This window comes from Rhinolophus ferrumequinum, chromosome 25 (assembly GCF_004115265.2).
Source record: "Rhinolophus ferrumequinum isolate MPI-CBG mRhiFer1 chromosome 25, mRhiFer1_v1.p, whole genome shotgun sequence".
NCBI lineage: Eukaryota > Metazoa > Chordata > Mammalia > Chiroptera > Rhinolophidae > Rhinolophus > Rhinolophus ferrumequinum.
Genome location: NC_046308.1, coordinates 8,104,940 through 8,246,009, shown reverse-complemented (window position 1 = coordinate 8,246,009; position 141,070 = coordinate 8,104,940). Strand labels below are relative to the sequence as shown.

Below are 141,070 nucleotides of genomic sequence, written 5' to 3'. Positions count from 1 at the left end.
AATCACAGATCACAATTTTGTGTGTGTCTTTCTGAGCAGTTTCTACACAGACACAAATACACCCGTGTGTGTGTGTGTGTGTGTGTTTATACAAAGGGTGTCATGCTAGATACACCCATCCGCAACTTGCTTTTCTCACCCAGCCATGTATGTGCTAGGTTGTTAAGTGAGAAAAGAAAGTTACATCATGGCATGTTCAATTTGATCCCAATTTTGTAACTATATACATAGAAAAAGATCCAGAACTCCATATCTGAAAAATATAAGTAACAAATCCTAGGAACCTGTTGGGTGGGGGTGGGGGGCAGGCAGTGGAAATGTTGAAGACTGATGTCTGATGCCCAGTCCTGTACAGTACGCAGAGTTCACCTCCCTGAGCCTGTTTCCACGTCTGTAAAATAGAATATAATCAGTGATTTGTCAACTAGAGGCAATTTCCCCTCCCTTCCAGGGGACATTTGGCAATCTCTGAAGATATTTTGGTTGTCATAAGGGGCGGGGGTTGACCACTGGCATCTGGTGAATAGAGGCCAGGGGTGCTGCTAAACATCCTACAATGCACAGGACAGCCCCCACCACAAAGAATTATCTGGTCCAAAATGTCAGTCGTGCCAAGGATGAAAAACACCGGCTCTCATATCCCCTGTCCACTTCTTAGAGCTGCTGTGAGATTCTAGGAGGTGCTGGCTAACAGCAAGCTGTTGTTATCACGGCCACCATTATTATGATTATCCTTCTGGATAAAACTCTGCTCGGCAACAATGGGGAAGAGCTGGATACGTTTTAAACCTGGAGGACGCGGTCAGTAGTCTGAGCCGGAGCTCACGGATGCCAGTGGGTGATTTGGTGTCCAGGTGAGCACACAACTGTCACAGCATTTGCTCCAGGGACCAAGCCATAAGATGACCCCTCCTTTCCCTGCCCGAAGCCAGAGGCAGCAGGGTGAGGTGGGTGAGTGGGCTAGCAGGCCGCGCCATCCATCCACAGGTCTGGCATGAAGCCCCAGCCGGCGGCTGACCAGCTGGCCGAGCCCCCGAGTGGGGCCCTGTCTCCCTTCCCCGGCTGCTCTCAGGGAGCAGGAATTAACACGAAGGCGTCCTTTGCACCTCCCGAGCTCATTAGCTGCCAGTCTCATTCTCCGCTGAAAGCTGGAGTTTTGCTTGTGGCATCACGCTCTACTGCTGGGTCTGTGATTGTGGCCGGCCGGCCTCCCCGCGATCCCACCGGGGGCCACTCCTTGCCATCTGCCTCCCCGCTCCGAATCCTTGTGCTTTGTCTTCCCTCCACCACTGCCCGCCACCCCTCTTGAATCTGTGTCCTCATTGGTACCTCCTGGTCTGTCTGTTTTTTCAACACGGCTGGCAGCGGCACCGAGCCTCCTGTCCTTGGGGCTCCTGAATCAGACCCTAAACTCCGAGCCCTCCATCTCTCTTCCCTTGAAAGATGACCTGAAAAACAGACCTTGGTCACGGTCATTCTACAGATGTGAAAACTGAGGCACAGAGAAGGCAAGACTCACCTGAGTGAGTCTACGATTCACCCGTGCATTGATAGGCTGAATATTTAGGGAGTCATCTTCATGGAGTCAGACCCTGGGCACACAGCAAGGAGCAAGACAGCCGCTGCGGAGGAGGGCAGATGGAGGCCTGGAGCCCAGGGCCTGAGGTGGGCAAAGACCTGCTTGCGGGGAAGCGCAAGTCTTGCTTCTCCCAGGTTCCCTGGGACATCACCAGCCTGTTCCAGCTCCCTCTTCCCCTGTTTCAACCCAACTCAAGCCTCAACTACAGTTCCTACCCTTGTGGAATCTGGGTGTTGGCAAACTTCTTCTGCAAATGGCCACAGAGTAACTATTTCGGGCTTTGCAGGCTACACAGGCTCTATTGCATTTACTTGACTGTGCCATTGTTGGGTAAAGACAATACAAATGGGCACCACTGAGTTCCAATATAACTTTATTCACAAAACAGGCCCTGGGCTGCCTTTGGCCCAGTGGCATTCATTTGCTGACTCCTGGATTTCCTATTTCTTAGATTTCTCCAGGCCAGCAGCCCCACTCATTTCCTTTTGCTTGACTATTTGGGATTGTATTTAGAGGACAAAGGAGATTTCTACCTTCACATTCCCCACCAAGGGGTGGCTGGGGGCAAAGGTTGACCAGAAGTCCCAGTTCCCTGGAGAGCAGCAGATAGAGACCAGACTTTAGAGCTGGGTATGTCTGGTCACAGTGGCCAGCCTGAGATTTACCCAGCTGAGTCTGCAAGGGATACCTGGCTGAGGGCCACATTCAGAGTAGTGTCTACAGAGCAGGACTCCGGCTCCAGGCTGGGCTTTTTCAGATCTGCCCTGCAGTCGGAGCCCAGGGAGATGGCCTCCAGCTGGGATTCTAGGGCCAAGCTTCTTTTCCAGGCTGGACTCTTAGACTTGATGCCTTAGTTTCCCTCCACAGAGGGAGTGGGAGTCAGGTTAATCAGAAAAGCAAGAGTGCACACCTGTCCACACACCTACACACACACCATGCCCTGAATTATTCATTTGCTCCCAAAGGGAGATGGCAAACCCTGCCTCTCACACCTGCCTAACACAAGTCACCTACACTGGGGTGCGGCAGGAAGGTGCCGTGCTGAAGGAGGCGGGCTCTGTAGCCCAGCTGCACCCCTTTGGAGCTGAGAGAACTCACGCAAATGGTTGCACCTCTCTGAGCCTGTTTCTCCTCTGCCCGATAGGAATCACTGCAGCTCTCACCTCCCAATTGGAATGGGGACAAGATGAGCTCGCTGTGTCACTGGTGACTGCACAGGAAGTCCTAACGTACAGCCTGGCATGTAGCACACAGTCCGTAAACAAGAGACGCTATTATCATACCATGGTCATGTCATTTGATCAAAATACTCTGGGGGACAGGCTGGGAAGAAACATACCATCGTGCCCATTCTACAGGTGAAGAGACTGAGGAAAGTCATATACTCAGTGGAGCGGATGCTGGGGTGTGCCACCCAGACTCCCAGACTGAGCCCCACACCCCAGATGCTGGAAGTGGTGGCTTCCGATGGCTCCCAGCTGTCAGTCCTCCCCAGAACCTGCTCTGGGCTGAAAGGAGGTACTTCACTCAGGGTTTGCCACCCCCCCCAGAGCAGTTCATATGCAATGACTGATTGATGCAGGGGACACAAAGACCCAGTCCCCTTGCCTCCCTTTGGGGCATCTCTGAATGCCACCCCCACTCCAGAGCTCCCCTGGGATGGGCGAGGCCATCATTGCAGCTACATCACAGGCCAGCTTCTCTCTCTGCCCGTCCTGCTGCCTTCCCTTCCTCACTGGTGCTCATCCCGAGAGCACGTCCCAGTAAACCACCAGCGCACCCATCTCCATCTCAGGGGCTGTGTCTGGGAGAACCCGCCCTAAGACACTTAGTAAGTGGTGGAGCCTGGACTAGACCCTGAGCCCTTCCTGCCTTTCCTTTGGAGAGAATAGAAATATGAGCCAGCAGAAAGCAATAATGGCTGGTTGTTCTTCCCTAGTTGGCCGTGAGCTTCTATAGCTGGACAGAAGCAACATGGTTCAAATAATAATTGCAACAATAGCAACGGCAACGGGACATGATGTTTCACCACTTCCAGGCCAGCTTAGGGCAGGAGCTCCCACACTCCGGATGCTGATACACTTTGAGAACAGCTGGCTGAGTGGATAGAGGCACAAGGTCTAAATTCAAATAGCCCTGCATTTGAAATCTGACACCACCAATTCATGCTGTGTGGTCTTGGGCAAGTTACCTAACCTCTCTGAACTTCCATTTTATTATGCAGGAAATGGACGTGGGGGAACCCACTCGGCAAGGTTAACTGGAAGACCCCCAAAATCATGAGCACAACGCAGTTGCCCAGACTATGAGATCTGTAATTATAACGTCCAAACCCTCCACTAGCCACTATAATGATATTAGCTTATTATTATTTTCTTTATTGGTAGCAATTGGCCCATTATCTTTGACTCCCAAGGCTGCCTCGTGCTGTCTGTCTCTGTCTCTCTTTGCTGAATGGTTCTCCCCATTTTTGAGAAAAGCAAACTGAGGAGGTGGCTTGGCCAAGGGCAGAGGCCCCAGCCAGGACTCAATTGTTCCCACTGTCTCTTTTCTCCTGTCCCCTCCCAGGGCCCCAGCTGGGCTCCTCTGGCATGAAGTCTTCCCAAACGAGGAGAGAATAAAGAGCTTTCTGTCCACACCAGAAGAAAAACAAACCCCCACCGCCCTCCATTCCCTGCTAAGGAAATGATGGATTTCTGTTATTGTTGTTGTTGAAATCACTACCAGGGGAAATAGATCAAGGGACATTTTGCCGGCGAGAGAGCTCGCTGTGTCACCGAGGAGAAGAATACATGTCTCCACCACACTGCGTTGCCTTTTCTTTGGCACGCTCCTTTTCTTCTCCACAAACCTCAGGGTGGGGGCAGGACTACACTTGGAGGGGACAGCGGCTGGTGGCCCGGGATGGAGGAAAGCTGATGAGGCCATGGCTGGGGCGCGGTCTTTGGCCCTCCTTTCTCCTCTTCTGCACCCTCACTTCCCTCCCTCCGATGTGTATGTGTAGGAGGGGGCCAGGAAACCAGCTGAACTTTCAGTCTGATCTTTTCTCCTCTTGTAGGTGGTGATGGAGAGGGAAGGGATGGTTGTCACATGGAAGGAGGACACAGAAAGCCTAATGTACAAGGGGCAATTTCTCTGCATTCCAGGGACCCCCCCCCAGCCCCACTCCCATCTGAAAGGGAGAGAAAGAACTGTGTGATCAAATCACATGGGAAATTCTACATACTGTATTCACAATACCCAGGACATAGGAAAGGCTCTGATGAGTCCTGCAGGAAAGAAACTGGTTTCACTTTGTTTAACCCAGGGTTTGTCAAACATAAATTGACAAATTTATCCTCCAAGGTTCAAATTCAATCCTGCAAAACTGGGCCAAGCAGGTCACTAGAATCTTAACCCTTCTAAGCTGGAGGAAGACCTTGTGCAGCGACGTCTGATCGAACTTTCTGCATTGATGGGCTGTCCCGTATGGTAACCACATGGGGCTCTGGAGGGCGTGGCATGTGACTACTGCAACTGAGGAGATGAAATTTTTTAATTTGAATTAATTTAACCTTAAACAATCACATGTGGCTAGTAGCTCACTACCTGGGACTGCGTAACTTCACCATCTAATTTTTGCCCGATGCCGGAGTTACCTGTTGAGATTGGACCAACTGGGCATGAAGATTGGCACAAAATGAGCCCTCCATAAGTTATGCTCTCCCTCCATTTATTGAGCACTGACTGTATGCCAGGCACGATGCCACTAGCTTTATTTAATCCTCTAACAACCCAAGTAGGTGAGGCCTCTCCTTATCAAATCCACTTTCCGTATGAAAGAAAGCAGACATGGAGGCATTAAGTGACTTTTTCAAGCTCCCACAAACTGAGAAGTGATGGATCCAGGACTTAGGGCTGGGTCTGTCTGACTCTTAATCCCTGTAGCGGTTCATATGCCCAGACTGGCTTCTAGAACAATCTCAGAAGCTGTCCCAGGATCCAGCAGTGAGACCTGTACACTGCTCCTTCCTCCAAGGGTCCTGTCCAAGCTAAGGTGCCATTCGTCCTGCCACTTAATGCCCGCTGCCCACGTGGTGAGTATTGGGCTGGACCCTGAGGAGGGAGGAAGGTGGGGAGCTCATCTATTGCGGGGTAGCAGGTGAGTAAGCAGTGAAATCAGAGCCTAGAAAAGAACGACCTCCTCAGCCCCCTCCCGTGCCCAGCCCCCAGCCTCACAAAGCAGCCCAGGAGGCCCTGCCCGGCCCCCTCCCCCAACAGTGGCACGTTGTGCCCAGCAAGCCAGGGTACATGATCTCATACCTTTCATCCCTTGCTGAGTTCAGATAAATCTCCCCCCTCCTCTCCCTCTACAGCTGAAAGTCGTCAGGTCTAGCTAGGGTTTCTCCCACTTATGCAGCTCATGAATATTTAACAGCATCTGCCGTGGAGGCGATAAAGCCCTACCAATCCTTGACAAATATGGCCTAATCTTTTCAATTTCGGGGTGCAAATATGCCTTCTGAGTCCTGTTTGTCACCTAGATTAATGGCCCAGGGTCCCATAATCCTTTGGTGCTAATTCAAGTGGTGGCTGGCTGGCGTGTGCCTGCCAGGAGGATGCTGGGATACGCACACATATGCACACGCACACGCGCACGCACACACCGAGGAGTGATTAGTCACATGAGAATTACTTATAACGTGTGTGAATGTGGCCATTGTGTGTGTGGTTTGTGCGTATATATCTGTATGTGTAGCCTGTCTTTGTGTGAATGGAATGAGGTCAGTTGAGTGAAGTAAGATAGCCAATGGGGAGGTTTGACCCCAGAAAGTCTGACTGCTGCAAACCTAACCACTAGGCGATACAGCCCAAGGCCAAGCAGGAATGGCTGCTCCCGTAGGAAGCCTTCCTAGCCTACTCTAAGGATGCTTCTCACAGAGAGCTGCCTTCTGGCCACATGTCACCATATGTCCATTGGCCCCTCTTGGGTTACCCGTGCACACTTTTCCAGGACAGTGAATTCCGGATCCGAGGCCCTCGCACACAGTAGGTGCTCAGAAAGTATAGGTTGGGTGGATTTGTAAAGCAGTTTATACTTTTCCACACCTGCTCCTGCCTGTTGCCCCATTGGGTCATCACCAAAACTCACAGGATGAGGAAAAAAGGCCTTACTGAGCTGACAAGGAACGTCAGCCAGGATCACAAAACAAGTAAATGGCCAGGCTGGGCCTGGAGCCTGGACTGGCCATGTCCCAAGCCTCTGGCCAAAAGGATGTAAACAGATGATCCCAGCAAAGGAAAGACAAATGACCTGGCACGTGGTCTATGGGCAAGGTGTAGCCCACGGTTTCTCAATCTTGGCACATTTGGGGTCGGCTAAGCTTTTGTGGGGGGTCTGTCCTGTGACTTGTAGGGTGTTTAGCAGCATCCCTGGGCTCTATTCACTAGATTCCAGAGGCACCACCCCTCCCCATTTGGGGAACAGCCAAAAATGTCTCCAGGCATTGTCCAATGTCCCCTGGGGCCAAAATTGCCACCAGATGAGAACCGCTGGTGCAGCCTTACTAATCATCAAAGAAAGGCAAACTAAAACTTCGAGGTGCCGATGACAACTCCTACACTGTTTCTTAAACTGTAACAGCCAATACGCACAATATTGCTGGTAAATGGTGCAAACAAGCTTCGTTTACAGCAGGACCAATTGGTACAAGCTTGTGGAAATCCACTCGTAGCAATGATCATGAAAATGCTTATGTCACTCAGTGCGGTAAACCCATGTATCCATCAAGATCTTAGAAACAGAATTCATCCCCAGATGGGTCAAATAAAAAGATTTTAACGAAAGGACTGCTTATAGAGACGTGGGGAGGGTTAAGAGAATCCGTAAGAAACTAGCAAGAATGGGAGCTGTCCGTAGCCCCAGTGCTGAACGGGAGGAGATGGTGCCAGAAAGCACAGTGAAGATTTGAGGGGAAATCATAGGAGCTGTAGTCTGCAGGGACAACCGGGGTCCAAGACGCAATGCCAGAGCAGGAAGGGAGCCAGGAAGAAATATTCCAACCTCTCACCTCCTGCCTCCAGTCTCCTGCTGGAGCCTCCCATGGACCAAGCCTTATGTAAGTCAAAAAGCGAGGAAGCGCAGGAAGTATTTTCAGAGCCTCCTGGAGCACAGAGCACAGCAGAGGAAGATGGAGAATAAATGGGTCAACAGGGAATAACCAGCACCCCACTCAATGCATTAAACACTCCCTTGTAAATTTATTCTAAGAAAAACAATTCCTCAGAAGCCAAAGGATACATGCCCAAAAATGTTCATGAAGTGTTATCTATAATCCCCTAAATCTACCTGGGAAACAAAAAGCTCCTAATCCAGTGCTCTTTCTTACACATAATACCTCCCTCTCAGACACACACCCAGGACGTCCCTGCTCCAAAAAGAGGCTGTGTTCTTGCTCCTTCTGCAGGCCCCTGGGATTTCTGAGACCTGAGTGGGCAGTGGAGACCTATTTAATTTTGATTCCAGAGCTTTGTCTCTGGGATGTTTTCCCAAGACTCCTGCATGGAGACCAAGGCCACACATGCTTTTGAAGGGTTGGCAAACTCTCCGAGGAATGATCTCCTGTTGAATGGTTGCCAGCACCCAGCAAGGTGGAGAAGGGAACCAAAGCTGGGGTCCCTGGTCCCCCTCCATTCTCTCCAGGACACCCACTGAGCTGAGACAAAGCAGACAAATTGCTCCAGCTCCAGAGTGTCAAACATGCCTTAGATTTGGAAAGTGGGGAGTCACTTTTCTGCCTCCTGGAGGGTGCTGTATGTCCTGGCTGCAAAACCAGGGTGGGTATGCCCCTAACACATACCGAGCGGGTCCTTTGTGCCCACGTCACACGCACTGTCTCTCTAAGCCTCATCCTGGCCTTAGGAGGTTTGTTGCTACACCTGTTTTATGGATGAGGGAATGAGACTCAGAGAGGTTAAGTCACAGCCCCAGGACACACAGCTAGAAAGTGACAGAGCTGGGGGTGTGTGCTCCTACTTCTGAGGTCTCCAAGTAGGAGACCCTCAGTCCTTCCCCACTTCTTCCTGCCCCTCTCTCCCCTGGCCGGTTACCCATCCAGGCTTACACTGGCTGACAGAAGGAAATAATTACACAGTGCACCCTCACTCTGTGGCAGACACTATTATCAATCGCCAAATTGCCCTGTGTACCCTGTAACCATAAGGGCCTTCACCTCCCAAGCCTCAGTCTCTACGTCATAGCCTATGTCTCCCATAAAAAGTGGTTAAGAATAACCAAAATGTTCACTGCTCCCTTTCATAATGATTCTATACATATAAGAACAGCATTATTGATAAAGCTATTTCTCTTGCTACAAATCATTCCTTTCATTCTGTAAGTATTTATTGAGCACCTACTATGTGTGAGGCTCTGTGGAGACTACGACAAAGTCTCTAATGTCACGGAGTTGATGGTAAGTTGGAGTGAGAAAGATAGGCAATAAATCAATATGAAGTATATGCTGCTGGCAGAAAAGGGACAAGATGGTTTGGGAATAAAAGAGGCTTCTTTAGAGAGAGTGGTCAGATAAGACTCCCTGAGAAGCTGACATTTCAAGTAAATGAGAATTAGTCAGCTTTTTCAAGAGCCACTGGAAGACCATTCAGAGGCAAAGAAACAGCAAGTGCAAAGGCCCTGAGGCAGGACACAGCTTCATATACCTAGAAGAATTGAGAGAAGGCCAGTGTGACTGGAGCAATCAAGTTTAGACCCCTTTTCTTCTGCTCAGTCCTTGTGGTAGATTGCCAAAAAAATGCCTGTAAAACCTTTGCTGCCCTTCCCACCAAGAGATGGAATCTATTTCTCCCCACCCTCTCTTGAATCCAAACTTGGCCGTGTGATGCTTTGGCCAATGGGCCCTTAGTCAATATGATGCACACAGAGGCTTTAAAAATGAGTTTGCATTAGGGCTTCCCTATCATGCTGCTCTTTGGAATCCTGAGAACATCGTGTGAAGAACCCCTGGCAAGCCCTGCTGAAGGAAGAGAGACCACAGGGAGCAATGATGAGCAGCCCAGCTGACGTCTCCCGGATCAGCCTACCAACTGCCAGACACGTGAGTGAGGCCATTCTAGACCAGGCAGCCCCAGTTAAGCCAACCCAGACCAGAAAAATCATCCAGCCATCCAGCCATCCCACAGAATCAAGAGCTCAACAAACTTGGTATTGTTTAAGCCACCAAGTTTGGGGGCAGCTGTTACATAGCAAAAGCTGACTGATACACTCATCTCACCAGCACTCTTTTTCTTGGCGTCATTTTTCACATGGGACATTTCAGTCCATTCACCAGATTTACTGAGCAGAAAATAGAGGTAATGGAATGTGAGTGCTGGGTGGTGCTCACCGGCACACGTGTGAGATTTAAATTCCTACCTCGATGTTGTGTTGTACGACTCCAGTTCATTTGGTTGAATCTGCTAATGGATCTCTTAATTCCAGGAATCTACTCTTTTAACACCTACTAAGTGCCTGCTACCGTGTAAGGCATTGTGGAGAAAGAAAAAAGCAAACAACACTCACTGTTTGCCTTCAGGGAGGTTAGACTAATGGGTGGGGAGGTTAGAGAATAGTGCAAGGCCCTCAACACACTAGATCTCAAACTAGTAAGTCAAGGGCTTCATGCTTCGATGACGTGGTGTTTCAAATAGAATACACTGAACACATTCAGGGGAGCCATGCTGCCCCAGATATATTCAGTCTGTCCTCCCAGATCTAGTCTGCACTTTCTTCTATCCTGTCCTGGCCTCTGGAGGTTCACCCACGTGAGACGCCTGTTGGGACCCTGCTGGGATACATGTATGCGGTCCAGTTTGTCACGGTCCCCACCATTCCCTAGTGCCCTGAGGGAACTGGACCAGCCGCTTTCATGTATGTGACCTGCCTGGCCACTGTGTTCACTTTCGTTTGAGATGTCCCAAGTATAAGTTAAGTGCTAAATCCTGAGGCCCTAGAGGAACTCCGGCCTGGTGGGAGGAGTCAGAAGAGACCCCTGAATGAGGGGAGCTGGGGAGTGGATAGGATTTGTAAAGGGAAGGAAGACAGTGGCAGTCATGGCAAATGAAGGCGTAGACCTCTCCTGCCCAGGGTCAGTGCCCTCGTGAGGGCCCAACCAGCTTGGTGCAGACCAGGGGGCGCTGAGGGGGTCTCCCACTCCCCTCCTTGTCCATTTGCCAGGAGCCTCTCTCTCTGGGGTCGGGAATGAATCCCAGCTCAGCCCTGGAGGCATGTTTCTGGGAGCCTCCTGCTGCCCCCCACCCCCCACCCCCCACAAGCACCCCCTTCCACCACTGCTTGATTTAGCATTTGCACAAGGCCAACAAGTTGAGGTGGGGCCAGCCCTGATTCAGAAAACAAATAAACAAAGGGGCTGGCGGCTCTCCAGCGCCCCTCCCCCTCTCCCCCCTGCCTGGCGGCCCCTCCCTCACAGCTCACTCCCAGGACTCTCCTTGGAAACTTCCTCTGTTCCCTTGCATCCTTCCTGGTCTGCTTTCTCCCTCACCCGTCCTCATCCCGGCCTCCCTCTCCCAGTCCTCTTTTGGGCACCCCTGTCTTCTCTCTCACTCACCCCTTCCTTCTGTATTACACCCACCTCTCTCTGCCTTTCTCATTTCTTTTTCACCTCCTTCTTCAGGAATCTCTCCCTGGGGCCTTTCCTCCCTCTCTTCCTTCTCTCTCCTCTTCTCCCTCCTTCCTCTCTGCCATCCTCCTCCTCCTCCTTCTCCTCCTCCTCGGTTTCCTCCTCCCATCCAGTCTCTCAGCCCCCACCCCATCCATCTTCCCCTCTTCCTCTCCCCACCCCCACCCCCAGCCTGGCCTCCCTCGCTTCCTGACAGGAAGCGGTTGGAGAAAGATGGATGGAAATGACACGCTGGCTCTGGCGTGACTGCCACCCGGTGATGCATTGGGAGCCTTTGCTGGCTTTCTGCGGGAGCCATACAGATGAGAGTGACCCCTGGCAGCGCAGGGTCAAGGACACCAGAAGGGCAGAGGGCTGGGGCCTGGGGAGGGAGACTGAGCCAGGGTAGGATGGGCTCTCTCCCCGCCCTGGGCCTGCTCTTCCAGAGCCCCAGCAGTGAACATAGGGCCAAGTATGTCCCCTCGGTGTCCCTAGAAGGAGTACAACAGCATAGAGGGAAAGCCAGGCACGCACTCTGAGCCCAGTCTTAAACAAGCAATCGAAATGCTCCGTGCCTCAGTTTCCCCATTTGTACAACGGGAATGGTAGCACCCACCTCGTTGGAAGGAGTCAATGAGTTAATCCGTGTACGGAACTTAGCCCCACACACCCGGCAGAGGGTGAGTACTCAGTAGTGTGTGTTAACATCATTATGAATAATGTTACTCGTACTGAAGGTTGTCTGCAAAAGGACAGCCCACAGCACCTAAAATGGCTGTATGAGTTAAACGAGAAATGCACAGCTCAGTGCCCAGGACAGAGGGGGAAGAAGAAGCACTAACACGGTCTGGTGCTTGCACACGCCAGGCGTGTTCTAAGGGCCCTCTAAGTATCAGCCATGCAACATCCTCAACGACCCTGTGACGTGGGTACTCTTATTCCCATTGTAGAGAGAAGGACACTGAGGCCCAGAGTGGTTAATATTATTATGAGCAAATGAGGGATAAAATGTGACGATTCTATTCACCGGACACCTGCTGACACTCACTCTTTGAGCAAAAGTTGTGCCTCATGATACGTGCTGACGTGAGTCACATGTAGACTCCGGACAAGCAACAATCAATCGCTCAAATGTCCAGGATCTGGGCAGCTCTGGTCTCCTGGGCATCCTGTCTCGTGACGTAGCCATGCCCCCGGCATAGGCTCATTATTAAGAACTTGATCTCTTGCTTGCTGGATTTCTCCTGCAGAGGGATCTGGGTGCCCACAACTTAGGTATTCCTTGGGTGAGTGAGGAGGAAGACCCCAGCCAAGGGCATCCCAACCTCTGGACCCCAAACTCCTAACTGCCTTCCTGGGGAAAATGGCTGACAGCCTCTGAAGAAGATCCAACCACAAAATGAGTGTGCACGAGATCTCTGAACGTGGACTAGGCCCGAGCTGAACTCTCGGTAAGTAATCAGGGTATGGGCTTGTGAAGGGATGTTTTTCTCTTGCCTTTTGCCTGCTGTCCCAGTTGACACGCTGCTTGTCAAAGGAGGCCATTTGGAGTCAGGGAAAAAGCTTGGGCTTTGATGTCAGACTGACTGCCATTGACTAGCCATGGACCTTGCTCAGGCACTGACCTCTCTGAGCCTCAGTTTCCTCATCTGCAAAATGGAGACAGAAATGCTAGTACTTACTTTGTAGTGTGCGTGAGCATTTAATTCACACACTTGCTCATTCGTTCAGCAAATATTTATTGAGCATCTACTATATACCAGGCACTGTTCTAGCCACTAGGAATAGCGCAATGAACGAAATGTCAGAAATCCCTTTCCTTTAGGAGCTTACAAGCTAATGAGAGGAGATACATAATAAGAACACACACATACACACACACACACACACACACACACACACACACAGATTGCCGGGTCATGTGGTCCCTTCCCCTGCTTCTGACCCAGACTGATCTAAGCCGACCCACAGAGGGTCAGCTAAGTTCCCAAAACTTCCCAGGGAGGAGGAAGCCCGCATCCCAACCTGATCCCCTCACTCACCCTTCACTCTTCTCATGTGCTCATTCCTCCTTGCTAAGCGCCTACTATGTGCTGGGGCACAGCACCACATAGAAAAGCTACACGATGAGTAAGATGACCCCTGCCCTCCTACAGCTTGCAAGCCCATTTCCCCGCCCTGCCTCCCCCTGAATTGAACGCATTTCCTTTCTCCTTTCTCCTCTCCCCCACTCAAGACCTAAAACTGTCCTCTTCCAAAAATCCCTCTGAGACCACCTCCTCTCAACTCCTGCGCCTTTTAAAATCAAACAGGGTGACGTTCACTTTCTTGAAGTCCCTCTGATCTTCTCTCGTCACTCTCCATGTTCTCTCCCATCCATACTGCAGGCCAGTGGCCGGTTGTGGCCGCTTGTTCCTCCTCCTTCCCTCTAGCCCCATTCTTTGTCACTTGACTGCAGTTTCTCTTACTAAGAAGGAGCAGCCACATGACTCGTTGTGGCTCACAGAAGGTAGCAGAAGGGATGTGTCCAGGACTAAGCAAAGGTCTTAAGAGGCCTTACATGATTCCACTTTCTCCCTTGCACATCTGTCATTCATAATACGGATATGCCCGTTGGCTGCCCTCGCTAATGTGCCCCAGCCAAGCCCAACCTGGTGGACCAACCAATTCTCAGCAGCATGAGCAAGCCCAGGGGTGAGCTAAATCCCAGCCAACCCACTGAGAAATGAAATATAATATGTGATTTGGGGTAGTTTGTTACACAGCATGAGCTGACTGATACAGCGGGCCTGAAAAGGGCATGATCTTTGGAGTCATCAGACTCTAACTGAAGCCCTGCCAGAGACTCACTGTGTGAATTTAGGCAAATTACATAACCTCCCGGGGCCTCAGTGTCCCCATCTGTAAGGTGGGCATGATAATACCTGCCTCCCAGGGTCATCATGGCGACTAAATGGAGAGAAAGCTCCTGGATCTGAGCAGGTACCTACAGGATGGTGGCTGTTGTTATTATCATCCCCAGAGTTATTAGTAAGAGCCAGGATAGGATTTGCTTTTCTCTCTGGGTGACGAGGGGCTTTGCTTCTCCGTGTTCCGTAAACATTCATTGGTCAATTTAGGAAAGTTGCCCCCATGCTAGGATCTGTGACACAATGGAAAGGGGATGGGATCAAGTTAGAAATCTGTGTTCAAATCTTAGCTCTGCCACCTCAAAACTAGCCTCTTCCAAAACCCCTGCTGTGTGACCCAAGCAAGGGACTTAACTTCTCAGAGCCTCAAATCCTCCATCTGTGAAATAGGAGTGATTGGACCCACTGGGTCCCTGGTGTCCTCTTGTCAACCCTGTAATGGATGGACTGCCTGGTGCCCTGTCTGCCACATGACACCTGCCCGTGGAAGTTCAGTTCCTCCCCTTTCTCCCCAGGAGCAGTGACCATCCGTAGGGCTGAAGCGCTTTAGATAACCCCACACCCCAGTTTGGGGGAGCTGATTTCTCTCCCCCCTGCACCCAAGCTCTGGGTTTGGACTCCCTGGCTTACCCCACAGCACCTCTTTGAGCATCCTTGAGCAAACAACGTTTAACCCTTCTAAACGTCAGTTTTGCTGTCTGTAAAATGGAGAGGATAAAATAAATCTATAGAGTTTTTGTGAGAGTTTATGTTAATGTGCCTAATGCAAAAAGCATGCTCAGTAAAGATTTGGGGCGGGGGTGAGACAGAGAAATAGAGGGGGAGGGGAAGAGAGGGAGAAAAGGAGGGAGGGAGGGAGAGAAGGAGGAAGGAAGAGCATATACCCCAGGGGCCCCCAAAACGCTCGTCCTCAAGTTTCTGCTCTCTGAATGACTGGTTCCTTCTCCTGGTGGAGTTAGTAGCCCCTGTGTCACTCTTTTCCAACCCCTGCTTTATATTCTTCCGAGAGGCTAGAATAATGTAAAAGCTGATTTGTTCATTCATTTAATTGTTTACTTAAATGTGTCTTTCCCGCAAGAAAAGAGGCCCCGTGGGGACAGGAAGTGCGTCGGTCTCGTACCAGGCTGCATCCACAGAATCTAGCCCCGTGCGTGGCACATAGTAAGTGCTCAGGAAATATTTGTCGGGTGACTGAGTGGGAAGAGCACACAGAGGCTGAGATGCCTGAGCCCCAAGGCACCGTGCGTGCACATCTCTGTCCGTCTCAGGCGTCATTCCCACGTGCCTCCCTCTCGAGGCAGCACCGCCAAGACCCGCTGCCTCTCAGAAGGGTCGCTGGCTGTCTTGTTTCCTAACCAGTCACCTCAGCTCCCCTCCTCACCGGTGTCACACTTGTTAGAAAGGCTGCGAGTCCCCACAGCGTGTTTACCGCAGATTTGAAATTATCTATCACTCAGCCTGCTTCCTTCGTCTGCCCATCAATCTTATCACCTGTGGAAGGAGCGGGCCTGGGGGGCCACTTTCCCGCTCTCCTTTGTCTCCTGCAGGCATCAATTTTCCTCACTCCTGGTTCACAAACCTCTGCTGTATTGAGCTGCCTGGCCCCTTCCTCTGCATTGATGGATGTTTCTGGATGGATGGGCCCCCCGCCTTCCACTTTCATCCCTACAGCAGTGGCCCAACACCCCTCCCCACCAGAGCTGGACCCAACCCGGGGGCGGGGTCCCCAGAGCACCCCCCTGGAGCTCAGGGATAGAGTATGTCTGGTTCCAGGCTCAGGGGGGCTCACAGTGGGCAATCTCTCCCATCCCTGGCTTCCGGGGAGAAGCGGCAACTGCACTTCCTGTCTACACAAGCCCTCACCCTAAAAAAAAGAGGGAAGCCACAGACCCTGGATGCCTACTGTGTCACAAGTACGTTGAGTGCATTATCTGATTTCCACTTCACCACAGCCTTGTGAAGCAAAGGCCATTACAGCTTAGCCTCGTTTTACAGCAGAGAATGCTGAGGCTCAGAGAGTTCAACACACTTGCCTAAAGTAACCCAGCAAGAAGGTGGCAGAGTGGAGCTTTGACTGAAGGTCTAGTTAACTCCCAGATCCATGTGGTCACCACCATCTCATCGCAGAACTCTGTGTCAAAACCTCAGGGCTTCTTGCTGCACTAATATGCACATTTCTGTTAGTTCTGAACCCCCCCAAAAAAAATTTTTTTTATTTTTTAATCATCTAGACCAGTCGTTCCCAACCAGGGGCGATTTTGTTCCCAACCAGGGGACATTTGGCAATGTCAGAAGACATTTTTGCATTGTCAGGACTGGGGAAGGGTACCACTGGGCTCTAGTGGGTAGCAGCCAGGAGTGTTACTCTCATGACAAAGAATTATGCAAGCTGAAATGTCAGTAGTGCCGAAGCTGAGGAAAATTGCCCCAGACCAGCGATAGGAACGGACGGTCTGTGATGATGGAAATGTTCTAGGTCCACCCCGTCCAGTAGGGCAGCCACGGGCCACCGGTGGCTACAGAGCACTCGAAAGAGGGCTTGTGGGACTAAGGAACTGAATTTTGAATTTCATTTCATTCCAATGAATTTAAAATTAGGTAGTCACATGGGGCTGGTGGCTATGGTACTGGACAGAGCGGCTTGCAGCCATTTTTAGCTCGGTCGAGTCTTTGTATGTTTAGATATGGTTTTCAAGAGCTGGACTAAGGAGCGAAGGAAAGAGAACACAGAACATGAGTACCTTGAAAGCACTGACAATGTCTGCATTTGACTTCCACGCCTGAGAAAGAAAGAGACAGAGACACAGAGAGAAAGGTAAGGAAGAAAGGACTGGCCGAGTCCATGGCATTCACCTACAGGCACACAATGGTGGCTACACGTCCGACCTTGCAAAACTCTTAGCTGTGGTGAGCCTCGGTTTGTCCATCTGTAAGTTGGGGTGACTGTACTTAACTGAGGGCTGTTCTGTGGTTTATGAAAGCTGGACCCACAACTGGGGGCCCTCCAAGAGGAGAGGCAGCACCTCCCAGAGAAGCTCTCCAAGGCAGAGAGAGGGAGAAATACCCTGGTGGCGTCTCCCTTCCTCCCCATCTCTCATTGGCTGAACCCAGCTGACACCGGACAGCCTGGGCTAGGCAGCCTGTGGGAGTGACACAGAAAGGAGAGGTGCGGGGAGGGGAGATGAGGGCAAGAAGCCCAGGACTGGCACGAGTAGGGACTATTATTAGCCCTATTACATAAAAGGAGACACTGAGTCGCAGAAAAATTAAGCAACTTGCCTGAGGTCACATGTGCTCCTCTTAACCCAATTCGAGTCTACGCTTGTAACCCCTGTGCCACGGCTCCTCCCACACGACGGTTCAGTGATGTGACACCAAAGTGACTGGAGCCCGACTTCTGAGTGACAGGGCCAGGCCCAGAGGGCGGGCAGAGGGGCTGGAGTTTGACCTGCAGGAGGACAGTACCCGGGAGAGGAGACAGCCACCTTCCCAGAACGGCATTAGCAGCGATTTCCTGAGGTGACGGGGCGGACTCACCAACAGGAATGTTGCCCATTTGTAATTGCAAAGCAAGCATTTTTCCACCCCTTAATGGGGGACCCAACCAATCCGCGAGACACCCTATTTCTCTTTGTCTTTCCCCTGCCAAGTCAGCAGGCTGACTGATCTCCCCCGGGTGATTAATTTTCCCCTTGACACCCTGGGGAATGAGACATTTGTCCCAAGGGTAGGGAGACAAAGAGGCAGGGCTGAAGTGCAGGCGGGCAGAGGGCGTCACAGGCCTGGACCTCCATCCAGGGCACCCCACTCCTGGGAGACCTGGGCAAAAGGCAGGTCAGCTGGGGAGCAGGGCTCACAGGGTTAGGGCGTCCTGGAGAGAGTTTGCCGAAGGGAAGAGCCAAGGCAGAATGGAAGGGCCCGGAGAGCAGATCAGCAGATGCCAAAATCCCACGAGGGGAGGAAATGGGGTTCTTGCTGGACCTAGCTCAGGCCAGGTTTTAACAACCTCATGGGCAGTTTTACTTCCTGAATTGCTAAGACTCTGTCAAACCAATTAAAGTGTGCTCATGAAGCAGGGAGTTTGCAGAACACACGTTATCGCTGGGTGTCACTTTTTCCACTTCTGGGCTTACAGTCCAGTGATTCCAGGAAGCTCCTCAGAGTCAAATTCCCTGGGTTCAAGTCCTGCCTTGGCCAATTGCTAGCTGGGAGATTTGGGGCAATTTACTTAACCTCTCAGAGCCTCGGTTTCCTCATCTGCTAAATGGGCTAAGAGTTTTAGATATCTACAATCTTAGCAATGCCCAGCACATAGCGGGTGCTATGTAAGTGTTTACATGTAGGAGACTGGAGACAATGAGAGCCTCTCAAACTTGAGGCATTTTCAAATGACCCAAGCATGATGCTTGCCAACATGAATAAGTACTCCTAACATAACTTATTTGATGTGTTTCTTTAAATCGATTCTCTTTTTACTTAAATCTATTTTAGAAGAAAACCTTTCCCCCTGACCTTAAGTGGGAAATTGCCTACATACCATACGGTACCCAGAAAAACAAACACCACAAAAAGGAAACATTATTATTAAGTTCTAGCTAGTCCCTGCTAGCTGCTGAAGGATTCACACCTGGGCCCGCTCTCTCTTGTTAAATGGGAGATTAGCTGGGTGGTGTTGAAGACCAAGGAGAGTTCGCCTTGAAAGAAGATGGAAAAGGGAGAAATTTCCTCACCATGATTCAGCATCTGGTAACGTCCTGCACGCACATCAGTAAACACACTCACCTGGGGCTCCAGGGTTCACCTCCCACCCCACAGGCCATGACATTCTGGGGATGTCCCAGCCCGGACTTTTGGTTGGTTGGTACCTCTGGGTCTTGGGACGGGTGAGCCCGCTTCACTACTTGATGTTGAGAAGCAGCCATGGCTTTTCTGATGGGTTGGTGAGATCTGAGTAGTCAACCAAGCATTAACCCGGGTTTCAGTTTTGAGTTAGGCAGGCCCCCCCCTTCCTGTAGGCTTCCATCTTGCTTTCCCAAAGAATGAAACAAGAGCCGCGGATGTGGTGTTTTCCTGCCCCTTGAACCAGATCGTCCTGTGGCCACGGAAATCAGGAGCCCTGTACGTTGCCATTCACCAGCTCTTGTTTGGGGAGAAGAGGGTGCCCTTTGGATCAGTGACTGGTTAAGGCTTCATCATGAGAGTAAGGAGGAAATGGGAGTTGGGAGCATGTTGGTGCCCCAGGATTTGTGAGACAGAAGGCAAGGGATGAGGCAGCAGGGTAAATGGAGAGGGATCTAGCGGGGATTCATGTGTTCTCTTTCTCACGTCTGCTATCTCCCCGACCTTCCATCCAAGCATCTTACGGGGGACTCATGCTGTGCACCACTGGACTGCCTCAGGAAACCTGTGTGTGGTCAGTAATGCGTAAACATTTATTGAGCACCTACTATGTGCCTCATTGAACTCATCTTTGAATTCTCCCTCTGCACCTAGCCCAGAGCCTGGCATGTAGATAACTGAATGTTTGTTGAAGGAATAAATGAATGAATGGCTGACTGAAAGGACTTGATTGGATGGATGGACAGATGAATGATGGGTAGATGGATGGATGAGTAAATGGGAGGGGTAAGGGATACAGGGAAGGAAAGAAGGGGAGATTACAAAAGGCTGGTGGAGGATTTATGGATGCAAGAGGAAGAGAGGAAAGAAGTAAGAAAGGAAGAGAGGGAGAGAGGAAGGAAGGAGGATGGGAGAATGGATGGGTTGATGAAGAGATGGATGAGTATTTGGATCCATGATTAATAAAAAGAATAAAAGAAGGTTGATGGATAAAAGGATAGACACATGGAAGGAAAGAAGGAAGGAAAGAAGGAAAGAAGGAAAGAAAGAGAGAAGTATGCTGGGCACTAAGCTAGCTACCAGGAGCTTCAAATAAGAAGATACTCATAGCTGAGGGTTGTGGAGGAAGGACACCATAGAAGGAGACAATCCAGCTCTCAGAATTAGGGCCACCTTTATTTTCAGTTTCCCCTGGCAACGAACCTCTACTCCACTGGACCTGTCTCCCACTGTCCCCTGCATGCATCGTGACTTTCCCACCACGATGCCCTTGCTCACACAGTTCCCCTCACCTGCTCTCTGCTTCCTGCACGTCCAAATCCTACCCATCCTCGGGCCTGGTTCAAGGCCACCTCAACCAGGTGACACCAAGCTCCCACTTAGCTCAGGCTGAAGGGTTCCAGGAAATGTAACATGAGCTTGTTTGTGTTCTAAATGGGAGTGTGTACTTGAAAAGTGCTCTGCAATCTGGAAATAACACTCAAATGCTGGTAAATGAGATGGGTGGTGTTATTGTTATTGTGGAAAATGATAAGATCAGAGCTTAGCGAGTGCCCACGATGTGCCAAGCAGTGTACTAAGCTCCTCCGAGTGCTACATGTGGGTGAACCTTCACAACAGCCCTACCATCCCCTGTTTATAGATGAGAAAAGGCTCAGAGAGGTTAAGTAACTTGTTTGAGGTTGCACAGCTGCCACGTGACAGGGCTGGGACTGAAAGGCAGGTTCGAGCGCTTCTAACACTTGGGGAGCTGGTTTAGTCTAACTTTTCTGTGTCTGGTTAGCCATGATTCCCCCAAGTAGACTGTGAAGGCAGGAAGTGGGTGTCAAATTCTCTGTGGGTCCTGCTCCCAGGCCGACACCCCTACTAAGTGAGCCATCAAAGCAAGTCATCCTAGATTCTTAAGAAAGTTTCTCTCCTCTTTAATGCTTCACTTCGTCTCTTCCCAGATGCACATTCGCAATCTCTCCCTGTAAAATGCATGGGTTTGGCCCACGTCCCCCAAACCCAGAGCGTGTCACTACTTCAGATGCTCATTTGTCTCTGCGTCGGCGGTTCCCTCCCCCAGAATATCTCACCCCCAGGTTTATGCTGCATAAGCGACTCAAATGCATGTGTGTAAGAAGTAGCGTTTACAAAAGGTATTCACAACAGTCGCGTAAGGCAGGAATCAGCCTCCCGTTCTACGGATGAGCTGCTGGGGTGGAGGGGCTGCCTCAAGTTCACAAGGGATGGCATCTGCCAATGTCAGGTCTTTCCCAGCCTAGGAGGAGCCGGAACAGGATGGAAACAAGGACTCCATGTTGCACAAGCCTTTCTAATCCAAAGCAAACAAATAAAGCCAGGGAAGGGAGACGGGGAAGCAGGCCCGCCCACACACACGATGTCTACTGCCAGCTCAGGGGGTTCTAATTGCCTTAGGAACCACCTGGTCTCCATTTAGCAGAAAACTGCCCCCTTCCGTTTGGCACAACGATGATGGTGGGGGGGGGGGGTACAAAGGGACATCAGGTGATTCTTGGCTGGGAGCAGAGAGGAGGCTGGGATTGGTGCCGTCAGCCAGCCTGGGCTCCCACCGCCCGCCCTGGGGTAGACCAAGCAGGCCAGACAGGAGGCTTCTTTCCTACTGCATAGACGGGGGTTCGCGTGCCATGTTGATGGAGTTTTGTTTTCTTCCTCCTGCTCCTGGCAGGGGAGGCTGGCAGAGTTGGCTGCAGGCCCTGTCCCTGGAATTTGCCATCTCAATTAGGACCCAAGATGAGCAAAACACCTGACAAGGAGAGGAGGGGGGACGGAGAGGAGAAGGGATGGGAGCCCTCCATGCAGGGCCTCCAGGAAGCAGAGACCCGGAGAGAGAGCAAAGCAGAGGAGGACCAAAAATATCTTCCAGCCTTCTCACGCTATCGCTGAGTAGGGAACGGGGAGGGAGCCACCCAGGAGTCGCAGCAACGGGGCTGCACAGGCTTGCTGTCTAACCACTGTCACTAAGAAGAGTTACTTTCCAGCGAACACCTGCTGCTATGTGCCAAGTAGGGTGCTATTTTATGTGAATTATCGACATCTTCCTGGAAACACTTGCAAGATAAGCATTCATTCATTCATTCATTCATTCATTCACTCATTCATTCCCACCAGTATTTCTTGAGCACCTATAGGCCCTGTTCTCCATCCTGAGGATTTGGTGAGGATCTTTCTAGACAGACACAAGCCCTGCCCTCATGGCGCTTACAGTCTAATTGGGGGAGACAGGCAATAAACAACTAAATAATGTAAATATTTCCGGAGGTGATCAGGAAATGTCTCTCTAGGGAGGCAGGCAACACTTGAGCAGAAACCCGGAAAAAATGAGGTTGCAAGTCATGTGGAGACGGAAGAGCATTCCAGGTAGAAAGGACAGCAAGTGCAAGGGCCCTGGGGTAGGCGTGAGCTTGTGGGTGTGAGTGATAGCCCGATGACCTGTACGTCTGGCACTAGTGAGCAAGGTGGGGCGTAGTGGGAGGTAAGGGAGGGATGCTCAGTGAGTCAACCAACCAGGCAGGGCCTTGGAAGCCGTGGGAAGAAGGTAGGATCCTGAGGGTTTGAGCTGGGTGTGGGGTGATCTGATTGATAACTGACAAAGATCCCTCCAGCAGTCACACTCGGTATGTAAACAAATGGGCATGGCTATATGCCAATAAAACTTTATTTACAGAAAGAGGTGGCCGGGCCGAGGGGCCAGAGTTTTCTGGCTCTTGACCTAAAATGATCCAGGAAGATTTTCAGAAGGAGTGAGTCGTGAGGAACCATTTATAAAGAAACAAAAATAACCTTATTCACTGATTTAGGTTAATGGGACAGAACTCCTGTGCCTTGAGAAAATAAAAACGCCCATGGCAAAGAAAAAGTCACATTTGACTTAAGCTAGGAAACTTCCAGCTCCACTAAGAAGCCCTGCCTTGAGCCCACAGGGAGGAAGGGCAGAGCAGAAGTCCCCGCCCAGAGGAGTCTGTCTGGCTGATGACAGGACCTGAGGAGGGAGGGAATTGTGACCATCCTTGCACTGTCACCATGGCAGATGTGTGGGCTGGCAACACCTCCAGACCATTGGCACTCTGCGGTTGTCCCAGGAGAGAAAGCAGGACACAGATGCTATTCCCGAGCATGAAATGGGTTAGAAGAAATGGAGACGTCGCCCGGGGAGAGAAAGCCTCCCTTGGGGTCCCCGTCATCTGTATTAAGAAAGGGCTGGCACCACTTGCAAAGTGGTGGTTGCTGTTTTGTTTCAATGTACGCATCTGTCTGTTTGGAGGGCATGAATGTTTCCTTCAGATGGGTTATTTGGTTTAACAAAGGCATTGCAGCAATACCTGGCTCGTGCTGCTCCGGTCACTTGGTGAGAGGCTTTAATTGCAACAATTGGGCTGTCTGAGCCTCAGTTTCCTACTCTGTGGATCAGGAAATAGATGAGGTAGACAGGGCATCTTGTTGGGCTAGCCCAGGGGCTCTCAACCTGGACCGTGCATAAGAATTACCTGGGGGAACTTTTAAAACACATAATGTCCAGGGCTCCTCCCCAGAGATTCTGGTTCAGTCAGTCCAGCGTGGGACTTGGCCATCATCTGTTTAAAAATTGCCCTTTGGGGTGATCCTTGGGTATAGCCAGAATGGGAATCACTGGGCTAGATGTATATCACCACGTGACTCTCAACTGGGGCAATTTGGCCCTCAGGGGACATTTGACAGTTACGGACAGATATAAGGTTGTCACAGCTCGGGGTAAGGGGGCTGATGCTGGCATTTCTAGTGGGTGGAGATCCCGGACACTGCTAAACATCCCACCCTGCACAGGACGCCCCACCCCCTCAAACAAAGAAATGGCTACCGTGCGGAGGCTGCGGAATGCTGACGGGGGACTGCTAAGGAATGCGCTGGGACTGAGCTCAGGGAAGTTCTAAACAGGAAACCTTGACGGCAGAGGTTCCGCAGGTCTCCACTTAGGGACAAGTTCATCTGTGAATCCTCCCCGCGTTCCCTTCAGGGGTGGGAGGTGCCCCTCCACGGCCTCCCACAGCACCCGTGCAAGTCCATCAGGGTCCAGCCAGGATCTCGGAAGCTGCTCGAAGGGCTCGCAGCAGAGGGGACAATGCCCGCAATTGGAGGCGCTGGTGAGGAGGAAGCTGAGAACACACAGGGGCCAGTGAGGAGACACCAGGGGTTCACAAGAGCAGAAAGATGCCCCCATCCTAATTGGGAGGGACAGAGAAGGTGGGTGCCATCAGCGGAGCCCTGGCGCTGGGGGTTCTCAGAAGAAACTAGAACCACCACCAGGGGCTCTCCACAAGGAGCTGCAGCCACAGAGCTGACGTAACTGCTAACCAGAGCAGCCACCCACGGGCGAGCGAAGGAGAGAAACAGTGGCCTCTCCCTTCCTCCTGCCCTCCAATCCTCTGAAAGTGCCTCCCACTGGCCAAACCCAGCTGCCCGGGAGTCTAGAAACACCACCAGCAGGTGTCAGCCCCACTGTGGCACAGAGTTGAGGCAGGAAACGGATCTGAGGGCAAAGGAACTTAACACCAGCCCACCAAGCCCTCCGTCCTGCTTCACCGGACACTTGTCTTACTCGCAGTGGCATCCTGCTGCCTGCCCAGGATGTCTACGCCTGACAAGCACGAGGAGAAGCATTTGGGTTGGACGCACCACACTGCTTTCTGCCTCCATCCTGGAGTCATTTTAGAGGAGGGACCCTTGGTCAAACCAACTTGGGACTTTCCAATCGTGTCTCCTGGCCCAAATCAATCAATAAACAATGTCTCGAGCCCCTGCCGTATACCCACCCAGTGCTGCGAGCTCTGGGTGTTCAGAAGTCCAACGAAAGGGGGCGGAGAAGACAGGGAGCTGACATTGTCATGGGAGACAGATATTAGTGAGAAAGTAAACAAACGCGCTGGGTGATTCCAGATACTTCTAAGTGCTAAGAGGAAATAAACAGGGTGATGTGATCAAAATCAAAGAGGAAGATGGGGCAGAAGCTGTTTTCTACAGACGGGTCAGCAGACATCTCTCTGAGGAGACGTTTAAGCTGAGACCTGAATGAAGTAAAAGGAGGCGTCGTGCGGCTTTCGTGGGAAAGGCATTTCAGGCAGAAGGGACAGCACGTGCAAAGTTCCTGAGGTGGAAATGCACTTGGTGTGTTTGAAGAGCAACAGAGGCCAGTGTAGCCAGAGTCAGGGGAGGGTGGGAGCCAGGCAAGGACCAAGGTTACGTAGAGTCTTATAGGCCAGGGTCCCAAGTTGGATTTTAGTTTAAAGGAGATGGGAGATTTAGGCAAAGTAATGAAAAATACGCTTTTTCAAATTGCAAAAGATCTGATTCCTGTGTTTCTAAGATCACGCTGACTGTTGGGTGGAGAAATGGGCCAAGTTGCATAAGTGAACTATGGCTATCATCGATTCACGTGGATGTTACAGACTAGTAGATGCCTCCCCCAGCCAAAGAAAATGGGGGGGATCATTATATATGAGGTTGTCAACCCTTCATCTCACCAAGATTGAAAATGTTCATAAAGAAAAGAACAGGAAAAAAAAAAACCCTCTCGGCTCCCATCATCATAATTTTATAATAGAAAGGACATTTTTGCACCAAAAAAAAGGTAGAAAGGACATAATCTCAGAATAAGGGCCAGTGCTTTCTATGAATGCACTGAGCTTTGTCCCTCCTTCATCCTGACTTTTCTCATTATCCCCGAGGACAGGTGGCCACTCCATCAGGCCCTCGCGCACCCTCGGTCCTCAGAGCTGGCCAGGAGGTCAGAGGAGCAGCGAGGATGGCAGGGAGTCCAGGTCCTCAGAGACGGGCTGTGATGAAGCCCTTTTTTCATCCGGAGCCTTTTTGATAAACCTAAAACTCTTCACAGAGAAGGATCAGGATCTGGTCCTAGGCGTCGTCCCTGGGAGCTCAGATGTCACTCACCCTCAGTTTATACTACAAATAATCAAAAATACTCATAATATTTATTGAGCACTCATCTATGCCAGGCACTGTTCCAAGAGCGTTATACATATTAATGCATCCAACAACGATAACATAACAATTGTAATGTGTTACATATAATATACATATATTATTAAATATTAGGTTTAATATCTGTTAATATTAAATAGTAATAGCAACCCTATAAGGCAGGTACCTCAGTTTTATGGTGAGAAACATGAGGCACAGAGAGATGAAGTAACTTGCCTGTAGTAACACAGCATGTAAGTGGTAGAGCTGGGATTTGAACCTATGCAGCCCAACTCCCATGCCAGTGATTTTAATTTTTCCACTGTGCTTGCTGCTTACGTTTTTCTCCTTTGCTTTCTGACTATAAAATTACATTGTTATATTGAATATGCTCTATCAAACTGCACACATCCCACCCATTTCCCCCTAAAATTCAGATCCAACTCCTACTTATGTATTCAGCAAAAATGTATTGATCACCTACTACGTGGAAGGTACTTTATTCGGCACTGGGAGGTGGCTGCCAGCCCCATACCCCGGCAGAGAGAACTCGAGAAGGAACTCTAGGGAGGAGAGTGGCCTGAGGTGTGAATGGTGACAGGAACAGGCCAGAGGGATGGGGAGGCAGGGTGATGCACTGAACAGAGGGAAGATGAGGTGAGAGAGGTGGGAAGGTGATCTTGGGAAGGACTTGGAAGTCCAGTGGTGTTTGGACATCTCACCACCCCACCCATGCCCACCTCTGAACAGCCGAACAGCGCCTGAGTGAAGCAGGTAAAAGTGCTTTTTAGATTCCGTTCCAAGGTGGTTCAATGCCACTCGTTCAAGGCCATCTCTCAAAGTTTACTCCTTCATTCAGCAAAATCACGATGAGCATCTTACTGCACGATGTGTCCGGGCACTGAGGATACAGCTGCAAACCGAATGGACAGGTCCCTGCCCTTTCAGAGGCAAATGTCGGAGGCATAAACCACCTGAGTGAGCCTGTGATCACCAAGAGATGAGGAGAGGAAGCTGAACGGGCCCAGAGACAATACAAAGTGACCTGACCCTGCCTGGCAGTCAGGAAGTGGCCTGTGGGCTCAGACTGCAAACGGGTAGAATTGGCTGGCTCAGTGCTTCTCAACCCTCCCGGGGCCTCAAAATCACCTGGGAAGATGTTTTTAAACACCCCCGCCCCAGTGCCAGCCCTGCCAGAGAACCTGCTTCAATTGGTCCGGGGAGGGGATCAACGGTGTTGCTGAGCTTTAGGAACTAGACCAGGGGATTCTCACGTGCAAAGTTGGAAAACATGGCTGGACAAAGAAGAGCTTTCGAGTCACAGGGATCAGCCTGAGCAAAGGCCCGGAGCTGGAGAGAGCTAATGGCTTGGAGGAACGGAGAGAGGGAGAGTGACTGGTAGGAACGGCAGGGCCACCAGCGGTCAGACAGCCGGTCCGGGGCACCGTACAGAGAACTGGGTTTTCAGCAGAAGAGGGGAATTTTCAAGTTAGTATATTTAAAGGTCATTTGGGTTCATCCCCTGGGAAGAGCACATGGAGGAGTTAGTTCCTCTGCCCCTGATTGCCTGCAGATTTCCTTTTCCAAAAATAAAGAGCTTTCTAGAATCAAAGGGCTGCACAGATCTTCTTCCCTTCAAAGGTCTTTTCTCCCTCATGAGTGTCACGACCCAGCTTCAAATCCCAGCTCTGTCCCTCAACAATCTATGCAACCCTGCAATGTCTCTGAGCCTTGGTTTCCCCATCTATCCAATGGGGCAAATGCGGGCTTCTTGCAAACACGTTTTCCTTGGGTGCCTAGTGTGCAGCAGGCTTGTGCTGGACGTTGGGGACAGAGCCATGAATAAGCTGCTGTCACTGCCCTCGAGAAACTCAAATGCAAGTGGCAGAATGAACAAGTTGACAAGAGAGGGGACCACGATGGTATCTGCCTTCTTATCCCACACGTGGGGCTGAGGTGGGCCAGCGAGGGGCCTCCAGTCGGCCACCAAAGAGAGGGGTGGCGTGGGTATGTTGTGGGGTGGACAACGAGGCCCAAAGGATGGGGACCAGGTTCCGGCTGGGTCTAGGGGAACGGGACACCTTGCCTTTGGGATCCTGGAAGAAGCAGCCCCCGAAGGAGGTCGACCACACAAAGGGAGCCAGGCGACAACATAGGGAGCCTAATGCAACCTTTTAAAAAACAATAAATAATAGCGCTTGTGATAAATGCATCCCCTCATCTGAATGGCGGCTGGAGAACTGGCCCCTTCTTTCTAATCACTTAATGACCCCCAAGAGGGCAGAGGGACTCACCCAGGGCCCCCCCTTCTCCTTCCCTTCTCCACACCAAGGTCTATAAAGAGAAACTCGCTCCTTAAAGAGGGTCACTTACAAACCCTCCTTAATGGAGGGCAGCAGAGCTCCCGGGTGACACCCTTCTGGTCCCGGACAAGGGTCATGAAAAAGGAATTGGCTTCCGAGGCCAGCGCACATGAGCTCGCGCAGCCCGGAGCAGCCCCCTCCCTGTCTAGCCAGGAGCCCCGCGGCTGGCACGCTCCGATGTATTTATTATTTCCCCCCATTGTCTCGGCCCCCCCCAGCCCTGCCCGAGTCCCTTCACTCCTCAGGGCCTCCCCCCTCCCTGGCCTCCCCTCAGGCCCGCCCTCTGCCTGCATCCAGCCTCTCTCATAATAGCATCCTTTTCACGGAGACAAATTGTCTGGCCTCAGGAAGCACCTGAGGACTTTCGCCCCTTAACAAATGGTCTTTTAATTTTCTACCAGAAGGGCAGAGGGAAGGGGGGCTGAATCAATCACACATCCATCTTCATCATTGCTGCCCAGGGACTCTTTTTGCTGGCTGGCTGCCCCTGGGGAAGATGGGGTGAAAAAGAGGAAGGGGGGGCGCCATCGGAAGGGCCGTGGGGGAGGGGCAGCTGCAGGGAAGCCATGCAGAGAAGCCCCTCACTGCCTCTCAGAGAGAGATGCCCTGCCAGGCACCCCTCACCTTCCAGTTTGACTTGAGTGGAACCAGCACCGCCCAGGGAACCAGGTACTGCGATGTGGACAAATGGGGAAACCGAGGCTGCACCGCCAGTGGTCTTACGGAAAGCAGCTCGTGCCTCCTTGTCACTTCCGGCAAACTTTTTGGAGTCAAAGAGACTGGCTTTCCAATTCTGCCCCATTCCCCACACACTGGCTGCATTCTAGCTGAGTTAGTCATTCAGCATAAGCCTCCAACTTCTCATCTGTAAAACGGGGTAGTAAGAGGGCCTACCTCCTAAGGGTACAGTGAGAGCACCTACAGGGAATGCTCAGCTGAGGACCAAGCACAGAGCGAGCATGGGATTCATGATGACTATGTCCCTGGAGGTTCACAAGCCAGGTTTAGGGTCCAAGCAGCCCCCACATTACCCAATTAAAAAAAAACAAAAAACGGTGCTTTCATTTAGAAATTTGGTTTCCCTGGAGTCTGGGAAGCTGGCCTCTACTTTCAGGCCAGGTATATTCCTGCCTCAGGGCCTTTGCATTGGCTATTCCTTCTGCTGCCTGCTTTCCTTAGATATCACCCTCTACCTCCTCAGGTCTCTGCTCAACTATCTTCTGAGTGAGCCCTTCCTTGACCATCCCACATAATATGGGAACACACTCCCAGTCTCTTTTTCTCCAGAACACTTATCACTATCTAACACGTTCGGTGTATTTCTTGTTTATGTAACACACACACACTCACAAATCCTCATACAATCTAGGAGGTAGGGGTGACTGTATCCCATTTAACAGATGGAGAAACTGAAGCATTAGCTAGGTGTGCTGAAAGAGTCTGCATACAGTGACACCCCAGAAGCAGTGAGCACACCAGAGCCCAAATCATGACTTCTACATACCATCCCCCAGTGAAAGGAACCAGGGCTCCTTGGAGAAATGGCTGACTCCAGGTCTGGGGCAGGGAGTGAGCGAAGTGAGTCTGAAATACTTTCCTGTGTGAGACAGGAAGGAAATGTTTAACGAATGATCAGGTCACATCAAAAGGACGCAGGAGCCAGCTTGCTTGAAGGGGCTCCCACTGGCCACATCTGGGACAACTTGAGCATCAAAATGAACAAAGATAGTAAAGGGTTATATTGTCCATTGAATAAAATAAGAGTCCATGAGCCCATGCGGACATAGTAAATACATACATACATACGTACGTACATACATAAATAAATAGATAAATAAGGAATTCTCTTCTTTACAGTAGAAAGCCTTCAAATAAATGTAGCAGGAAGATTGGGGTTAGAAAACATGCCTTTGGGAAATATCATCATAAAAATTGATTCGGGCAAGAATCATTAAATGATGCTAAAACTAGTCAATCAAAGTCTGAGGGATAACCAGACATTTACCTCATCTCAAAGCATCTTCCCACAACGTACTTCCTCATTACAGAGGGGAAACAGAGTTCTGTGGGAAAACCTGGCAAACACCCCCGAAGCGAGTGACCGAAGTCAACATCACCAGTAATGCGACATTTCAACACCGGTGCCGCCTGACACAACATTCCAGGAAGAACCCAGAATCACCTATAGACCGTAGAATTCTTGCCAAAAATGTGCAACCTGAATCAAATCATAAAGAAATGCGAGACAAACTCAGATTAGGGAACATCTTACAGATCTTGCGCGTGGATCTTACATCTGTATGCTTCAAAAACATCCCTGTCTTGAACACAAAGACTAAGGAACTGATTCCAGATTAAAAGAGGCAAAGGATACGGGACACTGAATGCGATGTTTGGTCCCAGAATTTCTTTTGCTTTGAAGGACATTATCAGGACAAAGGGAGAGCTCCAAATAAGGTCTTAGATTAGATAATAGTATGTATCCATGTTCATTTGCCTGATTTTAATCATTGCACTGTGGTTATATAAAAGAACCTCTGTTTTTCAGAAACAGACATGGAAGAACTTAGTGGTAAAGGGTACCATGTCTGCAAGTTTCTCTCAAAAAGGTTCAGAACACAAAATAAAGAGAGAGAGAGCCAGACCGAGAGAGAGAGAGAGAAAAGTAAACAAGCAAATGTTAACATGTAAGGTTAGTTTTGCACAATTTTTCCAGGTGTCCTGTATGTTGATATTTTTCAAGTAAAGAAAAAGAAGAGAAACTGAGCACAGAGAGATAGTGAAGAAATTGTATAGGGTCACACGGCTGGTAAGTGGAAGAGCTAAGGTTGGGACCCTGGCAGTTCCTGCTCTCAGACACAGTGTCATCTTGTCCTTTATTATCCGTCTTCCTGCCGGCCACCACCACACCCCTCAAAGCCTCAGGAAGAGAGAAATTTTTTGGTTTTGTTTTTTTCGGTCTGTTTTGTTCACTACTGTATTCCCAGTGCCTAGAGCAATGCCTGGCACACAGTAGGTGCTCAATAAATGGTGCTGAGTGAATGAATGACGTGTGGACTGGTGACTGCGGGTGCCCAGGGTCACACAGCTATCAGGAGTGGCGTTTGGGCTCGGCCAGGTTTGGGGTGCTCTAACACCTGCTGAATCAGATGGCCCCATGCTCTGTGATGGAGTGGGGGGTGGGGCACTCAAATGTCTGAGGATTCCCACAGGGAGCAGACTTGGCAGCACCACGGCCACCAGAGAGGAAAACAAAAGCAAGAAACTCCCAAACTCTCTGTTTCCCCTGATTGTAGGACCACATTCCAGGTCCTTGTGATTAACTGGGCTGGCCCAGCACGTTGGGGCCTATTAAGCAGGAATGCAGAGCTCAGATCAAGCCTGAGGTGCTGAGAAAACCAACCCCACTGGGGCAGCTCAGCTCCTACCCTGAGGGGAGCTGGTTAAGAAAGAAAAAAAAAAACAGCCTGGCTTCCTCTGCCTCCCTCTCACCTCCCCTCCTCCCCCCTGCCCCCAAATCCATCCCTGGAGGGAAGGCTGGGAGTCCTGGGAGGGCCACCTCCCTCTCTGTGGAGGGAACCGAGGGAGAAGGTTAATTAGATGTTTGCATCCAATTTATGTCTTGTTTGTGAAAGCACCAGTTCAGCTGCAGCCCTGGCTAGGCCCCTTGCCCTCCATCACGTCTCCGAGTTACTTCACAGCTCCGGAACTGGTTAGCCCGGGTCAAAACGTGTCCATTATCATTTTATCACTGCCTCTTCCTCTATAATTACTCCACTCTGCTCCCCACTCCACTTTTCTGTTGTTTCAACCCCCTTCTCTTCCTCCTCCCAAGGCACTCACGTTGGGAGAGATGGGCCTTGGGGAGGTCTGTGGAAGCCAACACCAGTGGAGGAGCGGCACCTGCTTTCCTGGGCTGGGCTCTGAGCTGGGCACCCTGGGGGATGCGTAGGGGCCCGATGGGGACAGCCCTCAGCAGGAAGGCTCCCACACCAGCTGGCTGCCTGGCCAGAGATTAGAGGCCCCTTGCAAACTGAGATGACAGATAGGTTAGGCAAGTGAGCCCTGTTGGTGTGTGGAGCGTGTGACACTACAGGGAGTAGAGGAGACCGTGGCCAGTAAGAGCACAGCCCGGCCCAAAGGGGGCGCCGTTCCTCCGCTCTGGCCAATGGGTAACTTGATTCACAAGTTGGCCAACCTCCGTCTTTGGGGAAGATGGGTGGAAGGGTGCATGTGGGCAGGAAGACAAGGTGATCCAGGATGGACAAAGAGCCCCACACTGGAAACTACCAAATACCCATCAACGATAGAATAGATACATCAAACAGGGCTCATTCATACAATGGAATATTACAGAGCAGGGAGAAAAACAATCGACAACCACACACGACAAAATGGTGAATCTCACAAAGTTAATGTTGAGCGAAAGAAGCCACAGAGGAAAGAGCAGACACAGCGCATAAGCAGGGCCCCTAGACTGTCAGGATTCTCGTCTCTTGTCCCGGATGTGTTTCCAGTGCCTCACCAGCACCTGGTACATAGTAGGTACTCAATATGTTTGTTAAATGCATAGATGAGCAACAGACCCCAACACGTGTGTTCCAAAATTTGGTTCTAAAAGTCCACTTCCGGAGGCCCCTCTGGCCAGGCTCCAGCCCCAGACCTGCTGGAGAGTTCTCCTGCCCGACCCCAGTCCCCACTCCACCACCAGCCTCCTTTGATGCCCAGTCCCTGTGCCGGGCCTGCTGTGACCTGTCAGTCACTAGAAGTCCTGAAGGCAAGGCCCACTGGAGATCAGCTGGAGCCTCCAAACTCATTCCAGCTGTCAGGGCAACCCCACCTGAAGATGGGGGTCCCTGGGGAGAAGAGGCCAGTCGGGCTTATTAACCCTTTCACCCCTGCCCAGCTCCATCCAGGGAGGGCTGAGCGATGGGATCAAATCAGGGTGACCTCTTGAAGGAGGAATGTCCCTCCTCTCTATGGTTTTGGAGGGCCCCAGGCCAGCTCACAGAAGGGATACGGATACGGTTCTCCCTGCACTCCTGGGCCCCCCGCACCTCAGGAAGCTAAAGGTAGGTCTGCTTTGTTCTTACACAGAGAGTCCAGTGGGGAAAAAGGAGGGACCCGCTGAACGGTCTCTCCCTCGCACCTCCGCCTTCCAGGGCAGCTAATCAGCTTCCCTATTTGCAGGTCGGGAAACTGAGGCCCAGCAAGAAGAAAGCCTGAGGTCCAACCTCCTGAGTCCATGGCCAAGTCCCCACCGTTCAAGGGCCCATCCTGCTGTTGCTCCCAGCCCCACCACCACCCTGCAGAGCCCTCTCTGCCCCTCCTTGCTCAGCAGGGGCAGCAAAGGAAGACATTCCTCCCTTTCTGGGGTGGGGGCTTTCGGAAGAGGAGCTTGGACACAAGAGAATTAGAAGAGGGAGATGGTGCCATGCCCTGACTTTCAAAAGCATTCAGGACTACACAAAGATGCAAAAAAAAAAAAAAAAAAAATTGCTCTCTGCCTCAGTTTCCCCCCTCTGCCAACCTTTGGCTTTGGGAGGCGGGAACTATTCCTGGCTGCTGTGTGGAGAGGAGATGGGAGGGAGGCGAGCGAGGTGAGGACGGCTGGAAGGTCCAAGATGATGGGGGCTGGGTCGGGGACCTTCAAGGGAGCACTGGAGAGAACTACACACTGCATGCCACCTGGAATATTGCATGTGACAGCGTGTCCTTCAGGGTCCTGCCTGACAAGGATCCCTGAGAAACCCTGACTTAGACGCGTCATCTACACACTGAAGGGTGACTCTGCCTCCTCCTGTTAGATCTCTCACCTTTACAAGAGCCTCTAGGCTCCTCCCCAGGGACTAAACAGGTGGGTGGGTAGGTGGGGCGTGCTCAGCCAGAACTCTGTAGGTTTTCTTCAGCCTCGGTCCCCACCCCCTGACTCATACAGAAAATCAGAAAGTCTGTAGCTGGAAGAAGGAAGGAACAAAGGAAGGGAGGGGGTCCTAATTGCCTCTTATGACACTATAATGGCAGGACTATTTACAGGAGATTAAAATCCGATTCGTAATGGGGTTTAATAATTTCACCATTGCTGGGGGTGGAGCTGGGCAGAGATGTGAAGATGCTGAAATATGAACAGCTCAGCCACGGATTCAAGACTCCTGACAAATCAGTTTGCTTTTTGGCCCTGGGAGGGCTGAAGACCTGGAAATGTGTGCTGGCTGGGGTTGGGAGGTAGCCCTTCATTCATGTATCCTTTCATTCATTCAAGTGTTTATTCAGTGCCTACTGAATGCCAGGCACTGTGCTAGGCGTGGGAGCAGCACAATCCCTGCTCTCCTAGAGTTTACAGCCTCTTGGGTGCAGCACAATGAAAGCTGGCCGGCAAAGGAAGGAATACAATATCCCTGACGTTGGCTCCACTGAGCCTTCTCCTGGGAAGGAAAGATCTCAGCATAAAAAAAAAAAAGGATGCTCGGGAAGCCTCCGGCCTCCCGCAAGCAGCTCATGACAGTATCACTGTTATGGACTGAAGTGTGTTCCCCAAAAAAGATGTAGTGAAGTCCCAAGCCAGCTTACCTCACAGTGTGACCTTACTTGGAGGTAGGATCTGTACCGAGGTCATCAAGTTAAAACGAGGTCACTAGGGTGGACCCTGATCCAGTATGACTGGTGTCCTCTGTCACCAGAGGGGAAATTTGGACAGAGACACAGACTCCTGCAGAAGGAGGAACGTCATGTGAACATGGAGAACTGGAGTCATGTGTCCACAAGCCGAGCAATGCCAAAGACTGCCGGCCACCGCCGGAAGCCGGAAGAGGCGAGGAAGGACCCTCCCTCACAGGTTTCAGAGGGAGCAGGGCCCAGCCAGCACCCTGATTTTGGACTGCCAGCCCCCAGGACTGAGACAATGCATTTGTCTTGTTCTGAGCCACCCAGGTTGCAGCCCCAGGAGACGAACACAGTGACCATCCCTGAGCACGGGGGACACCACAGCCCAGGTCCAGGCTTCAGAGCCACAGCGCCAGCATTCAGCCACTTCCTAGCTGGATGAACCTGGACGAGCAGTGGCCTCAGCTCTCTGAACCTTGGTTTCTTCCTCTGTGACACGGGGGTGATGATATAGAACCTCCGTCCTGAGGTCATTGGGACTATCAGTCCATCAGGGGCAGGTTGTAAAACGACAGTGACCGTGACAGGGATGACATTGCAGAGCATCATGCCAGTTCTGGGCAGCTGGCCCCAGACCCGGAGGCTTATGAAAACCCACCCAGGATGGCGGAGGCAGGGTGAACGGCAGGCGGGGGACGGAGGAGGAGAAGAGCTCCCGTTACCACTGATTGGGAGGCATAGAGTGTGGTGGTTAAATATATATCCTACTTGGGTTCCAGTCCCCGACTCGCTGTGTGACCTTGGGAAGTTACTTCACCTTTCTGTGCCTCCACTTCCCCGTCTGAAAATGAAAATAATAGCACCGACCTTACAACATTGCTGTGGAAATCAAATAAGTTAATACATGGATAGCACATAAACCATAGTGCCTGATACAGAGAAAGTGCCATCTGAGTGAGTTTGAGATGTGTATATATATATATATATATATATATATATATATATATATATATTTTGCATCCCCCTCAGGTAGCTGCTGCCAGCAGCTTACCCCCAACCCTGCTGCCATCTGAACAGAAGCTGCCCACTGCCCTGGGCCCAGGAACACAACGGCACAGGACCCTATTGTCCACTTCTGGGACCAGCCTTTAGCCGTAATGTCAGAAGGATGGTCTCTGTACCTTGAAGTGAGAGAACATTCCACCATCATCGGGAAGTGGAACCACTGAAAGCTTTTGCTTGGAGGAGCCAGAGATTATAGCGTCACCAGCCTGGGATCCTGCTGCTGACCTCAATGAGCAAAGGGACAGATGGTGACAAAAGACCTGGCGAAGTCATTGGGCCTCTGCCACAAAGTGCTTTCAGGGAGTAGGACTGAAAATCAATATGGAGTGGGAAGGGAAGTGGTTTAAAAATAGTTTAGTGTGATGGGGGATTCAAGGGGGCAGTGTGGGAGGGAGCGGGGAGCAGTGGTGCAGAAGCTTGGTGGAAGGAGAGCTCCTGGGCTGGGGCGTGGGGAGGTGGCTTTCAGACCCCATGCAGATCTGGGTCAGCTGTGGGTCCTCGATAGGCTCTAGAAAGCCAACCCCAATCCTGGCACCTGCCGGAGACATCACACTGTACCGGGGGCTGGAAATTATCCGAGGGCTTTGTCTAAAATAGCTGGGCTGATCCAAGAGGAGCCTGAATGGCAAAGGTGGAGAGAATGGTAACATTCGATCAATAAGACTATCAGCTCACATCTTCCAAGGGCTTACTACATGCCAGGCAGGCACAGCAATAAGTGCCTGGCCTGGTATGTGAGTTTCCTGTTGCTGCTGTATCATCGCCACAAACCCAGTGGCTTAAAACAACACAAAATGTATTATCTTACAATTCTGTAGGTCAAAAATATGACACGGGCTCACTGGGTAAAAGCAAGGTGGTAAGGCTACCTTTGTTCTGGAGGCTCCAGGGGAGAACGCCTTTTCCAGCTTCTAGAACTCACCGCATTCCTTGGCTTGTGGCCTCTTCCTCTTTTGAAAGCCAACAGTGTGGCATGTTCTCTCTCTCTCTGACCTTTGCTTCCATCCTCACATCTCCTCTGACTCTAGTCCTCCTGCCTCCCACTTATAAGGACCATGTGATTAGATTGGGCCCATATGTATAATCCAGAATAATCTCTCGATCTCAATCCCTAATTTAATCACATCTGCAAAATCCCTTTGGCCATGTGAATTAACATTTTTGTAGATTCCAGGTGTAGAAGGTGGATTTTTTTTTTCTTGAGCCAACCACACTTGGATTGTTTTATTTCACTCTTGCAGCTACTTTATGAGGGTGGGACCATTGTTCTCCCCAGTTTACAGGTGAGAAAACTGAGGCTCTGAAAAGAAACCAATTTATCCCAGGAAAAATAGGGATTCTCTCTTTCTTTGGTCTTGAACCTGGGAGTATTAGACCGTATATCCAACCGTGCCTCAAGGAATCCACATTCAACTTTTCAGTTCATGAGCTAACAAATTTCCTTTTCTGGCTCAAATTGACCAAGTTGGATTTCCTGTTCCTTCCAACCAAGAGAGTTCTGGAGGACATGGGGGTCCTCTGGGAGGAGGACATGGCTATCCATTTCCCCAATGGGCAAGGATTGCACATGGCTATAATACCTGGTTACTTAACCTGCTGGTTGGAATCTGATCTTTACCAAGATTAGACCTCGTCCTCTTGAGCCTTGCCTTTGCTCGGGGCCCACTCCAAACCCTTTGGAGTGTACTTTCTCTCTTAATAATAATTCCACCTTGAAGCGGCCAGGTGGCTCAGTTGGTTAGAGCGCAGCCTTTCAGCAACAAGGTTGCTGGTTCAACTCCAGCATGGGATGGGAGGATGCGCCCTCCACAACTAGACGGAAAACAGCAACTGGACTTGGAGCTGAGCTGCGCCCTCCACGACTAAGATTGAGGTTCAACAACTTGACTTGGAGCTGATGGGTCCTGGGGAAAACACACTGTTCCCTAATAAACTGTTTCCCTGCCCCGATAAAATCTAAAATAATAATAATAATACCACCTTGAGCCTTGAGCCTTGAGCCCGTGAGCCCTTTGAGTCTCTTGAGCCTTGCCTTTGCTTGGGCCCCACTCCCCCTGTCCAAACCCTTTGGAGTATACTTTTTCTCCTGATAATGCCAACTTGGGCCCTGAGCCTTGAGACGCTTTTCTCAGTGCTCGGCCCCCTCCTAATTCTTTGGAGTGTCCTGTCTGTTCTAATAAACTTTCCTCTTACCACTTAGAAAAAAAAAAGATTAGACCTCATAGTCACTTGTTTGTTCCACACATAAATTTTGAACACCTGCTGTGTGTCATGCTGTGTTCCAGGTCAGAGGTTGACAAACTTATTACATAAAAGGCCAGATAGTAAATATTTTTGGCTTTGCACTCCCTGCCCTCTCTGTTGCAACTACGCAACTCTGGTTGGACAAACCAGCCATAGACGGTACAGAAAAGAATGGGCGTGGCTGTGTTGCAATAAAACTTTATTTACAAAAATAGGCTGCGAGTCAGCTTTGTCCACAGGCTGTAATTTGCTGACCCTGTTCTAGGTACTAAACATACAGCCGTGAACAAGTCATTCAAAGACCCTGCTCTCACGGAGCTTCCATTCTGGAGAGAGAAACAGATAATAAACTAGTGAAGAACTGTGTGAATAACGTCAAGATGTTTTAAGTGCCACGAAGAAAAGTAAAACTGGATGAGGAACTGAGATATTTATGCAGGGAGTTATTTGAGCAGAGACCTGAAGGACGCGTAGAGTTAAGTCAGGTGGACAGCTGCAGGAACAGCAAATGGGCAGAGGGAACAGCAGATGCAAACACCCCAAGACGGGACCAAGTTTGGGAGTTTAAGGAACAGCAAGGAGTCTGTGGCTAGAGAGGCCAGAGAGCTGTCGGGTATGAGGGCAGACAGCACTGGGGGCCACAGGAAGGACTTGGGGCTTCAGCTGCAATGGGAGTGAGCATAGGGTCTGGGACAGAGTGATAGGAGCTGGCTTATGCTCTGAAACAGCTCTGACTGCTGAGTACAGAACAGACTGAGCAGAAAGGACACAAGCAGGGAGGCCAGTGAGAAGACTGCTGCCAAGAGATGAGGCGGCCACAGACCAGGGGCAGAGAGTGGGAGGTGATCGGATTCAGGATAAATGCTGAAGGTCGAGCTGACAGGATTGTCTGACAGGTGCCACCCTGACCCAGGCCCGGCTTTCTATCGTCTTCTGCAGCAGCCCCCATCCACCCCTACAACAGTGAAAACAGCTGTCAAGACCTTTTTTTTTCTTCAGAGAATGGGGGAAAAAAAGCCAACAATCTATTAACTCATCAATACAGAACCCCGCCAATCTGTCCATCACGCGGGCTCCCATCGATAACTTCATCGCAGGGCTGACAAGGCAGGAGAGAAGAAGGGAAAATGAAATATTTATAATTTCTTAAGGGACGAAGCCCTTCCCCAAGGTGACGTTCGCAGGTTCAAGCACATTAAGATTCCGTCACGGAGTGGTCTTCCTGACTCCTGCCACCATCCTGGCAGGACAGACAGACCCAATGGAAGGGGGGATCCTAAGAAGCATCTGGAAGCCAAGTTCTTTCATTTCGGACCTAGACTTTGGGGTCAGACTCATAGATTTCCATCGCCTGCTAGCTGTGTGACCAAAGGCAAACTGTTTCACCTCTCTAGCCTCCATACCCATCTGCAGAATGGGGACAGCAAAAGTACTTAAGTCACGAGGTTCTTCTGAGATACAGTGGGGTGATACACACGAAGCACTGAGCATAGTGTCTGGCCCAGTGTAAATAGGATTCAGCCATGGGAGCTTCATATCAGGCAGGAGGAACAGCCTGGGCAAAGGCTCTACCAGGAAAAGTGAAGCTGCCCCGCAGATATGTAGGGGGTTTATGAATGGGTCGGTCAGTTTCTTCTTAACCTCAGATGTTGAAATTAAAGAGGTTATTCTCAATTCATAGGATAGGTTATCACCAATTTACTCAGGCAAGGTTCCTCTTTGGCTTTTTATTGTATTATTATTTTTCTATTTATTTGTGTATTAGTCAGCTACTGCTGCAATAATGCTGTGTAACAAACAACGTCATAATCCCAGATGCTCAGAACAAATGTACAGTATTTTTTCACACATATGGGTCTGCAGGTTGGCTGTGTCACATTGGTTTCAGGTTTTCCGGAGGGCACAGGTCTGTTCCATGTGACCCCAACTGAAAGGGCAGCACGAGCTTCTCAGGGCAGATCACAAAGGTGCAAGAGAGGAGGGCAAACCCACATATGCATTTCAATCTTGCTTGTGTCACACCCTCTAAGATCCTATTGCTCCAGTCACCTGGCCAAATTCAAAGTCAAGGGGTGGGGAAGTTTACTTCACCGCACTGAAGACATGGCAAAGGTGGAGAAGTATAGTTCTATAACAAGAGGGAGTGAGGACCCAGGAACAGTGATCTAGTCTACCACAGGTTTCCATGCACCTACTCTTACATATGTTAGATACATAGATAGATAGATAGATAGATAGATAGATAGATAGATAGATAGATAGATAGATGATACATACATACATACAGACAGACAGACACAGATATGTAAATACATAGATACATATATAAATACTTAGACACAGACAGAAACATAGATGTATGTACACGTATATTTTAAGCACTTTATTTTTTAGTTTATATTTTGTTATTTACAATAAAATATTATTTTAAATAAACTATTGAGGTTAATTTACTTTCAGTAAAATCATGTACGTGTCTTAAAAGTCTAGTTTGATAAATTTCGACCAATGACATTCAGGTAACCTCCACATTCAAGATACTGAACATTTCCATCATACCCAGGAAACGTTCCCTTGAATCCCTTTGGCGTCAGCCTCACCACCCCTGCCCCCAGCTTTCTACCCCTATAGATTAGCTTTACCTGTTCTCAACTTTCATATAAATGGAATCCTACCGTATGTGCCCTTTTGTGTCTGGCTTCTCCCACTTAGCGTGATGTTTTTGAGATTCAGCCGTGCTGTGGCCTGAGTCAGCAATCCATTCCTTTTCCTGGCTGAGTAGCACTCCACCAAGTAAATGCACCACCATTAATTAACCCATTCAACTATTGACAGACCATAGTATCGTTTGCAGTTTATATAAATGATACGGTTTGACACATAAAATATTTGTGTAGCCATCACGTTGCTCTGTTTGCTTTTCTGGCTGTTGCGTGATCACTCACACCTTCGTTTTCTTTAAGCACTCATTTAATAAAGGACAGTTTGTCTCTGCTGACCGACACGCACAGCCTCGTGTATGTTTCCTTAGATACCTGAGAGAGAGGTTCTCTGGGGTTTACACCCAGGAATTGGATTTCTGCGGCGTGATGCACGCAAGTATTTAACCTCATTAAACCCTGAGGAGCTGCTCCTCGAATTGGCTGCCCACCCGCCTACCTTAGGACTTTCATTTCCCCACATGCTCCCCAGGTCTTGATGTGCCCAACTTTCTGGGTTTTATCAATGAGATAGAGATGCACTTCCTATCGTGTAGGTTTCAGTACGTGTTTCTCAGATTACTAGTGATTCTTTTCCAGTACTCTCATCCAGACTTGCTATCAAGGTTGAGCTGGGCAGCTTTCCTTTGTTCTTTTTCCTTTTTTTTTTTCCCCAGGAATAACTCATGTAATACAAGAATTATCTACTTTTTGATAGTTGTAGAACTCACCTGTAAGACTATCTGGGCATGGTACTTTTTTCTTACAGCAGGGTACGGTATTAACATCCTTGATCCGATGTTTCTGGGGAAGCCTGGATGTCTTTGGTGCAACCTGTCAGATACATGTGGGCCAAAGAAGATACTCTTGCAACCAGGACAGGGGAGAAGGGGGAAACCAGGAACGGAGCAGTCACAGAGCCTGGGATCCAGAGATGCGACAGGGGTGTGCGCTATAGAAAGCAGGTTTTGTTCAGGTTAGAAGTGACAAGGCAGAGAGAAAAGGGATGGGACTCGGAAGGCATGTGCTCCATGCTGCATGTCTATATGTGTGTGTTGTGTGTGTCCCTAGTGACTCTTTTTATACCTGATCATACATTGTGTACATGCCCATGTATGTTACACCCAGTGTCTACTTGCATAGATGTCATACATGACACACGTTTCCGTGTGTGCAGCTGTCATTTTCAACAAGGTGTATTTGTACAAGCTCTATGACATGTGTGTACGTTGTACAGCTGATTATTATTTATCACTTGCATAATCTGAATATCAAACTGTGTTTAATGCATTTGTATTTATTGTAAAGAGTTATTGGTAAAGAGTCCATACTGGATATAGGTGTGTGTGTGTGTGTGTGTGTGTGTGTGTGTGTGTATAACGGGAGGATATTACATAGAATGTGCATTATTACATAGACTGAGAATCTCATTATATGGGTTTATTTGTTACACAAAACCCATGCGTCAGTTTTGTTTGTGTGCACACACACGTGTGTGTAGGAGGGTGTCATCCCTGTGTCTCTTTCCACAGACCACACGCTGCATTTGCATGTTGGTGTCTGTCTATGGCGCCCACACAGCCTGCCCGGCCCCCTCCCCACGCCTGTTTGTAAAGACACCCGGCATAATGCGGATGCGTGTGTGAATGTGTGTGTGTGTTTGCCTTTTATTTTGCTCACTGTTCTGTGACAACAGAATGCTTTCCCCGCTTACCTCCTCTTCCACATTGCAATCCTTTGGGGGATATCAAGGGCAAGCCAGAGAAGGGTTACCTGGAGAAAAAGGGTTGCTAAGCAACCAGGCACCCACCCCCCCCCCAGCATCACCAACCCAAAACTCCGTTCCAGGCCTGCAACCAGATTAGCATATTAATGAGGCTGTAATTTCGCCCCGAATTGTCTGCTCGTACACACTCAACGCACAGCACACTGGCCCAGGAGTTTGCTATGCAAATAAACTGGTTTTACAGACTGCGACTTAATTAACTCATCAAGTTCATCCTCCTAACAGAAAAGGCAGACGAACTACAGATTAATGAACCTGTGTTTGCTCACCCCTCTCTCTCTCCGCTGCCACAGCAAGCCGCCTTTCTCTTTTTTACGGCCCCGTTTCTCCTCCTGAACCTGGCAGCTCCCACAAAACCCACTTGGGGTTCTTCTCCACCTTCCTTTGGTGTTTCCCAACCAGAGCCCGGTGTCCCCCACCCCCTAAGTGATCCCTACCTGGAACCCCTGGTCCCCACACCCAGCTCCAGGGATCAAAGCGACAAGCAAGCTGACAAGGAGGCAGAGGGCTGGAAATGGGGACACTGTTCCTTTAATGAAAGGAGAGCGCAGGCTTTATTTTTGACACACAATTCATAGTTTAGCCCCAGCCCTGATATTCAATCAGCTGAATACAGACTCTGGACGAAGAGGCATTCTCCCTGCCTGCGTGTTAATTAGAAACGCCAGTCCTGGCTGCCACCGCACTAATCAACTTTCTCCCCGTCTTGATGGAAGATGCACACCCAGGAGGGGTCTCTGAAACTCTTGGTGAAGTTCTCAGCGCCTGGTACGCAGGGAGCCACTTAGCGGGGAGCTGCTTTGAACACTGCACCATCCCTCCTTAAGTCCCTTTCCTTTTGTCTCTGGATTCGGCCCTCACTGAGGTCTGGGGGTTAGCATCACCTCCTCCAGGAAGCCTTCTCTGGTTCAATGATATTCAATGGATGGATCTAAACCTGAAAGAGGGCCCTGTGTTGGAAGATCAAGACATCTGCCCCCCCAACACACACCCACATCCCTGACCTCCACACAATATAGGACCTTCCACAACTTCTCCCAAGCACAGACGAGCTGCTTAATGACTTTCTGACGCCTCCCCAGACTTCCCTAAATTCCTATTTTTTCTCACGTGGGTTATTGCACTCAGATCCTGTATCAGTTCCCCCGGCCTGCTGTATTATTTCCTTCCCCCCAGCCTATACTGTGCCACCAGGGAAATAAACCGGGACCCTCCCTGCTCAAACACCTTTGATGGCCCACAGAACAAAGTCCACATGTCATGCAGCATTCAAGGCCGTCTGTGATCTGGATCTGGTTCTACCCAACCTCCCCCGGATTGTCCCAGCATCCCAAATGTCCGTGGGTCTGAAACATAAATGAGTATGAGAATCACCTGAAGCCTTTGTTAAAATACCGATTCCTGGGCCCCTCCCTCCGCGATGCTGCTCCTGGCGGACGGGGGGTGAGCCCAGGAATCTGCACCTTCAACATGTATCCCAGGTGACATGGATATGGTCATCCTTGGACCACCCTGTGAGAGATAACGCCCTTTGCCCACTGTCCTGTGAGCTGACATTTCCTCCAGCCCCCACCTGATTAAACCCACCTGGCCTAAGCACTTTCTCAGGACTGGCCCTCTTTCTCCAGTGGCCACCTTGACTTCTCTGACCTGGCGCTCTGCTCAGCCCCCCCACTTAGGAATGCTACCTGGACAGTAAGAAGTGGGGACCCTTCCCCTGGATGCCCCAGCCCCATGGGTCCCCTCACTCCTGTCTGTGAGCAGGTACCTGTGCAGCCCTTCCAGCTGTTGTGTGACTTTATGTACTGGCTACACGTGGGAGGGGGGAGGAAACTGAGTATTTCTTTAACTGTCCTTCAAAGCCAGATGTTTGGAAATTTGGAAAAAAGTTAATTCTCCCAAAGGGTTGTTCTCACTGTCAATCACTAAAGATCTTGAGTGAGAATAAAAAGGAAGTTGAGTTCTAGAGTCCAACTTCCTGGGTTTGACCAACCCACTATCTCAACACCCACTTGCTGTGTGATCTTGGACAAGTGACTTACCCTCTCTGTGCCTCAGCTTCCCCATATGCAAAGTAGGAATAATAATAGTACACACTTCCTAGGAGTGGAAATACAACTTTAAAACATCCACAGAGAGTACCCAAGACACCCAGTCCGTAGTCAATTATCATCGGGGCTAACAATTTCCCTGTTCACCGGCCAGTCGGAACCAAGGGGTGCTGCCAGCTCGTTGCCAACCAGGTGTTTTGGTTTGGGCTTTACTCTCACGTCAGTCCCTGCACCAAGTATGGGGCCTGGCACATAGTAGGTCCTCAGCCAGTGAATGTTTCATTAAAATGCAAAGTGAGCAGCTTGGTGGGGATACAGAGACTGGTCCTTCCTGCCTCCAAGCGCTCTTACACTTACACACACGCAAACACAGACACAGATAGGCAGACACAATCAGACACACGCACATGCTCAGGCACGTACACGTGTACACACACACACACAGACGTTCAGAAACACAAAGAAGACAGATCTGCAGACACACATACCATATTTCCCTGAAGATAAGACCAGCCGGACCATCAGCTCTAACGCGTCTTTTGGAGCAAAAATTAATATAAAACCCGGTATTATATTATACTATATTATATTATATTACATTATATTATTATAAGACCTGGTCTTCTATTACAGTGAAATAAGACCGGGTCTTCTACTAATTTTTGCTCCAAAAGACGCATTAGAGCTGATGGTCCGGCTAGGTCTTATTTTCGGGGAAACACAGTAGCTGCACGCATGCACACGCAGATGGACACACACAGATACAACCTCCTATGCGCGCGCACACACACACACACACACACACACACACAATGCCGGTCGGTTTTGTTCTCTTTTGCCAGAATCAGGGGCGCTGACAGCAGCCGCAGCTGCCTCCCCATCTCTGTAACAAGCCTGCGTTTATTTGAAGAGGGTCAGGAGGTCATTCCTCACTAAATAGTGTCATTCCCATCTTTCCCGTCTCCTCGCAGGACCAATCCCACCATCCAGTCGCCATGCCCGTTATCTCCAGCCCCCGGGCTCCCCCAGACCTGAGCGGCATCCACGGCCACAAAGGGGCTGGCCCCCAAACCCCTGCTCCTGCCCAATGATGACGGCCCCCACCTTACAGATGAGAAGGCAGAGGCACAGAGAGGAGAAGCACATTCATTCATTCATTCATTCATTCATTCAAGATCAGGTCAAGTCATTTGGAATTGCCACTTTTAAAAAGTTAAACATGGTCAAATACCAGCAAATTCAAATGGTTCGTATGAATATTTAGTGTGTGAGTCCCTGCTGCCAGGTACTGGACGAGGGAGGCCTGGAGATACACGGATTGACTTGAAGCTGACATTCTAGTAGGTGAGTCAGAGAATTCACAGAGAAAGGAATACTTAAGCCACAAACTTGAAGGCAGTAGGACGTGCTGTGAAGAAAAGAGCACGGAGCAAGGGGAGGGAGCATCCCGGGAGGGGAGGGGGCACAGCTCCAGACAAGGAGGTGGGGAGGTTCTCTGGGAAGGGCCATTTGAGCCGAAGTCTGGGGGAAGCCAGGGACCAGGGGGTTTACAAGCAGAAGGAACAGTCCGTGCAAAGTCCCTGAGGGCGTGTGAAGGGCAACGGAGAGCCAGGCTGGCTGGCCACCACCCTGAGAGCTCACAGAAGGGAAGAGATGTGATCCAATGTGTTAATGACATCACCACTTCCCGGATATAAATGTGTGAAAGACTTAACACGGGGACTCCGATACTGGAATGTATATGGTCGTTGCAGCCAAAAGGTGGAAAGCAACCTAAACGTCCATCCACAGATAGATAAACACATGTGATCGATCCATACAAAGGCATAGTATTCAGCCATAAAAAGGAATGAAGTGCTGATACATGTTCCGACATGGATGGACCTCAGAAACATGATGTTCAGTGAAAGAAGCCAGACATGAAAGGACAGATGTCGTATGATCCCACGAACATGAAATCTCTAGAGTAGTCAAATCCATGGAGGCAGAAAGCAGAATGGACTTTACCAGGAGCTGGGGAGACGGGGCCATCGGGAGTTATGGCTTAAGAGGATTCGAGTTTCTGTTTGGAATGATGATGAAGAATTTTCGGAAATAGTGGTGATGGCTACACAACATTGTGAACGTACCTAACGACACTGAGTTGCACACTGAAAAATGATGAACATGGCACAAGGGTGGCTGCTGAGAGAGACTGGAGAGGCCAGCACACTTGACCCAAAGTGTCTCGGCAATGCTTAGAACTGGGGCTCAAACCCAGGACGTGGGTCCCCACACCCTTCCCTGTGCCAGAAATGTCTGACTTTGGGGACATCCTGGGTAGACCAGTGGCTGAGAGTGTGGGTTCCAGGTCTGGGGACCTGTGCTCAGATTTCAGGTCTGCCCCTCTAGCTGTGTGACCTTGGATTGGTGACCTAACCTCTCTGAGCTTCATTTCCTTATGTACTGGTCTCAGTGCCTGGTAGCAGAAAGTCCTCCATGAACTCTGCTTAGCTACGGTTACTGCACAGCCCTGGGTTCCCTCCGTTCTCCTCCCTTTTGCTCCAGCTCCTCTGTCTTCCCCCCTTTTCTTCTTCTTTTCCCATTTCCTCCCCTTTTTTCTCTCTTCCCTCCAGGATGGGCTTCGTGGGCATCCAACCTGTGAAGTCCCACAGGTTTCATGCTCTGCTGCCGCCATCGTGACATGCTTAATAATTGTTGAGCAAGGGCCCCCTCCCTCTTTTCATTCTGCTCCAGCTGGGCCTGCCACCTCCTTGGCCAGACCCTCCTCCCCCAAAGAGCACCACTGCGTCCATTTCTGGTTTGTAGGGAAGTATTTCTAGAACTCCCAGCCAGGAGGAGCCAGGCCCAAGAGGTCAGCACGAGCCCTATTCAGGTCTAATGTCATGACCCATCCCCTATTTGAAAAGTCTTCTCCGGAAGACTAGCAAAGGAGAGAGGGGGACAAGACAATAATACTCCAAATTCCCTCTTGCTCAGTCTAACCACCGTCAGCTGCCTTGGGGACCAGGGTTGGTGGGGAAGAGAAAGACAGCCGGCATGAGGAGGTTCCCCTCGGCGCTCTTGTCTGGAGACTCTCTGAGCTGGCTGCATATGAGAATCCCCACAAAACGGATTGGAAAAGTGGAGTCTGTGGCCCCACCACACCCAGGGGTTCCTGACGGCTCCACTGCAGGTAGATAAAATGCAGACTCCGCTCAGCGCCCCGTGCCATGTGGCCCACCCATCTTTCTGACCTGAAGCCCTCCCACAGACTCACTCGCTGTCAACCCCCCACCTCAGCACTTCAGTGCTTCCCATCTTGTCTATCAGGAACATTCTCTCCCTGGATCTTCCCATGGCTGGGCCCTTCCTCTCAGCTTAAATATCACCTCCTGAGGCCGAAATCTAAAGCAGGCCCCCAGCCCCTGTCGCTCTCCATCAATCACCGTACTTGCTTAACGTCAGAGCACTGATCCCAACATAACTTATTTGTGTCTTACTGTCTGTCTCCCTGACGAGAACGTGAGCTACGTGAGAGCCAGGACGCTGCATAGCCCAGTGCCTGCTGCATAGCAGGTGCTCAGTAAACGTGAGTCCCTACATACACGAAGGAATGAATCTGAGTTTTCAGCAAGTGTCCTGGTGATTTGCACGCATCCAGTCTGCGGGTGTCTGGGAACCAGCGATCCACTCTGGGCACTGTTGGAATGCCCTCAACATCCCGCCAACCTTTTCTTACACACACCACCCAGTGACAGGAAGACTCATCCCCTTTTGCAACAGTCCTACAGGCGGCAAGACTGACCATCTATGGATGCTAAATCTGCCTCCCCACAGGTAGCTTCCACTTGCTGGCCCTTATTCGGCTCTCCAGGGCCTTCTGAACAGACCTACTGCCTCTATCAGTTGGCAGCCCCTCAAAAACCTTCCGGTCTTCAGGCCACACCTCCCCAGGCCCCTCAACAATTCCCATTTCTAAGTTTCATGTCTCCTAAGGGAGGACCGGGATTTAGCGGAAGTAAGCCTGTTCTGGATTAGACACCTCCCATTTACCATTCTTTGACATCTGGCTTCATCTCCAAAATGTTCCACCATGAACTTGGAATCCTTCCATAATCAGAGAGAAAAGTATTTAAGAAGCAACCCTACTCAGCCATTTCTGCGAGCTCTGCCTACACACACACACACAAACACACACACACACACACACAAATAAAAACAAGTTTCTTTATGGTCTAGAAAAATGCCAAGTAATGAGGAGTTAAAGTCACTCACAGAAAATGCAGAGATGAAAGGACCTTTCTTCAAGATGTTAACAGTCTACTTCCAAAGAAGAAAAGCAAATATGTGTCCTGGGTCATGAGGACTCCTTGGCGGGCGGGGTCACAGGCCCTGGGGGACCATCTTTATGACAAGCCCCAGACCAGCTGACCAATGTGACACTCAGTTCTGTAAAAGACAGTGTGAGAGACTGTTGCTTTCAATTCAGGAGTTTTGGGCACCAAGTCCTAGCTGTGTTGTTGGGAGAAGCACCTTGATCACGACAGGACTGGGTATAAATGGAAAAACCTCTTTCTGACCATTTGGAAGTGATTCCTGCAGCCAGGACTAAGACCTCAGCCCCCAGGCACCCTGAAGACCCAGTTCCTCTGCGGGAGGGCCTTGGAATGAGTTAGGTTTGCAGGTTACACAAAGTCTTCCCAGGAGGCCACGAGTCTCTAGTGTCATCCAAGGATGCTCACAGTAGAAAACAACCGACGCTTCCCTGCCCCAGACCATTTGCTGGTGCTTTTTACCCAGCCTTCATGAGGGGAGCAGCAGTTTTGGTCAATATGTCCCAAAGAAGCAGCTGGAATGATGGCTCGTCAGGCAGTAGAGACAGTCACTCACAGGAGCTCCAGGGAGGGGGTCCAAGGAGCCGCTTCCTGACCTCTCTCTGACCTCTCACCAGGGATTCCATTGGCCAAACCCAACCAGAAGCCCAGTGGGCAGACAGCCCATAGATCAGCCTCCCAGAACACAGAGCCGTGAAGGCTGGCGAGTGAATCTAGAGAAGCAAAAAGACCCCCACACACATTCTAGCCCTGTCTTTAGCACAATACCGAGCCCGTAGCTGGAGCTCAAGAAATATTTGATGAACGAATGAGTGAATGATCCTGGATCCAGCCTGGTCTAGTGATCTTGCATTTCTCTGCCTTGGAATTTTTGTTCACACTAGGTCTCTTTTCCCTGGAATGCCTTCTGCTTCCTATCTGTCACACCCCATCCTTCATAGCACAACTCAAAGCCAAGTCCCCATTTATGCTGAATGAAAGGAGCCCGACACAAAAGAAGGCATACTGTGTCATTCCATTTACATAAAGTTGTAGAAAATACAAATTCATTCATAGTGACCAAAAGCAGATCAGTGATTGCCTAAGGATGGGGGCAGGGGGAGGAGAGGGAAGACGGAATGACAGGGACAGGAGGTGACCGTGAAGGGTGTTGGGTACATTCAAGGGTGAAGGACACTTTGATTGTGGCAATTAATGGTTTCACAGGTGTCCACATATGTCAAAACTCATCTAATTCATCTAGTGGTACACTTTCAATATGTGCAGTTTATTCCCCATCAATTGCATTTACATAAAACTCGACCCTCCCAAAAACCCCAATTCTGCACAAAATCTTCAGATTCCCCATCTCCTAAAAATGCCTGATCACTGGTTGTGAGCACTCTTGCATCCATTTATGCAGTAACTATTCATTGAGCATCTACTATGAACCACACGCTGGGCTGGATGTCCTGCACAAGGCCCAGCCCTCAGTGGGCTCAGAGCCCCCATGGGAAAATAGCCAAGGGGACTGTGGGAATACAGAAGGTTTCCTGAGGGAAACATGTCTAAGAGCAGACCTGAAAGGCATGGCAGGCAGGTGTAAGTGGGGGAGAAGAATAGTTCAGGTGAAAGGTTCAGAAGGGAGAGAACGTGTTGGCAAATCCAGTCAAAGCTCAGGATAGCTGGACTGGAGGGAGGGAGGAGGGCAGAGACGGAGTAAGGGGCTTGGAAACCCACCAAGGGGTTGGGATTTTGTCCTGGCAGCAATGGGGGAGCATTGCTAAGCATGAGTGTCACCTAGTCAGTTTTGTGCTACAACAAAATTGCTCTGGCTTGGACATGGAAAGTGAATTGGAGGAGAAGGAATAGGAGAATGTCCTGGCAAGAAATGGCTCTGGCCTGAACTAAGGCATGGCCAGGGTAGGTGACAGAGGAGAAAGAGATAGAATAAACAGGAGTGGGAGGGGTTAGAGGCAGAGTGGGCAAGAAGGAGCCAGCATGGTTTCTGGCCCAGGCAGCTGGATGGATGGCAGTGCCCGGAGAGGTAGCAGGTATAGGTGGAAGAATATGATCCTTTTGAACTGCTCATGACGAGTTTGAGGGGTCTGTAGCCCCCCCCCCCAGGAATCTGTTCAGTGAGTAATTGGGTAGGTAGAGCTGACATCCAGGAGCCAGGTCTTGGCGGCTTCTCCTTAAGCTATGAGATCCTTGAAGAAGCTATGAGGTCCTCAAAGCTCTTTGCATTCATAGCAAACTACACTCAAAGCCTGACACATATTTTTCTCCTAATAGATGTTTGTTGATTGACTCATTGCTGAGTTCTCTCTCTAGACCTATAGACATAAGCTCAGGCTCAGGGTACATCTATTTATTTTTTTATGAGGTTTCCATAGTCCCTTGGTCGAAGCCCCAGGTGAGGACAGTGATGGAGAACAGTCCTAACTCCCCATGGGCCAACTCCACCAAGCCCTCCCTGTGAGCCCATAACCCCCACCTTCTCCAGGCTCCCCAGTCCCGGAGAAGAGTAGATCCCCGGTTGGCCTTCCCAATTCACGATCTATTTGCCCTCAGAAGGAAACAGAATTCTCTGTCTGCCAAATATGAACCATTACACTTCAGACAGTTCCAACATAGTTCTCCAGGAAGCTCTAGCCAATGTAAATTAGACTGGCGACCCACAATGGCCAGGTCAAAGATTGAAGGGTGCAACAGAAAGGTTCAGTAACTTTTTCCAAGGCCACACAGCAAATCCAAAAGCAGAACCAGGCCTCCTAAAGTCAAGTGTGGTTTGTTCCCTCTGCCTATACTCTCCAAAGTTTGCCTGAAGACCCCGAGGGTCTCAGATTAGGAAAGCCCTGAGAACATAGAAAGATAAAATGACTTGCCCACAGTCTCACAGCTAGTAGGGGCAAGGTGCTCTTTCATTGGAGCAGAAACTGGAATTCCTCCTCTTCCCCGCTTCTCAATTTCTCCAGGGAACATGTACAATCAGCAGTCACTCTATTTATCTACAGTGATGAGCCTGGTCGCCGCACACTTTTTTCCCAGGGCATTTGGTATCTCTTCCTGGTTTCGTATTTAATCTTCTCCACGGAACTCCTGGGGCAAGAACTGGATCTGATTCATCTTCCTGTTCCCTGGCCCCTCACAGAGTGCCTTGATCACAGAGGAAGCTCAATGCCTGCTGATTCATTTGCTCCTTCAGTGAGGTGGAAAAGAGAAGCTACTAGAAGAGGGGAGAAGCAAGCCGTCGGCTGAATAACGCCCATGGCCCTGGATTGCCCTTTGGGAATCTGACTTTCTATTCCTGCGCTCTTTGCCACCACATGGGAAATACCAAGGCGGCCATCTGCTCCGGGCCTCAGATGTCTGTAAGATGGAAGTAACGACAGGAGAGAGGGCTTGACATTTTGGCAATCAGAATTCACATGAAAAGAATCACCCTTGTCATCAAGTCAAGGGGGTGGGGTACTCTGCTGCCTTCTCCTCTCTCCGCTCTGAACATTGGTGAGATCAGAGCCAGAGAAAGAGTCACTGCTACCTACAGCGGAGAGTGATCAGCTCAAATAAACACACTCCAGTCAAGTCCACGCAGGGTTGGGGTAGCTGATCTGCCAGCTCCATGTCACACACTCATGTCCAGAGAAGTAGAGGGATTCGCCCAAGCTCCCACAGCAAAAGACTGGCAGAGGTAGGCAACTTGAGGTAAATCACACGGAAGCAGCCCTGTAGGAAAAGCACATCGGTGAGTTAGCCTCCGGATTCCATCTCGGCTTTGCAGGGAGTAAAATCCAGGAGGCGTGCAAGCCATGCTTACTGAATGAACAATCGAAGGAGGACACTCTGCATATGTCTAATTTATAAACACCATCCCCCAGACCCGGCACAGGCCCTCTTCTGTAACAGGGGCTCCGTATTATTGCGTTTTGTTCAAAAAGCACAGGGGAGGTTCTGGAGTCTTGGGGTTTCCCCACGACTTGAGGCACTCTAGATCAGTGGTTCTCAAGAAGAGGGGTGATTTTGAATCCCAGTGGGGACGCTTGGCAACATCTAGAGACATTTTGGGTTGTCACAACCAGGGTAGGGGAAGTGCTACTGGCATTAGGGTGTAGAAGCCGAGGATATGACTAAACATAGCCCTGTACACAGGAGAGTCCACACCACAAAGAAGTGCTCAGCCCAAAACATCAATTGTGCCACGGTGGGGAAACCTCGCTATAAAAGGACATCTGAGCAGATGAATTGCAATCGGGGGTTGTTCCAGATACCTGGGGACAGAATGCTATGGGGTCCCCTGGCTGTTCATTTACTCATTCAAAACACCTATATCAAAACCTTCTGATATATATTTTAAAAAGAACAAAATAAATAAACCCAAAGAAAGGGGGGGAAAAGGAACAAAAAGGGCGGCTGGATGGCTGAGTTGGTTAGAGTGTGAGCTCTGAACAACAGAGTTGCCGGTTCGGTTCCCACATGGGCCAGTGACTGCACCCTCCACAACTAGATTGAAGGCAACGAGCTGCCGCTGAACCACCAGAGGGGCGGCCGGAAGCTCAGTTGGGTAGAGCGTGAGCTCTCAACAACGAGGTTGCCGGTTCAATTCCCACATGGGATGGTGGGCTGCGCCCCCTGCAACTTAGATTGAAAACGGCAACTGGACTTGGAGCTGAGCTGCACCCTCCACAACTAGATTGAAGGTCAACGACTTGGAGCTGATGGGCCCTGGAGGAACACACTGTTCCCCAATATTTCCCAATAAAAAAAAGTTTAAAAAGAAAAGGAACAGAAAAAGAAAAGAAAAAGAAAATTTGTAAAAATGTTTAAAAACTTCTGATATAAGAAAATCGTGAGAAGCAGTAGGTAAAGGAGAGACAGGGATGAATACAGCTTAGTCCCACCTTGCCAAGCTTACCCGCCCCTGGGGTCTCCAGTAAGGAGGTAACACCAGAGAGGTAACACCAGAGAGCCGGGTGAGAAATGGGTGGTACGTGCAGTCAGCCAAAGAGAGAAGAACCCAGCGTTACTCAGAGAAAGGGAGATACGGGAGCTACCTTTCCACTTCAGTTTCATTACCATGTGATCTTTTCAACTTTGTGTTGGTGAGATGCACCGACGTGGTAACCACACTGAGAAGTGTGGCTTTTAAGCACCTGGGCCCTGTTTTAAGTATTTCTGCTCACAGCTGACATGGGTGTGTCACTTTACAGAAGACATTCATCAACAGCCCATATTGTGAAAAATTCTGTTCAAAATCATACCAAAAAAAGGAGAGGTACGTTAACATCATGGTCAGGAATTTAAGTACATCAGTCATCAGATCCAGGTACAAATCTGGGTGGGCTCTGACACTTACTACCTGTGTAACTTCTCCCTTAATTTCTCCATCTGTAAAATGGGGCTAACAACACCTCCTGCCTCCTACTGCTGTTCTGAGACTGTGACAAGATGATAAGTTTTACAGGAGGCATCTCACTACAGGCACCTAAAAAGACTCAATGACTTTTTTACTGCATACAGATTAGGAAGTGATCATGAACTTAACGAAAGGATTCCCCAAGAGAATTAGCTTAATGTCATAGCCGATAGAGGAGTGCATTTAACACCTGGTGGCGTTGACCATCGTGGGATGGAGACACATCTTATAGAGCACTTCTATTATGTAAAGGATGGTTCCCCTGGAGGGTTGGATGGTTCCCCTGAGAGTGACCACAGTGGTCCAGGTAAGGCCTCTGGGAACCAGCTCCGTCTAAAGCTGGGCCAGCCTCGGCCCTGAGATTGGATATTGGAATGCCCTTTAATGGACTCCATACACACAGTTATTTACTCCTTTTTCCAAAAAAGGTAAGCATCACCTTTCCACTCTATTTCAGGGTCCAACAAAATGGATTCACTCACTTTCACCTGCTCAGAGACACTTTTCTTTGTAAAGAGTAAAGAAAGGAGTGCCTGCCCCCCACCAAATAAGGCCCTGCCATTGACAGCAGCTAACTGCTGGAAAGCAGTTTCTCCAACATCATCTTCCCAAATGCTCGAAGGAACCTTATGAGGTAGGCACAATGACTGCCCCATTTTACAGATAACAGGACTGAAGTTCAGAGGTGCTGAGCGGTCGGTCCTACCTGCCATGACTGACCTCGAGGTCTAAGCCAGGCCCTCAGACTTCAGAGTGTTCTTCTACCTTGACAGACAAGACAAGAGCTCTTGAAGGAAAAAACGAGATCTTAAAAGGTGGGTCATGGGGCAGCCGGTTGGCTCAGTGGGTTAGTGCGAGGTGCTCTTAACACCAAGGTTGCCGGTTCAATCCCCGCATGGGCCTCTGGGAGCTGCGCCTTCCAAAACTAGACTGAAACAACTACTGATGGGTCCTGAAAAAACACACTTAAAAGTAATTTTTTTAAAAGTTAAAAACAAAAAATGGTGGGTCTCATCTTTTTCCCTTTGTGTCTCGATCTCTTTGCACCATTGCCTCCCTGCCCCATCCCTGACATACTCTGCTCCCCTTTTCCTCTCCTATACCAAGTTCTGACCCAAATAAAACAGACTGAAACCACCCAGATGTGTGGCCACTCTGTAAAACAGGTATACTGCTTTTATCCCTTTCACAGATGAGGAAACTGAGGAGCAGAGAGGCAACCTGTCTTGCCCTATATCACACAGCCAGTGAGCAATGGAAACAGATTCCAACCTAGGGGAATTGGGCTCTGGAGTCTGAACTACTAACACTACATTGTATTACCTTCCCCACAAGTGAGACTGCCTAGATTTAAAAAAAAAAAAAAAAGTGAATCAAGAAGATATCTTCCTGATTTGCTGTGTTTTTCCATTATCACCCTTTTGTTTGGAACCATGTGAAGGTTTCTGACCTGACAAGAGCAAATAAAACTCATTCTCCAATGCATAGACCCGTTTCTCCATCCCAATTTGACCTGTATCTGCTCTGTGGAATCTACCTAAAGACTGCACCCTCTTGGGGTCCTTGGGCAGACTTTTCTTTCTTCCTTTTTCCAAACCGGCAAGCCACCCAGTTAGCTGCTACATTTGCAGAGCCCAGAAGATAGGCAAATAAAGTTCAGTCCCTTCTCAGTTTTGCCCATCCATCTCCATTCAGTTCTGTAGTTCTCTTGTCATGTATGTATTCATTCATTATTCATTCAGTCAACAAATACGTATTGAACAGCTATGTTCCAAGTACTGAGCTAGGCACTGGGGATTCAACAGTGAATAAGACAAACACAGTCTCTGCCCTCATGGAACTGATATTTTATTAAGGAAGACAGACAATATGCACCTAAATGTATAAATTGGATAATTCCAGATATTGATAAAGGCTACAAAGAAAATAGACAGAGAGGTGAACTAGAGAGGGACGGGGGTGGGGTGCTTAGATAGGTAGTCAGGGAAAACTCCGTTGAGAAGTTGACATTTGAGTGAAGACCTAAGTAACAAGAGAGAGCTAGCCTTGTAAAAATGGGAAGGCAGAGGGGCAAGCCAAGTACAAAGGTCTTGAGGTGAGAAAAGCCAGGTGTGGGTGAGGCATAGCAAGGGGGCCAATGAAGGGGGAACATGTTCCCAGAGGTGGGCAGGAGCCAGTCACTCTGCAGCACAGAATGAGGAGTATAGATTTTATTCTAAGTGCACTGGGGAATTGTCAGAGGGTTGACAAGATCTGATTTATGATTTTAAAATATAACTTTAGTTATAGTGGAGGAAATGGATTGTAGAGGAGAGCAAGGATAGAAGAAACAGAGACACCAGTCAGGAGGCTACTGCTATAAAACAGATGAGATGATGGTGGCTTAGACTACCGTGGTCACGGAGAAGATGAGAAGTAGATGGGTTGGAATATATTTTGGAGGCAGAGATAAGTGAACTTGCTGATGTATTGGATATGAAACAGGAGAGAGAGGGGAAATCAAGGATGACTCCTAGGTGTGGGTTTAGGAGATGGTCCGGGATCCTTTTCACATTAATCTGGTCCCAATCTGTGGAACCCCACCCAACCCCATGAAGAGAGAGTCCTCTGTCCTCTCCACTCTTATCTCATGCTTCCAGATATAGGGTTTAAACCAACTTCCAAATCCAGACGACAGACCATGAGGGCCTGGGAATGCAAAGCGACTGTGCTAAAGAAAATTAGGGGTGTAACCACTGGTAAATCCCCAGCATAGCTGTCAGTGTGGCCCCCCAGAAAAGCATAGACATTAGAGCAAGCACAGGCTCCAGTACCAATGAGACCTGGATTGGAATCACAGGACTTGACTACGTAGCTATAGGCAACTTAATAAACATCACTGAGCCTCTATTTCCTCACCTGTAAAACGGAGCCATGATAAATGTCTCCTACTCTTCAGAGTTGCAGCGAAGATCAAGTAATCAAATGCACAGAATGGTCACTCAGTAAATGGCTTCTCTCTCCCCCATTTCTCCTTTACCCACTCAAGGTCAGGGTTTCTGTCCTGGCACTATGAAGTTCTGCATTCTGAAAGGTTGAAAGGTATATCATCCAAAGAGATGGTTGCTTTGGCCTCAGTGAAAGATCTTAGGATGTTTTGGTAAGAACAGTCAGGGTCTGGAGGAACTGGGGTACGATTACTCCAACCCAAAGATTCAACCCCTTGTGACAAATCATTCTGGTGTGAGAATTCTACTTCCCCTACCTTTATGGGCAAATTAGCTCTAGAATGTCCAGGTGGGGAGCCAGAGTGAATTCAGAGGGACCCTTCTCCATATGTATTACTCATGCTAACTGGGCTTAGCTGACACTCTTGCGGTGGGGAGGTTTGGAGAAGATCAAATGAAGAGGTGGCCCAGGGCATCTGGGCTCTCTGGGAGGCAGTATATCTCTGAGATGCCAGAGGGAATATGTACAGATCTGTGTGCACTAAAATGGGTGCATACCCCCCCACACACACCCTCGGAGGGAGTATATGATCTTTTTTCTCCCCTGCACAAACTTCTTTAGGCAAGTGCTACATATAATCTTGAACAGAAGAATCAGGGCTTGGTCATACACTGTGTCAGACATCTAGATGACACTGTGCACATTTAGAAAATGAAGCATCCGATTAACCCTCTTGTGCCCAAATTTCAAAAGGAATCATTCCCCTCTTAATAATGCTAAAGACTGTTATCCTTGCAAATCTCATCTCCTCCTCAAAGGGTTAAGTCAACTTAATGTCAGTCACTTTCACACTCACAAGCTATCTATCCACTCGTAGGCAAGAGCCTTACTTAGTCTGTTCACCTTCATATTTGACCACCAATCCTCCCTGGCTCTTATATTTTTCCACCCAGGAAGTTAAGGTGCCAAGAATATGATATTTCTGAAACTAAAATTTCTAAACCACTTGCCTCTTTTTCAGAATAAATCAAAGGGCAGATTAATGGCATTCGTTACCGCTTAGTTCTATTGTTTGAAACATGAATTTCCACTTCTTTTGGAGTTGGTGGATAGCAATTTGTATCTGTTTTAGAGTACATTTTAAATACACCTTTCTTGAATCATTTATTTGGGAAGAAAGGAGAAGACACGGTTTTTAATCAATCATTTTGTTCTTTGACATACATACCCGTGTACAGGACACGGGTTCTAAGGAAAGACAAAAGGAGGAAATAAACGCATACGAAGGCAAGAATCACAGAGTGAAGAAGAGATAGGAGGAGCGGTGAAGGAGGAGAGGGCAGGTTACAGGAGCCCATTTGCCCCCGCGGCGGCGCCGCAGGTTCAGCACCACGGACAGCTCCCGCCTTTGTCTTCGTCCAAACTCCGGCGCCGGCGTACAGCCTTGCAGCCACCGCGGGCGCACCGTTGCTTTCTCCGCGAAACCTGCTTTGGGAAGAGAGACGGGGAGAGATAGAGGGGGAAAGATAGAGTGGGGGGGAAGGGGGAGAGAGAGAGAGGGGAGAAGAGAGAGAGACAGAGAGAGAGAGAGAGAGAGAGAGAGAGAGAGAGAGAGAGAGAGAGAGAGACTTTTCCATCCTCTCCCCGCATAGTCCGAACGCGGCCCTAATACCACCCACCGCAGCACAGCGGCCGATTTTAACTTGGAACCTCTCTTCTGTCTACATGGCTTTGGAGGCCTGGGAGTCGTCATGGCGAGTTCAGATTAGGTTTGGAATTCGTTTCGCCGTCACTGCCCCAGGCCCCAGCCTCCCACGATCTGTCCCTAAACAACGCCTAGCCTAGCCTTCAACCAAAGGGGAAGGAGGTAATGTTGAACGCTTCGCCGGTGCGTATCCGGGGCTGTGGACACGCAAGGACGCCCGGAACAGCTGAGCTTCGCCCCAAGGCCAGCAGCATCAAATCCAGGGGAGGGAAAACCGAAACTCAAAGAGGAAAGCCAGAAAGATGAGAAAGTGTTTCTTCCGATGCAACCGAGGCCCAGCAAAAAGCAATGACTTCTGTTCCGATCGGAGAGTATACATCCCGCCGCACGAATTCCGCAGGTGTTTCTGTTTTTGTTTTTCCTCCCTTCTGGCTCCGCGACTTCAATAAGCTTCACCCACAGAGACTGCTCAAAATACTTTTTTTTTCGGGGCCTTTTCGTAGGATCCAGGGTAAAAAGAATCTTCTCACGTTCTCCTCTGCCTGAAACCTCGCTTCCCAGAGTGGGTGGGAAAATCTCAGGTGCAGGTCATTTGCCAGAATCCTACACACGCACCCTAGCCCAAGCTCAATAAAGTTCTGGGCTTCTGAAAAGGCGGCCAGCCGCGCTCCGGTATGTTGTGTGGAAGTTGTACTCCAAGTGGAGCCCCAGGCTGTGGGTAGACCCAGAAAGTAAGTTTAAGAATGGGCCTCCCGCGTAAGGAAGACTCTTCCTCTGGCCGTCTGCGAAAACTCTTATATTGAAAGGAAAGAAAGAGGACGCTTGCAGACTAACGCTTCGTGCTCCCAACACCCGCCGCCGGGCGCAAGGACCTCGCCACAAACCAACCATCCAGGAGACCCCGAGCCCAACCTAGCCGCTGCGGATTGACTGATACTCGGCTCCAAAATAAATAACACACCTAATCACAACCCCCGCTCAAAAAAAAAAAAATCCCCGGAATTTTTTTTTCCAAACAGCATTCTGCCCTTCCCCCCACTTCCCCCCTCCGCTAAGAAACCTGGAGGAGAAAGGCGCCCGCGCACTGACGGTCAGCTCAAAGGAGTTTTAAGAAAAAACGCGATTCCCGCTGTGGTCCCCGTGGAGCAGAAGGGCGCACACAAGGGTAAACATACTCGCCTTTGGAGGAAGAAACTGGGGGGTCGCCTTCCCTGGGCCCCTCCCCCCTCCCGGGGTCCATTGCGGTGGGCGCCTGGGGGAATGGGCGGGGGCCCCCAGCCGGCTCGGTGCGTAGTTCAGCCTGGCTGCAATGTAAACCGCCGCTTTCCGATGCAGATTTCCCTTTTAACACCTTCTAAACAAAGGCTAATGAGGCCACTGCATTACTCTATCAACACACAATCATTAGCAGCCGAGAAATACACGCGCGCGCGCGCGCGCGCACACACTCACACACACACACACACACACACACACACACAGTGCGCAGGCTGCCAAAGTCGGGCGAATTCTAAAGCAACCCATATTAGGCTAACAAAAAGGAGGTGGGATATGGAAGGGCGGGGAGAGGAGGTGGAAGAGAATGGAAAGGAGGGAGGGAGAGAGAGAGGGAGACAGGGGGAGAGAGAGAGAGAGAGAGAGAGAGAGAGAGAGAGAGAGAGAGAGAGAGAGAGAGAGAGAAATGCTATCGAGACTGAGAAAAAGACCAATAGAAAAGAAAGGAGAGGCAAGATACAGACTCAAACGCAGATTGGCTGGTCCGAGGGAGGGTAATTAGAAAGTATGGGGGATCCTTCAATTGGAAGTTAGGGTCCCTGGAAAGCTCTCCCCATTTCGTCTCCAGAAGTGGGTCAGGGTTGCAGGCATCTTCTCAGAAACATCTCCCGGTGGGGGGGGCCTCCAAGGGTCAGATACTCTCAGTGGGGCCACAGGGGCTGAGGTCACAGTCCCTGTAGTCTCCCCAGCGCTGCCTGCTCTCCCACCAGGAAGGGCTGGGCCCATCTCCAGGCCCTACCACCGGAGCCAGGAGGACGGAGACCCCAGTGGCTCTGAGCTCAGACCCTCGCTGGTCTGGCTGCCTGGGATCCGTGCTTCACGGGCAGTTGGCAGGGCAGCCTGCAACTATGCAGGAAGTATGGGGTTTTCCCTCTCTGAACAAAAGCGTCAGTGTTTCCCTCACAAGTTGGAGAAATGGCTTGCACATTTCCGTCTGTCCTCCCCAGGCCCCCTCAGGCCCCCAGGGATCAGCCCCAGCCTGCATCCTTCCAGCAACTGGAGCCTGAGTTTGACCCTGATTTGAAGCATCCAACAGCATCCTACAGGAGCTGGCTGGGCATCCTGATAGGTGGGGGCTCTGGAAAGTGCATTCCAGCAAGAGGGAATTGCCAGAGGGGAAAGAGAGAGAGGACACCACGCTCTGCCCTGCTCTGGCCACAACCAGCCAGGTCTCTAAGCTGGCAAGCCCTCACAGGTGCGTGCACTCACTTTGAAGCTGGATCTTTCAGAAGCCGAAAGCGCAGTTCAGCGCCTGCCCTCCTCATTTACTCCCTCCCAGAGACGCCCCTGGTGGCACCTAGGGCTGCCCCGCCCCCACATACAGCCCCCTAAAGCTGACCGCGGCCTTCGGTCCCAAAGCCATTTGACTCAGTGTTGCCCGACCCCTGCTGCTCACAGCCTACAGGCCCCTTAAAGTCCCAACCCAGATATTGAACTGGGGTTGAGTTCTGACTCAGCGCTGGGAAGGCGATTGGGGAGGGGGGAAGCTTTCCCATTGTTGAATGGATGAAAATGGAAGGAAGGAAGGAAAGGAAGGGAAGGAAGGGAGGGAGGGAGGGAGGGAGGGAGGGAGGAAGGAAGGAAGGAAGGAAGGAAGGAAGGAAGGAAGGAAGGAAGGAAGGAAGGAAGGAAAGAAGGAAGGAAAGAAGGAAGGAAAGAAGGAAGGAAGGAAGGGGGAGGGATTCCCTTCCTTTTTGACTAAACGTTCCAGGTCTGGCCTGCCCAGTTAACTAGACCGTTAATTAAGCAGTGAGCAATTCAACTGACAGGAACGCCCTGCACCCCGCAGAGATGTTCTACAAACCAAACAGTCCGCAGCAAAGCGAGAGGGGACACACCCGCCCTGGCTCGCCTGCTTTCCAGAAGCCCAGAACCACAGGGTTCTCCCTATGCGCTGGTCCTTACGGGGACGCCCAAGCCCGGACACTCTTCTCTGCCTGGACTTGGGGCTGCTCCCGGCTGACTGCCCCCGCCGGGATGCCTGCCGTTCATCCACCCTCACCCCACTCTCATCCCCCGGTCTTCGCTTCTCCATCTCTGCGCTAATGCTTACGCCTGAGCCGGAGCCCTGACCCACGCATCGAGCCGCGCCGGCATCTACCCAGGCCGGCCTGGGCGCACATGGTCCGGGATCCTCCGGCAAACCCGAACTCCCTAGGGCAGAGGCTGGAGACTGGACCTGCGGGCTGGGCTCTCTGAATCTCGCCGGGTCGCCCAGGGAGCCTCTCTTCTCCGGCCTCGGGGCGGCAGCCTCCACGCCCGCTCCTACTCAGAGGCCGAGTCCACGCGGCGGCGGGCAGGGCGCGGCGGCGCCGCGGGACGCTGAGTGTGTGTGCGCGGCGCGGCCTATATTTACACCCCAAACAAAATAATTACACTTTTGTCGGAGGGAGAAAGCCAGTGATTAGGCGCGAGCTCTTTGCGGCAAAACAGTTTCTCAGTGGTACACCAGTATAATTTTTCACGGCTGGCTGAAATCAAAGAGGGGAGGTAATGAATCCGGCGAGCAATTTAAATTTACAATTTGTAACGCCGCCGCCGCCACCGCGCAGACCCGGCCGAGAGCGCAGCTCCGAGGCGCTCGCTGCGTTTGTTTAATGTTAAAGCCGCGCTGGCTCTTGGGGGTGGGGTAGGGGGTTGAGGACTGTGCAGGTTGCGGGAGGGGGTGGGGTGGCGTGGTAATGATCGAAGTCAGGAGGGGGCCGCCTGAGCCGCCCCGGATACCACAGGGAGAAGAGGACGAGGGGCGCGACTCCCGGGTTCCCCAGCGCGCGCGTTCCCCCAAGAAAGCAGGCCACTCACTCCGGGCCATTCAAAGGGAGGGGGAGGGGTGCGTTCAGAAAGGTGAAGGGAGATACTCTGGCCACCGGGAAAGGCCCCCACCCCCGCGGCAGCTTGGTTGCATCCCCCGGGCAGGAGAGTTTCCGGGGAGGAGTCCGGAGATGCAGCTGAAACGTTCTCAACCTTTCCTTCAACCTGCGGGAAGGTCAGCTGCAAACGCCCGCAAGAGTCCCCATTCCCGCCGCTGGCCCGCGTCCCGAGGTGGAGAGCTCAAGAAAGGCGCCCCCCACCACCCCCAAGCCTCAGCTCAGCGCGCCTCAAAACTCCCACCCCAGGCGGGTCTGTGCCTCCTCGCCGGTAATTAATTACCGAACTCAAGGGGGAATATGCAAACCGCGTATTACTAACTCTACAGGGCTTAAGTGATTGGAAACAGATTATTATCTTGTTTGTCTTTTGTCTGTTTTACTTATCCCGCCGCCGTCTGTCGAGTTGTAATGTTGATACTCTCTACTCTAGGAGGAAGATTTTTATATAGTAAATTCCATCAACATCTTGTATAAGTGACATTGCATCTCCATGCATTACCCTGTTAAGACACAAGCGGTTTATTAGTTACATATAGGAGGGGATTTCGCTGCCTGGTCGCCATCTGTTAGCGCTGTTAGGGCGGGATAATTCTTCTAATAGTTGGTCTGCTGGCGTTTTCCGGATGCTGTGCGCCCTGGAAGGTGGAGGGCTGGCGAAGGCCAGCCAGGCTCCCTGCAGCTGGGCTGAGGCGATGGGGCTTCTGGACTAGGGTTGGACTGTACCGAGCCCCACAGGGTGACTCCAGGGGGCCTGGGACCTGAACAGGATGGGTAAATTCAGCTCCCCGAGGCAGAAGGCCACCCCTCGGCTTCTGGAAGCAGAGCCTTCACCTCCAGCAACAAGGCATTCGCCCCAGGTGATTCAACACATCCAGTCTCGGGGAGCCCCAGAGCTGCTCTCTGAAGCTGTCCCCATTCCTGCTAGCTCCCTGGCCTGGCACCACAGCTGCAGGGGCCTGGCTGTGCGTTGGCATTTAAGCCATCCAGGAGTTGAGGGCAGGTGGATTTGTCTGCAAGTCATCGAGTAGCCGGCAGAGTAGGCAAAGCCGGAGCTGGGAAGACTCGGCAGACCAGCTCTTCGGGTACCCAGTGAGGGCTTGAAGGAGGGTGGGCTCAGTGTGCTGCATCCAGAGCAGAGGAGAAGGCCATCGGAGGGGGCCTTCTAATGACTGTATGTGAGTCTTCCCTCTGGCACCCCAAAATCTGGACAGTGCACAATGAGAATTACTAATTGCAGCGAGGAACCGGATGCTGGATTTGGACACCAAGCAGAGAGGCAGAGGGAGAAATCGAGAGAGAAAGAGATGGAGAAACAGAGGGCAAGGGAAACAGAAAGAGAACAGACTTTGAACATTAAGAAAGAGAAGAAAACAGATGTGAAAAGAACTCAGGAGAGAGAGGGAAACCCCAGTGAGACAAAGACCCAGCAGACAGCACAATTCACCCTCACTTCAGCCTGGGTGCCTCTCCCTCACAGGTCCTTGTTTCTCTCAAGGACCCTTCATGCCCTAGGAGGCAGGGCCAGGCACTGCTAGAAACTGTGGTTTCATTTGGGGCCCCTGGAGCTCTCCCCACTGGGCCTGGGAGACCAGGCGAGATCCACCTGCTTGTTCCTGGCCAAACCTGGCTCCAGGCAGCCACACTGCTATGCTGTGTAGACACCTGTCCGTCAGCAAGCTGGAGGATGGAGGGCAGCACCGTCAGGCAGAAGCTGCCTGATTTGGGGACTCCTTTTCAGAGACTCAGCTTGTGGGTCAATGCCCCACCTGGTGACAAATAGTTGTCAATTCCCTGTCCCCAGCCATATCATCTCCCCTAGAGAGTAGGAGACGGTGTGCTGGGCCTGGACGGGAACAGGGAAAGAAGTGGGCGTCTCTGTGCCTCCACCAAATGCCCCATCGCAAGCATCCACAAATCCTGTCCCCCTTAAACCCACAAAGGTAAACACTGCTAGGACACACATAAACACCCCCGCCATAAAAACCTACAGGAGAGGCATAAACAAAAATACTGCTATGTGCACAAATACACACGTGACACACGTAGTGACTGGCACCCAACACAGATCCACAAAATTCTGCCCTAACACATCCAACCTGGCTCAGACACACACACACACATACACACTCACACACCACTCATCTGCACACAAGCAGAAACATTCGGATTTTTTAAAGTCCATTTTCTCATCAATGTCAGCACACAGGTACACAAATAATCTTACACAAATGCACACTCACACACGCAAACACCCTCACATTCACGTGGCCACAAGTAAATATATACACAGACCAACAAAAAGAGTACACAGACTAATACAAACATTAGCAGAACCATGCACAGATATAAACACAAAATGCACACAAAAACACACATACGAAAATGTACTCACATGCTTGATTACTAACTATAAACAGAGGCAAAAATGCAATTCTCAAACAGCAAATATACGCTAACAAACTCGGTTAATGCACCCAAACACACGTGCACAGCCAAATCTTGGCACAAACACAGTTCTCCAGCTCCAGCCATTGGGCCCAGGGCCTAGCTTCCCCAGCAGCCGGTTTTCCAGAAGCCGGATTGAAAATCCCCGCGAACGCTCCAGGCCTCTCTGAATTGGAGCGCCCACTCACTAGGTTGGTCCCCTTTGGAAAAGAGGCCTGGCCTTCTCCTCCCCCCCAACCCCCACACCCAAACCCCTCTACACACAAACCTGCGAGCACCCACCACTCCCCAGACCCTTGGCGCCCAGCGGAGCCTCTCTTCCTGTGCCCTATGAGAAATTGAAATTTCACACCCATCCCATAGGCCCCGCATGTGCAAGCAGCACCCACTTACTCGCTAGCCTTCCCTGCCTTGGCAGTGCGACCCACTCACCACGGTGCCCCGACTGCCTGACCGGGACTGCAGCGAGAAAAGGAGAGACCTGGGGAACGCCACCTCTGATCTGGCTTGGGGAAGACAGGTCGACCCTGTAACTGCTACACCCCACGTCTCCCCCAGAGCCCCTTGGGCGGTGTGCTCGGGCCTGAAATCCCCCGGTCCCTGACCAGGCCAGATGACACCCGCCCAGATGACACCCGCCCCCACACCTGGACCTGGGCCTGCAGGGGAAAAATACGCAAGCCGAACTGATTCCATTCATATTCTCTCTCTCTCTCTCTCTCTCTCTCTCTCTCTCTCTCTCTCTCTCTCTCTCTCTGCCTCCCTTCCTCACTCTCTCTCTCTCCATGAGAAAGGCACGACAGGGCCCCAGCCCCACGTATGACAAAAGAAGCCGGGAGGCTCTGGGAGCCCCTAGAACTGCGCTATGGCAGCTCCGGGGAGCAGACCCCAGGGATGAGCGTGGGTGAGGGAGTGCGTTCTGGGCTGGCTGGGAAGGAGAAGGCGGAGGTGGAGCGTGCTCCTGGCCTCGGGCAACTTCTGCAAGTTCTGGAGATGGCGAAGGGGGCAAGGGTCCCTCCCCCCACTAGGCCCAGGAATCCTGGTCCCCAAATATTTGTGGGGTGAGAGAGAGAGGAAGAGAGAAACAGTTTTCAGATCGCGCGGCCCACAGCCCCCAGCCCCAAACTAGAAGGTAAATACTTACTTCGCCTCCGAACCAGGTACAAGCTAATACTCAACAATACTGATGCCTTGTTTTTTTTGCTCTGTCCAGACCGCAACGCTGTAGCCAATTTAGATATGCTATAAATTTAAGAGGTTGCCATGGCCACCGCGCGCCCATTGGCCGCCAGGCCCCCTACGTGCCGCGCCACGTCACCAAATCTGAATAAGGATGCGCGAATTAGGCGGCGGCCAGACAAAGATGAGGATCGGGACCGCTTGAAAGTGGGGGAAAGTGCCGGCGCCTCCGCCACCGGGGAAAGCCGCTCGGCAGCGCCGAGGCCAGCAGCCACCTAAGACACACCTGGGGGAGCTCGGAACAAGCGCTGGGGCGCGCGGCCCAGGGCATGAGGCTGTGAACACCACCACTCCCCACCGTACCCCAGGCGGCCCAGCGCCAGGCCAGTGATCACCCAAGGACTTGACCGGCTGAGTCTTGGTCCGGACCGGACTCGCCCGGTGACGGCCGAGAGAAGAGGCGGAGCGCAGCGGCGGGGCCAGGGGGCCCGAGGGCCGGGGGCCCAAAGGGAGGGAAGGCGGCCCGAGCCGCCGGGTTGCGGGGCTATGATGGTGCACTGTGCCGGCTGCGAGCGGCCCATCCTTGACCGCTTTCTGCTGAACGTGCTGGACCGCGCGTGGCACATCAAATGCGTTCAGTGCTGCGAGTGCAAGACCAACCTCTCGGAGAAGTGCTTCTCGCGCGAGGGCAAGCTCTACTGCAAAAATGACTTCTTCAGGTAAGAGGCCGCGCAGCCCTGCCAAGTGCGTGCCCACTTCGCGCTCGGTTGGGGCACCCGGGAAGGGAGACCCGAAACCCATCCCAGCCTCCCAGGCTCACCAGCTTAAAAGGGGAAACGGGCAGCGCACTGCTCTCCTGTCCTCGGTCCAGGAAAGGGCCCAAGCCCAAGCGGAGCAAGAAGGACGCTGCTTGGCTGCCTCACGGTTGTTCCTCCAGGCCTGCTTGGAGCAGAGGTGGGGCAGGGGAAGAAAGAAGCCCTGACAAACTTACTCCCCACACACCTCTGCCCTTTTCCCGAGGCTGCAACCCCAGGGTGCAAGTTTCAAACCCAGTTCTGAGAGAGGAAGGATTTTTGCAAAGTTAGGGCTGGCTGGAGGTGTCTCCTACCAGGCAGAGTGCATTTGCCCAGAGCCTTCCCTCCTGGCAAGGCAGGATGGGCCCCAGAGCCCTCCTGGACGAACAGAAACTTCCCAGCTCCAGAGGGGGCTCAGCCACGAAGGTCTCCTCTGATGCTGAGGGGGAAGAAACCTTCTCCTCCTCATCTTCCCACCCCAACTCCTGAAACATTTTCTGCCAGGTTGAAAAGTACCAACGAAATGGAAGCTGACAATCAGGACCTCCGGAGTCTATGCCAGGCTCTGTCACCTCCCCTCGCCGCCCACAGGGGCCCGCAGGCAAGGCAGGAATGATCAATTCTCTGGGCCTCAGTTTCCCCAGCTGGGAGTTGCCTAGGAATGGCCGGGAAGGCTGTGGGGGATTTTGGCAGCTCAGTCCTGCCTGCTTCTACCCGCCGCCCAGAGTGGGCTTTGTGAGTGAGCATTCCGGAGCCCAGGGTTAGGGGGCAGTGATTAACACCGACGAGCAAGGCTGCTTGCTGGCCTCGGCCGCTAGGCACTGGGGAATTTGAATAGGAGAAAATGTCAGCCGCGCCTTACACGTGTAAACTCCCCGGCCCAGAGAACTGAGGCCCCCACTGTGGCATTGCTTGCAAAGCGCCTAATGATTTTTGATAAGGTGCATATGGCCAATTACTCTGCCGGATAAGGCCAAAAGTGACTTATGGCTTCTAATGCCCTCACTACATCAACGTCACCCAAATTCGCCCTGTTTAGAGACCTGGGTGTGAGTAGACGTGGGGCCCCAAAGTCCTGGGCTCTCACCCTCCCCCAACCTGCACCTCAACCCCTCTTCCTGCCGGTCTGCACCACCCATTTTGGGGGTGCCGGACTTCTCCCTGCGCTCAAGGAAAAAAAGAAAAGGATTTAGACCAGGAACGTGGGAAAAGGGGGATTTCACCGATCCCGTGTGCTAGCTATGCAGGTGTAGGATTGCCTTCTGGCCACATTCTCCCACTGCCTGCCAGGGCCAGAGATTTTGGGGGGCTGCAGACTTAGTCCCTGCTTCCCAGAGTCCCCCGTTCTCGGGTCCTGCTGTCCACAAGCTCCTGACTAGCTCTGGTGGGTCCTACAAGGGGACTGGAAAGCCTCCAGTGCTGGTGGCACGGAATCAGCAGAAGGGTCCCTCCTTTCTGTTCAGGTTCAGCTCGGGACAGGGGCTCCCCGTCCCATTGCTAGACCCCACCAGCCAGGCTGATTGGTCCTACTGGGGTCCCAGAAGACTGGAAAAAAGATAAAGGAGGCAAAGCCAAGAAGTGATCCAAACTCGGCCTGCCTGGCTTAAAATTCTTTGTGACCTGGAGAGCCGAGTCTCCCTTGAGCCTCTCAGCTGCATCGGGGAGGATTTGGGAGTATGGGGAGCCTCTTGGGGGTCCCTGGGCCTTCTGCTTGGCTGAAGACTGTGCCCATTGCTCTTGCTATAAGCCCGGTGGAGTCCAAATAAACCTGAATGAGGTATAACAGTCCAAGTCCCAAGAAGAGCCCAGGACATTTGTCTCACCGTTTGTGCTCCAGCCAGGGAGGACAGGATTGGGGTCTCATTTGATAGATGTGGAAATGGAGACTTCTCACAAGCTAGGGTGGATGGGAAGAGGTCAGGGGCTTGTGAGGTTGGGACATGGGGCTGCCCCAGGTGACGGGCTGTGCTGTGTCTGCAGGCGCTTTGGCACTAAGTGTGCAGGCTGTGCGCAAGGCATCTCGCCCAGCGACCTGGTACGCAAGGCCCGCAGTAAAGTCTTCCACCTCAACTGCTTCACCTGCATGGTGTGCAACAAGCAGCTGTCCACCGGCGAGGAGCTCTACGTCATTGACGAGAACAAGTTCGTGTGCAAGGATGACTACCTGAGCTCATCCAGCCTCAAGGAGGGCAGCCTCAACTCAGGTAGGAGGCCTCTGCTCCTCCCCTGCCCGAGGCCCGAGTGCCCTCCCGCTATGCCCAGCCTGGCGCTCTCTACTTGGCCCGCTGTGTGCTTTCTGTGCCCGCTCAGAGCTCTCCACACCTGCTCATCCACCAGGCAGTTCTAGGGCACGCACGGGGCTGGGGACGGGAACAGCGTTCCGAGTCAGTCCTGCAGGATACCGGAACACCTGCCCTCCTCCAATTCAGGAGCCTTTCCCAAGTCGCTTCCACCACTTTTGAGCCCCTGGTAATTTCTACCTGCCTTGGGAGGACACTAATTGGGGTCTGGAGAAAGGAGAGAAGGAAGAAGAAGATCCGAGGCTGGAAGGGCATGTGTGCCCTCCTGTCCCTTCTCCAATAAGGCCGGGCTCCCCTGAGAGCGTGCCTCCCCTTTACCCAGGCAATAGCTGAAAAGTGCTGAGAAGGCTTGAGAAGGGCCGCTCCAAGGCCCAGCCCCGCCTGGAGGGAGTGGGCGGGCGCCTGACCCCTGGGGGAGGGGCTGTCGCAGGGTTTGGGAGGGAATACGGCGTGGTTGGCGGTAGCCTGGGCCGGCAGGAACCGGCTACCGGAGTGGAGAGGCCTCGGGCCGCCGCTGACGCCGCTGTCCCCTTCCTGCTCCGTCCGCCCGCAGTGTCATCCTGTACGGACCGCAGTTTGTCCCCGGACCTCCAGGACCCACTTCAGGACGATCCCAAGGAGACGGACAACTCCACGTCGTCGGACAAGGAAACAGCCAATAACGAGAACGAGGAGCAGAACTCCGGCACGAAGCGGCGCGGCCCGCGCACCACCATCAAAGCCAAGCAGCTGGAGACGCTGAAGGCCGCCTTCGCCGCCACGCCTAAGCCCACGCGCCACATCCGCGAGCAGCTGGCACAGGAGACCGGCCTCAACATGCGCGTCATCCAGGTGCGGCCGGGTCCGAGTCACCCTCCACACTCCCAGCCTCCTTGGCTAAGGGTTTGGGTATAGGGGCAGACGGTGCGCCCCAGGTCGGGCCAGCTGGTCAAACTCCTAGCCAAAGTCGCCAGTCACCTCACTTCTCTGAAACCTGTCCCCTCCCCGTTCAACGAGGGTTTAAAGCCTTACTGGGGGTACAGGATCCCTCCCTTCCTCTCATCTTTGGAGCAGAGAAAGAGGCGACATTCCTTACGTGCCTCCTTCCTGCGCCAATGCGCGGGGCTGACAGACAAACGGCCAGAGTCGGGTTGGGGAGCCGAGGGGCCGAAACCAGAGCCAGGCGGGGCAGGAGGCCTTTATAAAGCCGTCAGGCCGCGAGCAGGGCGAGGACCAGGAAGCCCAAGTCTTTATGAGTCGCCCCACGGGTCCGCAAAATCCTTCACCCTTGGCTGGTTCACTGGGGCCCCTCTCCACCCCTCCGCCCTAATCCGGCCAGCCCCCCGCCCCGCCTCAGGGCAGTCGTGGAGCGAAGGAGGCGCTAGGACCCAGCGGGGGCAGTCCGGGCTGGGAGAGGACAACCCCTACCGAGCTCACGGCCCCCTTCTTGTCCCAGGTGTGGTTCCAGAACCGACGGTCCAAAGAACGCCGGATGAAACAACTGAGCGCGCTGGGCGCCCGGAGACACGCCTTCTTCCGGAGTCCCCGGCGCATGCGTCCGCTGGGCGGCCGCTTGGACGAGTCTGAAATGTTGGGGTCCACTCCATACACCTACTATGGAGGTAAGGGGCCCCTGGGACAAGCTGCCCTACATTGAGGCCCGCGCTGTTCTGGGGGCTGAAGGCGCAGGGCTACCCAGGGAACTCCTCCTCCCTTCTGTTCACTCAGGACAATGATGGACACACCCACAGATACCTCCTGGACGCAAAATCTGACACATGGGTTCACTCACTTACACAGTGATACACAGATAAACACACCAGACAAGCAGCGACATGCAGGACACATGGGCGCACGCACTCCCTCAAACACACACTTGAGTTCAGAGACCTCAGGTACACAAATCTGGACACATGATCACACATGACCACACACTGGTGTACTCCGTCCCGGACACACTAACTGACAAACACCCCGGGAGAGATCCACAGGCTTACTCACTCCCACCCATTCTATCAAGCCGGGCAGTCACAAATCCAAACACATGGGAACCAGACACACAGCCTTCCTGCTGCCCTAGCCCTGGTGTACTTGGCACCAGCGGGAACTAAGGACTGGAGGGCAGCGCTGATGGTAGTGGTGGAGGGGTCAGGATTCGTGTCCTGCAGCTGGCTCGCTAGCTTCCAAGACATTACTTCGGTTCTGCCGCCACGGGAACTGTGCACACGACGTCTGGCACTAGTAGCTGAGACGCCAGCAGTTGCTCTGGGCAGTACTCAAGTCCACTCTCCAGCCCCAAGCACATTGGGGTCAGTGGTGGCTTGGGGGCTCAAGGATTGGGCCAACCCAGTGATCCACGCTCCATCTTTCGGGTTGCAGGGGGCCAGCAGCAAGAGTTTGCATCGAAGGATTCTTGGGTTGGTGTTAACAGGCTCAGGCCTGGGTGAACTCTCCTCTTGGTCACCCATTCTCTTCCTCCTTCCCTCTTTCTCTCCTTTATTTCTCCCCACCCCTCCATCCGTCCACAACTGCTTGGCAGTGACCCATTCCAACTCCCCCACCGAGGTTTTTGGTTACCCCTTGTGCTATGGGGCATTGTAGCTCTCAACACCATCCTTGGCTTCCCAGACTTGTGGGCTCAAGGAAGGCGCCCCCCGCTTCTGTTCCTGAGCCTCTGAATTTGGAGCGTCCCCAGGAGTGCCTAGGCCTGAGAGGGATCTCCCCTCTGAGCAGCCCAGTGTCACAGGCCTGCTGGGCGGTGGGGGAGGGGTAGTAGCCCAGTTTGGGGAGAGGCCACTTCTTTTAGAAAAGTGGGTTTGGTGGCAGTACCGAGGGCGAAGTCCAGCCGCCCGGCGCCCAGGCAGACTCAGGGACGACGACATCGGCTTTGGTACAATCGCAGGCCTGAGAGGTTAAATTTTCAGGTCGAGCCAGAGCCCCCAGAAATTGTGGATGAAATGCACAGCTGTGCTTTGGGGGGAGAAACTCTGCGACGGCAGGGCCCAGATTGGGGGGCTACAGACCCTCAGGACAGATCGGATGGTGGATGTATCCTGGGGTGTCCACTCACCAACCCCTCCACCTATCTTTGCCTCCTTCCGCACAAAATCCCAGCGGGCGCAAGAAGGTGGTAGGGCGGTACCAGTCCGGAATTTTTCCCCGCCTGGATAATTAACCGAGGATTCCCCGAGGACAGTGCGCCCCCACCCATCCCGCCGCCTCCTTTACCCGCTTGTCTGCTGGTTGGGGTGGGGGCCTGGGTATTCGGGTCCCACTTCCCCCGGAATTGGGGCGGGGGTTAGGACCCCCCCAGCCCCAGCGAGGCAGCCCCGCCTAATCCGCGCTGGGAGATCCCGGCGGCGGCGGCCGGCAGCGGACGAGAAAAGGGCCGGGCGGCGGGCCTGCGGCTCCCCGTGGGAGCGCGGACAAAGCCCCAGCTGCGGCTTTTGTGCCCTTTTCAGACGGCGTTTGTTCCAATTACCTCCGGCCCGGCCGCCATATGGGCGGAGGCGGCGCGCTCCGCGCGGGGGCCGCGGCCCTCGCTGGCTGGCCCGCTCGCTGCGGGCCCCGGCCGACCCCCATCCCTGTCCCTTAGGGGCCCCAAATTCGCCGCTTCCAACCTCTCCCTTCACTTTCGGGGAGAATGGAATGAGTGGTTTATAAAAAGTAATTAGCAACCGTTTTGGCTGTTGCCTAAACCGCGTCCAAGCCTCGCATGCAAACACCCCCATTTGGACTGATTTCAGGGTTTGGAGAGGGAAGGGAGCGGCAGGGGGCATTCGGAACTCTTCCCGGTGACTGAGACCCCAAGACTGAGCAGGGGATGTGGGTTTGCAGAGGAGACTCCGGCCACCCTGGTTTTCCCACCGTATAAAGCGGATTATTGTCACCGGTGCGAGTTACTGAGGTGCTCCTTTCGTGGGATCCCCCACCCCAATCCTTCAGGGGCCGACCTGGGGGGTCGCTGTCCACGACACGAGGGAGGGGGCTATGAGAGCGGGTTAGAAACAATTTATAGAGAATGGGCAGGCATATCATCTGGAATTTGTGGGCAAAACACACATTTGTGCATTTTTCTGGAGAGAGAGCCCAAAGCTATCACCAGATTCTCAAAAGGGCTCTATGTCCCCAAATGCTTCAGAACCTGGGCCGACCGACCGGGTGATACTAGAGGACCCACTCTGTACCCCGAGGTTCCCGGGAAACTCTGGACACCACCGAGAGAATGCTGGGGTCCTCCTCACGGTCTCCCAAGTAGCCGGGGCTCAGCTTTCTCGGTTTCAAGTCAAGCGAGACCAGTGCAAATGGTTGGACGCCGGCATTCACTCGGGCGGGCGCAGAGCTGTACTCTGCTGGGCTCAGAAGCAGAAAGACCCCGCGGTGAGACCGCCTTGTGCGCTCCGGTCCGGGTTTCCGCGCGCCCCTGGCCCAACTCGCCAGACCCTCCGTGCTCCAGCCTATGCCCAGGTCCCGGTTTCTGCCCAGGCTGGTCGCCACAAGGTCTCAGCCATGTCGCGCTCTGGTGTCTGTCTTCCCCGCACCCTTGCCCTGCTCCTCTCCCGGCCTCAGCCTCCGCGTCTCTGGTTTTCTCTCCGATGCATCTCTCAGTCTCTGGGTGTCTCTGTGCGCATCTGGCTTTCCTGTCCTGTTTTGGGTCTATAGCCCGGTTTTTCAGGTGTGTCTCTAACCACGGCTGTCCCATCTCTTTCTCTTGACATCTAGACTGTCTTACTCGACCTCCAATCTCTCAGCGGCTTGGTCTCTGGGTCCCTTTTCTTGCCTTGGGTATCTCTGAGTCTGGGGGCTCCCAACTCGGTCTCCTCTTCCTTCCCCCTTCACACTGTCCTCTGCTTATCTCTCACAGCCCGTGTCTCTCACAGCCCGTGTCTCTCTCAGTTTCGGTGTCTCTCGCTCTCTGTGTATCTTTCAGCAACTCTAAGACACGGTCTGCGACCGTTCACTGCCTCTGCGTCTCCACAGCCGCTGTCTCTCTCCATCTGTGGGTCAGGACTCTGACTGAAGTCTTGGCATTTCACACATTGTCCCTCACTGTCTCTGAGTGTCTCCCGTCCCTTCTCTGCGTCTCTCACAGTTTGTCTGTCTCGTTTTCGGCATCTCTCATTGTCTCTCTCCGCAGCTTGGCCGCCGGGTCTGCGCCTCCGCAGCCTCGGACCTCCCTCCCTCTTGGTCTCCGCAGGCCTCTCTGTGGGTCTCTCACCTCGACAGTGTCGCGCTGTCCCTCATAACGTGCTCTCCCAGCAGCCCCGACCAAGTACCCCTTTCTCTGGGCGTCGTCTCTCGGGTCCGGTCTCCCGGGTCCCCTCCCCCGGCCCCGGGAGTCCCTCACTGCCCTGGACGTCTCTCACCTCTCCCTGTCTCCTCCCTGTCCCCTCCGCAGACTACCAAGGCGACTACTACGCTCCGGGAGGCAACTACGACTTCTTCACACACGGCCCGCCGTCGCAGGCGCAGTCCCCGGCCGACTCCAGCTTCCTGGCCGCCTCCGGGCCCGGCTCGACGCCGCTGGGCGCGCTGGAGCCGCCGCTCGCAGGGCCGCACACAGCTGACAACCCCAGGTTCACCGACATGATCTCGCACCCGGACACGCCGAGCCCCGAGCCTGGCCTGCCTGGCGCCCTGCACCCCCTGCCGGGCGAGGTGTTCAGCGGGGGGCCCAGCCCGCCGTTCCCCATGAGCGGTGCCAGCGGCTACAGCGGACCCCTGTCGCACCCCAACCCTGAGCTCAATGAGGCCGCCGTGTGGTAAGGCCACCAGGCCAGACAGCCCACCTGGACGCAGCCTCCCCAAACCAAAACGCCCGACTCAGCGGTGGCCTGGGGCTCCCTCAGGGGTTCTCTCTCGGGTCCGCACTCAACCGGCAGCTGCTCCTCGGCTGGGCGCGGAGAGGGACCGACCCCCATCTTCACCCCGCCGGCTCTCCAGGACCCCCAGCCCTCCGCCAGCGCTCTCCTGGCAGCCGCGAGCAATTTTGTGGGACCAAAGTCAATACTGCAGAGGGTCAAGAGATCTCAAGCAAGCTCTAGACTTCCCCCCGGACCCCCACCCACCACCTCTGTGGACCAAGAAAAGGTTGAGGCCAAGGAGCGGGGATGATTTTGTCCCCCCCGCCTCTGCAATCCGAGTGGCATTTTGTAATCTTATTTCTCACTCTGCTTTCCCCATCTTTCAAACAAGATGATAAGAAAAAGAGATTGAAGGGAGAGAGAGGAAAGGGAGCAAAATGAGGAAGCGAGGAGATGGAGAGAGCGCCAGCCAGAGAGAGAAGATGGACAGCGACAGCGAGAGAAAAACAACGCTTGAATGGGGGTGTCCCTGGAAGACAAATCCACCTGCACGTTGGCGCCGCCTCGTGGCCAATCTTGAGGCTCAAGGTCAGCTTTTCTAGGAAGGTGGGGCGGTCTGGACTTGCCAGCCTTGGGCCAGACCACCCCCTCTTTCCTTACTTTGACATTTATTTTGAGCCCCGAGGTCCAGGCCAGACTCGAACACTCGCCCACCCTGTTCTCCCACTGGGAAAGGCGCCAAGATTTCTGGGCTCTGACCCACAGACCACCCTCCCTGCCTGGGGCCTGGAGGCTGGGTCGTCAGGATGTACAGTATTATACTTTTTTGGAAGTTGAACGCTTCTAGTTTCCTTATTTTGTATAAAGAAGAAACAAATAAAGTATGTTTTTGTGTTTACTGTTTATTTATTGTACTCTAGTTATCTGGGGTTGGACATTTTTATATTTTTAAGAGGAGGGTGGGCAGAGTGAGGGAGGGGAAGCAGAAAGAGGTTTACCTAAAAAAACACACACAAAAAACCCACAAAAAATCAACTTTTTTAAAGAGAAAGATTAATAAAAAAAAGTTCTTTTTTTTCCCCTCAGTGCTGTGTGGTTTTCCTTTTTTTGTCTGTCTTCATAGTTTCTCAGAGTGAATGGAATTCTTCTTTTCTCTGGTTCTTGTTTCTGACATAAAACAGACTTGATGGGTTCAAAGACCTCTCTTTGTCTAAATGGGGAGTGCTTTTGGTAACTATCCGGTAATAAAAGTGGCTGCCATTTTTTTGACAGCTACTGTGTTCCAGGCACAGTATCTCCCCATGCTTTATGTAATACTCCGATCTAACACAAACCTGCCTGGCACATAGTAAGCCTTCAAAATATTCGATGAATGAATGGATGTGTGATTTGTTTGTCCTCAGTATGTCAAAAGAATTCTAGCTTCACTCCTAATTACACCTTCATGCAATTCCAGGTGGAAAACAAAAACAAAAACAAAAGCTCCAGGCTGGTAAGCTCATGCTTATTATCTGCATGGCTATTTTAGGACAGAAGTGACCCCAGGGAGAGCAAGGCTGTTGTTCTCTGCCATTCTTATGCAGTGCATGCTGTGTCTTTAGGTAAATCAGCTTGATGAAAATAGTGCTAGATGAGATTCAGGAGGCCTGAGGCCACTTCCTAAAGACAAGTCCCTCCCTCTCTGCCTCAGTTTCCTTACTTACAAAAGGGATTGGGAAGAGGGTTCCCTTCATTCCCTTCCAACTAGGACACTGCAGATGAAGGAGATAAACATAAATGGAAGAGTGTTCTGCATTTGGATCCCTTTTGCCCAAGCTTAGGGTGGGGGTGGGGGTGGGGGTGGGCTTGCCCATGTTAGTGGTAGCAAGGAAAGGAAAGGAGGGGTGCGGGGAGATGGGGAGCTATGAGCCCCCATGAAATGGGCATGCACTAAGAACCCTACTCCTGTCTTTCTTTTATGTGGACTTCACAAGAACAATGCAAAGTGGCCTGGCTTTCTCTTTTCTTTCCTTGTAGCGTCTATTTGTCTTTATCACCCAAATGCTACTTGCTCATTGTGGAAATTTTAGAAATTTCAGATACACAAAAGGGAGAAAATGGAATCACCCAGAATCTCAAGCACCGTGGTAATGTGGTTAATGCATTTCCTTCCAGACTTTTTTTTTTTTTTTTTTCATTTAAAAACTAGAGATCGGACAACAGAACTTGCAGGTGCCCTTCGCATGCCCACAGCTTCACGTCTGGGGGAAGTGGGAGTGGGAGAAGCCCACTTTCATGTCAGGAGACACTTGAGTAACCCTGGGCGGGGGCATCAAGTCTCAGAGAGTGGCTCCAGAAGCCAGATTTCAGGAGGGACGTTCATCTTTGGGGTTATGGTCAGTACGGGGGGCTAACTCCACACACGCCCTTCCTCTGAGTGTTCACGAGTGAGGAGGGTTGGGAGCAGAGGTCACCTAGGAGTAGGATGGAAGGAGAACAGAGCAGGGCCCTGAGGTCCAGGAGACCATCTCGCTGGTGACTGTGTCACCTTTCTGAGCCTTGATTTGCTCCACTGTGAAATGGGCTCACAATGGCCTTTCATCCACATCGGAGAGATATAATTTACCTGTGGCTAAAGTACAGGAAATCTAGGTATCTAGGTCCTGGGTTCAATCCCCAGCTCCATCTTCCCCCAGACACACACACACACACACACACACACACACACACCAACTTCCTGGGAGGATGACAAGGGAAGAGAACAGGACCTTTGTCAAAACCAACTCAAATCCCCCCTACTGCTGTGAGCTCATTTCAACTCCCCAAGTGCCTACTGGGCCCAGGGGCTCTGGGAGGAGAAATCCCCCCCCCACCCTGTGGCAGTGGCCCTGCAGGTGTCCCAGTCATGGCATTGGGTGCTCTTAGTTACGGAGGCAGTTCCTACGGAAGGTGGGTGGAGACGGGGGAGTGTTGGGAAGGGACATTTGCCCCTGGATGCCCACAGCCATTTTCTCAACGTGTAATCAGAGGACTGTGCTTGTTAAACGTACATCCCCCCGGGCCCCATGCCCACAGCTGGAATTGCTCTGTGGTGTGGCGCCCAAGACGGTTCACGTTCGTCAAGCTCCCCAGTTGCTTCCAATGCCCTCAAACTTGCAGGGCCTCTGCCCAACAGTCTTGCCCAGAGTTTAGTCTGTCCTCACAACGCCCCTTCAAGATAAGCGTTGTTAGATCAGGAGCGTTTTGCAGATGAGGAGACTGAAGAGGCCCAAGGGGGTGAAGTGAATTGCCTGGGGTCACACAGCTGGGGAGGAGGAGAGCCAGGTTTTAAATCAACAACTCCTGCTTCCAGAGCCCACGTTGTCCCTGGACCCAGGACAGCGCCTGGCGCAGGTCAGCCCTCATTCCATATCTAGTAGCTACATGGATGGATGGATGGATGGATGGATGGATGGATGGCTGGATGGATGGATGGAATCGATGCACTCCAGCTGCCATAAAAAGATTGTTTAAGAAAGGATCTAATGAATGCTAATTCTCGCAGCCTGCAACCTCATTGGATTTTGTTTAAAACTCCTTCCTGGGTTAAACAAAGCCAGCCAGAAGGGCAAAGAGCATAATGAAAATTGCCAAGGTCAAAAGACATAAGGACTTCTGCTTTTTCACGCTTGCCCTTGTTTCTTTCTCTCTCCCTCTCCGTCATCCCTTTCTTTCTCCATTAATGTATCTGTTCATCTCCTTTTATCTCTTCATCGCCTGTATTTATTATCATTTAAAAATAAAAGATTTCCAAAAGGAAAAAAAAAACACTCTGAGGTGTGCCAATAAGGAGGCTAGCCAACCCCTGGCTGTGCCCTCCCGCGCTGGGGAAAAGGGGACGTAGCCTTCCCCTTGCTGACCCTGGGCTGTGATTCTGGCCAACACTGGACTTTAAAGCATGTGGGTTTAAACACCATCATGCATGCTGTCCCCTGTCCCCATCCCTGTCCTCCGCCCTGAAATAAACACCCCACAGAGCATGAGAGCTGACCCACTGTGCGTAGGACTAATATTTAAAATGCAGAATGGCTATGGAAGGCTCCTGCTCCCAAGCCTTGTCGTGCAGTAAAAAGATATAAACAGAATAAATTACCTCTCCAGCTCGGATTATGAGAATACCCATCTCCTGACCAGAATTTTAAGTCCTGCCTCCCTCGTAGCGCCGCACACGGCTGATTTATGGAAACCTGAGCACTTCTCTGCATATTTCTTCTGTTCAGCCAAGTGACCGAGTTTACCCTTCCTATGCCATTAGCGTTATTAACACCTGGGCAACCGATCATTGCAAATGGGCCATTTCTGTGATGAACGAGAACCTCTCCTGTGGCTTCTCCTGGGCCGCGCCACCTCCAGCCTCCTGTTTCCACATTTTGTGCTGGGGTTCAGGACCACCCCCGTATCCCCCAGTACCTGCCGCTGGGCTCTGGGGTCTTTGGGAGGAAATCTCTCACCCCAGCAGGTGCTTGTGGCTTTCTGGTCAGCCCGCAGAAAATGACAACTTTGCTCTTTTGTTTTATTCTTTATTCTTTGCTCTTCTGTTCCAGATGGAAGGCAATACCTCTACTGACTAGGGAAAGAAACTGAGGCTGATGGAGGGCAAGAGACTGGCCGAAGGTCCCACAGAGGGTTTACAGCGGAGTTGAGAATCAGAATTCAGATCTTCTAGCCCCTCGATACTCAAAGTGTGGTCCTTGGACCACCCGCACCAGTATCGCTGGGGAGCTGGGTAGAAATGCAGACTCTGAGGACCTACCCCAGAACTGTAGAACCAGAACCCACACAGTCCGCCGGAGGCTGGGTGCACAATCAGTCCTTGACGCATTGGCTTAGAAACATATCCAGATTCTCAACCATCCCTTTTTCACAAGGCGAAAACTTTATGGTGTAAATTCTCTTTGCTCAGCAGCAGCAGGGACCCCAAGCCCATGGTCAAACCAAATGAAGATGGAGCAGCTGGCCACACGAGTGACCCTCGCCCAGGCACCTGCGGCGCTCTGTTCACGTCTTCCTCCATGATAACATGTCAGCCCCCCTGGTGTCCTTGGCCCCATTCCCAGGCTGTGAGCAACTTGGGATCAAGGACTGTGTGACATTAGGCATGAAACCTTTTTGAGCCTCAGCTTTGCCATCTATAAAAAGGGCACAATGAGCTCTAACAGCAAGAGTCCTTGTAAGGGTTAAATGAGGCCACAGATGTCACAGTCTGAGCCTGGCATGGAGCCGGCTACTGAGTAAGCAACACCGAAGGAAATAATAATAATATAGTAATAATAACAGTGGCCAGTTATTGGGTGCTGTAATTACTATCATTGTCCTATTTTCTTCTTTAAATCGTTTTTAAAAACAAGGACTGGCTTCACAGCCTATTTGGACATAAATGCCGTGTATTACTTTCCACAACATACATTAAAATATCCATGTTGTCTAACATGGAAAACGGCATGGCCTGCGAAGGTAAGAATGGGTCTGGCGTAGAGTAGGAGGTGAAGGCCTGATGAAGAATAATTTGCCGGTCTGTTTAAAAAGAAATGCTCCATCGGTGGATAAACAAAGTGTGGTACATCCATGAAACGGAATACTATTCGGCCACAAAAAGGAATGAAGGGCTGATACACGCTAAGATCACACTAGACAGACCTCAAAAATGTGATGCTAAGTGAAAAAAAGCCATTCACAATTCCATGTATATGAAATGTCCAGAATAGGTAAATCCATAGAGACAGAAAGCAGATTGGTGGTTGCCAGGGGCTGGGAGGAGAGGGAATAGACAGCAACTGCTTACTGGGTATGGGGTCTCCTTTTGGGGTACAAGAATGTTCTGGAACCAGATGGAGGAGGTAATTGCATAACGTTGTGAAAGTACTAAATGCCTCTGAATTGTTCACTTAAAAATGATTAATTTTGTTGTTTCACTTCATTAAAACTATGAAAAAAAAGAAATGCAATTTTATTATGTTCGGGGATCGACAGGACGCCCAAACCTAGCTGCAAAATAGATCCCCAGTGCCTAACAGGGGGAGTCCTGGGAGCGACTGTGGGTGCCCTGCCTCCAACTCCCCCCACAAATGTTGCTGGAGGAAGAGTTTGCCTCGAACTCTTCCCTGAAAGAAGAGTTCGCGGGGTCCCTGAAATTAGTCAGTATCCCTGTGTGGTGCCACCAGCCATTAGTTAACCAAGACGGGGTTTCCCACAGTGCGGGACAGGGGCTCCTGGAGGTGCCGGGCTCTTCGCAGGTGCCCCTTACTTCATGAGGAAGCCACTCTCCTTTTAGTTCTCTTTTAGCTCTTGTGTTAGACGCTCTTGTGATTGTGTTAGAAGAGTCTCTGTTTGGTACTAGCGTGTCTTAAACGCCCCTCTAAGACTTGCAAATCAAACATACCACGGGCAAGCTTGGAAACTTGGCACAACAGAAGCTAACGACGATGAAACGAGGTCATTTTGTTCTTCCTCGTACTTCATTTATTGCTAACTTAGTATCTAACTCTGGGAAGTGATACTGTTTCCCTATTTAGAGTGGTGATAACATTTTCTTCCTAAAAAGCAGTTAAGAAACGTATGAATTAGGTAATAGTAATGACGGTGCATGGATCTGGCACAACTCGAGGTGGCAATCCGAGTTTGCTACTTCAGGAATGTGCACACTCAGAGAGAGCTGGCCCCTACAGGCCCGCTCCAGGTCACCGGAGACATCTCTGTGGGGAACACACAGCCTCATGAGATTTTCAATCTGGACCTGGCTTTGCTGTGGCTGTGCTGTGTGACTATGACTAGGTTACTCACCCCCTCTGGGCCTCACGTCCTCATCTGAAACATGGGAGTGGAAGGTGGACTGAAGACCCTGCCGCCAAGTTGTGAACCTCCTCTTCCTTCCTTCGTTCGTTCATTCATTCATTCACTCATTCATTCAGTTATTTAGCAAGTATAGGTTGCAGGCCCAGTGCATGCTGGACACTCCTCTGGGCTCTGAGTTAGAGGTGTGAATAGACTAGATCAGATTCCAGCCCTCATGGGATTGATATTTTACTGAGGAGACAGAAACCAAGGGAGAAAATGATTAATAATTTCATATAATCCTAGGAAAAGAGGGTGTTGAGATCAAGAGGAACTGGATACTGGAAGAGGCACTCGGCCACACTGGGCTAGGGTGAAGCAAGTGGGGTACTCGCCATGGGTGTAAACTTTAAGGAGGGGAGCATATAAAAAACTCTGCAATCAAGAGAAACTCAGATAGCATAATATATTTTGAAAAATCAAAATTAATGCAAAAGTAATCCATTAATGACCAAAATGGCAACATTTGTTAAAATGACAAGATCTGGCAGGTCTGGGATTCAGGGGAAGGGAGACACTCAAGGGCCAAGGGAGACCCCATCTTCATTTAAAATGTCCCTAGTGTATCCATCATACATTTCTTTTGCATTAATGTTCATGTAAAAGTATTTTTCTTACAATATTGTTCATCTTGATTTCCAAGTTACGTGGCACCCCTTACATTTTGCTCCCAGGGTGTGTGCCTTACTCATCTCACCCTAGACCCGGCCCTGAGAGGCAGACTGTGGGCCAGGAGGGCCCCTCTGAGGAGGTGACAGTTAGCCAAGGCCTCAATGAGAAGTCGATGGCTTTGTGGACACCTGGTGGGAAGAGTGTGCCAGGCAAAGGGAACAGCACAGACGATGGCCCTGAGGCAGAATCAAGCTTGGTGAGTTCTAGGAAGAGAAAGAAGAGGCTGGTGTGGCTACAGTTCGGGGAGTCTGGGGGGAGAGAAGGAGGGGCTGAGTCTCCAAAGGCGGGAGATGATACAGGATCCTATAGGCCAAGGTGAGGAGTTGGCCTCTATCCTAAATGCTGGGTGGAGGGCATGGGAGAATTTAAGCAGGAGATGGGGGCAAGGATCTGCCTTAGGCTTGTTCAAGGCTATTCTGGAGGCTGAATGCCAAGTATAATAGATTGGGGTGCGAGTGGGGGCGGCAGGGAGACCAGTGGGAAGGCTGCTAGTCCCTCAAGCAAGAGACGTGCCTGGCTTATGTCCTCTGTGTTTGCTACTCCAGATCTCCTCCCTGAAAGCCTTCGAGGGGCTCTTTTATTCCTCCTTTTGCAGGAGAGGAAACTGAGGCACAGGGAGGTTAACCTACCTGCTCAGGGTCCCATCCAGAAAGAAGCAGAGGTCGGGTTTGAACCCAGGCCTTTAAATACCCGGCCAGCCCCATTGTCTGCCCACCTCGCCATCTCAGAAGAAAGGGATAGATTGTGTAACTTCCGGAGAGCCTTAGCTTCCCTCATCTGTAATATGGGATGAATTGCAGCATCCGCTTCCGGGAGTAGAGGAGTCAAGGAAATTAATTACGCCACACACAGGCTAAGCACTCAAAATAACTGCTACCTTGTGGGGACCGAGTCCCAGAGAGCAGTTTCCAGGCTCTCGGCCTCACGTGGAAAGGTGCTGGCTCGGTTATTAGATGGCCGTCAGCTGTAACCAGTGAGCCATTAGCCACTGATATAACTGCCGTGGCTGAGCTGGCAAGGGATTGGGTGGTTAGCAGAGAAGTGGATGGAGGATTGCGGCTAGCAAGTGGGGTGGGTGGTTGGCAGGGAAGCAGAGGGCGGGTTGCAGCTCGTGTTGATCCTACTTCCTGTGTCTCGCCAGCCCGCCAGCGAGACTGGGGTGCAGGAAGACCCCTTGTTGGAGTACTGGTGGGTGTTTGCTTTGTGTCTTGACCAGCCGCCACCGAGAATATGGTGGTATGAACCCCCTACCTATGGCTCCGTTGTTGTTCCTTTTTGGCCTCACCGTATCCTGCATTCTTGTGCGGGAAGCAGGAGCTGAGACCCTGCCTGACATACCTTAAAAGGAAGAAAAAAGGCTCTATCCCACCCGCTTCTCTCTCTGCTGGTTCTCCCCTAAAAGGAGGAACTTTGGTATTTGTTCTTCAAACATTTACTTTATTCTTTAGGGTTTTTTTTTTTTGCAAGGGGGAGGATTGGTGAAGGTAATCAGTTTTTGGACTTAAGATAAAAAATCGCAGCAAAGGGTCGACTTGACTCTTTATAATTAATGGGGCAGCTTGTAATAGGATTCTCCTGCCTGTGGCGCTCCCAGGAAACACCTTTTTACATAAGATATTGCCCACGCTGGAGTGGCAGCGAGGTGATTTATGGGGTTCCTTGCTCCAGAAAACCTCTCCTGGGGTTGCCCAGCCAGTGGAATTTATCAGGGAGTTTGGAAGCAAGGCGAGAAACCTGCCCGTGACATTTTTGGTGGAGTTTAAAAAGCACCAACACTGGGGAAAGGAGAGGCCGGTGGGACCGGGAGAGGGGGAGAGGGCCCGTCTAGGCTGGGTTTTCCACAGAAGGAAGGGCTTGGAGTAGAAGGGGAGCGGTTGCTGAACAGAGGGAGGTGAGGTCCCAGGTGGAGTCTGTCTTCAGCCTGATCCTCCCGGGGGCTCTGGACTGTGGATTGCACCACAGAGCTGCCCTGCCTTCAGGGTGCAAAGGGGTCTGCCTTGTTTCTAGATCCCTCAATCAGTCAGGTGTAGGCTGTGGACCACTGTGCGGAAAGTGCTCTCCCGTGCATCTCTGGACGTGGCAGCTCCCATTGGTTCTTGTCCAGAGAAGGGAGCAGCTGTGGGTCATCAGCCGTCCACACTCCCAGCAGGTGGGGGACACCACGCGTGTCTACTGCAGAGGCAAAGGTTTCCAGGAACAGGTGATAAAAATCAAGGCTGGGGTCAGGGCGGAGGGAGGCAGCCAGGGGGTGTGTGGTCTGATGCTCCACTCTCCCAGGGCTCTCTGCCTCGTGCTCAGCTGCCACTGCCAGGCCCCCCACGAGCTGGTGCCCCTGCCCCCCACCCCACACACTCTTTGCCTGTCTGTCCATCTTCTCCCACCTTCTCCCCTGCAGCCTCACTGGCCTCCTCCCACATTCCCACCTCAGGACCTTTGCACATGCTCTTCCTGCTGCTCTTCCCCCACATGCTGCACACGGCTTGTTCCTTCCTTTCCTTCAGACCTCAGCTCAAATCCTACCTTTTCAAAGATGCCTTCTTTGCCTGTCCTATCTCAGTGAACCAATAGATTGAGACTTAAGAAACCGGTCCACCAAATGCAACGTAAACACTTTGGATCCTGATTCCAACAAACCAACTCCAACAAGACATTGTGAGACCATTAGCGAAAAGTAGAATACAGTCTTGAACAATAGATTATATCAAAGAACCATTTGTTAACTGTTGGATGTGGTGACGGTGTTGTACTTACATTAAAAATGGTTTTCCTTATCTGCTAGGAATCCATAACAATATGACGCCTAGAACTGCTTTAACCCCCCCTCCAAGTACACAGGGGCACACAGAGCCACACACAGACGACTTGGGATACGCAGCGGGCCTGGGCCATCGTGTCCCCAAGATGAGGGTCAGACCCACCTATGTAGGTACCGGGGCACGTGTCCTGCCCCGTGCCGGGCTCCTGCCTGAGCTGGGAGCAGCAGCAGCATGACCCCCTCCCCACACCCCTGCTTTGCGTGAGGCCAGCACTGGGGTAAGAATACTTCCTTTGCCAGCCGAGGGCTGAATGCCAAGACTGTGTCATGCTGGCTTAAGGCCAGAATGAAGGACTAGATGGAGGGGAGGCCTCTGGAGGCAGGGGTGTTAGATTCAGACCCACAAGGGGACAGGAATCCTCAGCCACTAGAATCCACAGGGAACCAAAGGGGTGCCCGGCCCCAGGAGAGCGGCCCTAGCCGGGGTGGAGAGGCTGGGCATATCTCAGGCAGGTACACACACCTTGTATTCCAGTGTTCGGTGCTCTACACAGCCCTGGACCAACACAAAGAAGCTCCTGCTCCAGGACCCTCCTGGCAGGCTTCTCATTTCCCCCACTGAACAGTCCAAGAAGGTGGACAGAGGGTAAGAGTCAGTGCCCCCGTACCCATCCTGCTACAGGAGGTCATAGCATCCATGACTTCAGCTTCAACCGTCCATGTCCTTGCTCTCTCCCTGTGCACCCTCCCTCCCCTTGGCGTTCCTTGGGTGTCAACCAGGAAGCGCTAAACTCAGATAATGGATGTGTGTTATCTGCATGGAGTCAACAGGCCCCTCGGCTTCTTATCTCCAGCTTGCTGCGACCAGGAGAGGAGCAAACAGCAGCTGACAAGTCTCCCAGGGGTGCAGCCAAGGGCGGAGGCCTGCTTGGGAGACAGAGCACCTGCACAGAGGTCAGCTCTGCCATTCACCTGAGGAGCATGGGGTGGGAGAGATCACTGCTGGCTGAAGCAATCCCGGGAGGCTTCAAGGAGGAAGCTGCCCTTACATTGGACTTTGAAGGATGTGTAGGATTTAGAAGCATAGGGCAGGGGTCACAGCAGGGGACACAGCTTCAGCAAAGGAAAGGAGGTGTGAGAGCAGCAGGGATTAGCCTCAGACATGTACATATCAGGGTCCCAGTCCAGTTGTGTGACTTGGAGTAAGAAGCTCAACTGCTCTGTGCCTCAGTTTCCTCATTTGCAAAAATGAAGGTAATAGCAGGATCTACCATGTGGGTCATTGTGGGACCAAATGAAACAATCGCTGAGGCTTGACGTACACAGTAGGTGCTCCATACCTAAACAGAGGCGAGTTCCTTCCCACCCATTGTTGTCGGGAGAGGGATGCTCAGAGGATAGTAAGAACGACGGTAACACTTATTGAAAGACCACATATGCCGGGCCCATAGTAATAATCCACAAAGAACCCATTTTATAGATTAGAAGACTGAGACACTGAAAGGGAGCATCATTTGCTCAAGGCCACCGGGCTAGCAAGTCGGAATAGACTTTAGGCTCAGGTTTGGCTGAGTCCACCTCTGGGGCTCTCCGTGTCCCCTCTGTTCTGGGAAAGTCATACAATATGTCTCCAAGGAAACAGGGCTGGGTCCTGGTGGCTTCTGGAGGGGCGACCCTGGCGCAATGTCTGGGGTCAAAGAGAGAATGAGACTAAGGCAGCAGCAGGAGAAGCAGAGGGAGGTAAATGCCACTTTCAAATTTTCCTTTTGAGAAAAGGAAGAGATGCCTGGCAGAAGGCACAGCTTGGGCAGAGGAAAGGAGGTGGGAAGTGGCAAGTGGGCTTCCTCCCGCACAGAGGTGCAGCCTGAGGCCTAGAAAGGGAAGGGAGCTTGCCCAACATCACACAGCCTTCATGAGGCCAGGGGGCCTCCGTAGGACCAGGAGCTGGGTGCTGCCATGGGCTGTGGGGCCGGGTGGACCTCACATTCTCTGAGCTTTGTTTCCTGCAGGGCTAAGAGGGGTTGGGTAGGGCTCCCCATGCCAAGACCTTGTGGGCTCCAGCCATCTCTGGGACCTCAGCACCCCCCAGCTGCTGTGAGGGCCCCAGGAGGATTAGAGTCAAGGATCACCAGAGGGGTAGGGCTGGCTTCCCTGCCAGGGCCAGGCTGCCCCGTTGGAGGCGCTTTGCTGCCCCCTGGTGCCTGCAAATGATTCTAATTTCCCCTCCTGTTTCCAATGATTCCTAGGAGAGATTTCCCAGGAGCAGCGGGTGCCCAGTTCTAGGACCAGTACCCATCTTCCTTGTGACCCACAGGTGTATCCAGACCAACCTGAGGTCCTAGCTCCTTCCCCAAAGTCCCGCCACCACTGATCACCCACACAAAGAAGGACGAGGTCCGAGACATATAGAATCATTGAAAATCAAGGGTTTGAAACTGGCTGGGCCACATTCCAGCTGGGCAATGAGTGAGGTCTGTCACCTTCCAATGCCTCATTTCCCCATCTGTAGGACAGGGACGATAATAATGATTTCTATGTCATAGTGCCGTTGTGAACGTTAAAGAAGACAATAAGTAGAAAGTTCTTAGAAGAGTTTCTGGCATATAACAAGCACTTGATAAAGACAGGCAACGTTGTCCTCACCTGTCCAGGCCTGAGAAGTGACAGAACATTCCCCTCTTTCCTGAGCAGGTCCCCCATGTAAGGCAAACCCTGTTAGGAGCTCAGCATGGGCAGATTTTCTTAGGGACCTAAGAAAGTCTTGGATCCTTGGCTTTGTTGCTCAAACTGTGTGACATGGAAAGAGTTGCGTCATTACAGAGCCGGGTTTGAGGTTGCTATGTGCCTTCTGTGAGCTCATGGAGGTGGAAAGACTGGACCCACTGGAGTCACAAACTCAACTCAGAAAGGGTTTATTGGCCAGGGCTGCAGGGGAGCCAAAGGGAGCAGTTCAGGGGGGCTTCCTGTAGGAGGCGGCCCGCACAGAAGCACAGGGCAGCTTCCCCTGCCACTTATGAGCACAGAGGCCCCTCAGCCAGCGACAGGGGTGTCTGTGAGCCTCTTGGGGATCTCCAGGGCACGGACAGCCTTCCCAGACCAGGAGACCTCAGCTCTGGCCCAGCTGGGCTTTCAGAGCCTGCAGCTCTTGGCTATCAATGCTGTTGCCTCCACACACGATGACCACGATGGAGGCCAGGGAGGGGCGCAGACGGCCCTCAGCCTGGAGCCTCCCCAGCAGGCCGGAGTAGACAGCAGCTAAGGCTGCCCCGCAGGCAGGCTCCACCAGCATACGCTCATCATCTGTCCAGAGCAGCGGGGCAGAGGAGAGGAGAGAAAGGGGGAACCGGTCAGGCTCTGGGCCCTGCAAATCCATGAAGCCAGCCAGACATCCATCTCGTAGTCCATCATTTGTCCGACTCCCTCTGCATCCATCAATGTGACCATGTATCTCTCCACCCATCTGCCTTTCATCTATGCATCCATTTATTCCCTATCCATCATTAGACTGTCTGTCTGTCTATCTAGTAGTGTATCCATCAATCAAGGATTCCTTCCATCCATCCATCCCCATCCATCATTTGACTGTCCATCCATCAGTGTAGCTATCAATCAACATATCCATCCATCCATCCATCCACCCATCCATCCATCAATTTGTCCATCCTCTATCCATCATTTGACTGTCTGTCTGTCCATCTATCAATGTGTCCGTTAATCAGTGTATCCATCCATCCATCCATCCATCCATCTCTATGTCATTCATCACTCCGTTGCCCCATCAGTCCATCCGCCCATCCATCTGTCCATCCATCTATCCATTATCCACTTTTTCACTCCCTCACTCATACCTTCATCCATTCATTCAATGCATCTTTAGTGAGCACCCACTCCCTGCCAGGTCCTGTTCTAGGAAGGGCCTGGGAACACAACAGTGACCAAGACGCACCAGCCCCTGCCCTCACGGAGTTCACAATCTAGTGATGTAGACAGATGAGAATCAGTCAGGCATGAGATTGGTGGGATTGGTGCATAGGAAGTTTCTAACCCAGGTGGGTTGGGGGTAGGAGATTGGAAAAAGCTTCCTGGAGGAGGTGTCATAATGGCTGCATAGCCCTTGCTCACGCGAAACCTATAGGAAGCAGGCCAGGGATGGGCAGCCAAGGGAAGAAGAGCATGTACAAACTCTGGAGACTAGAGACAGCATGACACACCCCTTCTTTATGCCGACCCAGTCCGTCTACTCAATGCACTTTCTGCATAGTCACTGTATACCCAGCCCTGAGCTCGGCACTGAGGATACAGACAAGAGAGGACGCGGTCTCTCTGAGGGATCTAGGTTCCCGAGCCCCGGCTGGGGCCGTGCTCACTCACCCAGGAAACGCTGCACAGCACTCACAGCCTCCACGTCGTCCACCACCTCAGAGAAGACCTCAAACTCCTGCGCACATTCCAGGGCCCGTGCAGCCACTGTCTTGGCACCCAGGCACTTGGCCACGCTGCAGGCGGGGACAGGTGGGGCAGGGAGTGCAGGGATCCAGGGAAGGGCTGGGACTCACGTCTCCCCCCCACAGCCCCAGGCCCCCCCTCCCGTCCTGCAAGGGCTGGGGTCAGCATTGCACGAGTCTGCAGCAACGCCTGGCACAAAGGAGGGACCCCAAACTGGTGTGTCCCACAAACGGCTGATGGAAGCTCATCTCTCCCTCTGACTCTGCAACTGTGACTGTGCTGTTCCTTGCACAGACCCCAGAAAACCAAACACAGAAAAGGATTCTTTTTCATTGTATTCGTTAATAACCATTTATCATGTCTATACTATAGCTAATATTTATGTAATATTTACAAGGTGCTGGATGCATCAATTTTCTGTTTTATCAATAATCCTCACAGTCACCCTTGGAGTTAGAAATTTATGACCTCCACACCTTGCTGTCCTAGGCCACTGAATCCTACGTCCCAGCGTCTGATGGGTATTTAATAAAATGTGGGCAGTAATGGTATTGGTGGGTGGTTGGACAACATCCCCACACACACACAAATCCATGTCCACCCAGAACTTCAGTACGTGACCTTATTTGGAAATAGGTCTCTGCAGATGGAATTAGTGAAGATGGTATCATACTGGATTAGGGTGGACCTTAAATCCAATGATGGGTGTCCTTACAGAAGAAGACAGAAACCCAGAGAAGGCCATATGAAGACAGGTTGGGGGATGTAGCTGCAAACCAAGGAATGGCGATGATTGCCAGATGCTGGAAAGGCAAGGAAGAATCCTCCCCTCGCACCGTCAGAGGGAGCCCGGCCTTGTCGGCACCTTGGGTTCAGATATCTAATTTCCAGAACTGTGAGAGAATACATTTCTGTTGTTTTAAACCCTCTTGTTTGTGGTCACTTCTATGGCAGCCACAGGAGACTCACACAACATCCGTGATCATGGATGGTGGTTGCGGTGACAATGAAGAACATAAGATGAGGTGGGATCTGGAGGCTGGACCACTCTCTGTTAGTTAGTTTTTTTTTAAGAACTTTTCCTCACTTGAATTAAAATCAGTTACCAAATGCAATGGGGAAAAAGTTCTCTAATGATGTTACAGAAAAAAATGAAACTATGTTCATGCTATATACTCTGAACTAGAAAAACAGAGGTTACAAAACTGTATGAAAGATCTAATCTCAACTTTTAAAAATATATCCTTGATTCGGATGGCTATTTCACAAGCATTTGTTGAGCACCTACTATGTGCCGGGCCCATTTCATTTGTACGTAATGATTCACAGATGGGGTGAGGCAGGGATTGGGGAAAATGCAACCCAATCTGAGCAATGTTCATTTTGGAATGGTGGAATTGAGGGTGACGTTTGGTTTTCTGTTGCTTACGGCTTGCCTACCTTTGCTACCTGCGACACATTTCAATTGGTTTTGTAATGACACAGAGCAGTGAAAGCTTATTATATTGACTGATGAGCTTTAACCTGATCCTTCAGCTACACTTTCAGCACTGCCTTCTAACTGAGATCCACAGGACTGTGGTTGGAGTCCCAGGGTGAAGGAGACCCTCTTGAGTGACCCCCACCTCTACTGGTTGGGACTGGGCCACCTTAAGGCTGCAACGTCCCCACCCTCCAGCCCCCAAAGTCCAGTCCACACCTACCTGGTGATGTTTGGCAGGGTGACCAGCCTGCCCGCTTTGATGGCCGCATTGAAACAGTGCGCCCCTTGGGTCTCCATGGCGACAATGGGCACGTGCTGCCAGCCCACCTCTGCCAGGCCTGCTGACACCCCAGCCAGGAGCCCCCCGCCCCCCACCGCCAGCACCAGGGCCCCTGGTGGGGTCCCCAGTGCTGCCTTCAGCTCCCGCACCAGGCTGATGTGGCCTTCCCTGGGGGGGTGGCGGGGGAGGGGGAGAGAAGAGCAGGGTGAGGGAGGCTGTCATCCCCAAGGCTCACATATACACAGACTCCCTTCACTGCCACCCCCTCCCACCCACAGCAAAGGGAGAGGAGACCCTGCAACCCTTACTCAACTTTCATTATTGAAGTTATTCATTCGCTTATTCTGCCCCCCGCCCCCCAGCCCTGCCCGGACAAACTCCCAGCACCAGCGTATCCCTTGGAAGAAGTTCAACTCAAGTTCTGGGCCTGGGACCCACTGTCTCTGCCACTTAGCGGCGTGCGATCTCAGGCAAGTTACTTTGCCCCCTTGGTGCCTCCATTTGCTCACCTGTAAAATGGGCATAAAACATCCATCTCTAGGGCTTTGGGGAATATTAAACGGACGAAATGTCTGCCAAAGTACACACTCAATAAAGGGGATTTATTATTAGCACTCCCATTTTACACGTGTGGAAACTGAGGCATGGGGCGGTGAGGCTTTGCACAGTCACACAACTGACAAGAGGCAGAAGCAGGGTCTGAACCCCAGTGTGCCTGGATTCTGTGCCCCTCCTACTCTCTGGACCTCAGTTCCCCCTTCTATCCAATGGGAAGACCCCGGCCCAATGAGGGTCTCTCAGCTCTGAGCTCCGTGGGAGGAGGGCACCAGTCTTACCATATCAGGGGGTGGTCGAACGGGGGGACGTTTACCCAGCCGTCCCTCTTGGCCAACTCCTGTGCCCTCAGGTTGGCCTCGTCCCAGACCTAAAGAGAAACGGAGGTCAGGACATCCAGGGGTCACAGTGCTGTGGGGGTTGTCTCAGGGTCTGCTGCTGGGCAACCCAAAGTAAGACAGCGTTTCAGGGGTACCCAGACCAGCCAATCTCAGCAGAAGCTAAATGGCCCATAACAGTCTCCTCTTCCACAGGGTAGCGGGTGACAAGGGGGCCAGAAACAGCCTCTGCCCATCCTGCAGCTCCCACTCTTTGCCCAGTCCTGTGCGAGGGGGGCAGGGGGACATGGAGAGAGAAGACAAAGAAATGGTCTCCGCCCCGGAATCCCCCATTTAGCTGAAGAAACGAGCCTCATTCTCTTGAGTTATTGAAACGAAAATGAGACTCCATGCTTGGTAGCCCTCGACTCCTCTCACCTGAATATCCAGACCGTCCTCACTGGCTCCTTGCCTCCTGTCCATTGGCCCAGAGCAGACGGAGTGAAAATCCAACCACGGCCCGCCCCTACTCCAACTCCCTTTACGGCTCTCCATGGCCTCAGATTAAAACCCATGTCAGCCTGGCCCATGAGCCACCCTGCCTGCTCAGGCACGGGCCTCCTTTTCCGCTGCACCTTTCACCACCATTCCTCCCCGCCCCCACCCAGGATGCTGGGCTGCAGCTGGCTGCACCAGGCTCACGCCTTTTCCCATGCACTTTTCTCTGCTCTCTCTCCTTTTACTCCCTGGGAAGGACTCAGTCATATTTCTCCTTCAAGACCCAACTCAGGCGACCCTTCTCCAGGTGCCTTTCCGGGATCCCCACCCCAAGTCCGAGGTACAGCTCAGTGGTGGTTTGCACCATCGTCGGATTCTTCACCCTCTCCCTTTGTTAAAGTCACACACCCATGTCCATTGCCACGTGACTTTGCTGCTCTTCCCACAGAGTGGGCGGAGCACATTTCCCCACCCCAGATTGATGTTGGCCTCAGCCATGTGACTTGCTATAGCCAATGGCATGAGACAGAAGTGACAGTATCGCAACTGGAGCGAAGCCTCAATAAGCATTGCATATTTCCTCTCAGTCCTTTCGCCAGTCACCTTGAGAAGAACATGCCCCACTGGTGAAGAAAAATGAGTGGCATGCGTGCAGACCTCAATCCTGTCTGCAGCCTGGAGCAGCACCATCAAACTCATTCACAAAAGCCATGAGCAAGAGAGATCAGGTTTCTCATAAGCCATTGACATTGGGGGGCTGTTTGTTACGCAGCCTTATCGAGCAGCAGTGGCTGATTAAAACAATACGCCTCCTCTCTTTCCTCAATGACCTGTGCTTCCCTCATCACAGCACTCATCACATTCTGTTATCATCATCGGGATACCTCTGTGTCTCTCCAATAATACTTCGAGCTTCACAAATGTAGAGACCATGTCTTATTATCTCTGTATCCCTAAGTGTCTCCCACACATAATGTAGGCACATGGTATGTGCTCAATGAATATCGGTTGGATGGAAGGAAGAAAGGAAAGAAGAAAGGAAGGGAGAGAAGGAGGGAGAAAGCATGATGAAGTGAAGTACAGAGGGAAGGATGCCTGGATGGATGGATGGATGGATGGATATGAGAAAAGAGGGTTAGAAAGGGTGATGGGTGGGAGAATGGATGAATAAATAAATACAGGAAGGGAGGGAGGGAGGAAACTATATATACAAAGTATATGGAAACCAGCTTTCTGGTACCATGGTATATCTTTTAATTTTAATTTTGATCGTTTTTAAAAATTTGTTTTCCAGGGATGCATTTTTTTTTTCTTCTTTCCAGGAGGGTAGAGGGGTTACATGTTTGGATCTCTGTTGTTTTGGTAACAAGGTGATTCAGCGATGCTTCTTTCATAGTGGGGTGGTCTCAGCATGGGAAATCATGCTGCCATCATTTTTTGTAATACTTTTTGTCTCATCAAATGGCAAACCATTTAAAGGGGATAATACCAAGCGTCAGCGAGGACACAGGGAGAGAGCCATGCCCCTGGTAATCCCCAGCGTCCTGTTTCTCCCAGGTTCCTGCAGGGGAAGTCTTGTCAGGGTTGGGACAGGTGAGTCGGGATTCCCAGCCCTCAGCTCAGCCATCCTGAGAGAAGACGACGTCCCAGGCATCGGTCATCCAAAGGGAAAGGACACAATCTCTTGGGAGGTGGCGATGAACAGAAAACAGCCCACTCCAGCAGGCTTCTCCTTCCTGGGGTCCTTACCTTTCCAGTCAGCTGAACCTCGGCGCCCTCCCCCTGCAGCCTCCTCACCACCTTCAGGGAAGTGCCCTCAGGAAGCACAATGGTGGCAGGGATGCCCAGCTTCCGAGCGCAGTAAGCAGCAGCGATGCCGGCGTTGCCCCCTGTGGAGGCAGCAGAAGGGGGTGCCGTGGCCAGTGGTGCGTTAGCCTCTTGACACACCTTTCCCCCGCCTCCTCCGTTTCCCTTTGAGAGGCATCCCTCACCCACATTCATATGCCCCACCATTCAGTCCTCTCCCTGGCCCCAGAGGTGGACACGTGAACTAAAATAAGCCAATCAGAGAACTCAATCACCTGACCGATGATTGGCTCAGGATGAGTACATGACCCAACCTGGGCCCAAAAGACCAATTTATGGATTAAGGAAGGCCATCGGGAAGGGGTGCTCCCTTTTCGCTAGGGCTGGTAGGATGATAGGCAGCAAGCCTGGACTTCAGATGGCCACCTTGCTACCATGAGGCCTGTATGAGAATAAAGCTAGTATAGAGGAAAGAAAAGCCAAGAGAAGGAGAGATACAGAGAACTCCTGGATCCAACTGTGCCTGAAAGCCATTATCCTGAGAATTTTCAGTTCTTGGAGTCTGTAGCTTAACCGTCTATGAATGGGGTTTCTGTCACTTCTACCACAAGTCCTGAATGATGGGACGAGGGGTGGGAGAGGACAAAAGAAATGGCCATCTGACCATGACCTTGAAGAGGAGGCTGGGCTCTGGATACCTACTGCTGCTCCAGCCAGCCTCACCTCCCCCGACACCCAGTCCGGAGGACCCTCATGAATCAGAAATGGGGTAGGTCACCTGAGGAGCACACCAGATGTCTGCATCCCTTCTTGGCCACCTGAGAAGAGAAGGAATGGGGCTGGGGGCTAACCCAGGCGGGGTCATGAGGGCCTGTGTGGGGTGGGCTTAGACCCTCCCCATCTCACCCCAACAGTCCTCAGCCCTCATCCTGTCTACAGCTCCCTACTCCCAACAGAACCAGTTCACTTCACCCCTCCTGCTCTTACCCCGCTCCAGCTCGTAGCCCTCGCCCCTCCCCTTCCTCCTGCCCACCCTCACCCCTCCCCTCCTGCCCACACACCCTCACCTCCTGGCAAAAATGCCCTATGCCTCTGATCTTGAAGGATCCAGCGGGCTGCACATTCTCACACTTGAGGAAGACAGTCGTGCCCGCCACCTGGGACAGTGCCCAGCTCTCCAGGAGAGGCGTGACAGTGTGGAAATGTTCACCCTTAGCACACTCTGCCAGAGGGGCCTCCATTCCGGCAACCACCTAGCGGACCTGCAGGAGGACGCGAACGTCATAGCCCAGGCAGCCGCAGCCAGGACGGGGAGGAGGCGGTGCAAAGCCCCTTAGCTTGGCTCCCTTAGCCCCAGCTGGCTGCCAACCTGGGAGACTCCTGGCAAGTATCTGCGCCTCTCTGGGCCTCAGTTTCCCCACCTGGAGAAGGAGGTATGGACTAGGGGCCCTTTCATTCTATAACTGTGGCTGCCCACAGTGCTGGGGATGGAAAACATGGCCTGTACGTGGTGTAAATTGGAATCACAAAGCCCTTATCACATTTGAAATATTAATAATAACTTCTTAATATCATCAACTATTTGTTAAGTGTTCAGATTTTCTCATTAAATGTGATAAATGGTCAGTTTTGCGGTTGGTGGTGGTTTGGGGTTTTTAACAGTTTGAATCAGGATGCATATCGGACCTGAGCATTTTCATTGGTTGAGAGGTCTTTCAGTTTTGTTTTGGTTTTGTTTTTGTTTTATCTGTAGGAGGAATTCTGAGGTGAACAAGAAGCAAACCAAGAGAAAAGTTTTCAGAAATGGAACAGCAGATAGAACCACCCTGATCTAGAAATGACCCTGGGTGAGAAGAGAGGGCAGGCGGCCAAGGTCGTGAGGAGGGCGTCCCAGCCCACAGCGAGGAGTTGGGACGTCATTCTAATTCTGCTTGCAATGGAGGATTTTAAGCCAAGGTGCAGGTGAATGAGTAGTGAATAAACCAGTGGCGCAGGGCGAGAAGAGAGGGGGAAATGAGAAAAACGAAAAATAAGAGGTTTGGTTTTTTTTCTTTTTTTTTTAAAGGCGTCAACGCAGCCTCTGTTTTTTGTTTGGGGCAGAAAAGCATTGGGCCGCCCCCTGCAGTTCCATTATTTGCCAGTAGGAGGAGCGCTACAACCACCCCCACCCACCACAAGCCGGAGCTTCTTGTCCGCCCTTACTCAGGCCTCGGGTCCCCCCCATGAGAAAATGTCAGGTCTCCTGCCCCTGGATTGGACACCCCGGCCCTTGTTGGACTGGCCCTTGGATTCCCCAGGCAGGGCAAAGCCTGAGCCACCTCCACCCAGTTCCATCCAGGGCACCTCTTGAGCTGGGCATGGCAGTGGGGGAGAGCGGCCCATGGGTCACCCCAACCCAGCATACCTTGACCTAGGCCTCACTTCAGTCGCATAGTCCAAGAATGGGGGCTTTGGGGCCAATCAGAGACCAAAGTTAGAGACCAGCTAACTGGGTTGTGCGACCCAGACAAGTATCTCAACCTCTCTATGCCTGTACCCCCTTCTGTAAAATGGGAATAATAACAGTCCCCAACTCACAGGTGATGGTGCAGATTAATAATAATAATAATAGCTATCCTTTGTTGAGTCCCTTTTATGTGCCAGACTTCGGCTGAGTTCTCTGGAGGCGTTACCTCACTGGGACTTTCTAACAATGCTCACTCTTACTCTCGCGTGTTTATAGGAACAGGTGCTGACCTACAAGGTACAGGTCCTGACCTAAGAACTGACGATCCAAAGACAGACATCTACTCTTAGATGAACTGACTTATAGTCTGACGGGAAGATCCGCATTCAGCAAATAACTGTGTAGACAAACAAACTAATCAGAAATGGTGAAAACTGCTAAGCGGGAAACATGCATAGAGGGAGCCTTGAAGAGAAGGACAAGGAGACTTACTTTGGGTAGGGAGGTCAGGAAAGGCCTCTGGGAGGAAGTAACCATTAAAACTGAGACCGGAAAAGTGAAAATGAACTAACCACACAACACACTGGGCGAAGAGCGTGTGCATCGCGGGATGGTGGAGAGGATGAAGTGAGGCCGTACGGTAAAATCATCGAGTCTGTGCCTGACCTATTATAACAACTATTATTGGCCGTGTGGGACTTACTGTGAGCCAGGCAACGTGCCAAGCACCTTGTATATTAGCTCATAATCCTTCCATCTACTCTGAGATGGGTTCAATTATTAATTCCACGTTATAGACAATGAAACAGGCCCAGAGAGGTTACGTAACTTGTACAAGGTCACATACCGTGTTTCCCCGAAAATAAGACTGGGTCTTACATTAACGTTTGCTCCAGAAGACGCATGAGGGCTTCCGTTCAGGGGATGTCATCCTGAAAAATCATGCTAGGGCTTATTTTCCGGTTAGGCCTTATTTTCAGGGAAACACGGTAGTTAGAAATGGCGCAGCCAGGATTCAAACTCAGGAAGTGCCTTTTGGCATGTGTGCTCATAACCACCGCGCTATAGTTCTCTGTTATATTAGCGTAAGCATCTTCACTATTAGTGTTGTTATTATTATTAAATTATTAAAGGTGTGAGTATTTAATACTGAATTGCCGGTTGTCCTGAGGAGCCAAATGCTCCTGGCTCAGTCCCCAGCCCTCTTGGTTATACCAACTGCCCAGGAGAGGACAGCAGGCGTCAGTCAACTGAACAAGCCCCAAGTGGCCCACAGCCTGATCCAGCCAAGACCAGTAAGGGCACAGACCTCCCACATTGAAGTGTGGGGCCAACCTGAGACCTTGGCCTAGGGATACGTAGCTCTCACCATGACTAGCAGTTGCTAGGCCTGGACCCTGTCTGCTGGGGAGAATACAGTGGGAAGACCGGGGCTTGGGTTCAGGTCCCAGCAAGATGACCGTGGCCAAGTCACTTTTTCTCACTGGGTCTCACCTGCTGCATCCACGAATTGGGTAAAGACCAACTACCTTTTCCACCTCCCTTATCCCTCAGGCTTTTCCCCAGAGGTCACCTGGATGACACTCCACAGCCAAATTCCTGGGTGCCAGGGCTGGGAAACCTTGGCTGGCCCTTGGGTGGCAGAAGGCCTAGCCCTGCCCCTCTGGCAAGCAGGACCTGCTCCTCTTTTTCTGCAAAGCAGGCTGGACCCCAGGATACCCTGAGCAGAATCGATATTCCTGGGAGGGCTTAGGCCACTCTCACCCTTTCTCACTTTCCATCTACTCAGCTGGGACTTTGCCCCAGAACCTTCCAGACTACCCTACACGCATGTTCACACATGCACACAGAGCCCCAGGGGCCTCATTTGAGCCCCAAAACCCCTTACCTTCCTGCCCACAGTCCCTGGACCAGCTTGGCTGCAGCCTGATGCCCACTAGCCTAACTGGGCACCAACTCTGCCAGCTTCCGGCGGCCTCCTGTGGCCTTGGCCCCTCCTCCCATGTTAAAGGGACAGCTCCCAGCTGAAGGGGGAAAGGGAATGAGTTTAACCTTCACTGCCTCCCTATGTGCTATCCATGACACATTGCATTACCTGGTCCCATTTGACAGATGAAGAAACTGAGGCTCAGAGAGGCCACCCAGTCAGTGAGAAACATTTGTACTTCTCACCCTGGACCACCTCTTTCATACCACAGACATCTCCAAATCCAGTGCTTGCCCCAAGAAAATAAAGACAAAAAAACAATTGTTATCTGTCACCTGAGAAAGGCATATTTTTCTGAAGAGTCTCCTCATCTCTGATATTTCACACACAACACAGGAACCCAAACAATTATTTATTGTTCACATGAATGATTCTGGCAGGTCACTTATTGAGTCACTTATTCAACAAATATTTACTGGACACTTAGTATGTGTCAAGTCCTGGGACCTTTAGCCTCAAACAGAACAGCATGTCCCCTGCCCTCACGAAGTCCTGAGGGGACACTGAAGAATAGCCACAGTCAGTGCCATAAGATATTGGCAGGTGGAGGTGGTGCAGGGCTGTAGGTCTCCAGAGCAGGTACCTTACCTGGCCCCGGGGCACTCGGAAGGCTTCCTGGAGGAGGGGGACACTGAACTGAGCCAGGGATCAGGAACATGGAGCGCAAAGGTCAGGAATTGAAAAGCATGGTGTATTCCAGGGATGGAGAAGTGTCCAGTGGGATTGGAACAGAGAAGGCAGGGGCGGGGCAGCAGGCAGGTTTGGGCTGGAGAGGTGGGCAGGAACCAGAGTCCACAGGGATGGCTGTGCCAAACCCCTAACCCCTAGGGGATTAGGGGTTAGGGAGCCATGAAAGACTGTGGGCAGAAGAATGGCGAGATCAGATTCAGGGCTTGTTTCTGCCTCCATCTCACTGGGTGAGATGAGCTAGTTACCATCTGCGCCTCGGTTTCCCTCTATGTAAATGGGAGATGAGGTCTAGTGAGGACCTGGCAGCCCAGATTTCTGTGCCCTTCTTGGGCTTTGGGTGACCTCCTTAGGTTTGATGATTAACTTACGGCTGCTTGAGGTCAAATCAAGTTGCTTGGCCGTGATCCCTGACGAGGACTCTGTCAGCTTCAACCCCATCTTCACGATAAACATGCATCGCTCCTAGTCAGCTGTCCTGTCCTGGCCTGAGCTCTGGGGACAAGGGATGGTAAAACCCAGTTCATGCCCTGAGGTGGCTCCCGGGTTGGAGGGGAAAGGAAGACACCCCATTCAGTGACAATTCTAACACCCTCAGGACGACAGATAACAGACGGTCCCCACAGGACAGCTGAGAGTGGGGTGGGATCCAGGAGGACTTCCTGGAGGAGCAGGCCTTAGTACACAGCTCAGACTTGGACAAGAAGCACGACAGCTGCCTTTATTGCGTGCCTACTGTATGCCAGGTCTTTCATGTTGACCAGCATGTTCCAAATGTTTTTTAATACTTGGGTATTTATTTCTGTGTGGAGTAGGAGATATACGGGTGTGTGTGTGTTGTGTGTATGATTCGAAGCCCATAATTTTATGGAGATGATTGCTGAGGAAAAAGCTAGGCAGGTATTAAAATTTAAAAATAGAATCTGTTTTTTTAAAAAACAGACTTATTACTTAATATCTGTTAGGTAGTAGCAGTAGTACAGTAGTTTCTGGCATGAAGAGGCAATACACCTAATAATTAGAAAACAGACCAGCCAGGCTCTGGTACAAATACCAGCTCTGCCACTGACTGGCTGTGTGACCTTGGGTAAGTTACTTACCCTCTCTGCCTTGTTTCCTCGACTGTAAGATGGGGATAAAATACCTCCTTAGTGGAACTGAGGTGAGGGTCAAATGAGCTAATAAATGCCAAACATTTAGAACCGTAGTAAGATCTCCTGCTGTTGCTGCTATTCTCATTGTTACTATTATAAAAGAGGTGAGACAACAATGTGACAAAAATTGCAAAGGTGGCACACAAATGTCCAAAGTTTGGGAACATGACATCACAGAATGCTTACAGCACCCTGGGGAGATGGGTATTGTAAAGAACTGTACATCATGGTATCAGACTTGGCTCAGAAAGGCCAAGGCACTTTCCCAAGGTCACACAGCAGTGGCAGAGCCAGGGCTCAGACCCAGAGAGGCCAGGCTCCGGAGCTCCTGGCTTGGAAGAGGAGGAGGTGGGAAAAGCCAGGGTGGCTGCATCAGATGAGGTTGGAGAGGTGGGCCAGGTCACTGACCTGTCTCCTCCCAGGGCCACCTTCGTCAGGCAGCCCCTGTCCCTGACACCTCAGGCCTCCAAACACCCACCCTGGCCTGTCCCTTGGGTTATTCATTAAGCTTCATTTCACCATCCTCACCCGCTGCTGGCCTTCTTGTTCCCAAGGCGAGGGAATGACATGGAGAGGAGGGATGGCACCTTGGACAGAGACGATTGGTCCTCATATTTGCAGGTTCAACTCTGGACTCTGCCCATACACTTTCCAAGCCACAAAGCTCAGTTCCGTTAAACGGATGAGAGAAGCGGGGCTTGGGCAGTCATGCAACCAGCCTAGCTGGTGAGTAACCCAGTTGAGATTTGGACCCGGGTCTTCTGGTACCACCATACCTTAGCTAACTTCTCAGACCCTTGCCAAGATGATAAACCATTCTAGAACACACTGGGTCTCAAACTAGAGGGCCACATTTCTGCTGAATGGAGCTAATTCCCTCTGTCCTCTGTAGAGGGACATGGCCCTCCATTTGCCACTGTCCCTACTTTTCCCCATTGCATTTCCAACTCCCAACAGACCCCTGTCTGGCCCTGTAGGTATCTGAGTTTGAGACCCTTGTACAGAGGAACTCTCAGAGTCAGTTATCAAGGGAGAAGCTGTGGCACAGAAAGGTTAAGCGACTTGCCCCAGGTTGCCCAGCAAACAGGCCATGGAGCCAATCTCTGAGGGACCTCACATCCAACTTGGATGGTCTTGTCCTAAAAGACTTACAAATTCATAGCCATGGTTGAGTTGTCTGAGCTGAAAAAATCAGGAAGGGCCATACAATGCACCCTTGTTGTGGGTGGGGAAACTGAGGTCCATAGGAAAAAGGGGACAGTTTAACATCTGCCCTCAAGGCCAAGGAAAATTTTGATCCATGCGACCCAGCCATTCATTGATGCATTCAGCAAATATTACCCCAAACTACCAAAATCTAGGTCCCGTGAAAGGAGAGGTGGAGACAAGAATTAATCAGGTACCCTCCCGGTCCTCAAGGGGCTTGCAGTTGACATATGAGTCAATAGATGCAATAAAGCATTATAGATGTAGCAACAGAAAAATGCAAATTAGAGCAACAACAAAATGCTATTTTAAAAGCTATTAGGTAAACAAAAAAAAACCAAAAAAAATTTTAAGCCGAAAAGCAATAACAACCAGGGCTGGTGAGTATGAGGAAAAATAAGTACCTCACATGTTGCTGGTGTGACTAGGAATTGCTACAGCCTTTTGGGAAATGAATCTGTCAATATCTATTCCACTTTGATAAATACCCATTTCTTTGACCCAGAAATCTTAATTTGGGGGATTTATTCTCCAAAAAAAAAAAAAAGTACCAGAGGGTACAAATACGGGTATGAGAGTGTTTATTAATTAAATCGCTGTCTAGAATAGCAAAAAACAAAAGAAACAGTACTGGAAGCTGGGATGCCCTTGAATCAGGAAATGGTTGAGTAAGTAATAACATACCCTCGACATGGAATTTTATGCAGCCATCACCAAGAATAAATTAGATCTAAACCTATTGACCCAGAGAGGTATTCATGATGCATTTTAAGTGAGAAAAGGAAAAACAATATGTACAGTATGCAATGACTTCTTTTTATTATTATTATTTTTTTTACAAAGAACAATGTCCAGAAGTGCCTGATATATCAGTCTTGGATGGTATATGTACCTGTAGGCTCGTGGAAAACAATGCTGACAATATTGGTTATCCTGGTTGTAACAGGGAGGTGGGGATGAGGGAGGAGAGAAGCAAGGAGGCAGGGGGCAATGAGAAGATGTGAAGATGAAAATGTTTCGTGATCTGTACGGTAGCCAGTGACCACCTGTGGCTACTGAGCCTTTGCAAAGTGGCTGTGAGACTGAGGAATCGAATTGTGCATTTTATTTAATTTTGAATAATTTAAATGTAAATAGCTACAAGTGGTTACTGGCTTGCGTACTGGACAGCATGGGCCTAGAGAATCTGTCTAGGGACCTCGTGGGTCTCAACACGAGAGACATTTATTGTCACAGAGGGAGGGAAAGCGTTCGTAAATCTGTGGCTTTGTGCAATGATTTCCCCATTCGACACAGACAGAGCTGAGTGACACACAAACAGGAAGACAATTACCAAACAGGGACAGTAAACACCCCAAATAAATAGGGGGTCCGTGTGGTGTATAGAGGGATGCAATTTTTTTTAAAAAAATCCCATACCCAGAGAAAAAGAGGAACTTTACAGTGGAGACACCTGACAAACCCTACCTGACCAGGTGATTGAGGTCAGCATCAACAGTGGTAAGTCATGCTGGTAGTTCATATGGCCTGGATGAGATGCGACGACAATGGCATCTCACTTCCGTGGTCTTCCTCCCCAAGTCCTCTACCCCTAGTTTACTTGTGAGAAAAAAAACAAAAAATCCACAACTAGGGCTGTGGAAAACTGTCAAGGTCATCAAAAACAAGGGAAGTCTGAGAAACTGTCACAGCCAAAAGGAGCCGAAGGGAATGTGACAAGTAAAAGTAATGTGGTTTCCTGGGTGGGATCCTGGGACAGAAAAAGGAGAGTCAGTAAAAGCTAAAGAAATCTGAATAAAGTATGGACTTCAGTGAATAATAATATATCAGTATTGGTTCAATAATTATGACAACATGTACCATATGAATGTAACTTTTTAATAATAAAGGAAGCTGGAAGTGGGGTATATGGGAACTCTCTGTACTATCTGTGCAGTTTTAGATGGTCTTTTATGTAAATCTAAAACTATTCTAAAATAAAAAGATTTTTAAAAAGTCCCTACACCCAAACCTGCAAAAGTAGTGGGAAGTAACAATACCGTTTACAGGAGGATTCTTTACTTTGCAGAAAGATTCTCCTCAGACAGTGCTAAATAATGAGTTTTCTTCATTCTCATTAAAATAGTACTTAATTGACCAAAGTCTTATGTTTTTAAATGGAGAGAGAGGCTGGTCCACTTCTTAGATATAGATGTTGAGAAGTTAGCAGATGACGGGGAAAAAGGTAGAAAAGAAATTGGCTGCAACCACTAGATAAAGAAGAGGTAATGAAGGGGACCGTCCCGGGGTCACAGATAACATGTTTTCCCCCTTTGCCATAGTTATTTGCCTGCATAATTAGGGGAAGTGTATAGATGAGGTGTGTGTGATGGAGGAATAATATTTTTGAGAATATTAATTTATGATTCCTTCCCCAAAGGAGGAGAGAAAGAGACAGACAGAGAGAGAAAGACAGAATGACAGACAGAGAAAGAAGGAAGGGAGGAACAGAGGGCGAGAGACGGAGGGAGGGAGTAAGGTAGGAAGGAAGGAAAGAAGGAGGGGAAGGGTCCCGATTTGTAGCATTTGCTGATTTTCATGGTGTCAGTACACCCACAGTGGACAGTTTCAAGCTACCAAAGTTTTAATAACTGGCTCCCAAACTTCCTGCAAATTTAACAGATAGTAGGAGTCCACTCCAGCACTCCACTGCTGAGGGTCTGGGGGTGGGGGTGGAGGGGCAGGTTTCCTACACGCAGGGAATGGGGGTGACAGCAGAGTAAGAGAACGAATTTATGGCAGTGGCCAAAACTCTGGAATGAGTATTGCAGGCTCCAGACCATAGGCTAAGGACCCACGTGGCTGGGAATGAGAAAAGCCTCCTGGGTAATCTGAGGTGGGGGGGCAGACAATTGAGGACCAGACAGCACCCCCACCCTGCCTCTGGTGACTTGGCCCCAAAATGTCCCTGCCATCCTTGGGAGAAGAGGGAAACACTTACTGCCTCCAATTAATTATCTGTTTGAAATAAAAATTAAGCTGAGTTAGGGAAAAGTAAAGAAGCCTTCATTTGTTGCACACTGAGTTTGTGGTCTGAGATTTAATCCTGTTGCAAATCTTGACTTTTTGATGAACTCTAGACAAAATCCCCCATAGGCTGTTTGGACCTTGCCAACTCTACCCACCGCACGCGACTGATGGGTGATGATAACCTCCAGGGAAGGCTCAGTGTAGCCTTGGGTCCTGACCTTGGCCACAGCCAGCTTTAGCCATGAGGGCCCACCAAGAAGCTGTTTGTCACATCTGTGGATGACACAAAGCCAGGAGGCATCACTACAGACAGTGCCACCAAATGGCCCAAGGAGGGGTCCATCAGGTCTCAACCAAATGGAATGATGGGTTGAAGCCTGGTGAACAAAAGTAAACAGGGTTGGCTGCCAAGTCCTACAGTGAGGGCCTCAAAGGTTAAATTCATTAAGTCCAAAACAAGTGAGGCCTGATTTGCTTGTATTAATTTCACCAAGAAAAAATCTTTTCACTTCTCTGGGGGGTTGATTGAGTAGCAAGTGGATATAAAACCACAGCTTTTTAGATAAAGCACATTTTACCCACATTGGATTAAGTCCTACTCGATCTCAGCACTGCTGACATTTGGGGCCAGATAATTCTTTGTTGTGGGGGCGCTATCCTGTGTGTTGTGGGATGCTGCATGGTTGGAGGAGAGAGACAGGGATCCAGCAGGGACTGAGTCAGTACAGACCTGCCCTCAGGCTGCTCGTGGCCCCCAGGGAGAGACTCCACGGGCTATCAGGCTGCAGAATCCCAAAGAGGCTCCAACCCAGACTTGAAGGGGAGGAAACATGAATGAGGAGCTGGGCCTGGAGGGAGGACTCAGGAACAGAGGACCAGGAAGGGTGGAAAAATCCTGGATAATAATAATAATAATAACAAAACAAACAAACGAACAAAAAAATAACTAAAAAGGGGGGTGGCCGGATGGCTCAGTTGGTTGGAGCGCAAGCTCTTAAAAACAGGGTTGCTGGTTCGATTCCCACATGGACCAGTGAGCTTCGCCCTCCACAACTGGAATGAAAAGCAATGGTTTGGGCTTGGAGCTGGGCTGCTGCTGGGCGGCCGGTTAACTCAGTGGTTGGAGCACGGTGCTCATAATGCCAAGGTCGCCAGTTCAAGTCCCACATGGGCCGGTGAGCTGCGCCCCCCACAACTAGATTGAAAAACAACGACTTGACAGGGAGCTGATGGGTCCTGGAAAAACACACTGTTCCCCAATTTAAAAAAAAAAAACACCTGAAAAAAAAAAAAACCACAACAACGAGAACAAAGATAATCATAATAGCAGCTACTGTTCTTTGAGCCCTTACTCCATGCCTGGCACTGGATTGCCATTATCTCTAAGTCTTGCAATACCCATCATCTCATTTCTTGCTGCAGGAAACTGAGGCTAAGGGAAGTTAGGTGACCACCTGAGGTCACACAGCTGCGTGTCAGTTTCAACCCAGCTCTGATGGACTCAGGAGCTGGAGACCTTAACTAATCAGGAGACTTGGCTGCACCCGCCAGAAGTGCAAACAGAGGTGAGAGCTGTGCGTTTCTCCCTAAGCTGTGAAAACAACCGTCAGAATCACCACCTCCCACAGCCAAGGACACGCTGGTCAGGCCATCCTCAGAAACACTTCCCGGGAGGGTGTGATGTAACAGAGCTATCTACCCTTGCTATCTGGAAATGGACATGCCTTGGATGCTAGAGTCACAGGCATGAATTGATCCCCCTGAGGTTTGCACCATGACTGTGGCCAACCTTCCCTCGAGACCTCAGCAGCTAACTGGTCAGAACCCCATGACACGGCCACACTACCTGCTTCTGCTCCATTTCCTCCCCAGGGTGACCTTGGGTGAGGCCCCTGCCCCCTCAGTGTCTCGGGTTCCTAGCCATGTAATGGGACACAGAACCACACGTGTACTCACACACGTACATATTTTTTATATATTTGAAAATAAAGATATGCCCAGACAGCAAGTGCTCATTAATGGATGAACAGATAAATACAACGTGCTCCATCCATACAGTGGAATATTATTCAGCTATAAAGGAAAGAAGTCTACATGTTGACCCAGGCTACACCGTGGTCAACCTTGAAGCATGATACCAAGTGAAAGACGCCAGACACAAAAGGCCACGTATTGTCTGATTCCATTTATATGAAACGTCCACAACAGGCAAATCCATGGAAACAGAAGGCAGACTGGTAACCGCCAGGGGCTAGAGAGGACGGGGCAAGGGGAGTGACTGTTAGTGGGTACGGGTTTCTTTTTGGGGTGACGAAAATGTGCTCAAACTAATGCTCTGTAAACGGGCAAATCGTATGCTGTGCAAACTGTATCTCAATGAAGTTATTATTATAAAAAGGGTATACCAAACAGGATGTCAACCACAATGGTATATATTTTGTTTTTTTCCCTCTTTTTGGTTCTTATATGATTGATTTTCTTAATTTGGTGTTGTTCAAATCACAACAGCGATAGATTCTTGTCGAAACCAAAGAAACAATATAGGGAGGTATAAAGACAGAATGAATCATCTTGTTTCTAGCACCCGCAGCTGCCCCCATCCAATCACGGTGTGCTTGCAGCAGAGAGAATTCAGCATTCTAAGGTAGGTATCTGCCTTAGTCCCATTTCACTGACGGTGTGGATAACCTCATGTCACCCACCTGCATCTTGGACCCCTAAAGGGACCAGGTGGCCCTCTCTGACCCCCATCTCAACGCTCTCCATCAGCCTGGGTCCTCAAATGACTCAGAATTCCTGAGTTTGCATTCTGCCGCTGCCACCTGGGTGACAGTTTTACTCCACCTCTGAGACAGTTTCCTCACCTGTGACATGGGACTCGCGATGTCCGCTCACCTGATTGTGTGAGGGTTAAGTGACACCTCCCACGGGAAACACCTGGCATGGGATCGGGCACCAGCAGATGCCAGGCAATGTGAGAGCCGGCTGTACACCCTCAGATGCACACACGTGAGCCTCGACCATCTGTGTGCCCAACACGTGCCTGTGGACGTCCCGCTGGGGAGGGGGCTGGGGAGTGCCTGTGGAAGGTCGGCGGGGCAGCAAGAGGGGACAGCTTGTTGTCCCACAGAGAGCGACGGCGATGCGGGCTGTTTGTACTCTCACTGTCTCATCGATATTCTCGTCCCGGCCAACCAAATGGACAAGAGAGCTTTGTTGAGGGGGCCAGGGCGAGAGCTGGCCAGGAGTGTGTGTGTGTGTGTGTGTGTGTGTGTATGTTTTGTGGTGTCTGTACACCACCCTGTGGGCAGACAGACCCCTGCACACAGCCAGGGACAGACAGGAGACGTGGCATGGGACAGAGGGTGAGTTCAGTTCTGTGACGATGATGAAGATGAAGACGACGACAACAATGGCTGCTAAGCCTTCCTCAACACTCAGTTCTGGGCCCCTTACCTACATACATCATCATGTCGTCCATTCCTAGGAGAGCGGTGTTATTATCATCCACATTTTACAGAGAAGAGAAGGGAGAGTCCAGGAGGCCAAGTGACTGCCCCGGGCCACACAGCTAGTAAAGGGCAAGAGCCAGGGTTTGAACCCTGGTCGACCTGGGTCTTGCCCATCATGCCACCTGCCCCTTTAGGACAAAAGAGTCACAAAAGGATGACAGGGAAAGGCAATAAAGAACTGTGTGCACGTTGTAGGTTTGGGAGTCAGATTGCTGGGCTAAAGTACCAGCTCATCCCTCTTACTATGCCTCAGCTTCCCTTTCTGTAAGAGGAGGATAATGGTAGTACCTGCGTCCTCCGCGGTTTGTTTCTTGGGTGCCTACTGCGTGCCAACCGCATGCTAGTGACTTTAAGTGTATTATCTCCTGCAAGCCTTCTAATAGTCCTTGGGAAGTAGGTACTCTTTTGCAAATGAAGAAGCTGACAACTGGGTGGGGGTGGGGGGTGGAGGGCAGGGAAGCAGAGAGGGGTGGGGGCGAGGGGGAGGAAGCTGCCAGAGGCAGGAGCGCAGCCAGCCTCCTTTTCCCTTCCAAGCCTCCCCTGCCCCCTGGGCCTCAGGCCAGGGGGCGGGTCCTGCGGGGGTGTGGCTGGTCCTGAGGCCCTATTGGCTGCCCGGAGGCACCCAGGAAATAAAGTCCCGGAGGAGTAGCTTCTGGGACAATTCGGAAGACGGTGCACTGGTCCAGACCCTCCCTCTGTCGGCGGACTGCCTACCCAGTCCATCCATTGAGACCAACTCCAATCTACTCCTGGCTCTCTTGGTCCAGCCACCCAGCTCCGTCCCCTTTGCCCTTCCTTTCTCCCAGCAATGACTTCCGGAGAGCCCCTGCACGCGAAGACCCCCATCCGGGACAGCATGTCGCTGTCCAAAGTGGCCGGCACCAGCGTCTATCTCAAGATGGACAGCGCCCAGCCCTCAGGCTCCTTCAAGATCCGGGGCATCGGACACCTCTGCCAGACGGTACAGACGGCTCCGGGTGAGGGTGGCACGTCCCCTTTCCTCTCCAGGGCACGGCTAGTGCCATGTGAAATCCAAGGAGTTCCAGGCGAGGCCCTGCTGACTCCTCATAATGCCTGAGCCACCACCATTAGCGCTTCCTTTGGATAAAGGGTGCCGGTGATGAGGGTCCCCTCGTGGGCTGATGCCAGCCTCTCCTTCACCCTTCCTTGAGGCATCCTCTTTGGGGAGGGAAGATGTCATCTGAGAAGTTAGGGCAGTACAAGTTCCCTGTGAAGGAAGTGCAGACAGAATCGCTGCGAGGTGTTCCAGGTGGGAGGGAAGAGCCCGGGGGGAGACAGGAGGTGGGCCTGACCCCGCCCCCTTGTCTCCACAGTGGGCTGAGCGAGGCTGTGAACATTTCGTCTGCTCCTCCGGTAAATGGTCGGCATGCGTCCTCCTGTCCTCTGCTGTGTGTTCCCAGGCCAGGCGCTCCACCTCTCTGGGCCCTAGTTTCCCCAGCCTTGAACCTCTGCAAACATTTGCAGCAGTCCCAATTTGGAATTCCCGGGGGTGGGGAAGGCAGCGGTCACCGGGGGAGTAGGGTTCAGAGCCCCAAGATCAGGCTCCCAGGCCCTTCCACACTGACCCACTCTCTACTCCCCACCTCCGGCAGCGGGCAATGCAGGCATGGCAGCCGCCTATGCCGCCAGGAAGCTGGGCATTCCTGCCACCATCGTCGTGCCCAGCACCACACCTGCCCTCACTATCGAGCGGCTCAAGAATGAGGGCGCCACCGTCAAGGTGGTGGGTGAGGTGAGTGCTGACCTGGGCAGGGTCCACGGAGGGCAGCTGGTGGCAGAGGAGGGTCTCCCGGTTTCTCACCGCCTCCCCCGCTCCCCTCTCCCATGGTCTTGCAGATGTTGGATGAGGCCTTTGAGCTGGCTAAGGCCCTGGCAAAGAACAACCCAGGCTGGGTCTACATACCTCCTTTTGATGACCCTCTCATCTGGTACGTGGAGCCCAGGCTCGCCCGGTGTGGGTGGCATCCACTCCCTACACCACTGGGAGGGCACTTGCCACAAGGCACGTCCTCACATCATGATGCAGAGCAGTTTTACATGTGTGTGCACATTGTCATGTAGAAGCACACGCACAGGCATGACAGCAGTGCATGCACGTATGTGCACACATGCTCGTTCCACACGGCCATGAGCAAATGCATGAGCTCAGAAGCACTGGTGTCCACAATTGTGTCCCCCAACCCTCCAAAAGCAGATCCCGAGACAAAGATTTCATAGAAAGCAGTTTACTTGAGAAGTGATTCATCAGAGTGGGGAAGTGAGATGAGGAAAGAAGGAAGCCCCTAATTGGGGCTCTAAAAGGGGGTGACTGCTGTGGACAACTGGAGCATAATCCCTTGGGGTCCCTGGAAGCTAGCATGGAACATGAACCAGAGTTCCCCGCCCGCAGGAGAGGATGCTGGGTGCTCATACGGCAACTCCCATAATTCTTAATTCCCACAATCACCGGGGGAGGGATGTCGTCTGTTGGCACTGCCAGTTGCCACATTCATAGGCAATTCCAGTGGCCAGAGGAAGCCCTCAGGTAGAGATACAGATGCTGGCAGCTGGAAATCAGGGTGGAGTCAGGGAGGAGGGGACTAGCCTCAAGGCCCATCAGTGCTTGGGATGAGGACAAGTGAAGGGGGCAAGTGGCATCTCCAGGACCCCTGCCTGGTGTCCAGGAAGCCCAGCCCTGACCTGCCACCTCCTCCCACCCCCTCCAGGAAAGGCCACACTTCCATCGTGAAGGAGCTGAAGGAGACGCTGAGTGCAAAGCCGGGGGCCATCGCGCTGTCAGTGGGTGGTGGGGGCATGTTGTGTGGAGTGGTCCAGGGACTGCAGGAAGTGGGCTGGGGGGATGTGCCTATCATCGCCATGGAGACCATTGGAGCTCACAGCTTCCACGTTGCCACCACTGCCGGCAAGCTCGTCTCTCTGTCCCAGGTTACCAGGTGAGCAGCCGGGGATGCCTCCATCAGGGGTTTGGCAAGCCTTGGGGAGCCCCTCTCTGTGCTGGCTGTGAGGTACAGCCTGATGTCCCATTTTACAGGAGAGGAAACTGAGGCTTTGGTCCTTTTCCCAGAATCACACAGCCAGTGAATGGTACTGCTGGGACTGAGCCCAAGTCTGTGTGACTCTGTACCATGAATGTCACATTTCCTCATACAAAAAGTCTAACAGTAATCATTTATTGAGTTCCTCTGTGGCAGGGTTTTACACACCTCATTAATTTGCCAACCATTTACTGAACCCCTAATATGTGCAAGACACTGGCTGAATCTGGGGAGAAAGAGGTGGCAACACACAGCTCGTGCTCCCAGTTCATACCCCAGCCCCAAACCTTTGAAACATGATGTATAGTTAGCATTAGGTTTGGCTGCTTTATACAGGAGCCCAAAATAACAGCAAGTTAAACAAGATTGGATTTTATTTCCTCTTTTATTTAAAAAAGAAAACAAAGTCTAGAGGTAGGCTGTCCAGGGGGGCAGCTCGATGAAAGCCAGGTGCCCAGGTTCCTTAAGTTTGTTCTCCATTTTCCTTATCATATAGCTTAATGGGCCAAAATGGCTGCTTAAGTGCCAACTATCACACCCACACTCCATCTGACAGAAAGGAGGAAGCAGGGCAGAAACTGTGGCCCCCTCCCTTTACAGACAGACTGGAATAGTTCCACTTCTCTCTCATTGGCCAGAACTTAGTCACATGGCCACGCCTGCTGCAAGGGAGGCTGGGAAATGTCTTCCCGCTAGGCATCCATGTGTGCACCTGGAAGAGATATTGGGGATGTTGGGTAGACAAGCCTCTGCCACAGATAGGGAGGACTGAGTCCAGGTAAGAACTTCCAGATTCCTAAGCCCAGCGCCCCAGAGCTGTCCTCTGATCCTGCAGTGTTGAGATTGCAGAAATAATTGTTGAACGTCTACCGTGGGCCACATACTGGGCTAAGGGCTTCAGGTGGTCCAGGCAGAGACACTCATGGGCGAGAGAGGGAGATGAGCTGGGAATAGAACCAGTGATCACTCAGGGAAGCTGGGGAGAGAGGGAACATCGATTACAAGTGCAGGTCCTGGAGTTATATGGATCCTGCTTGCAATCCCAGCACTACCGCTCCCTAGATGTGTAATCTTGGGCAAGTGACTGCATGTTCTCTGTCTCGGTTTTCCCTCCTATAAAATTGAGCCAATTAACAACAAAGATTATTGTAAGAATTTATAAGGCTGTGAGGTATTTGGCACCTAATGCTTTCTCAGGAAGTGGTCTAACTATGTGTGTGTTATGGGGAGGATCATTTGAGAATTCCACATGGGGTCATGGGACTGAGTGCAACTCCTGGAGGACTTCTTGCAGGAGGCAGCCTTAATCCTGAGCCTTGAAGGACAGGGTTTGGGCAGGCAGAGCGGTGCTAAGCTTAGTGGGGGTTAAGCAAGTGGAGGTGACAACCTGGAGCAAAAGCTGGGAATCTTACCAGGGAATCACAAGGGGGCCTTTTGGGTGTTTGCTTTTGAGTCGTGTTGACCAAAGAATGATGCTATTTATCCCCATTCAAGCAACCTGTGCTTTATTGGAAGCCCCCGCTCTGTTTGGGGAGCCTCTGGTACTTTTCAGTGCTTTACAGCTGCAGACGGCACGCCCCATCCCCTGCCCACGTACCCCAGTTCCTCCTCCCTCTCACACCCATTGTTCTGTCTCTTTCTCTCCCTCCCATCCTGCCTCTGTTTCCTCCATTCCCATTTCCTACGCCCCCTCCTCAGTGTTGCCAAGGCTCTGTGCGTGAAGACAGTGGGAGCTCAGGCCCTGAAGCTGTTTCAGGAACACCGCATTTTCTCAGAAGTTATCTCGGACCAGGAGGCTGTGGCCGCCATTGAGAAGTTTGTGGGTATGTTCCAGGTCCTTTCAAGACCCAACCTGCTGGTTCAGGAACTAAGTGGCTGCCCTGTCCACTTGGTATTCCAAGGGACTCCATCACTGCAAATTTTCCTCATAGTTCTGTCTCTCACCCCTTCCTATAACTTCCCATTAATGAAAGATAATACTACAATGCAGAACAATGAAATACAAAATAGAAAGACCAACGGCACAAATGAAGAAGTAAGCCTGATAACCATGACAGCAGGGGACAATAATTGAGTATTGAAAAATGTTGATTCTGAGCTTCCTGGCAGCCAGGGTAAGAAAGGAAAGTCTAGGCCTCAGTGACGGACGCTGAAGTGGGTCTGAACTATGTTGGACTCTTTCTGGGTTCAGCCTAAGACAGGGACAGTGTGCAGCACACACAGGTAGCACTGATGTTGCCACCTAATTCTCCTGTACTGGCAGTCAGTCTGGCTAATCAACAACCATGCACTGTTGCTCAGATGATGCCTCAGAATCCTTCTCAACACAACGCTCAGGCAATTACAATCATTTTATATGTGTTAGCACTCATGGTGAAACCTAGCCTTGGCTCAGGGCTTGAAAGGTCAATCTAGGTAATGATGGAAGGTTTGGTCCAGGACCTGGGTCTGTGGCTAGGGCTGAGAGCCGATTGGCTGCTTTGCACCCTGTGGAACTCAGGCCCCGCCCTCACCATCCCCCTCCTCTGGCAGACGATGAGAAGATCCTGGTGGAGCCTGCCTGTGGGGCAGCCCTGGCCGCTGTCTACAGCCGCGTGGTTCAGAAGCTGCAGGGAGAAGGGAAGCTCCCGGTGCCCCTGTCCTCCCTCGTGGTCATTGTCTGTGGGGGCAGCAACATCAGCCTGGCCCAGCTGCAGGCCCTCAAGAAACAGCTGGGCATGAAGAATGGGCTGCCCAAGTGAGGACTCCTCCCCACTCGCCCCCCTCCGCTACCTGGGAGACCCCTGGAGGGGCTGCAGTTTTATCCAGCCCCTCATTGTACATATTATTATGTCTGGCTGAGCCTGCGGCCGGGCCAGCCGGGACCTTCTCGTACCCACAAGCCCACTGTGTGGAGGGGCTGACGCTCCCAGATGGAGGCTGAAGGTCAGCAGCCAGAGAGGCTGTGAACTGAACGTCTGCTATCTGTGTGATGGCTCTGTCCCCATCCTTAGCCACACCTGCTAGGGTGACAACCACCCTCATGTAACTACCAGGTCCCCAGAGCAGGGTGGTGGGCAGGACCTGGAATCCCAGCAGGATGCATCTCCTCTGAGGGAGGAGTCCCGCCCAGGCTTTCTCCCTGGAAGGCTGACAGGGCCACAGTCCGGGGTGGAGGAACCAACTTGTCCTTCCTCCCAGAAGCCCCACCCTCCCCTCACCCTTACTCATTTTTCTAATGTGAAGACTTTTTCAGTGAAAAATACATATTTATGAAACAAAGATCCTTTGAGTTTTTCCGCCATCATGGTCTGCCTCCCTCCCCGCCCCCGTTCCTCCCATCACACCTGCTGGCGACACTGAGCACCCCCACCTCCAACCCCGGCCCCAGGGAACCCTGGAGCCCCACCTGGAACTCAAGACCCCCAGCCCAGCTGGGCTTGCCTGCCAGGAGGCAGGAAGCTGCTGAGGGAAGTGGCTGGAGAAGAAGGGCTTGGGGCAGAACCAGCTGGGGAGGTGGACGAGGCCGACCTCATGCTGAGGGGAAGTCCTTCCTGATAACACTCAGAAGGATTTCATCACGGAACCACTGGCAGCAGAGTACTGAGCCCCCCGTCCCTGGGGGTGTGCCAACTGGCTCTTGGACCATCATCTCGGGGACAGGGAAAGAGCGGACTTGAAGTCAGTGTCACAGGTACCCTCTAAAAACATCAAACCCTTTCTTCCAAGGACAGTGCGTGCTGAACCCAGCATATAAAACGGGAGGAACTGCCTTGAGATCCAGGAGGGGGGTCCCCATCACTACTCAGGAATGTCCCCACGCCACCTGTAGCAGCCCCCGAGGCACTTCATTGGATCCCCAAGTTCAAAGTGAAGTTTGAGACCACTCTAATCCTTCAGACGCCATGCAGATGAGCATAGGCTTGCAAAGCCCCCACCCACACTGCCCAAGAACAGGGGCTGTGAAATTTCCGGGACAGTGGAAAACCTACCCCAAGCCCACCCTGGCCACAGGCCTACCTACTGACTTCCACGTGTACTTTAAACACCCAGGGGATGGGACAAGAAGGAAGGGCTGACAGGAACAGGAAATCAGCCCCATGGCTCCAGAGCTGTTCCTGGGGATAGAGTGGGACTGAAATTGTACCCAGTTCAGGAAAACCTGCTCAGAATAGGCCTGCTCCCAGCTTCCACTGTCCTGCTGGATTGGGCATGAAATCCCCCAGAGACAAGGCAGACAGACACCTCTGCACACGAGAGGAGGAGCCACAGGGCTGTGGGCTGGGGCCCCACCAGCTGGCCACACCCGTCCTTCAGGGATGGGCAGAAGCCACAGATGAGCCTGCAGCTGCCATTCTGAAGATGAGGATTGTGGGAAACTCCCAGAGCACAGGTGCCTTTCTGACGGCCTCTGCAAAGGTAGGTCCTACCTTTGCTGGGTCAGCTGAAGCCCCAGTGGGGGACTGTCTGCATGATCCCCCCATACTCCGTTCAGAATCACCCTGGCGACATAACTGTCCCCACCTCCCAGAAAGCAGAAGGCGCCAGAATCATTCTAAGGAATAGACTGAAGTTGCCCCTTCCTACAGAAGGCCCTGCCGGAGTTCCACCACTGCCCCGAGCCCTCCATCCTTGCTTTATTTCCTCCAGAGCATTTATCAACATCTTACACACCTATTTTATGTATGTTGTTGACTAGCTCCCCAATGTAAACTTCACAAGAGCGGACTTTTTTGTACCTTTTGGTATAAGGTATCCACAGGACTTTGTAACAATGTCTGATTGGAAAATGGATGAATGGATAGATGGAAGGATGGCTGATGGATGGGTGGATGGATGGGTGGCTGGGTTGGCAAATGGATCGATGGACAGACAGAAGGATGGACAGGAAGATGCAAGGGAGGATGGTGCAGATTCCAAACTTGAGACGAGGAAGGGTGTGGACCCAGCCTCCCCACTGTCCCAAAGAGCACAGCACAGGGGCCACGGCCTCCTCGTTTAATGGCGACACAGCCTGCGATTTGGTTCCCGCTGCAGGAGAGCTGTGGGCACTGCCCCGAGGCCAGGGGCAGGCCCAGGATGGGGGGCATGAGGCTGGAGCATGGGACCTCACACTCCTGCCTGTCCCTGCAGAGAGGACACTCAGGCCCCTTCAACCACAAGACCCCAGAAACTTTGGTTTTTGTTTGTTTTCACGTGTCTGTCCTTGAGGAAGCTGCCCAGAAGGGAAAATGGGGCTGCTTCCCAAGGGAGCAGAGAGGCTGGGGCTGGCGGCTAGGAGGAGCAATGCCAACTGCAGACGCCAACCGCACGTAACACCCAGGTCTCGGGGGCTGAAACCCCACAAGCTCCAGAGCCACGGGCAGGAATGACGCTGGGAGGTAGGGAGAGGGACAGGCCCCTCCTGTCCCACTGGAGGCCCCAGAATCTGATCCCTCAGGAGGGGCAGCATGAGGACGGGGCCCCAAGGTGGGCAAGAGAGAGAAGCAAGGAGAACAGAGAGAAGAGATTGAGACGCAGAGAGGCAGAGGGAGACGGGGATGGCACTCACCCACTTCGGGGAGAGAGAGTCAGTTCTGGGCCCCATTGGGTTCCGTGGCCCCACCAGGAGGAGCCGCCCAGATACGAGTGAACCTGGCAGACCCAGGTCCCAGCTTTGGGGACAGCAGGGGGCAAAGGCCACAGAGGGGGTGGGCAGGAGGTCATGGCGGCAGCTGGAGGATGGTCCTGCTGGGTCAGCAGGGGCAGAAGGCAGCAGGGCACAGGTGGCGTCTCAGTCCCACCAGACCTCGATGGGTGAGAACTTCCAGAGGTCAGGCTGGCCCATGTGCAGCAGGCTACTGAAGGGTGAGGTACTCCACTGGAAAGGGGGCAGCTGGTCCCACGTGGGGCCACTGGCTGCCACGAGGCGCAGAGCCTTGGCCAGCGCCATGCTAGTCACCTGGGGGCCGGGGCAGAGCAGACTGCTGAGTGCCAGCCCAGGCTGGGCTCCAAGCCGCCCCACCCAGCGCCCTGGCACCCACCCTAACTTGGACCCCAACCCAGCCCGATTCTGACCGTGACTGCTGCCCTGCCATCTGCGTTGAGCCCAGACTTCACCCGTATCCTCTCCCCAGTGGCGATGGTGACCAGGCCCGCCGGCCCACCCACCCGCCTGCAGCCCCAGGGCCCGGGCGGGGCGGCACCTTCACGTCGATGGCCCCGTGGGAGCGCTGGTGCAGGGCCTGGAAGGGGTAGGAGCCGTTGGCCGGGTTGAGGTCAGAGCGGGCCGAGATGGCGTTCTCTGCGTTGGGCTGGGGGTTGCAGGCTTTGCACAGTGACAGGGGGTCGTGCAGGAAGTCATTGTACCTGGATGTGGGAAGGGAGGGACCATGAGTCATGCTGGGAAGGGGAAGCCAAGGAGGGGACCCAACTCCTCCTGGCAGCTGCGCCCCAACACAGCCACCTGCTTCCTGTGCAAGACCTCCCACTGCTGGGGTCCCTCGCCCCCTGCACCCCGTTGTCCCATCCTCATCATTCAGACCTCCACTCAGGCATCCCTCCGTCCGAGGCTGATGGCTCCCGTCCCGTCAGGCTACAGACCCCATCTTGTCCCTTTATAGCATTTCTGGGGACTCACACAGTCCTAGGTACCCAGCCCCTTCAGTGTCAGTGTTTGATGGATTTCACGGAACAGAGCGCCCCCTGAGGACAGTGGGGGACAGGCTTCGTGCCTGCGTCTTGGGTACCAAACAGAGCCCCGTACAGAGTGGTCAGTCAGCGGCCGTTTGGCATCCCACCTGTAACATGAGTCCCACGTACCTCATGAGCTGGATCATGGAATCCATGCCGTGCACCAGCGACTGGTTCCGCCGGAAGATCTGGGCCCGAGGGTTCCCGTCGTAGGAGAACCAGTCCCCATACTGGGCCACCAGGTCCTGCAGCCCACTGGCATTGAACACAGTCTCAAAGGACCTGCCGGGACGAGGACTGTCACTCACGACCTCCAATGACCTCACCTGGCCGTGGGAGGTCATGCCAGAACATTAGCGCTAACAACCATCGCATCAGGATGGCAGTGATGTCTTTTGTTTGTGCTGGGGGGTGGTTTGGTGGGGTGGCCAAGCTTGGGCTCTGCGGGGGTCCAAGAGACATGGCTTCCAATGCTGGCTTCATCACTGACCAGCTATGGGGGAGTTAGGCCCTCTCTCAGGGCCTCAGTCTCATTGTCTGTGAAATGGGAACAGGAACTGTGGCTGGCGCGTGGGGTGACTATAAGGCTCAGATGAGATAACCCAGGTAAAGCACAGTCAACGTCAAGAGGTGATGGCAGAGCAGCTCCAGCTGGGGAGCCATGGCAGATGTCAGCACCAGAGACGGGCCACCCCCTGTCACCCTGATGTGGGTGCAGATTGGGAGGTCATTCAGATGCTGACCTAAGTCCCCACGACTGTACCCCACAACTGCCAAGGCTTTCCTGACCAGAGAAGCAGGTGGAATGGATTTCTTGGCTGTGGGTTTAAAGTCACCTGGGAAGCGCCCCTCGCCAGCATGGAGAGCTGGTACGGGGCGGGGTAGGGGGCGCAGGAGGAACACGTACGGTATGTTGTAGCTGGCCCAGTAGGTCTTCTGGTAGAGCTCCGAGGTCTTGTCTGCCACTACCACCATGCCCCTGGGGCAGAGAGAGATGGGGCAAGGGTGGTGAGAAAAGGGGCTCAGCCCTGCCCCAGGACCCCATGGCTCCCCACTGCCTGGAGGTAGATTACATCCTGAGTCTTTAGCTCCAGTCAGGGCTTCCGTCTCTTCCGATCCCGCCTTCCTTGGACTTTCCCTTTCCACGTGTTTTCAGCCTGCCGCCTTTCCCTAGGCAGTTCCCTCTGCCTGGAACACCTTGCCCTCTTTGCCAGGGTACTCACGGGATCTGCTCCAGGATGGTGAGCACCCTGCTCCCAGGGCTGGACCCACCGGGGACGAATGCCTTGTAGTTCACAATCATCCACTGGTTGTTGTACCTGCCGTGCCCAAGAAGAGAGGATTGAGCAGACCCTGGGACGACCGCCCCAGCCTCCCCCTGCCTCCACTGCTCCGCACAGCTAGGAATCACGGGGGAGGGGTGGCCGGGGGTGTCTGGCCATCTGACCGTCACGCTGCTACTGCAGCTTGGCCAGGTGTCCTCAAACGTCTCTCATCACACTGTTTGCCTGCTCCAGAGGACTTGATGGCTCCGCAGTGCTTACTGGAACAAAGGTCAGTTCTGCCCGACATCCTAACACCCTGCACTGCCCAGCTCCAGGGCCTCTGGTGCAGAGTGCCCTCATCCATCCATGCCCACCCCCTCGACGGCCTCCCCACTGTCCCCAGAACTCTCAAGTTCCAAATTCTCTCCCTGTCCTTCCTCTGGGGGGTTTCCCTGGGTTGAGGAGGCTGCAAGAGGGGCAAATGCTTTCCTTCCCTGAGCCTCAGTTTCCCCATGTATGAAACAAGGGAGGGGACCCTAGAGCTCCTTCCCACTCGAACAAGAATCCATGAAAGGGCTCTGCAGAGGGTGTGGGGTACGTGGCCTTCATGCGATGTGAGGTCCCCCAGGAGCCGAGTCCTTAATTAAGAGGGAGGTTGGTCCATTTCTTGGGCCCGGAGCCCACTCACGTGCCGCTGTTGAACCTTTTGAAGACATCTGCCCAGGAGGCCCCGTCCACAGCTAAGCGGTTGGCCACAATATTGCGTACCCACTCCATCACACAGCCCTTGGGCTGCACGTACTTCCACAGGGCTGGGTTCCTGTTGCCGATGGTGGTCTCCAGTGTCACCTGTGGAAGAGCCGAGGGGACGCTGCACTGAAGGGCCACCTGTCTTACAACCGGGGCCTGCTGCCACCAAGTGGCAGTGCTGCGTCAGCCATGGTTCAGACGTTGACTACTGAACAGTTTTAGACCCTCCTGTTCGGGCTCAGGTGCACGTTCGTCACTGCTTCCTTGGCTGAGCACTGAAGGACATTCATGATCACGCATCCAGCTCTGCCCTGGGGAAGAGCCCTGAAGAGGCCAGGGTGCCACTCTTACAGAGCCACGCCTTCCACCAACTCGGTCAACTCTCCCCAGAGAGACAGCAGCCCACTTCTCCCCCTGCCCTGCAGTTCACAGGGGAAGGTGGGTGGCCTGAGGCTCTTAGCCTGCAGACTGCCATAATCTCAACAAACGCCGGGGAAAAACCCAGCACGACTAGTAATGCCCCTTCTTACTAAAAGGTAAACTGAAGCCTGCAGAAGCTAAGAGACTTGCCAAAGGTCATGGTTGGGAAGTGGATTGGCCAAGATTCGTTCCCCAAACTCCCAGCTCTTACAACAGTGCTTGTTCCCCGACAGCTGGATATCAATCAGCATGCTTCTCCCTGTGTTACATGAAGCCGGGAACCAGCTTAAAGACAGCACCAGCCATAAAGGGGATGTTTAAAAGAGGAATCTGCAAAGCAAGCCTCTGAGTGGCAACGCCCAGGCAGGAAGAGGTTCTTCCTCTCCCTCCACCCTGTCCCTTCCTCGTGGCTCAACCAGCTGCTCTTAGCATCCAAAGCCACGGCCAGGATTCAGGCCACCTTGGCCTCCAGCGCCCCCAAGGGCCGTTTCCTCTGGCACGGCAGGGGAGATCCCAAGGAGCTGCCGTGATCAGGGAGTTTGCAGACATGGATGGGAAAAACATCCCATCTTTATGTCACGTTTGATGTTAGATGATACCTCTGCTAACGTCAAACTGAAAGGAGCATCTCCTCCCATTGTTAACACAGGTGGCACACCACACAGGTATCAGCGGTACCTGAGACTGTCACCAACAGAAATCACAGATGTTTTCCCACCAGGTGACAGGGTTGCACGCATCTCAAAACACCGTTTAGGTTCCTCTTTACTTCTAAATGATGGTAGGTCGCACACCTGCCACCCGATCTTGTCCCTTAATGTGCTGGTAAAAGCAGAACATGTATTTCAAGTGGACTTCTATCAAATTTTGATAAACGCATTTCAACAAAATTGGTTTCCTTTCTAAAAACATTATTCTGGGAAGGGGTTCACAGCTCCCCAGATGGCCAAAGAGATCCGTAAAACAACACCAGCTAAGGACTGGAAGGTAAATTTCCCCCTCGGACACTGCAGGTCCTTCCCCAGGCTCCACTCCCACTATCCCCCACCCCAGAGTGCAGCACGGGGGTCCCCTCACCCGCTGCCTGGCCCTCTCATGCCCCTTTCAACTTAAGGGGACTAAATCCCGCGCTCCCCTCCAAAACTAATAGAAAAGAGCCCTTTTCCCCTCCCCTCTTCTCCCCAGGGAATTAGTGGCTTCTGGCCGAGGTGGGGTTTTTTTTGCCATGTTTTTCTCTCCTCTACAGTGTTGCCCTGGCGATCGCAGGGCTGGTTGCCTCTGCAAGGGGTGCCAGGAACAGATTTCTAAATGAGTTTGGACGCCAGCCAGGAAAACCGATAAAAACAACCACATGGTAAACAACATTTATTCAGAAACCCTGGCCAGGTTAGAGGGGTTTTGTGGAAGGCGACAGAGAAGGCAGTATTTTAGAGCAAGGTCATGTGCAAGAGGGACAGCTTATCCCAAATACATAAGAACACAATGAGGTCACTGAGGTCATGGATAGTGCATGAGTGCATGAAGAAAAGCGATTTCTGTGGAGCTGTGCCACAAAGCAGAGTCCGAGGCCGGCTGCAGGTTTTGGAGGCCTGGATGGGGCACACTCCCACCCTGCCGGTGACCCACGTACCCAGCACCACAGGAGAATGGGCCTTGGCCCTGGTATGCTGGTGGGGCTGTGCCCACCTGCCCACCCAGAGCTGCTGGGGGAAAAGCAGCCTCGGGGCGAAAGAAGGGGAAAGAGAGGGAGACTCACCAGCCCACTGCCCAGGACGTAGAAGTCGTCACAGGAGAAGATGGTGCCGGGATAGGATGAGAAGACCAACTTGTTGCCGGAAGCCAGCGGCGAGTCCTCTGTGGGGGGAGAGTGTACCAGGGTAGGGGGAGTGCTAGTCAGACAGCCCCACTGGGGGAGGGGAGCCCACACCCTCACCCAACGAGACTTGGGAGACTCCAGCTGGGGGACAGCAGGTCTCAGAGGAAGCCCCAGGCGGCTGACGTGTGCGTGTGTGTGTGTGTGTGTGTGTGTGTGTGTGTGTGAAAGCTAGGAGCAAAATACATACATAGTTTTGTAGTGCCTTGGTTTGGTTTCCCCCCTTTTTTTTTTTTTAAATTACAAAGACCTATTGTAAAAATGATAACTCAGAGGGCAATACCCAGAAGTCTAAAGAGCACGGGCTTTATTTTGGGAGGGATTTCCCCCCAGCTTTACTGAGGTGTAACTGACAACTAAAAATTGCCTGTATTTAAGGTATGTGATGTGACGATTTGACATTTGTATACACTGTGAAATGCGTACCACAATCAAACTAATTAACATATCCATCACCTCACGTTCTATTCCACCTAATATCCTATTGTGCGTGTGTATAGATATTACTCCTATTTTCTTCACCCATTCACCCACTGACGGACACTTAGGCTGTTTCCATTATCTCCGCTATTGTGAATAATGCTGCAATGAATACGGGGGTGCAAATATCAACTCGAGATACTGATTTCATGTCTTTTGGACAAATACCCCGCAGTGGGATTGCGGGGTCATGTAAGAGCATGAGCTTCAAAAGGAGGCGACCGGGCTAGAATCCTGGCTCAACCCCTTATTTTTTGGCCTATCGCAAGTAACTTAGCCTGTCTGAGCCTCGGTTCACTTATCTACAAATGAGAATAAAAATCCCTCACCCCTACACAAGGCAGTTTTAAGGATTTAATTTACAAGCTTGCAGAGGTAAAGAGCTTCTAGCAAAACAGTAGGCACGCTGTAGGCCTACAATCAAGGGTACCATATAGCCAGACCAGCACTTGGCAGGTACAAGGGGTTCTGGGGTAGGGGTGAGGATCCCTGGAGCCTCACCCCGTTAGTTCTGTATAACTAACAAATAAGTAAAAACAAAAGGGCAAAGTCATAACTAAACAGCTGAAACTGAAAGGGAAAATAACATTAACGGTGGTTCTTTGGGGGCTCGGGCCAGAGTGGATTACAAGTGATTTTTATTCCTTCTTTGTGCTCTACTACATTTTCTAACGTTTTACAGTGAACACGTATTACTTAAACAATTTGTTTTAATTATTAAAAATTAGTGTGAAAGCCGAAAGGTGGAAACAACCCAAATATTCATCAATAGATGAATGGATAAACAAATTTTGTGGTCTCTCCATACAATGGAATATCATTCAGTCATAAAAAGGAATGAAGCACACACATGTGCTACAATGTGAAGAAGCCTTGAAAACATCATGCTGAGTGAAAGACGCCAGACACAACGAAACCACCATTATATGATTCCATTTATATGAAATGTCCAGAATAGATAAGTCCATAGAGACAGAAAGAAATTAGTGGTTGTCAGGGGCCGGCGTGCGGGTGGGGAGGCCATGGGAGTGACTGCTAAAGGGTACAGAGTTTCATTTGGGGGGGTGATGAAAATCTGTTGGGACTAGACAGGGGTGGTGGTTGCACAACATTATGAATGGACTAAATGTCACTTTAACACTTTAAAATCGTTCATTATATGTCACGTGAATTTCACCTCAATAAAGCAAATAAATAAAAATAAAACTACAGCCAGAAAATGTTTAAAACGAGTGCAGGTTTATAAGAAGTTCTAAAACAGGCAAAACTAACCTAATGGGAAAGAAATCAGAAGAGGGGTTGCCTGGGGAGGGAGGTGGAGACTAACTGCGGAGGGCAGAGGGAACTTTTTGGGGTGTTCTCTTTCTTTACTGAATGGTGGTTACATGATTGCATATGTTTGTCCAAACCCATCAAATTAGACACTCTAACGTGTGTATGTAAGCTATCCATTAATAAAGTTAATCTAAAAAAAAAAAAATGGTCTGGGATGTCATTTTATCAGCAGAATGGTTAAAATCGAAAGGAATCATAATACCCAGTGCTGGCAAGGTTGTGGGGAAAGCTGCCATCCTCACAGACAGACGGTGGAAGTGTTAACTGGAGGCATTTTGGCTGTATTTATCTAGAGACTAAAATTTTAATTATGCCTATCTTTTTTTTTTTTTTTAAACTTTTAAAATTTATTTAAGTGTGTTTTTCCAGGACCCATCAGCTCCAAGTCAAGTAGTTGTTTCAATCTAGTTGTGGAGGGCGCGGCTCACAGTGGCCCATGTGGGGATCGAACCAGCAACCTTGTTGTTAAGAGCCCCGCGCTCTAACCAACTGAGCCAACTGCCCCAATTATGCACATCTTTCAACCTAGCGTTTCTACTAGGTACCGTCTCTGGGGCCCTCTTGCTTGCTGCAGCGTTATCTGAAACAGAAAAGCCCGGAAATGGCCCAAATCCTCAACTGGGAACGAGCTCAATGAGCGAGAACTCTCCAAGGCTGGCTGTTGAGTAAAAAGTACAAGTTGCAAACAATCCATATGGTAGGATCTGATTTATGTTTTTTCAAAAACTCAGGAAGCAAACTTTTTAGGGCGGTGAAACTATTCTGTATAACACGGTAAAGGTGGATACGTCATTGTACGTTTGTCAAAATCCATAAAACTCTAACACACCAAGAGTGAACTCAAATGTAAACTGTGGACTTCCATCAATACGCCTCAACTAGTTGGTTCACTAATTGTAACAAATATATCACATTAATGCAAGATGTGAGTAATAGAGGAAAGTGAGGGGCCTATATGGGAACTCTGCTATTTACTTAATTCATCTGTAAACCTAACACTTTTCTAAAAGGTAAAGTCTGTTAATCAAAAAAAGGTCCATATACACATGTAAATGCATCCAAAAAATTCTAGACGGATCCAAATTAAAATGGCAACAGTGGTTTGCTCTGAGGAGGGGTCTGGAATTTAGGAGAAAGGTATGAAGGGAGATGTATTTCTTCACCTGTATTGGTAGAATTTGTTGGCAGCGAGTATGTACTCATGTATTACTAGTGTAATAAAAATAAATTAAAACAAATAGAAAACCGAGGTACAGTTTTTTTTAAAAGTCTAGGAGAAAAACATAACCAAATGTTCAGAGAAATGATCTCTTGCGGGTTGTAGGGTGTTCGGGTCACTTTCGTTGCATTACACGTTTTGCCGTATTTTCCCATTTTCTATAACATACGGATATGACTATGTATGTTCTCTAAAAGAGACCGAAATGTTCATGGATGTATAGGAAAGAGAATGATAAATCTATAGTACAGTGTGGATGACTCTCACAGAAGATGCAAACGAGCACATTCTGCATGTTTCCATTTATATAACATTCAAAATCAGGCAAACCTAATCTCTGCTGTAAGAAATCAGGACAGAGATTATGCTGGTCTGGGAACAGTGCCTGGAAAGGAACAGGAGAGAAGCTTCTGGAGGCTGGGAATATTCTGTTTCTCCATCTGGGGGCCACACGTGGGTGTGTTCACTGTGCACAAAGTCCAGCCACACGCTTGTGATATGCACACTTTCTACATAAATGTCAATTTAGAAGTTTACTTAGATTTAAATGAATGGGTATTAGGTTGTCTCCAAACCACCCCCGCAGGTGACATCCTTGCACACACTCCCTGTGCAGAAATGGAAACGTTTCTATAGAGACTGATCTGAGCCAGAGAATTGCTGGGTCACGGGAGTGAGATTTCGAAGTTTATTAGATGCCGGCTGGGTCCCTTTTCTAAGCGGCCATGCCAACTCCTACTCCGTTAGCACTGAGTGAGGGCATACACGTCCCCACCCCCTCACCACCTCCGGCAGCATGAAGTTTTTCAGTTTGGCCAAAAAGGAGGTACTGCAAACATTTGGCAATGGCTCCCTCTGGGGTTGACACTGGGGTTAGGGGTGGGGAGAGACACGATGGGGAACCTGGGCCTGAGCTGCAAAGCTGTCACATTTGACAGGAAGAGTGCATGCGTGCATTCCTGGTACAGTTGACTGTTTGCAAAAACGGCTGTAATTCTTCCCATGCTTGCATTCACACCATTGCAATGTGACTCTGCACTTCCTTACATTAAATACTGGAGTCTATTTCCCCACCTCTCCAATCTGAGCTGGTGACCTGACTTACTCTGAGCATCGAATGCTGTGCCATTTTCAACCAGCCCTCAGGAGGCCTTCCATACTTCCCCGCCCAGATGCCACATGAACAAGCCTGCGCTAACCTGCTGGAGGATGAAAGACCACGAAGACCAGCTGCCCATCACCCCAGCAGACAGCCAGCTCCCAGGCATGGGAATGAGGACATACTAAGTCAGCCAACTCACCACAGCTGACCGCAGAAGCTTCAGTGATCCAGCCAAAATCAGCCAGGCCTGGCCCAGGACAACAAAACTGCCCAACTGACCCACAGACGTGTGAGCAAAAACAAATGGTTGTGTTTTAAGCTTTTGTTGTTTTAAATGTGGGGGTGATTTGTTATGCAGCACTCACTAACTAATACACCTTGGGAGATAAAACTAACATGTTAAAAATAAGATGAGGTCTTAGAATGACCCTACAGTGACCGAGGCGTGTCTCAGGCCAAGGCCCACATATCCTAGCACGCGCCCCTCCCGTGTGCCGACATCCACGCTCACATACAGATACCCCCCATTTACCCACCTTGAGGGCCTTCCCGGAACTGGAACCAGTACTTCTTGATGACACGCAGCATGTTCTGGTATGAGTTCCAGGTGTTGTGAGCGACCAGGAGATCACTTCGGCCGGGCAGCAGTTTGATGAGGGCAGAGCAGGAGCCAGAGCCCACAGTGTGCTTGGTCTTGGTCTTATTCAGGGCTAGCTCTAAGTCTTCCAGGTCCCCAGAGATCTGCAACAGGCTAAGGAGGACCAAGGCACCGGAGGGTTACCATGCCTGCTCTGAGTGCTATTATAGACCCATTTCACAGAGTTGGAAGCTGAGGCTCGGGGTGGTGAGGTGACTGGTCCAAGACCATGTAGCCAGGAAGTGGCAGAGCCAGTACTGGAACCCAAGTCTGTCTGACTATGAGGTGTGTGGCCCTTTCCCCTACCCTGTCCACTCTGGGGGTGCACTTACAGGAACCCCAAGGGTTTGATGGTGAACTTCCCAGTTGGAAAGGTCACACTGCCTTCATAGCTGTCCTCTAGGCCTTTCAGCTGCAGGAGGGTCAGCCGCACCTGGGGAGGGGGCAAAGGGCAGGGGGCAGAGGGAGGGTGAGGCCTCTCCCTCTGGCTCACACCTTCTCCTGCAGTGGGAAGGGCTATGGCCTGGGGACCCAGACAGAGCGGGAGAGGCCCAGGTACACCCTCCAGGTTCCAGCCAGCCCTGACTCCCTTTTAACCATCACCCACCCCTCCATGCCAAGCACCCTCCTGCTTTCAATTAATTAACTGTGTTCTGGTCCTGTGCCAACCCCAAATCAACCCAATTTAAGAGCCCAACTCAAAGCCACCTCCTCCAGGAAGCCTCCCAGTGTGCCCTGGCCCACTGTTGACAGCTGTCCATTGTGAGGTTAGCTACTGGCTATGCTGCTCCCTTAGAGCACCTGTCTCATGCTGCTGACTTCTCCCCATTGTCATTGTTCTATAGCCACTGAGTACCATCGTGTCCCTACAGGGCCTTGGCCTGTGCTGGGCATACACCAGGCACTTAATAAGCATCTGCAAGATGAATGATGGATGGGCGGATGGATGAATGGATGGAGAGGCAGGATTGATAAATGGATGGTATGTGGATGTGTGGGTGGGAGGGTGGGTGGATGGATGGATGGATGGATGGATGGATGGATGGATGGATGCGTGAATGGATGAGTAGATAAGTGGTAGGTGGATAGACAGGGAGATGGGTGTGTGGGTGAATGGGAGGAAGAGCCTCTTCTAGTAAAGGTATGAGTAGGTGGGTGGGTGGGCAATGAGGGAAAGGTGCACACCTGGCTTGGGCAAGCTGGAGGTGCTAACTGACACTGACAGCCATTTTCCAGAGACTGCCTGTGGCGTGTACTCCACAGTTAAACTCTTGAGGAGTTGCAGGGAATCCATAAAGAACTGACTTCAGGGATGAGCTGGCCAGCGGCCCACAGGCAGAGCACCCTGCCTGGGCCTCTCTGTTAGCAGCTGGCTAATCGGCAGCTCGCCCGAGCAAGGGAAAACAAAACTTTCCCTTGTGCCCCAACTTTCCGGGCTTTCTAGCTCCCTACTTTCCTTCTTTCTCTTTTATAAAGGCTGTTTTCACCTGCATCGGATGTAATCAATCCATCACGCCATCTCCCTTGTATGCAAGTAAAACAGCGTACTAACAATGAATGCCATGTCTTCGTGGATTCTTTCACAGAGGCGGGCAGAACAGGTTGGAGAGGTCGGTGGGCTAGGAGGGACGGCTGGAGGGCCATCGAGTGGATGCATGGAAGTAAAGACGGGTGGAGAGTCGACAGATGGATGAACGGCAGGTCGGCTAGGAGGGATGGGAGATCAGGGACACACCACAGGGCTGGCCCAGAGGGGCAGAGGACGGGCAAGTGGCCAGGTGGAAGGGCAGCAGCTACAGCAGTGGCAGGTCCCCGAAGCCCACACAGCCCACCGCCCGATCCCACTGAGCACAGCGGCTGCGCCCACCTGGTGCCAGTAAGCAGAGTCCCTGTTCAAGTCCATCTCCTCCTGCATCCACTCCAGGTTGGCCTCCAGGAAGCTCTTGAGCTTCTCGCAGTAACCGACTTCATACTCGAAGGGGCCGCAGTAATTCACCACGGTGTTCATCCAGTGCATGTAGATGAGCTGTGGGGGGGGGCAAGGTGGGCGAGGGCAGGGCCAGGCGGCCAGGCCGCTCTCTGCCTGGAGGACCCCGTGGGCTCCCCACTCGGGCTGAGTCCTCACCCCCATCCATGTCTCCAAAGGGCATTGGCGAGGCCCCTCTGCGCCTTTGCTCACCCTGGTTTCTCTCCCTCAAGGGCCTTCTCACCCGTCCAGCCCTCAGCCCCCAACAGGGCCTGACGCTTCTGGACATCTTCCTCTGAAAGCCTTCAGCATTCAAAATCTGCCCTAGAGCACACCCCCTCTGTTACTGGGGACCCCCAATCTATATATGTGTTCAGTCAGTCCATCAACACGGATAGGCCCAGCCCAGCGTCTGACAACATCCCCAGACATCAAGGTCCAAGAGGGCGTCCAAAACTGCAACCAGGTGTCAGCATGACGACTGTGGCTTTTACAAAAGACTGTCACACTGTACGCTGTCCTCTATGACATGCTCTTTCCCTGTAGCCATCACGCAACTCGGATTCACCTGTGTCCCTCATTCATTTCCACTCTTATGCTGCACTGTGTGACTACTGCATCTGGGTACCCACTCACCCACTGGTGGCATTTGGGTGTTCACGCCTTGGGGCTGCTTTGAACACCTCACACTCGTCCTCAGGTCACCACTAGGGTACACATCTAAGGAGTGGGACCTCGGGGTCCTAGGGCGCGTACGCATTCCACTCTACAACCTGATGCCAAATTATTTTCTAAAGTGGGTGTCACACCTCCACCGAGGGTGTGGGAGCACGGCCGTCACACCACTTCTGAAAATTATGATTGGCACTTTTATAAAGCCCCAAATCAAGTAAAGCAAAATAATATGTTGTTTAAGGAGTCATCACATGGAGTACAACTAGTTTTAACAAAAGCAAGGGAGTGCAAGTAACTCCAATGCCCATCCACTGGTGAAAGGATAAATAAAACAGCATATCCAGACAATGGAATATTATTTGGCCGTAAAAAGGAATGAAGTACTGACACAGGCCACATGGATGAACCTTGAAAACGTGATGCTAAAGGAAAGAAGCCAGACACAAAGACCAGATATTGGAGGATTCCACTTATATAAAATATCAAGAATAACCAAATCTGTAGTGACAGAAAGCAGATTCATGGTTGCCAGGGGCTGGAGTAAAGGGGAAAAGGGACGTGTGCTAATTGGGCATGGCGTTTCTGGGGTGAGAGAACATTTTGTAATTAGACAGTGGTGATGGCTGTACAACCTTATGAAGATACTAAAAATCCACTGAATTGTACATTTTACAATGGTGAGTTTTATGGCATATGAACTATTCCTCAATATAAATGACTGAATGAATGAAAGTAAGGGAAGGACACCACCAATTTAGAGGTGGGTACCTCTGGGGGTACGGGAAACTGAGGGATTGGCTTGGGAGGGGGGCTTCCTGGTATTAATAACGTGCTGGGTTTTAGTTTGGGTGTTCATATTATTATTATGCTTCGTAACTTGGAATATGTTGCGTATTTTTGTATACGCATCAAAAAGTACCTGCTGTAAATTTTTAACGCATGCACGTGAGCCTTTTCTCCCCAGCTAGATAGAGAGCTGGGGGCAGGGGCAGGGCCCACTCTGCCCATATCTCAGAACCCTCCAAAGCTCCCCGGGGAACACATTTGGTGGGGTAGGGGAGGCGGGAGCCCCAGGTTCCCCCATCTGGCACTTACCCCCTCAGACACGGCGGCCTCCACCACGCCTGCTGCGTAGGCCTGCAGGCTGTCATTGTAGTGGCCATTCGTGTGCAGCTCCAGAAAGGCCCACCTGGAGAGAGAGAAGAGGGGACACTCCACCAGTGCAGGGACAGGCGCCAAGCCAGTCCACCGCTTAGCACACGGCTGTTTCCAGTGTTACACCACACAAAAAAAAGTGATGACCTGCCTTTCACATGATTCTCTGTCTGTCTGTCTGTTTCTGTGCACATGTCAGGCTGAATCCCTAAAAGAGGAAATGCTGGGTCAAAGGGAACATGTCCTTTTAATTTTAATAGATATTGACAAACAGCTTCCCTCAAAAGCTGCACTAACCTTCATTCCCACCCCCCACAATAATACCAGCTGATACCTACTGAGCTCTTCCTGGGAGCCAGGCACTGCGCTAGTCACTTGCCTGTCTGTTAACTCTTTCATCCGCAAGACAATGCCACCATCCTACCAAGCGGGCACTGTTACTGTCTCCGTCACATAGGAGGAACGTAAGCACACGGTTACGTAACTGCAGCGGCAGATGGCCCTGCTGTCCCCTCCCTAGCCATGCCCTGTGCTGTGTCACTTTGCAGTCCCTCCCACTAACGGCCTAGTGGCCTGCCCCCTCTGATTTGGGCTCAGTCATGTCATTCGACTTACTTTGGCCATTTGGAGGGACGTGGGTGGACGTGACTGTGTGCCAGTTACAACATGAGCCTTCGGGAGGCCACCCTGTGTTTCCCCTTGCCTTCTTGTGCCTCTGCTATTGCCATGAGAAGATGCCCTGGCCAGGCCACTGGTCCCAGAAATACAGAGGGTGCCAAAAAGATGTATACACGTTTTAAGAAAGGCAAACTGTATTCAAATTGTAATACTCAATCTACACTGAAAACAAAAGATGAATACAAGTCACGTTTGACTTCTGCAATGACAAGAGGTGCTCAAAGTGGTTCCCATCAGCGTCCAGACACTTCTGATGACGGCGAACTACTGCTTGAGCAACGCTGGCCCAAGTGTCCACTTGTCTACATTTTTTTGGCGCCCCCGGTATGACAGACACATGGAGCTGAGCAGGTCTGCATAAAGCAGAGCTGCTCCAGCGCCCCATGGACCCAAGAGGTTAAACGGTTGTCTTAAGTCACCGGCTTTGCCAGGGGGTCTGTTACACAGCACTGTAGCCCACTACGAGGTGACACACTTGCCAAAGCTCACAGAGCTGGCAGAGGGCAGAGCCTGGGTTCAGTTCCAGGCAGCCTGGCCCTCACTCCTCCTGTGAAGCAGCACGTCTCAAACTCTGATGTACATCTGGGTCACGTGAAGACCTCGTGAGGAAGCAGATTCTGACCAGGACACCTAGGGTAGGGCCCAAGACTCTGGGTTTCTACCTGCCAGTCCTGGAACCCACAAGGGTACATACTGCCTTTCTACAGTGTCCAGACCCCTGTCTGCCCACACCCTTGCTTAAAATGATGCTCGCAATCTTTTTCATCCTTGCTAAGGTGGGAGTTGAAAATTCAATTGTGTTGTTTTAACTATAGTCCTTTAATAAGTTAAGCTACATATACTTTCTTATTTTTATTGGTCACTTATAGTTCTTTGTGTCCTTTATTTATTTTTCTCTACTGTGTTTTTTGAAAACCTTCTCTAATTGATTGGTGAAATCCTCTACATATATTAGCCCTTGGCTGGTGACTAGTATTGAAAATACGTTTGTATTTTAATTGATTTTTGCTTTTGTTTTTGCCAAATAGAGGTTTTCGGTTTTGTGCAGCCAAATCTGTTGATCTCTTTTCCTTTATGGGTCTGGATTTCATCCTTGCTCCAAGGACACAAAACTACCCAGGTGACTTCTATAACGAGGAGGAAAACACTCGTTAAGGCAATTTCTGTTAAGAAAATGAACGCAACAGGAAGACACTAATGTGACCTTAAAGACGCCACAGGACAAGGCCCAGCCAGGCCCAGCCAGGACTGTCTCATAGAAAGTTGGCTAAAATGCCACCCAAGAGCTCCAGGATAGAAATAGCTCTGCCCTAGAGGAGACTCCAGAGGGAAAGACTATCAAAATACCCACACCCGATACTTTCGGCAAGCAAGCCTCTTGGGCACTTACTGGGTGCCAGATCCTGAGAGTATACAAGGATGCATGGCATCTAGTCCTACCTTCAAAAAGCTAATGGGGGTGGAGTGGGGTGGGTGACTGACACATAAACAGATAATGACGTAACAGGGTAACTGCTGTGATAAAAAAAGGAACAAAATGCCAAGGGGGTGCCCTGAGGAGGTATGCTCCTGCTGCAGAGTAAAACCTAGGAAGGCTTCACCGAAGAGGTTACAGTTACGGCTGGTTTGGGTTTTGAAGTTTAAGTAGGAGCTTTCTGGGGAAGGGGGAGAGAAAAGGGAAAGTAAAAGAAGAAAGCCTGAACTCTGAACGTTCCAAGGCAAAGAACGCTGAGGCCAAAAAGATGTGGGGATTGGTAATTCACGTTACTATGGTGAATAACAACAGGCCCCAGGCACGTGCTAAGCACATGACAAGTTTACTTATCTCTCTAAATTCTCCAAAGACGCCCTAAGAAATGAGTTTTATTCTCCTGACCTTACAGATGTGGGAACCAAGTGAGGCTCAGATAGGTGAAGTCACTTGCCCAAGGTTACACAGCAAGTAAGGGTAGAGCTGAGACTAAAATTCCAGAGCACGTGCTCTGAGCCTCTAACTCTGAGTTTTGTGGAATTGTTTTTTGGGGGGAGAGGTAGAGGATTAGTATTTTTCAAAGGAAGATGAGAGCCATGAACTTCAGGCTAAAGACTCACATATCATCACAGATAAGGACAGAGAAGCACAAGAGACTGGAATGAAGATATTTACATTTCAAGGAGAGTGAAGGACAAACAGTCTAGGTTTGTGGGTCCCTCAGACTTTGTTTGAATCCCCAGGGCTCTCTCTCATGAGCTGTGTACCTCTGGGAAAATGACTTTACCTCTCTGGGCCTCAGTGTCCTCATCTGTAACTCCCACACTTCAGAGGGTTACCACGGCGTGTCCCAGGAGATAACACACGCTCTGTGCTCAGTAAACATCTGTTTCACTGAGAATCTAAGAGGGGTGTTTGGGAAGACCCGGTAGGTTTGGTGACGGGAGGTAGATTTTAACAGGGCCCCGTATGCAGACCCTCCCTCACGAGAAAAAATAGCAGGGGATAGGGTGGCCGGTTAGCTCGGTTGGTTAGAGCGTGGTGCTAATAACACCAAAGTTGCCGGTTCGATCCCCGCATGGGCCACGGAGCTGCGCCCTCCTTAAAAAAGATAAATAAATAATAAATAAATAACAGGGGATCAAAGGAGACCCAACAGAAACTACATGAAACCAAAAAAGCTGACCAGGCGCAAGCCCCATTACAACCGAGAGGCCAGTGGCTTTCCTCCAGACCGCGCCTGGTAAACAGCTGCTCCTTCTACGGTGCCTGGGCTCAGTCAAGCCACGGTGCTGAGACCCTGGAGATAGGCCGTGGTTAGGAACGCACCTGTGACCAGGTGCTCACAGAGCCCTCAGAGATGGGAGGGAGGGTCCTCTTCCCTCCCCAGCAGCATCTTCCACCAGAGCCCACGAGCCTCCTGAAATGCCCACCATAAGGGGCCTGACACAATAATCTAGCCATACATTCATTCACTGGGTTTCTAGAACCATGTGGTGGAATGCCACGTGCTGACAAGCTGTCAGAGACAAACTTGAAAAAAAGAAAAAAGATCAGGGACAAGTGGTAGTGCGGACGAAGGAAAAACGGGGTTCCATGGAGAACAACCTCAGAAGGGGATCTGATCATAAATTCCTAACAGGACAGGGCACGGTGGGTAGTCACGCTCTAGACATAGAGCTTTCTTAGCAAAAGGTTTATCTTTGCTCTCTGTCCATTGTTTCTGTGCATCTAGGTTAACACACCTTTGAAATAAAGCCCTCAAGGGAGCACATAATCCTGTAATCCAATCCTCGACTGGCTTTCTCCCACCTCCATGTAATCAAATGCATGAAAGAAAACTGCAAAACTGTTATTCTCAGGAGATCTGATATCTTGCTCCCTGGAACATGTCTGGGTCACAAAAACTCTTACAAAAATTCTGTACACATTTGGGCGTTTCTTATGTCGACAGTAGACACAGATAAACCCATGTATAAAAGCATCACACACGTGCACACACACGCACACCTCTACATATACATATGTATGCACGTTTAGGTCTGTTTATGCACAGAACATTCTGGAAGAAAGAGCTAACAGTGGTTATATATGGAAAGAAAAAAATGGGGGTGGCGGAGAGGTTTACCTCCTACATCCTATCCCACCTTTCTAAACTGCTAGAATTTTTACCATGAAAAGCCAATTACTTTTCTAACAATTACAAAAATGTAAAGAAGGGCAGCTTGGTGTCTTTCAAGCTGGGCAGAAAGGAGGAGGAGCAGAAAGTGATAATTTCCCGACCTCCTGCCAGGCCTCAGTACCAGAAATATGGCATTAGTCACAGCCCTTGTTCAAGAGACTGTCACCTTATATCAAAGGGACACTGGGATGATTGGGTTTAGATGACCCTGATTCATTTTGCCTGGGTCCTCAGAAAACCCAGGTGGGTGGGTTTCCGCCGCTGCTTCCAGAATGCCTTGAGTGAGGGGAGGCTTCAGGTTTGGTTCCCGGCTACCTGATTCAGTGCTGGAGCGCCTGAGGCTGATCTCGGAGGCTTCTCATGTTGCCTCGGGCAGTAAGCTCTCATCAGAGGATTTCTCCTGACCCTGCAAGGCTGTCACCAGCCTCCGCCACCTGAAGTGAGTGCCCCAGATCGCTCTGAGAGTAAACCTGAAACTCTGCCTCATACCCCTCTCCCCTGCCCTTCCAGCCTCAGCTCCCTATCTGGAAAATGGGAAGGCTGGACGTCAGCAGCTGTGCTGGAGACGAACTTTGAGAAACTGTACCCTGGGCAAAAGGAAAACACTGGCAAGAGGGTGTTTCTAAAGCTAAATGTGCCCATTCAAGACGGCTCTTTACCCAGAGATTGTGTCCTTTCTGCTTGTTTGGTTCTAAAATAGCTGATCTCCTATGAGATGAAACTGACAGAGGTTGATAAATATGGTTCTGTTTTGTTTTTAATGCGCTTGCTTGATAAAAATAAAAAGTTGGCAGCACTGGATGTGTTCATCTTTTTTCACATGATATTATGTCGAGGTGGCTAACACCTCTGAGCCTACTCCAGGGTCTAATCAAGAAGCCACTTTTGGGAAAAGCCAGACAGTTCATGTGAGATGGGCAGGGGGTCACACCCTGCTTTGGCGTACAGCATTCCCTGGGCGCCCTCACGAGGTGAGATGCCCACCTTATCTGTGGCTATCCCTCCTTTCTTATTCTTGATGGCAAGTTTATCTTTTGTGACTTTTCAGAGAAATAGCTGGGTGATATTTATCCATTTTACTGGGTTGGGTTGCTTTCTGGCTTCCCCATAGGTTAATTCTCTCTTACTGATCTTTACTTCCTTTCCCTACTCCAAGGTGATTTACATCAAACAGCTGGTTGTTGGATCAGGTCAGGGAGGGAGGAAGAGGTGAGACTGGAGGGTGCGGCCTCCCCAGGACCAAGGCCAGAGCCCTGGGCTGGCACAGGCTCCACCTCTGGGGACATCTTTGATCCCCAAGCATCAAATCCTAAATGTTTCCAGGCTACGTGGGGAGTGTCTGTCCAAAGCCAGATAAAGCACAATTAAAAGAGGAGAGGTTATGGGGGAAGAGGACGTGGAATTTATCCCAGGACACACTGTAGTGAAATCTGGGGGTCAGAAAAAAGGAGGGATCTCTATTCTAGGTGGAGTCAAATATCTGGTCTCCACTCTTCAAACACTGAGACCGTCACCCACAGATCAGAGGTTCTGCTGACCAGGGCTAGCACACCCACATGTCTTTCTTTCCTCTTACCCCTGAGTTCTCAAGAGGGTGTCTTCGAGGGCCTCAGTTTCCCTGCTCATAAAATGGGGACTTCTAATATGGTTTTCCCTACATCATAACCCCCAAGTGCTGTCAGACTCAGAGGGTTAAGGAGCATGTGAGTCTAAGAGGAGGAAATAAGAGACCAGACAAAAAAGATGCTGGAATGGTGAAGTGAAAGCAAGAAGGGGGAAACAGACCTGGGCTCACTTTTCAGGCCTCAGTTTCCCCAACTGTAAAATGAGGGCAGAGGACACCTGCTCCTGCTCCTTTCTCTTTCACTCATTCCTTCCTTCAGTAAATAAACAGTGGTGCTGTCTATGATCCCACTGAATTTCCCTTAGAGCCCCATGTTCAGGTGAGGAAACAGGCTCAGAGAGGTGAAGTGATTTGCCCAAGGCCACAGAGCAGTGCAGTTGGGCCTGGAAGAGCTTTCCATCCAGCACAATCAAGGAAGTCCTCTCTCTCCACTTGTTTCCCATAATTGAAAGCAATGCAGCCCAGTGGGGGCCTCCTGGGGCCAAAGCCCCCTCCCCATGCATGGCTTCATCTCTGTGCCTCCTCCTCTAGCTGGCATCCTGGCAGAGATTTGTCATGCCCTCTTGGTTCTGCTAAGCATATGTGAGTCAGCAGAGAACGGGTCAGCAGATTCCAGAGTCACGGAGCCACAGAGTTCTGGTTGCCTGCACTGATGCCAGCCAACCCTATGGCCTCCTCTGCCTGGGAGCCTTCCCAGATTAGCTCCACCCAGCTCCTGTGTCTACAGCAAACTCCCTCCCCCAAGTCCCCCTTTTATCTGCCTATTTTATATCCTCCCAAGTGCCACAAAGTGCCAGCATGAGGATGTTTCCCCAACACCTTCAAGAATCAATGGATGCCAGCCAAATGGATGTGGGTAGCAGTGGGAGGACGCCAAGCCTGCTGGAGGGGGCAATGAAGTCTAACCACTGGGATGAGCCCAGGATTGGATGGGGAGCAGAGGAATCAGGGTTCCCTAAGATCCCCAGCAAAGCCTGGATCCAGGACCTGGGCGCTGCTGACAAGGCTTTGAGGCAGAGTTTCCCCACTCCCACTGACCCGGGTTTCCCTTCTGGCACCGTCTCCCCCACTGAATGGGGATCCTCCCACCTGCTCACCTCTGTGTCCCCAAGGCCAAGTGCACTAGGTGAGTGAATGCAGGAAGGAATAGGCCCAAGCTCTGGTACAAGGCCTGAGAGGGAATTACTCAACCTCAGCCAGAGCACATCCTGAAAATCTGGGCCACAGATTTGGAAATAAGAGCCCAGAGATAGGCAGAGGAGTTAGGTGAGAGTCACACATCAGAATGACAGTCGCAGTGATAAGGCTAGTGATCATGGCTGCCAAAGACACAGCACTTGGCTCCATACTAAGTATCTGGCCAAGCGACTTGCCCCTGGACCAGGAGAGAAGAAGGAAAGGAGGAGCAGAGCCCAGGCATGATACTCTCTGGGTCTGTGTGAATTTAGGGACCCTCTGTTTTCCAACTGGCCTGGAACCCAGGCTCCGTCCTGCTGCCCTGGCTCTGACATGGAGGCAAGGGGCTGGCTCTTATGGGGTAAGTAAGGTACAATCAAGGAAGTGAAAATTAGTCTCCTGGAGAGCTCACCACCCCACCGGCCCAGGTATGGGGAAGTATGGGGAAGGCGAGCGGGAATAGGAGTTATTATTTAATTTCTCACCAACCATGGACCTGATCCAGACGGAGGCACTTGAGGCCCTAATGATCAGGAACTGGTCTCTAAGGGGACAGAGATAGTGTCACCCCAGGCTGAAGGCAAGGGACTGGTTCCCAGGAGTTGAGGGATGCTGCATTATCTTTCACCCAACCAGGGACCTGGTCCAGATGGTGGTGTTGCATCCTCAGAAGCGGGAAACTGACCCCCAGGGAGATAGGGGCACTGTCACCAGCAAAAGGCTGATCCTAGGGGCAGGGGAGGCACGGGGCCCACGCAACACCCTCCCAGCTGGTTCCGCGCGGGGTCGGGCCAACCCTTACCCGGTCTCGTGAATGGCGTTGGTGAGATTGGCCCAGGCCACAGCGTCAGGGTGGCGGCCATCTACCAAACGCAGCTGGCCCGTCTCGGCGTCCAGTAGCACCGAGCGGCTGCGGGAGGCGGGTGGGACTGGCCCGTCTGGTCCCTGGGGGCCCCCCGGGGTCGGACTTGCGCCGGTCAGGGGGCTCAGGAACAGCCCGACCAGCGGGGCCAGCACCAGGGCCAGCGCCAGCGCTCGCGTGAGCGCCCGGGCCAGGCGGCCACCGGGGGAGCGGCACACCGGGGCCACCATCACAGCACGGAGCCGGACGCCGCAGCGAGGCTCACGTGACTGCACTCCCCGGTGGAGGGCGGGGAGCACCAGGCCGCGGCGGAGGGGGCGGGACTTGGGCCGAGTTCTTCCGGGGTGGGCGTGGCCCGGGGCGGGACGTTCGGAGCGGCGCCCATTTAAAGAGCCCCAGCATCCCTGTCCCCCTAGGGAAACCCTGCGCAGCACACTTCCCCCCAACTTTTTATTTTTCAAAATGTCAAACCTAGAGAAAAGTTGCAAGGAGTAAATACCCAATATGCCTGCCATCAATTGCTAATATTTGGTCACGTTTAATTAATCTCTCTTTATATATGTATATATAATGTTGTATATGTATATATAATGTTGCTCAACCATTTGAGACTTGATTGAAGACATCGTGACGTGTCAACCCTAAATACAGCATAAGAGAAAATATCTCATAAGAGGAAAGACATTCCCACATAACCACAATATACCATTGTAACAGGAAATTTTTCATTCATTTAATACTATTATCTAATACAGGGTTTTATTCAAATTTTTCCAATACTCCCAAAAATACTCTCTCCTTTTTTTCTTTTTCTTTTGATGCAGGATCTACTCCTCACACCATACACAAGAAAAACTCTTAAATGACAAGAATCTAAATGTAAAAAGTGAAACTGCAAGTACTAGAAGAAAATAATGGGTGAATTCCTCCATAACTTGTGTGTGGGAAAAGGCTTTCTAACTATGGACTCAAAATGCAATAAAATCACAGATGTAATTAAAAACTGAATACATTTGACTACATAAAATTTTCTTTAACTTTTCCATGTCCAAAGCACCATAAGCAAAGTCAA

The 141,070-nt window shown here is 51.4% G+C and overlaps 4 protein-coding genes across 8 annotated transcripts; 2 read left to right on the top strand and 2 right to left on the bottom strand.

Annotated features, from left to right (window-relative positions):
- The first annotated feature begins 66,857 nt into the window (after positions 1–66,857).
- On the top strand, positions 66,858–76,844 carry LHX5 (LIM homeobox 5). The gene is made up of 5 exons (XM_033097189.1): positions 66,858–67,601; positions 69,657–69,880; positions 70,530–70,807; positions 71,412–71,577; positions 75,354–76,844. The coding sequence occupies exons 1-5, from the start codon at positions 67,429–67,431 to the stop codon at positions 75,719–75,721; spliced, it is 1,209 nt and encodes a 402-aa protein (XP_032953080.1). The 5' UTR covers positions 66,858–67,428; the 3' UTR covers positions 75,722–76,844.
- A 12,087-nt stretch (positions 76,845–88,931) lies between these two features.
- SDSL (serine dehydratase like) lies at positions 88,932–100,192 on the bottom strand. Of its 4 annotated transcripts, none has more exons than XM_033097161.1 (8): positions 100,129–100,192; positions 96,488–96,682; positions 96,199–96,238; positions 95,364–95,503; positions 93,081–93,169; positions 92,185–92,412; positions 90,407–90,531; positions 88,932–89,335 (listed from the first exon to the last, which is right to left on the bottom strand). In XM_033097161.1, the coding sequence occupies exons 2-8, from the start codon at positions 96,659–96,661 to the stop codon at positions 89,142–89,144; spliced, it is 990 nt and encodes a 329-aa protein (XP_032953052.1). In that variant the 5' UTR covers positions 96,662–96,682; positions 100,129–100,192; the 3' UTR covers positions 88,932–89,141. The 4 variants fall into 4 exon arrangements, with proteins under 4 accessions (XP_032953052.1, XP_032953050.1, XP_032953053.1 ...); XM_033097159.1 differs by lacking the exon at positions 100,129–100,192 and adding an exon at positions 99,755–99,847; XM_033097162.1 differs by lacking the exon at positions 100,129–100,192 and adding an exon at positions 98,359–98,445.
- Positions 100,193–110,066: 9,874 nt separating this feature from the next.
- SDS (serine dehydratase) lies at positions 110,067–115,738 on the top strand. Of its 2 annotated transcripts, XM_033097527.1 has the most exons (7): positions 110,071–110,382; positions 110,756–110,795; positions 111,035–111,174; positions 111,279–111,370; positions 112,148–112,375; positions 114,176–114,300; positions 115,010–115,738. In XM_033097527.1, exons 1-7 carry the CDS (start codon positions 110,230–110,232, stop codon positions 115,216–115,218), a joined length of 987 nt encoding a protein of 328 aa, XP_032953418.1. In that variant the 5' UTR covers positions 110,071–110,229; the 3' UTR covers positions 115,219–115,738. The 2 variants fall into 2 exon arrangements, with proteins under 2 accessions (XP_032953417.1, XP_032953418.1); XM_033097526.1 differs by lacking the exon at positions 115,010–115,738 and having other exon boundaries at positions 110,067–110,382; positions 114,176–115,003.
- A 1,702-nt stretch (positions 115,739–117,440) lies between these two features.
- On the bottom strand, positions 117,441–140,293 carry PLBD2 (phospholipase B domain containing 2). The gene is made up of 12 exons (XM_033097525.1): positions 139,939–140,293; positions 131,946–132,039; positions 130,077–130,235; positions 128,542–128,642; positions 128,109–128,323; positions 123,320–123,417; positions 121,082–121,242; positions 120,352–120,447; positions 120,036–120,107; positions 119,258–119,410; positions 118,642–118,804; positions 117,441–118,397 (listed from the first exon to the last, which is right to left on the bottom strand). The coding sequence occupies exons 1-12, from the start codon at positions 140,226–140,228 to the stop codon at positions 118,230–118,232; spliced, it is 1,770 nt and encodes a 589-aa protein (XP_032953416.1). The 5' UTR covers positions 140,229–140,293; the 3' UTR covers positions 117,441–118,229.
- Positions 140,294–141,070: the final 777 nt, after the last annotated feature.

What these genes read in the sequence shown, in the direction of transcription:
- LHX5 (XM_033097189.1), top strand. Translation starts at nt 67,429, where the DNA reads ATGATGGTGCACTGTGCCGGCTGCGAGCGGCCCATCCTTGACCGCTTT. An exon ending in GGAGGGCAGCCTCAACTCAG is followed by an intron (nt 69,881 to 70,529) that starts GTAGGAGGCCTC and finishes GTCCGCCCGCAG; the next exon opens with TGTCATCCTGTACGGACCGC. An exon ending in TCAACATGCGCGTCATCCAG is followed by an intron (nt 70,808 to 71,411) that starts GTGCGGCCGGGT and finishes TTCTTGTCCCAG; the next exon opens with GTGTGGTTCCAGAACCGACG.
- PLBD2 (XM_033097525.1), bottom strand. Translation starts at nt 140,228, where the DNA reads ATGGTGGCCCCGGTGTGCCGCTCCCCCGGTGGCCGCCTGGCCCGGGCG. An exon ending in GTTCCGGGAAGGCCCTCAAG is followed by an intron (nt 123,418 to 128,108) that starts GTGGGTAAATGG and finishes CTCCCCCCACAG; the next exon opens with AGGACTCGCCGCTGGCTTCC. An exon ending in TCCATGATCCAGCTCATGAG is followed by an intron (nt 118,805 to 119,257) that starts GTACGTGGGACT and finishes TCCCACATCCAG; the next exon opens with GTACAATGACTTCCTGCACG.
- SDSL (XM_033097161.1), bottom strand. Translation starts at nt 96,661, where the DNA reads ATGGAGGCCCCTCTGGCAGAGTGTGCTAAGGGTGAACATTTCCACACT. An exon ending in ACATCTGGTGTGCTCCTCAG is followed by an intron (nt 95,504 to 96,198) that starts GTGACCTACCCC and finishes CTGCCTCCACAG; the next exon opens with GGGGCAACGCCGGCATCGCT. An exon ending in ACCCTGCCAAACATCACCAG is followed by an intron (nt 90,532 to 92,184) that starts GTAGGTGTGGAC and finishes CCCCGCCTGCAG; the next exon opens with CGTGGCCAAGTGCCTGGGTG.
- SDS (XM_033097526.1), top strand. Translation starts at nt 110,230, where the DNA reads ATGACTTCCGGAGAGCCCCTGCACGCGAAGACCCCCATCCGGGACAGC. An exon ending in CCGTCAAGGTGGTGGGTGAG is followed by an intron (nt 111,175 to 111,278) that starts GTGAGTGCTGAC and finishes ATGGTCTTGCAG; the next exon opens with ATGTTGGATGAGGCCTTTGA. An exon ending in TCTCTGTCCCAGGTTACCAG is followed by an intron (nt 112,376 to 114,175) that starts GTGAGCAGCCGG and finishes CCCCCTCCTCAG; the next exon opens with TGTTGCCAAGGCTCTGTGCG.